The sequence below is a fragment of the Pelodiscus sinensis genome, chromosome 18 (genome assembly GCF_049634645.1).
Source record: "Pelodiscus sinensis isolate JC-2024 chromosome 18, ASM4963464v1, whole genome shotgun sequence".
In the NCBI taxonomy this organism is placed as follows: Eukaryota; Metazoa; Chordata; order Testudines; family Trionychidae; genus Pelodiscus; species Pelodiscus sinensis.
In genome coordinates this window covers 34,172,268-34,308,631 of record NC_134728.1, presented here as the reverse complement: position 1 = coordinate 34,308,631, position 136,364 = coordinate 34,172,268, and the positions used below count along the sequence as shown (strand labels likewise).

Sequence of the window (136,364 nt, the reverse complement as noted above, 5' to 3'; positions counted from 1 at the left end):
ACATTTTCTTTTGCAGAAACACACTTGAGGTGTGGACGCTCCATGGAGTATTTGCACAAAAACCTTGTAGTGTAGACATAGCCTGAGTGTCTTCGGCTTAGCTGGCAAGTTTTGTTTTATTTTGCTTAGTAACTTACTTAGATCTGTCTGCTCTCACTTGCAACCACCTAAATCCTACTCTTTATACATAATAACGGCAGTTTGGTTTCTTAATAAAAGCCAGTGTAAATAATTGTTTCCAGCGGGAGGAGCTGAGCATCTCTCTTTCTTTGATAATGGAGGAGCTCTGACGAGCTCCCTCTGTATAAACTTTCTGCAGTGAGCTGTATTTATTTGGGGCCGTGCACCCAAGTGCTCTCAAGTCCCTGTGCCTGAGCCTTCCCCGAGATGAGCCGTTCTCAGTGTCCATGGTATTTGCTGTGGGCTGTGACCCCAACTCTGTGCCCTTCCTGGGGGGGCCAGAGCTTCTGGCCCAGCAGGACGGGGTGGTGGGGCACCCCAGAGAACAGGCAGGCGGGATCAGCATGCCCTGGGGACAGTCTCCAGGGGGGTTTCTGTGATTTAACCCATCACACGTCTCTGTTAGACTGACTGGAGTGAGCACCACAGGGAGGCAGATTTTCTACCCCTTTAGAGGATCATTCTCATGGCTTTTCTCAGAACCGTCTCCAACGCATCGGCATCGTTCTGAAAGCATTGACACCAGAACGGAATCCCCCAACTCGGCGCAGAGAAGACACCACCCAGTCCCCAGAGGGTGGGTTCTGCTCATCGGGGCTGGACTGGAACCGGTGGCCTACAAGTAAAAGGCACCGATGCATATTCCTGAGGACCAGGTCCCCCACCTTAGGTATGCTGCCCTGTGCTCTGGTCTTACGGGGCCTGTGCCAAGGGAGGATTTCTGCCCTACCAGGAGCAGACCCACATGGACTAGTTAGTTCACCTTTGCACTAGAAGTCCTGAGGCTCATGCTTTTAAAAGGGGGGCTAGGAAGCTCTCCGTTCCGCACTGTTGTCTTAGCAGTTCCTCTGAATTCCACCTCCGATGTGTTGCTGCCGGTAGCACCTGCTGACCTTGCGCTCAGCCTCAGTGGCTGCTGGGCTTCCTCATCGATTCATTCTCATTTCAAGAGGACAGCTGCCTGGTGACAGGAGCCAGAGAGCAATGGGGGGTTGGGGGATACTCTCCCTACCCTGCCAGGCTCATCCAGGTGGATCAGCACCTTGCCCCAAAGGAGCTCTGCCTTGGACGTAACCCGTTCTTGGCTTTCTGCTGAGGCTGCACACGGGGAGGGAGGGTTGAGTTGTGACGGGGTGTGCACTGGGCCAGAAAGGCTTAATGCCCCACAGAGGAAGGAAGTCCCGCCCCGCAGCTGCACTGGGCATGCTCCATGGGCTGGAACAATATAAAAGGGAGCAGCTTACCCCAGTTTGGGCTGGATGCTGGAGTGGAAGGGCCTGCTAGAGGAGCTCCTGAGGTGGACCAGCCAGAAACCCAGATGATGGGAGCTGGAGACCCAAGCGACTGTATTGAGCCTCCAGATGCAGCGGACCTGGAACCCAACGCTGCGGAGCCTGATGACCTGGAAGCTACGGGGCCCACCCCAATGCCAGAACTGTAGGCAGTGACCCAGGGAGGGTGCGCGAGTGGTATCCAAGTGAGCTCAGCATGTTGCCGTGGGAATCCCCACTGAGCACGTGGTGGATCACTCCCCCCTTGAGCCCTGGATTGGGGTCTGGTGGAATAGGGCAGGCCGGACCCTCTACTGGGGCTGCTGCCCTACGCCATGTGACTCAGGCCTTTAGGCTGTGCTGCCCTGAACCCTAGGTCTGTGTTCTAGACTGAGGCCGTTGGGCCGCGCTGCCTCAGGATGGGGCGTAGTCACGGTGTGGGGCTGGTCTCTGCTGTTGGATACTTGCCCATGGGGAGCTGAATCGAGGCCTTTCCAAGGGGCTAACGAGCAGCCCTGTCGCCCTGCGCTCGGGTGGGCCTGAGGAGCAGCACAGCTTGGGAGAGCAGGACTCAGGCTCCTGGGCTTAGCCCTGCGGCTGACGCAAGGGGGGCCCGTAGCTGCGGCTCCCTTTCCCCGTGCGGTGAGCGATGCTGCGGGCTCCGGTCGCTGGGCTGGGGGAGGTTTAAGTAGCACGGAGGGGCCTGCGACTGCCCCGTCTCTGGGCCCTCCCGACAAGAGCAGCGCGAGCGCTGGGCACGGTTAATTAAATCCGCAGGCGGCCGAGCGGTGCAAGTGCCAAGTGTGATCAGGAGCCGTCGGTTCACAGGCTGCGTCCCCGTCTGCCAGAGCCCTGAGCCGCCCGGGCCCACGGCTGTACGGCTCGAGCGCTGCTCAGGCGCCGAGCGACCCTTCCCTGCGTCCTGCATGCGGGGAACCGCTGTGATCGCAAGTGTCCAGAGCGAGGAGCTCTCCGCCCGACAGCCTCTGCCGCCGCCGTCCTGGGCGGTTACTTCACGGCGACGGCAGGGTCCCGGCAGAGCCCAGGCTGGGGAGCCGCAGGGCCCGTGGTCGCTTCTGGCTCATCTGGCGGGGGCAGGTGCCGCTGGAAGTCGACAAGCAGCTGAAAGGCCGGGGCCGTGCGGCCCTCCGGGCAAGCGACCGCCAAGCCTGGCAGCGTTGGCAGCGGCAGATGAAGCTTCCCCGCGGAACGAAGGGAGGTTCTGGGGCTCGGCTCAAACCTCCTCTCCGGGGCGGCTGCTGCCCTTCCCAAAGGACCCCAAAGTGCTTCCCGGGCTTGGGCCAGACTCTCCCCTCGTGCAAATCAGCGCGGCTCCGCTGAAGCCCACAGACCTCGGCCCGTGTCGGAGACAGACCGGCCCCCGGAGCAGCGGTTCCCAGTTGTGGGCTGAGACCTCGTTTTAACAGGGCTGCTTAGACTTGCTGGGCCTGGGGCCAGAGTCTGACCCCCCCCCCCCACACACACACACACACACACACACACCAGGCCAAAGCTGATGCCTGGGGGCTTCAGCCCTGGGCAGGTTACAGGTCCCCTGCTTGGTCTCTCCCCCTCGGCCCCCAGCCCAGCATGGTGGGGCAAGGCCTCTGCCTCCCCTGAGTGAGGGCTGGGCCCAGGGCGGGCTGTAGGAAGACAGCGTCTCCGTAGCAGGGCTGAGCCCAGGGAGTCTGCAGAGACGCTAACTCGGGGGGGGGAGGGGGGCGAAGGGGTCTGGCTTGTGTCCCTTCCAGGCTGTGAGCGTCTCCTGGAGAGCGGAGTCACTGAAACCTGCCTGAGCCCCGACCGCCCGGCTCATCACAACGCGAGCGGCTGCAGGCCGTGTCCGCGGGACGCTCCGCAGAGGTGGGTCCCACCCCTCGCCGGCCCCCGGGGGTTACCTTAGGGCATGGGGGTTACCCCATGGCTGCTCTAACCTGCAAGGGGGCACGCTGCTCCCAGAAGAGGGGAGTCCGAAGTGACTCCCCCCACACCCCTGACTCTGCCAGGCTCAGGGTTGGTTCCCCCCACGGACGACGCGCTGGGCTGTGCTGCAGCTACAGGCAAGGGGGGGGTAAGCGTCTATTCTTCAGACACAAGAACGGCCATATGGGGTCAGAGCAAAGATCCACCCAGCCCAGTGTCCTGTCTGCCCACAGTGGCCAATGCTGGGTGCCCCAGAGGGAGGGAACTGAACAGGTAACGATCAAGCGACCTCTCTCCTGCCATCCATCTCCACCCTCTGACACACAGAGGCCAGGACTGTGGTTCTCAACTGGTGGTCCATGGTGACTTTTTCGGTGGTCCACAGGAACATTGTCCAAAGTCACCCGGCGTGGGCAGGCACCAAAATCTGTTAGAAAGAAAGAAATTCCAAACCAAAATGTTCGTTGTCTGCTCTTTTTTGATTGTCTCAAAGGAGGTGGTCCACGAAAATGTTTTGATTGGCCTAGCGGTCCATGGACTGAAACAAGTTGAGAACCACTGGGCTAGGGACACCATTCCTTACCCATCCTGGCTAATAGCCGTTAATGGACTTAACCTCCATGAATTTATCTAGTTCTCTTTTAAACCCTGTTATAGTCCTAGCCTTCACAACCTCCTCTGGCAGGGAGTTCCACAGGCTGGCTGTGCGCTGTGTGAAGAAGAACTTCCTTTTGTTTGTTTTAAACCTGCTGCCCATTAATTTCATTTGGTGACCCCTAGTTCTTATATTATGGGAACAAGTAAATAACTTTTCCTTATTCACTTGCTCCACACCACTCGTGATTTTATAGACCTCTATCATCCCCCCTTGGTCTCCTCCTTTCCACGGCTGCAGGCTGCTTGTCTGTCAAACACCAAATCTCTCGCTGCTGTCCGGGATGCTCTTTCACTGACATCTTTGCAACCAGGCATAAGCTGAATCGCTCCCGAGATCAGCGAACCTGCTGACGCAGTGGCCCTACAGAACAGGGCATTGCCTTTGTACAATGGTCCGTGCTGGCTTGGGAGGTCAGGACTAACTGGTGCTTTAAAAGAACCATTCTGGAGCTCAGCAGTTGTGGCAAAAATGGAAACCGGCGGCAAGGCAGCTTGGGGAATGCTCCATGGGGCTTCCCGTGCCGCAGGCAGCAAGCACTCGCTTCATCGTTTATTGCTGAGCCCCTCCCCCTCCCCGTGCCCTGCATAAACGGCGGCTGCAGGAGAAAGGACATTGAAAACCACTGAGATTTGCTGGGCACCAGGAGTCAGATGCAGCAAAGATAAGTGTGGCGTGGAGGGTAAGGCACAAATCTGGAATGTGGGGGGTGGGGCCTTCCTGGCTCTGCTAGATGCCTATGGGTCACTAGCTCATATGTGCCTCAGTTTCCCCGCTCTAAAGTGGGCGGTGTAACTTCTGCGTCTCAGCACGCAGTGCGGATCAGCTCTGGCAGTGTGGGCAGCCCTCTGCGGAGGCTGCAGTCTCGCGGTGAACGAACGCGCACACTGGAAAAGCGAGGCACACCCATCCCCACGGGGCACGCTGCTTATGCATCACCTCCCCTCTTGCGCAGGGTGACTTGTGTGGCCATCGCTCGCAGCCTGCTCGCCGAGCTCCTGAAGCCATCTCTGGCCCAGGAGCTCTCACGCCAGCCTTGGCTATTACCCCCTTCACGCCACAGGCTTTGGGTTGTGAGGAGGATGGGCGCATGGCGGCTTCGCTGGAGCTGCAGAGCAGTGGCGAGCGCTTCTGGGGGACAGACGGGCAGAGCATGTGACTCTGGACAAAACCCCACGGTGATACAGCAGGGCTATGGCAGAGCATGGTGCATGCTCTGCAGAAAACAGTGGTCCTGTGGCACCTTAGACACCCAAATATAGAAATAGTATCACGAGCTTCCGTGGCCACTTCTTCAGATGGCAAATCTGGAGCAAGGAGCACAGAGGCTGAATTAGAAAGCAGAAAAAGAAGGGAGAGGGGAGAGAGAGGAGAACACCTGTCAGTTAGTGTCCATGTAAATGAGGCTAATTAGTGCCTGGTATGCCAAAGGCTATGGGGGATATACCGGCCCGTCCAGCTCACGGCCTTGTTCAGGCGCTGGGAGCGAGCCTTCGTAAGCGAGTGCGGTGCCAGTTCCCCAGATTCTCTCTGTTCCTGAAATTCTTTTGTGAGAGAATAGCCGCTTGAAATCCACGAGCGAGTGCCTGGGCAGGCTCAGATGTCCCCGCCAGGTGTCTGTGAGTTACCCTTGCGACTATCTGATGTGCGTCCATTAACCCTTTGCCACAGACTGTCCGGGTTGGCCATTGTGCATGCAGAGCAGGATCACAGATACAAAATTGGTATCTGCATCAGCATTCGCAAAAACGAGCCGTGGATAGCCACAGCTGCCGATGTGGACGTCTGCAGATTTGCAGGGCTCTAATTATAAATCTTACACTGCCCAGGTAACCTCTCCACACCATCCATCACATACAAGAATGCATCTTTCATTACAGCACAACCACCTTACCTGTGGCCCCAAGGTTTTTAACATAATATATTTTAGGTATTCTGATTCTGGGATCTAAGTGTGTCATCAGATAACATGTATCAACCGCCAGTAGAATTTTTTGGTAATGTTCATATTATTGCTGATTTTTAAAAGTGTTATATGTTGCCTATACAGTTAACTGAAGAAGTGGGCAACTGTCAACTTATGGGAAAATGAGATGCCCTGTTCACGTGATAGCGTATTCAAGGCTGAACAATACGTGCCTTTGTAGTGTACACGAACATTGACTATTCCTAGAGTAACCACCAGGTGGAATTGAACCTGGGACCTCTTGAGCTTAGTGCATGAGCTGAAAGCCAGCTGGCACCCAGCTAAGGCTGTGGAGCAGACTCATTCCCTCTGAGTGGTCGTGGTGCCTCAGTACACCACACACAGCAGGTGTGGGCTACGCTAGCACACGGGGTGAGGTGGCCTTTTAGAAATGTGTCCCTCCTCCTGCTGTGAGAAGGACACCAGTCACACAATGATTCGTGGAAAGACGTTTATGGGAGAACATTTGTGTTGGTATAAATACAGCTTCCAAGAGAGACTGGCTTTCCCATTCATCCCCATCCATAAATTAAACATTCAAGCTGCCAGCAGGAATGTAGCTGAGCGCTGATCTATTTTTGCTTTCACTCCGAGGGCCCTAATAGAAGTTTTACAATTGATTCCCTGCACTTGGGGGAGGCGATACAGCAAAGTTGATGTCAATAATAAAAAGAATCAAGTCTCCTTTTCTGGTGGCTAATATTTCCTTCTAAATCAATTGCAGGGTGCAGTCGACTGCGGGAACTGCCGTTGTGTGTGTTTCAAACCCCATTGAAACAGCCCCACTTGTACGTAGAACTTGTAGCCTCATTTCTTTTGTTTAGATCTACTGCTCCGCCATTGCTCTTTCGTTCATGGCAGCTCTATAAAGCATGGTCCTGCTCAGCCTGGTGGAGCTGAACTGCCTGCAAACATCTTCTGTACAAAGGAAATAGGAGAGAAAACTCAGTTAAAACCCTTTTGTTAAAGCATGCCAGCTGTTCATGGTGTAAACCTTAGCGCTACACAAGGCTTCCAATTCAGGTAGGTACATAAGGGAATAAGGCAGCACTTTGCTGGATTGGGACCTGAAGAATGGAAGTGTAATCTCCATTTTACAGCAAGGGAAGCTGAGGCACTGAGGGGTTTTTAAGCCTGCAACCTGACTTAGGCCCTGCTCTCTGAGGTGGGAACCATGTCTCAATCCTGCCTGTCCACCAGCCAGGAGCCCCACTGACAGCACCCCCTACTGGCCCTGCTTGGAACTGCACCTCCTGCTGCAACTTCCCTCCGTAACGCAAACACTTGGGCTATGGCTACACTCACGGCTTTTTGCACAAGTACGGCCGTTCTCGCGCAAGAATCCGCAGAGCGTCCACACTGCCCACTCGCTCTTGCGCAAGGACATTTACAGTACGGCATGGTAAGAGAGGGCTCCTTGTGCAAGTGCTACGCTCTTTTTTATCAGGTGTAAGCCCTCTTGCACAGGAGCTCTTGAGCAAGAGGGCAGTGTGGACGCTCGGCAGGGATTTCTTGTACAAGAAACCCCGATGGCTAAAATGGCCATCAGAGCTTTCTTGTGCAAGAGAGCGTCCACACTGCCATGGGAGCTCTTGTGCAAAAGCACAGCGTGCACATGGCAGTGTGGACATTTTCTTGCACAAGACTTCTTGCACAAGAACCCTTGCGCAGTATGTTATTGCACAAGAAGCCGCCAGTGTAGACATAGCCTAGGGTAATATTGTTTCAAACCTGCTCTTAGGAGATGAAAGTCCAAGAATTCTACATGAACACGCATCAGCCCCATGAACGCAGCCTCCTTCTTCCACCACCCTACCCTGGCCAGTGGTAAGAACCCAGCTCCAAGGTGCATGGCTGACACCATTCCCGTCCATAGAGGACCATTACAATGCTAAAATCTGTTAAACAGACCTTAAATGTGCCCTAACTTGGCCAACTCAGTAAGGGTACGTCTACACTACAGCACTAATTGGAACTAACTTAGTTCGAATTAGTTAATTCGAACTAAGCTAATTCGAACTAATGGATCCAGACTAAAAAACTAGTTCGAATTAGCGTTTTGCTAATTTGAACTAGCATGTCCACACAGAGTGGACCCTGAACCAGGGTTAAGAATGGCCGGAAGCAGTGCCGGCAGGGCATCAGATGAGGACTTAGAGCGTGGAGCTGCTGCCTCAGGCTAGCCGAGGGCTGTGCTTAAAGGGACCCGACCCCCACCCCGGACAGACAGTTCTCAGGGGTGCCCCGCTTGTAAAGCAGTCCTGGCTTGGAGTGCCCTGAGTACCCACACTGGGCACATCACAGCACTCGGCCATCAGACCGGCTGCACTTGCCGCAGGCTGCCATCTGGGGAGAGGGGGAAATTGGGGGGGCTGCAGGAGAGCTTCCACCCCCAGAAGCCCGCAGAGCCAGCCCAGTCCTCCCCATTGGGGGCTCGTACCCCATTCCTCCCTCACCTCCTTCCACTTACCCTTCCCTAGCCCCCCTTCCTGATGTACAAAATAAAGAAAATGTGTGGTCAAAAATAGAATCTCTCTTTATTGAACAAAACTCAGGGAGATTGGGAAAAGGAGGTGGGAGAGGGGAAGAGAGAGGCTGGGAGAGGGGAGGGCAACTAACATGATCAGGGGTTTGGAACAGGTCCCATATGAAGAGAGGCTAAAGAGACTGGGACTTTTCAGTTTAGAAAAGAGGAAACTGAGGGGGGATAGGATAGAGGTCTATAAAAGCATGAGTGGGGTGGAGAGGGTGCATCAAGAAATGTTCTTCATTAGTTCCCATAATAGAAGGACTAGAGGACACCAAAGGAAAGGAATGGGTAGCAGGCTTCAAACTAGTAACAGAAAGTTGTTCTTCACAAAGCAAAGAGTCAACCTGTGGAACTCCTTGCTGCAGGAGGCTGTGAAGGCTAGAACTAGAACAGAGTTTAAAGAGAAGTGAGATCAAGTCATGGAGGTTTGGTCCATGGAGTGGTATTAGCCAGGGAGTAGGAGTGGTGTCCCTGGCCAAAGTTTGTGGAAGGCTGGAGAGGGATGGCACGAGACAAATGGCTTGGTCACTGTCTCCGGTCCATCCCCTCCAGGCTCCCTAGGGTCGGCCGCTGTCGGCAGACAGGCTACTGGGCTAGATGGACCTTTGGTGTGACCCAGTACGGCCATTCTAAGCTCAGGGTCTGGGGTCTCAGTGGACCACCTTGATTTTCATGCACACCTGCTCCTGGGTGGCCAGGCTGGCAGCTCTCCTGCCCCAGATGGCCACTTTCCTGTGCCTAGTGCGGAGGTCATGGACGAGGTCCACGATGTCCGCACTAGACCAGGCGGGTGCCCGCCTCTTGCGGTCCAGGGCAAGCTCCCGGGAGCCGCCAGCCTGGTCCCGGGAAGAGGGGGAGGGCTGGGGGGCATCGGGTGGCTGGCTCGAGCCGTGCCAGGTGTAGGGTCTGCTGGCTGGGTGCTGGCAGGCTTGCACCTGTCACGGGCATCGTAGCCAGCCCATGCCCCTTTAAGGGGTACGGGACCGGGAGGGGGGCAATAGAGTTTCCCTGGTGTTGGCCAGAGTGGCCACCAGGGAAAGCTGGGGAGGGCTAGCCTCCCACTAGTTCGAATTAAGGAGCTACACACCCCTTAATTCGAACTAGTAAGTTCGAACTAGGCTTAGTCCTCGTAGAAGGAGGTTTACCTAGTTCGAACTAAGCGCTCCGCTAGTTTGAATTAAGTTCGAACTAATGGAACACTAGTGTAGCGCCTATCAAAGTTAATTCGAACTAATGTCCGTTAGTTCGAATTAACTTTGTAGTGTAGACAGACCCTGACACAGGTTTTATCACTGTCACGTTGTAGGACACGGTGTGGGTGTGGGGAGGGCAATACTAGGGCTGTGATGACACTATAGCCTGTCTATTAACAGAGTGCAGCATATTTGTGTTAAGGGTCTGGGAGCTGGCCAATCTCTTTGGAAGAGTGATACATCCCTTGCTACAGAACTGCTCGATCTAAGGAATGCCTGACCCACCAGGGATGTAACTGCTCACAGGAGGGTCACAGGAAGACGCGCTACCAGGTCTGACACTGAATTCTCTTTCTAGTCAGTCTTCTGCGCCATTACTGAATGTTGGTCTTACTTGGCAAACAGCGATTCAGATGATCACTAGATAGATCCTGTTTATTTCAAAGTCACAGTAGCTGTTGAGAGAGGGGCTGAAAAGATTCTGGGCACTATAGTGAGGGATGTGCTTATAAAGACACTTACACTGGACTTTACTGAAGCTGAACTAGGTATGCAGGAAGATCCTTGCAGATAGGGAGAAGAGTAACATTGATACACAACGTTTTATATGGTCAGGGCACCTTTGACCTAATGCTGATTTATTAAGTCCTGTTCAGTGGGGGGAGGGAGAATAAATAATATATGGAATTATTTTTACAGCTGACTGGAAAATTGTCATACATTTTTACTCGGAAGTTGTTAAAAATATCAATTTTCCACGATACTTTTTGTTTTGTCAACGGAAAATCTTCAAACTGAACATGTTGGGGTTAAAAAGCAGATTTCAGTACCGACGTTTCATTTTTGCTAATTTTTTTTTTTTTTTTTTTTTTTTTTGCTACTTTGTCATTTCCAGTTTGTTTGTAAAGCTGGGAATGTTCAACTATAATGAACATTTGCCACGCGTCTGTCTGGCAAGGCTGAAAAGACATTTTTCTCTGAACAAAATGTTTTAGCCGAAACATGTTGACCAGCTCTATAGATGCCAAGTCTGCAACGTTTGGACACTAATGGCTAAAACTCTGTTGCTGTGTCTACACTGTACCCCTTTTCCGGAAAAGGGATGCAGATGAGACAAGTCGGAATTGCAAATGCTGCGGGGGATTTAAATATCCCCCTCTGCATTTGCATGAACATGGCTGCCGCTTTTTTCCGGCTCGGGGCTTTGCCGGAGAAAAGCGCCAGTCTAGACGGGATCTTTCAGAAAATAAAGCCTTTTCCGAAAGGTCCCTTATTCCTGATTTTAAGAGGAATAAGGGACCTTTCGGAAAAGGGGTGCAGTGTAGACACAGCCTGTGTGTTTGGATGACTGGCACTGAGGGACTGGAATGGCCTCTGGGTAACTCAGGGCTGCTTGTTAACAAGCCTCCTGTTGGATGGGGGGGGGGGTACTACCCTTTTCTAGACATCCCAGCATTCAGTAAATTCACTAAATTGTCTGTAAAGGATTAAACTCAGAGCAGTGGAGATCCAGGAACTGTTGGCAGGGAGCCAGGAGAGTCAATGGGAAGAGAGTGAGAGATCTGAAATGAAACAGTTTTGCCTGCTTCTGTCTTCTTTGTGTGTGAGTTCAGAGCAGGACTTGGGAGAGAGATGAAGTAATCCCTGGAACCAGACATGAAATTTTCAACAGTATCCATGTCTAAAAAGGATGCAACTTGAAACAACCGATATGAGTTAGACAGGGAATGAATAGTTAGTTCCATCAGGTTATTTTCTTTATTTCTGGGTTTGTGGGATTTCTCTGTGTTGATTTGAACCCTGCTGTAGACTGAAACTGAATCCCAGGGAAGCAATTCTCTGTGCTTTAATCTGTTTTTCTAAGTTGCTCTGCAACACATAGCAACCAAATATGCTTTACCAAATACGTCTTCTTTATTTTGATAATAAAATCACCTTTAGGAGACTATGATCTGATTCCTGTGTCCTAGAAAGCAAGAGGCTTTGTGTACATGTGCCTGAGACTGAAGGTCGGGTATTAAGATATTCCAGTTTGTTTTCAAGCTTTCTCCTAAACTTGGGGTTACCCTACAGCAGCGTTTCTTAACCAGTGTTCCGGGGCACACCAGCGTGTCGTGAGGCAGTCAGAGGTGTGCTGTGGGGAAAACAGGAAAAATTCTGCTCCCCTGCCCCCTGCAGAGTCCATAGACAGTGGCTGCCCCTCACCTCCCCCCAGCCCGCAAGGCGGCCCCTGTCCCGACTCCCACAAGGACTCTGCTGCACAGCCTCCTCCTCCTCCACCAGATGTGCAGGCCGCAGCTTTTACTGTGGCTGCTGCTGCTGGGAGGGGGAGGGAGAGGACTGGCCGGAGCTGAGGAGTTGCTCCCAGACCTTGGCATTTTAAAACTGCCACCTGCGGGGAACCCAGCTCAGGCTCTGCCAGTCCCCCCTCCCCCCCCGACCTGGGGCACACTCGGGCTCTGCTGCCCCCCCATGTGCTGCTGCTCTCTCCCCTGCGCCCCTCCCCAGCCTGCTGGGGAAATGGCAGAGTTTAATCTGGCGGGGACGGTTGAGGTTTCTACTCCCCCCCCGCCTGCCTTGCCAGCTCTCCATTGAGAACTGAGCTCTCCACCCCCACCCCCCGAGGAACAAGAACATGCTCCCGGGAGGCTTTCCCTGCAGCACCTGCCCCAAGACCCCCCTCCCTCCCCTCAACCTGCCAAGACCCTGTATTCCCAGCTTGCTCTGACACCCTGCCCCAAGTCCCCTCCTCTACCTTCCCTCCTGGCCAGACACCCTGCCCTGAGACCCTCCTCTACCCTCCCTCCTGGCCAGACACCCTGCCCTGAGACCCTCCTCTACCCTCCCTCCTGGCCAGACACCCTGCCCTGAGACCCTCCTCTACCCTCCCTCCTGGCCAGACACCCTGCCCTGAGACCCTCCTCTACCCTCCCTCCTGGCCAGACACCCTGCCCTGAGACCCTCCTCTACCCTCCCTCCTGGCCAGACACCCTGCCCTGAGACCCTCCTCTACCCTCCCTCCTGGCCAGACACCCTGCCCTGAGACCCTCATCTACCCTCCCTCCTGGCCAGACACCCTGCCCTGAGACCCTCCTCTACCCTCCCTCCTGGCCAGACACCCTGCCCTGAGACCCTCCTCTACCCTCCCTCCTGGCCAGACACCCTGCCCTGAGACCCTCCTCTACCCTCCCTCCTGGCCAGACACCCTGCCCTGAGACCCTCCTCTACCCTCCCTCCTGGCCAGACACCCTGCCCTGAGACCCTCCTCTACCCTCCCTCCTGGCCAGACACCCTGCCCTGAGACCCTCCTCTACCCTCCCTCCTGGCCAGACACCCTGCCCTGAGACCCTCCTCTACCCTCCCTCCTGGCCAGACACCCTGCCCTGAGACCCTCCTCTACTCTCCCTCCTGGCCAGACACCCTGCCCTGAGACCCTCCTCTACCCTCCCTCCTGGCCAGACACCCTGCCCTGAGACCCTCCTCTACCCTCCCTCCTGGCCAGACACCCTGCCCTGAGACCCTCCTCTACCCTCCCTCCTGGCCAGACACCCTGCCCTGAGACCCTCCTCTACCCTCCCTCCTGGCCAGACACCCTGCCCTGAGACCCTCCTCTACCCTCCCTCCTGGCCAGACACCCTGCCCTGAGACCCTCCTCTACCCTCCCTCCTGGTCTGGTGGGGTTTTGGTTTGGTTGGTTTTTTTGGTATTTTTGCTCAACAAAAATATCCTTGGTGTTCCCCATGGAAAAAAAATTGTTTGGTGTCCTCAGATTGAAAAAGTTGAAGAAACGCTGCCCTGCAGGAGGAAATTCCCAAGTGCATCTTCCTGGCACTAAAGGAGTTTTTGATTTAGGTGGTGGCAGCGTCCCACCCAAGGCCAGGGAATCTGGGACCGTAGAGAGCTGAAGCAAAAGCTGTTCTGGGCAAGGTATTTTAAGGTCTCTTGCAGGCCCCTTCCTTCTGCGTTAGAAATGCCAAAGTGGGGAACAGCCTTGACACCCCCCACTTTTCCGCTCCTCTATTTGGTGAGCTCCAAGCCCAGAGCAGTGAGAGCCGCACAGCCTGGAACCCGTCTTGGTGGCCGGAAGGCCAGGTGGCGCCCCGTTCATGGTCACCAGAAGAGCCACTCTCGTCTGTCATGGAACAAGAGCTTTATTCCAGCCAGTGCGAGAGAAGGCATTATCTGAAAGCTGCTCTATTTCGTTTAGAGCCTTCCCCAGCCGGCCTCCAGCCTAGCGGCTCTTCTGCAGATTTAAAGAAACCGTGCAGCAGCCAGATCTGGAAGGAAGCATCTGTGACCTATTGTCCTGTAGGCAGCAGACGCGTGATTGGCGGGGGAAGCATCTGGGCAAGTTGCGCCCTAGGCAGCAGCTGTAGTAAGCACACGGGGCCACGAGCAGACGAAGATCCTGCTGTCGGACTTTTCCTTGATCGCAGCGATGCCCTGGGCAAGGCAGGGGCTGACGGCGTCACACCTGCTGTCTGTAACCGTCCTGAGGGACTCCCCTGGGAAACGCAAGGCCTGATCTAAATCCCGTTGCTATCAGTGGGACTGCGATCGCCCAGCCCAGCTGGAGACGATTGGGCCATTGGGAGCAGATCACTGGACCAGGCCAATGACCCATTTAGCCCAGTGCCCTGTCTCCGATAGTGGCCATTTCCGGATCTTTGGGGGGGGGGGCATCTAAAGCTGCCTTCACTGCACACCTGTTTGTGCTGTTCTCTAGGGAAACCGCTACTGAGCCAGACCTCGCCCCATAGCCGGGGTCTCCAGCCTTCTGAAGCACAAGATCACTTTTTGAATTGAAGTGCAATGTAAGATCCCCTTCCCCGGCTTCTTCCCACCCCTCCTCCGAGGCCCCGCCCCTGCCCAGTCCATCCTCCCTCCCTCCCCCAGCCTCATTCCCTTTTATCAGGGGAGGCAGCGGGCTGGGGGGCTGGGGAGGGGGATGCAGGCTCTGATCTCGGGCTAAGGGATTTGGAGGGTGGGAGGGGCTCTGAGCTCAGCCTGGGGCAGAGAGTTGAGGTGCAGGAGGGGTTATGGGTGCAGGGGGACTCAGGGCTAGGATGGGGTTTGAGGTGCAGGAGGGGAGTTCAGGGTGCAGGCTGTGGGACGGGGTTTGGGTGCGGGGGGACTCAGGGCTAGGATGGGGTTTGAGGTGCAGGAGGGGAGTTCAGGGTGCAGGCTGTGGGACGGGGTTTGGGTGCGGGGGGACTCAGGGCTAGGATGGGGTTTGAGGTGCAGGAGGGGAGTTCAGGGTGCAGGCTGTGGGACGGGGTTTGGGTGCAGGGGGACTCAGGGCTAGGATGGGGTTTGAGGTGCAGGAGGGGAGTTCAGGGTGCAGGCTGTGGGACGGGGTTTGGGTGCGGGGGGACTCAGGGCTAGGATGGGGTTTGAAGTGCAGGAGGGGAGTTCAGGGTGCAGGCTGTGGGACAGGGTTTGGGTGCGGGGGGACTCAGGGCTAGGATGGGGTTTGAGGTGCAGGAGGGGAGTTCAGGGTGCAGGCTGTGGGACGGTTTGGGTGCAGGGGGACTCAGGGCTAGGATGGGGTTTGAGGTGCAGGAGGGGAGTTCAGGGTGCAGGCTGTGGGACGGGGTTTGGGTGCGGGGGGACTCAGGGCTAGGATGGGGTTTGAGGTGCAGGAGGGGAGTTCAGGGTGCAGGCTGTGGGATGGGGTTTGGGTGCAGGGGGACTCAGGGCTAGGATGGGGTTTGAGGTGCAGGAGGGGAGTTCAGGGTGCAGGCTGTGGGATGGGGTTTGGGTGCAGGGGGACTCAGGGCTAGGATGGGGTTTGAGGTGCAGGAGGGGAGTTCAGGGTGCAGGCTGTGGGACGGGGTTTGGGTGCAGGGGGACTCAGGGCTAGGATGGGGTTTGAGGTGCAGGAGGGGAGTTCAGGGTGCAGGCTGTGGGACGGGGTTTGGGTGCGGGGGGACTCAGGGCTAGGATGGGGTTTGAGGTGCAGGAGGGGAGTTCAGGGTGCAGGCTGTGGGACGGGGTTTGGGTGCAGGGGGACTCAGGGCTAGGATGGGGTTTGAGGTGCAGGAGGGGAGTTCAGGGTGCAGGCTGTGGGACGGGGTTTGGGTGCAGGGGGACTCGGCTAGGATGGGGTTTGAGGTGCAGGAGGGGAGTTCAGGGTGCAGGCTGTGGGATGGGGTTTGGGTGCAGGGGGACTCAGGGCTAGGATGGGGTTTGAGGTGCAGGAGGGGAGTTCAGGGTGCAGGCTGTGGGATGGGGTTTGGGTGCAGGGGGACTCAGGGCTAGGATGGGGTTTGAGGTGCAGGAGGGGAGTTCAGGGTGCAGGCTGTGGGACGGGGTTTGGGTGCAGGGGGACTCAGGGCTAGGATGGGGTTTGAGGTGCAGGAGGGGAGTTCAGGGTGCAGGCTGTGGGACGGGGTTTGGGTGCAGGGGGACTCAGGGCTAGGATGGGGTTTGAGGTGCAGGAGGGGAGTTCAGGGTGCAGGCTGTGGGACGGGGTTTGGGTGCAGGGGGACTCAGGGCTAGGATGGGGTTTGAGGTGCAGGAGGGGAGTTCAGGGTGCAGGCTGTGGGACGGGGTTTGGGTGCGGGGGGACTCAGGGCTAGGATGGGGTTTGAGGTGCAGGAGGGGAGTTCAGGGTGCAGGCTGTGGGACGGGGTTTGGGTGCAGGGGGACTCAGGGCTAGGATGGGGTGTGAGGTGCAGGAGGGGAGTTCAGGGTGCAGGCTGTGGGACAGGGTTTGGGTGCGGGGGGACTCAGGGCTAGGATGGGGTTTGAGGTGCAGGAGGGGAGTTCAGGGTGCAGGCTGTGGGACGGGGTTTGGGTGCGGGGGGACTCAGGGCTAGGATGGGGTTTGAGGTGCAGGAGGGGAGTTCAGGGTGCAGGCTGTGGGACGGGGTTTGGGTGCAGGGGGACTCAGGGCTAGGATGGGGTTTGAGGTGCAGGGGGGTTCAGGGTGCAGGCTGTGGGACGGGGTTTGGGTGCAGGGGGACTCAGGGCTAGGATGGGGTTTGAGGTGCAGGAGGGGAGTTCAGGGTGCAGGCTGTGGGACGGGGTTTGGGTGCGGGGGGACTCAGGGCTAGGATGGGGTTTGAGGTGCAGGAGGGGAGTTCAGGGTGCAGGCTGTGGGACGGTTTGGGTGCAGGGGGACTCAGGGCTAGGATGGGGTTTGAGGTGCAGGAGGGGAGTTCAGGGTGCAGGCTGTGGGACGGGGTTTGGGTGCGGGGGGACTCAGGGCTAGGATGGGGTTTGAGGTGCAGGAGGGGAGTTCAGGGTGCAGGCTGTGGGATGGGGTTTGGGTGCGGGGGGACTCAGGGCTAGGATGGGGTTTGAGGTGCAGGAGGGGAGTTCAGGGTGCAGGCTGTGGGACGGGGTTTGGGTGCGGGGGGACTCAGGGCTAGGATGGGGTTTGAGGTGCAGGAGGGGAGTTCAGGGTGCAGGCTGTGGGACGGGGTTTGGGTGCAGGGGGACTCAGGGCTAGGATGGGGTTTGAGGTGCAGGAGGGGAGTTCAGGGTGCAGGCTGTGGGACGGGGTTTGGGTGCAGGGGGACTCAGGGCTAGGATGGGGTTTGAGGTGCAGGAGGGGAGTTCAGGGTGCAGGCTGTGGGACGGGGTTTGGGTGCAGGGGGACTCAGGGCTAGGATGGGGTTTGAGGTGCAGGAGGGGAGTTCAGGGTGCAGGCTGTGGGACGGGGTTTGGGTGCAGGGGGACTCAGGGCTAGGATGGGGTTTGGGGTGTATGAGGGGAGTTCAGGGTGCAGGCTGTGGGACGGGGTTTGGGTGCGGGGGGACTCAGGGCTAGGATGGGGTTTGAGGTGCAGGAGGGGAGTTCAGGGTGCAGGCTGTGGGACGGGGTTTGGGTGCGGGGGGACTCAGGGCTAGGATGGGGTTTGAGGTGCAGGAGGGGAGTTCAGGGTGCAGGCTGTGGGACGGGGTTTGGGTGCGGGGGGACTCAGGGCTAGGATGGGGTTTGAGGTGCAGGAGGGGAGTTCAGGGTGCAGGCTGTGGGACGGGGTTTGGGTGCGGGGGGACTCAGGGCTAGGATGGGGTTTGAGGTGCAGGAGGGGAGTTCAGGGTGCAGGCTGTGGGACGGGGTTTGGGTGCAGGGGGACTCAGGGCTAGGATGGGGTTTGAGGTGCAGGAGGGGAGTTCAGGGTGCAGGCTGTGGGACGGGGTTTGGGTGCAGGGGGACTCAGGGCTAGGATGGGGTTTGAGGTGCAGGAGGGGAGTTCAGGGTGCAGGCTGTGGGATGGGGTTTGGGTGCAGGGGGACTCAGGGCTAGGATGGGGTTTGAGGTGCAGGAGGGGAGTTCAGGGTGCAGGCTGTGGGACGGGGTTTGGGTGCAGGGGGACTCAGGGCTAGGATGGGGTTTGAGGTGCAGGAGGGGAGTTCAGGGTGCAGGCTGTGGGACGGGGTTTGGGTGCAGGGGGACTCAGGGCTAGGATGGGGTTTGAGGTGCAGGGGGGTTCAGGGTGCAGGCTGTGGGATGGGGTTTGGGTGCAGGGGGACTCAGGGCTAGGATGGGGTTTGAGGTGCAGGAGGGGAGTTCAGGGTGCAGGCTGTGGGACGGGGTTTGGGTGCGGGGGGACTCAGGGCTAGGATGGGGTTTGAGGTGCAGGAGGGGAGTTCAGGGTGCAGGCTGTGGGACGGGGTTTGGGTGCGGGGGGACTCAGGGCTAGGATGGGGTTTGAGGTGCAGGAGGGGAGTTCAGGGTGCAGGCTGTGGGATGGGGTTTGGGTGCAGGGGGACTCAGGGCTAGGATGGGGTTTGAGGTGCAGGAGGGGAGTTCAGGGTGCAGGCTGTGGGACGGGGTTTGGGTGCAGGGGGACTCAGGGCTAGGATGGGGTTTGAGGTGCAGGAGGGGAGTTCAGGGTGCAGGCTGTGGGATGGGGTTTGGGTGCGGGGGGACTCAGGGCTAGGATGGGGTTTGAGGTGCAGGAGGGGAGTTCAGGGTGCAGGCTGTGGGACGGGGTTTGGGTGCAGGGGGACTCAGGGCTAGGATGGGGTTTGGGGTGCAGGAGGGTTCAGGGAGCAGGCTGTGGGACGGGGTTTGGGTGCAGGGGGACGCAGGGCTAGGATGGGGTTTGAGGTGCAGGAGGGGAGTTCAGGGTGCAGGCTGTGGGACGGGGTTTGGGTGCAGGGGGCCTCAGGGCTAGGATGGGGTTTGGGGTGCAGGAGGGGAGTTCAGGGTGCAGGCTGTGGGACGGGGTTTGGGTGCGGGGGGACTCAGGGCTAGGATGGGGTTTGAGGTGCAGGAGGGGAGTTCAGGGTGCAGGCTGTGGGACGGGGTTTGGGTGCGGGGGGACTCAGGGCTAGGATGGGGTTTGAGGTGCAGGAGGGGAGTTCAGGGTGCAGGCTGTGGGACGGGGTTTGGGTGCAGGGGGACTCAGGGCTAGGATGGGGTTTGAGGTGCAGGAGGGGAGTTCAGGGTGCAGGCTGTGGGACGGGGTTTGGGTGCAGGGGGACTCAGGGCTAGGATGGGGTTTGAGGTGCAGGAGGGGAGTTCAGGGTGCAGGCTGTGGGATGGGGTTTGGGTGCGGGGGGACTCAGGGCTAGGATGGGGTTTGAGGTGCAGGAGGGGTTCAGGGTGCAGGCTGTGGGACGGGGTTTGGGTGCAGGGGGACTCAGGGCTAGGATGGGGTTTGAGGTGCAGGAGGGGAGTTCAGGGTGCAGGCTGTGGGACGGGGTTTGGGTGCAGGGGGACTCAGGGCTAGGATGGGGTTTGAGGTGCAGGAGGGGAGTTCAGGGTGCAGGCTGTGGGACGGGGTTTGGGTGCAGGGGGGACTCAGGGCTAGGATGGGGTTTGAGGTGCAGGAGGGGAGTTCAGGGTGCAGGCTGTGGGACGGGGTTTGGGTGCGGGGGGACTCAGGGCTAGGATGGGGTTTGAGGTGCAGGAGGGGAGTTCAGGGTGCAGGCTGTGGGACGGGGTTTGGGTGCGGGGGGACTCAGGGCTAGGATGGGGTTTGAGGTGCAGGAGGGGAGTTCAGGGTGCAGGCTGTGGGACGGGGTTTGGGTGCAGGGGGACTCAGGGCTAGGATGGGGTTTGAGGTGCAGGAGGGGAGTTCAGGGTGCAGGCTGTGGGACGGGGTTTGGGTGCAGGGGGACTCAGGGCTAGGATGGGGTTTGAGGTGCAGGAGGGGAGTTCAGGGTGCAGGCTGTGGGACGGGGTTTGGGTGCGGGGGGACTCAGGGCTAGGATGGGGTTTGAGGTGCAGGAGGGGAGTTCAGGGTGCAGGCTGTGGGACGGGGTTTGGGTGCAGGGGGACTCAGGGTTAGGATGGGGTTTGAGGTGCAGGAGGGGAGTTCAGGGTGCAGGCTGTGGGATGGGGTTTGGGTGCGGGGGGACTCAGGGCTAGGATGGGGTTTGAGGTGCAGGAGGGGAGTTCAGGGTGCAGGCTGTGGGACGGGGTTTGGGTGCAGGGGGACTCAGGGCTAGGATGGGGTTTGGGGTGCAGGAGGGGAGTTCAGGGAGCAGGCTGTGGGACGGGGTTTGGGTGCAGGGGGACTCAGGGCTAGGATGGGGTTTGAGGTGCAGGAGGGGAGTTCAGGGTCCAGGCTGTGGGACGGGGTTTGGGTGCAGGGGGACTCAGGGCTAGGATGGGGTTTGAGGTGCAGGAGGGGAGTTCAGGGTGCAGGCTGTGGGATGGGGTTTGGGTGCGGGGGGACTCAGGGCTAGGATGGGGTTTGAGGTGCAGGAGGGGAGTTCAGGGTGCAGGCTGTGGGACGGGGTTTGGGTGCAGGGGGACTCAGGGCTAGGATGGGGTTTGAGGTGCAGGAGGGGAGTTCAGGGTGCAGGCTGTGGGACGGGGTTTGGGTGCGGGGGGACTCAGGGCTAGGATGGGGTTTGAGGTGCAGGAGGGGAGTTCAGGGTGCAGGCTGTGGGACGGGGTTTGGGTGCAGGGGGACTCAGGGCTAGGATGGGGTTTGAGGTGCAGGAGGGGAGTTCAGGGTGCAGGCTGTGGGACGGGGTTTGGGTGCAGGGGGACTCAGGGCTAGGATGGGGTTTGAGGTGCAGGAGGGGAGTTCAGGGTGCAGGCTGTGGGACGGGGTTTGGGTGCAGGGGGACTCAGGGCTAGGATGGGGTTTGAGGTGCAGGAGGGGAGTTCAGGGTGCAGGCTGTGGGATGGGGTTTGGGTGCGGGGGGACTCAGGGCTAGGATGGGGTTTGAGGTGCAGGAGGGGAGTTCAGGGTGCAGGCTGTGGGATGGGGTTTGGGTGCAGGGGGACTCAGGGCTAGGATGGGGTTTGAGGTGCAGGAGGGGAGTTCAGGGTGCAGGCTGTGGGACGGGGTTTGGGTGCAGGGGGACTCAGGGCTAGGATGGGGTTTGAGGTGCAGGAGGGGAGTTCAGGGTGCAGGCTGTGGGACGGGGTTTGGGTGCGGGGGGACTCAGGGCTAGGATGGGGTTTGGGGTGCAGGAGGGGTTCAGGGTGCAGGCTGTGGGACGGGGTTTGGGTGCGTGGGGACTCAGGGCTAGGATGGGGTTTGAGGTGCAGGAGGGGAGTTCAGGGTGCAGGTTGTGGGACGGGGTTTGGGTGCAGGGGGACTCAGGGCTAGGATGGGGTTTGAGGTGCAGGAGGGGAGTTCAGGGTGCAGGCTGTGGGATGGGGTTTGGGTGCGGGGGGACTCAGGGCTAGGATGGGGTTTGAGGTGCAGGGGGGTTCAGGGTGCAGGCTGTGGGACGGGGTTTGGGTGCAGGGGGACTCAGGGCTTGGATGGGGTTTGAGGTGCAGGAGGGGAGTTCAGGGTGCAGGCTGTGGGACGGGGTTTGGGTGCGGGGGGACTCAGGGCTAGGATGGGGTTTGAGGTGCAGGAGGGGTTCAGGGTGCAGGCTGTGGGACGGGGTTTGGGTGCGGGGGGACTCAGGGCTAGGATGGGGTTTGAGGTGCAGGGGGGTTCAGGGTGCAGGCTGTGGGATGGGGTTTGGGTGCAGGGGGACTCAGGGCTAGGATGGGGTTTGAGGTGCAGGAGGGGAGTTCAGGGTGCAGGCTGTGGGACGGGGTTTGGGTGCAGGGGGACTCAGGGCTAGGATGGGGTTTGAGGTGCAGGAGGGGAGTTCAGGGTGCAGGCTGTGGGACGGGGTTTGGGTGCAGGGGGACTCAGGGCTAGGATGGGGTTTGAGGTGCAGGAGGGGAGTTCAGGGTGCAGGCTGTGGGACGGGGTTTGGGTGCAGGGGGACTCAGGGCTAGGATGGGGTTTGAGGTGCAGGAGGGGAGTTCAGGGTGCAGGCTGTGGGATGGGGTTTGGGTGCAGGGGGACTCAGGGCTAGGATGGGGTTTGAGGTGCAGGAGGGGAGTTCAGGGTGCAGGCTGTGGGACGGGGTTTGGGTGCAGGGGGACTCAGGGCTAGGATGGGGTTTGAAGTGCAGGAGGGGAGTTCAGGGTGCAGGCTGTGGGACGGGGTTTGGGTGCGGGGGGACTCAGGGCTAGGATGGGGTTTGAGGTGCAGGAGGGGAGTTCAGGGTGCAGGCTGTGGGACGGGGTTTGGGTGCAGGGGGACTCAGGGCTAGGATGGGGTTTGAGGTGCAGGAGGGGAGTTCAGGGTGCAGGCTGTGGGACGGGGTTTGGGTGCGGGGGGACTCAGGGCTAGGATGGGGTTTGAGGTGCAGGAGGGGAGTTCAGGGTGCAGGCTGTGGGACGGGGTTTGGGTGCAGGGGGACTCAGGGCTAGGATGGGGTTTGAGGTGCAGGAGGGGAGTTCAGGGTGCAGGCTGTGGGATGGGGTTTGGGTGCAGGGGGACTCAGGGCTAGGATGGGGTTTGAGGTGCAGGAGGGGAGTTCAGGGTGCAGGCTGTGGGACGGGGTTTGGGTGCAGGGGGACTCAGGGCTAGGATGGGGTTTGAGGTGCAGGAGGGGAGTTCAGGGTGCAGGCTGTGGGACGGGGTTTGGGTGCAGGGGGACTCAGGGCTAGGATGGGGTTTGAGGTGCAGGAGGGGAGTTCAGGGTGCAGGCTGTGGGACGGGGTTTGGGTGCGGGGGGACTCAGGGCTAGGATGGGGTTTGAGGTGCAGGAGGGGAGTTCAGGGTGCAGGCTGTGGGACGGGGTTTGGGTGCGGGGGGACTCAGGGCTAGGATGGGGTTTGAGGTGCAGGAGGGGAGTTCAGGGTGCAGGCTGTGGGACGGGGTTTGGGTGCGGGGGGACTCAGGGCTAGGATGGGGTTTGAGGTGCAGGAGGGGAGTTCAGGGTGCAGGCTGTGGGACGGGGTTTGGGTGCAGGGGGACTCAGGGCTAGGATGGGGTTTGAGGTGCAGGAGGGGAGTTCAGGGTGCAGGCTGTGGGACGGGGTTTGGGTGCAGGGGGACTCAGGGCTAGGATGGGGTTTGAGGTGCAGGAGGGGAGTTCAGGGTGCAGGCTGTGGGACGGGGTTTGGGTGCAGGGGGACTCAGGGCTAGGATGGGGTTTGAGGTGCAGGAGGGGAGTTCAGGGTGCAGGCTGTGGGATGGGGTTTGGGTGCGGGGGGACTCAGGGCTAGGATGGGGTTTGAGGTGCAGGAGGGGAGTTCAGGGTGCAGGCTGTGGGATGGGGTTTGGGTGCAGGGGGACTCAGGGCTAGGATGGGGTTTGAGGTGCAGGAGGGGAGTTCAGGGTGCAGGCTGTGGGACGGGGTTTGGGTGCAGGGGGACTCAGGGCTAGGATGGGGTTTGAGGTGCAGGAGGGGAGTTCAGGGTGCAGGCTGTGGGACGGGGTTTGGGTGCGGGGGGACTCAGGGCTAGGATGGGGTTTGGGGTGCAGGAGGGGTTCAGGGTGCAGGCTGTGGGACGGGGTTTGGGTGCGTGGGGACTCAGGGCTAGGATGGGGTTTGAGGTGCAGGAGGGGAGTTCAGGGTGCAGGTTGTGGGACGGGGTTTGGGTGCAGGGGGACTCAGGGCTAGGATGGGGTTTGAGGTGCAGGAGGGGAGTTCAGGGTGCAGGCTGTGGGATGGGGTTTGGGTGCGGGGGGACTCAGGGCTAGGATGGGGTTTGAGGTGCAGGGGGGTTCAGGGTGCAGGCTGTGGGACGGGGTTTGGGTGCAGGGGGACTCAGGGCTTGGATGGGGTTTGAGGTGCAGGAGGGGAGTTCAGGGTGCAGGCTGTGGGACGGGGTTTGGGTGCGGGGGGACTCAGGGCTAGGATGGGGTTTGAGGTGCAGGAGGGGTTCAGGGTGCAGGCTGTGGGACGGGGTTTGGGTGCGGGGGGACTCAGGGCTAGGATGGGGTTTGAGGTGCAGGGGGGTTCAGGGTGCAGGCTGTGGGACGGGGTTTGGGTGCAGGGGGACTCAGGGCTAGGATGGGGTTTGAGGTGCAGGAGGGGAGTTCAGGGTGCAGGCTGTGGGACGGGGTTTGGGTGCAGGGGGACTCAGGGCTAGGATGGGGTTTGAGGTGCAGGAGGGGAGTTCAGGGTGCAGGCTGTGGGACGGGGTTTGGGTGCAGGGGGACTCAGGGCTAGGATGGGGTTTGAGGTGCAGGAGGGGAGTTCAGGGTGCAGGCTGTGGGACGGGGTTTGGGTGCAGGGGGACTCAGGGCTAGGATGGGGTTTGAGGTGCAGGAGGGGAGTTCAGGGTGCAGGCTGTGGGATGGGGTTTGGGTGCAGGGGGACTCAGGGCTAGGATGGGGTTTGAGGTGCAGGAGGGGAGTTCAGGGTGCAGGCTGTGGGACGGGGTTTGGGTGCAGGGGGACTCAGGGCTAGGATGGGGTTTGAAGTGCAGGAGGGGAGTTCAGGGTGCAGGCTGTGGGACGGGGTTTGGGTGCGGGGGGACTCAGGGCTAGGATGGGGTTTGAGGTGCAGGAGGGGAGTTCAGGGTGCAGGCTGTGGGACGGGGTTTGGGTGCAGGGGGACTCAGGGCTAGGATGGGGTTTGAGGTGCAGGAGGGGAGTTCAGGGTGCAGGCTGTGGGACGGGGTTTGGGTGCGGGGGGACTCAGGGCTAGGATGGGGTTTGAGGTGCAGGAGGGGAGTTCAGGGTGCAGGCTGTGGGACGGGGTTTGGGTGCAGGGGGACTCAGGGCTAGGATGGGGTTTGAGGTGCAGGAGGGGAGTTCAGGGTGCAGGCTGTGGGATGGGGTTTGGGTGCAGGGGGACTCAGGGCTAGGATGGGGTTTGAGGTGCAGGAGGGGAGTTCAGGGTGCAGGCTGTGGGATGGGGTTTGGGTGCAGGGGGACTCAGGGCTAGGATGGGGTTTGAGGTGCAGGAGGGGAGTTCAGGGTGCAGGCTGTGGGACGGGGTTTGGGTGCAGGGGGACTCAGGGCTAGGATGGGGTTTGAGGTGCAGGAGGGGAGTTCAGGGTGCAGGCTGTGGGACGGGGTTTGGGTGCGGGGGGACTCAGGGCTAGGATGGGGTTTGAGGTGCAGGAGGGGAGTTCAGGGTGCAGGCTGTGGGACGGGGTTTGGGTGCGGGGGGACTCAGGGCTAGGATGGGGTTTGAGGTGCAGGAGGGGAGTTCAGGGTGCAGGCTGTGGGACGGGGTTTGGGTGCAGGGGGACTCAGGGCTAGGATGGGGTTTGAGGTGCAGGAGGGGAGCTCAGGGTGCAGGCTGTGGGATGGGGTTTGGGTGCAGGGGGACTCAGGGCTAGGATGGGGTTTGAGGTGCAGGAGGGGAGTTCAGGGTGCAGGCTGTGGGATGGGGTTTGGGTGCAGGGGGACTCAGGGCTAGGATGGGGTTTGAGGTGCAGGAGGGGAGTTCAGGGTGCAGGCTGTGGGACGGGGTTTGGGTGCAGGGGGACTCAGGGCTAGGATGGGGTTTGAGGTGCAGGAGGGGAGTTCAGGGTGCAGGCTGTGGGACGGGGTTTGGGTGCAGGGGGACTCAGGGCTAGGATGGGGTTTGAGGTGCAGGAGGGGAGTTCAGGGTGCAGGCTGTGGGACGGGGTTTGGGTGCAGGGGGACTCAGGGCTAGGATGGGGTTTGAGGTGCAGGAGGGGAGTTCAGGGTGCAGGCTGTGGGACGGGGTTTGGGTGCGGGGGGACTCAGGGCTAGGATGGGGTTTGAGGTGCAGGAGGGGAGTTCAGGGTGCAGGCTGTGGGACGGGGTTTGGGTGCAGGGGGACTCAGGGCTAGGATGGGGTTTGAGGTGCAGGGGGGTTCAGGGTGCAGGCTGTGGGACGGGGTTTGGGTGCAGGGGGACTCAGGGCTAGGATGGGGTTTGAGGTGCAGGGGGATTCAGGGTGCAGGCTGTGGGATGGGGTTTGGGTGCAGGGGGACTCAGGGCTAGGATGGGGTTTGAGGTGCAGGAGGGGAGCTCAGGGTGCAGGCTGTGGGACGGGGTTTGGGTGCAGGGGGACTCAGGGCAAGGATGGGGTTTGAGGTGCAGGAGGGGAGTTCAGGGTGCAGGCTGTGGGACGGGGTTTGGGTGCGGGGGGACTCAGGGCTAGGATGGGGTTTGAGGTGCAGGAGGGGAGTTCAGGGTGCAGGCTGTGGGACGGTTTGGGTGCAGGGGGACTCAGGGCTAGGATGGGGTTTGAGGTGCAGGAGGGGAGTTCAGGGTGCAGGCTGTGGGACGGGGTTTGGGTGCGGGGGGACTCAGGGCTAGGATGGGGTTTGGGGTGCAGGAGGGGTTCAGGGTGCAGGCTGTGGGACGGGGTTTGGGTGCGTGGGGACTCAGGGCTAGGATGGGGTTTGAGGTGCAGGAGGGGAGTTCAGGGTGCAGGTTGTGGGACGGGGTTTGGGTGCAGGGGGACTCAGGGCTAGGATGGGGTTTGAGGTGCAGGAGGGGAGTTCAGGGTGCAGGCTGTGGGATGGGGTTTGGGTGCGGGGGGACTCAGGGCTAGGATGGGGTTTGAGGTGCAGGGGGGTTCAGGGTGCAGGCTGTGGGACGGGGTTTGGGTGCAGGGGGACTCAGGGCTTGGATGGGGTTTGAGGTGCAGGAGGGGAGTTCAGGGTGCAGGCTGTGGGACGGGGTTTGGGTGCGGGGGGACTCAGGGCTAGGATGGGGTTTGAGGTGCAGGAGGGGTTCAGGGTGCAGGCTGTGGGACGGGGTTTGGGTGCGGGGGGACTCAGGGCTAGGATGGGGTTTGAGGTGCAGGGGGGTTCAGGGTGCAGGCTGTGGGACGGGGTTTGGGTGCAGGGGGACTCAGGGCTAGGATGGGGTTTGAGGTGCAGGAGGGGAGTTCAGGGTGCAGGCTGTGGGACGGGGTTTGGGTGCAGGGGGACTCAGGGCTAGGATGGGGTTTGAGGTGCAGGAGGGGAGTTCAGGGTGCAGGCTGTGGGACGGGGTTTGGGTGCAGGGGGACTCAGGGCTAGGATGGGGTTTGAGGTGCAGGAGGGGAGTTCAGGGTGCAGGCTGTGGGACGGGGTTTGGGTGCAGGGGGACTCAGGGCTAGGATGGGGTTTGAGGTGCAGGAGGGGAGTTCAGGGTGCAGGCTGTGGGATGGGGTTTGGGTGCAGGGGGACTCAGGGCTAGGATGGGGTTTGAGGTGCAGGAGGGGAGTTCAGGGTGCAGGCTGTGGGACGGGGTTTGGGTGCAGGGGGACTCAGGGCTAGGATGGGGTTTGAAGTGCAGGAGGGGAGTTCAGGGTGCAGGCTGTGGGACGGGGTTTGGGTGCGGGGGGACTCAGGGCTAGGATGGGGTTTGAGGTGCAGGAGGGGAGTTCAGGGTGCAGGCTGTGGGACGGGGTTTGGGTGCAGGGGGACTCAGGGCTAGGATGGGGTTTGAGGTGCAGGAGGGGAGTTCAGGGTGCAGGCTGTGGGACGGGGTTTGGGTGCGGGGGGACTCAGGGCTAGGATGGGGTTTGAGGTGCAGGAGGGGAGTTCAGGGTGCAGGCTGTGGGACGGGGTTTGGGTGCAGGGGGACTCAGGGCTAGGATGGGGTTTGAGGTGCAGGAGGGGAGTTCAGGGTGCAGGCTGTGGGATGGGGTTTGGGTGCAGGGGGACTCAGGGCTAGGATGGGGTTTGAGGTGCAGGAGGGGAGTTCAGGGTGCAGGCTGTGGGATGGGGTTTGGGTGCAGGGGGACTCAGGGCTAGGATGGGGTTTGAGGTGCAGGAGGGGAGTTCAGGGTGCAGGCTGTGGGACGGGGTTTGGGTGCAGGGGGACTCAGGGCTAGGATGGGGTTTGAGGTGCAGGAGGGGAGTTCAGGGTGCAGGCTGTGGGACGGGGTTTGGGTGCGGGGGGACTCAGGGCTAGGATGGGGTTTGAGGTGCAGGAGGGGAGTTCAGGGTGCAGGCTGTGGGACGGGGTTTGGGTGCGGGGGGACTCAGGGCTAGGATGGGGTTTGAGGTGCAGGAGGGGAGTTCAGGGTGCAGGCTGTGGGACGGGGTTTGGGTGCAGGGGGACTCAGGGCTAGGATGGGGTTTGAGGTGCAGGAGGGGAGCTCAGGGTGCAGGCTGTGGGATGGGGTTTGGGTGCAGGGGGACTCAGGGCTAGGATGGGGTTTGAGGTGCAGGAGGGGAGTTCAGGGTGCAGGCTGTGGGATGGGGTTTGGGTGCAGGGGGACTCAGGGCTAGGATGGGGTTTGAGGTGCAGGAGGGGAGTTCAGGGTGCAGGCTGTGGGACGGGGTTTGGGTGCAGGGGGACTCAGGGCTAGGATGGGGTTTGAGGTGCAGGAGGGGAGTTCAGGGTGCAGGCTGTGGGACGGGGTTTGGGTGCAGGGGGACTCAGGGCTAGGATGGGGTTTGAGGTGCAGGAGGGGAGTTCAGGGTGCAGGCTGTGGGACGGGGTTTGGGTGCAGGGGGACTCAGGGCTAGGATGGGGTTTGAGGTGCAGGAGGGGAGTTCAGGGTGCAGGCTGTGGGACGGGGTTTGGGTGCGGGGGGACTCAGGGCTAGGATGGGGTTTGAGGTGCAGGAGGGGAGTTCAGGGTGCAGGCTGTGGGACGGGGTTTGGGTGCAGGGGGACTCAGGGCTAGGATGGGGTTTGAGGTGCAGGGGGGTTCAGGGTGCAGGCTGTGGGACGGGGTTTGGGTGCAGGGGGACTCAGGGCTAGGATGGGGTTTGAGGTGCAGGGGGATTCAGGGTGCAGGCTGTGGGATGGGGTTTGGGTGCAGGGGGACTCAGGGCTAGGATGGGGTTTGAGGTGCAGGAGGGGAGCTCAGGGTGCAGGCTGTGGGACGGGGTTTGGGTGCAGGGGGACTCAGGGCAAGGATGGGGTTTGAGGTGCAGGAGGGGAGTTCAGGGTGCAGGCTGTGGGACGGGGTTTGGGTGCGGGGGGACTCAGGGCTAGGATGGGGTTTGAGGTGCAGGAGGGGAGTTCAGGGTGCAGGCTGTGGGACGGTTTGGGTGCAGGGGGACTCAGGGCTAGGATGGGGTTTGAGGTGCAGGAGGGGAGTTCAGGGTGCAGGCTGTGGGACGGGGTTTGAGTGCGGGGGGACTCAGGGCTAGGATGGGGTTTGAGGTGCAGGAGGGGAGTTCAGGGTGCAGGCTGTGGGATGGGGTTTGGGTGCGGGGGGACTCAGGGCTAGGATGGGGTTTGAGGTGCAGGAGGGGAGTTCAGGGTGCAGGCTGTGGGACGGGGTTTGGGTGCGGGGGGACTCAGGGCTAGGATGGGGTTTGAGGTGCAGGAGGGGAGTTCAGGGTGCAGGCTGTGGGACGGGGTTTGGGTGCAGGGGGACTCAGGGCTAGGATGGGGTTTGAGGTGCAGGAGGGGAGTTCAGGGTGCAGGCTGTGGGACGGGGTTTGGGTGCAGGGGGACTCAGGGCTAGGATGGGGTTTGGGGTGTATGAGGGGAGTTCAGGGTGCAGGCTGTGGGACGGGGTTTGGGTGCGGGGGGACTCAGGGCTAGGATGGGGTTTGAGGTGCAGGAGGGGAGTTCAGGGTGCAGGCTGTGGGACGGGGTTTGGGTGCAGGGGGACTCAGGGCTAGGATGGGGTTTGAGGTGCAGGAGGGGAGTTCAGGGTGCAGGCTGTGGGACGGGGTTTGGGTGCAGGGGGACTCAGGGCTAGGATGGGGTTTGAGGTGCAGGAGGGGAGTTCAGGGTGCAGGCTGTGGGACGGGGTTTGGGTGCGGGGGGACTCAGGGCTAGGATGGGGTTTGAGGTGCAGGAGGGGAGTTCAGGGTGCAGGCTGTGGGACGGGGTTTGGGTGCGGGGGGACTCAGGGCTAGGATGGGGTTTGAGGTGCAGGAGGGGAGTTCAGGGTGCAGGCTGTGGGACGGGGTTTGGGTGCAGGGGGACTCAGGGCTAGGATGGGGTTTGAGGTGCAGGAGGGGAGTTCAGGGTGCAGGCTGTGGGACGGGGTTTGGGTGCGGGGGGACTCAGGGCTAGGATGGGGTTTGAGGTGCAGGAGGGGAGTTCAGGGTGCAGGTTGTGGGACGGGGTTTGGGTGCGGGTGGACTCAGGGCTAGGATGGGGTTTGAGGTGCAGGAGGGGAGTTCAGGGTGCAGGCTGTGGGACGGGGTTTGGGTGCGGGGGGACTCAGGGCTAGGATGGGGTTTGAGGTGCAGGAGGGGAGTTCAGGGTGCAGGCTGTGGGACGGGGTTTGGGTGCGGGGGGACTCAGGGCTAGGATGGGGTTTGAGGTGCAGGAGGGGAGTTCAGGGTGCAGGCTGTGGGACGGGGTTTGGGTGCGGGGGGACTCAGGGCTAGGATGGGGTTTGAGGTGCAGGAGGGGAGTTCAGGGTGCAGGCTGTGGGACGGGGTTTGGGTGCAGGGGGACTCAGGGCTAGGATGGGGTTTGAGGTGCAGGAGGGGAGTTCAGGGTGCAGGCTGTGGGACGGGGTTTGGGTGCGGGGGGACTCAGGGCTAGGATGGGGTTTGAGGTGCAGGAGGAGAGTTCAGGGTGCAGGCTGTGGGACGGGGTTTGGGTGCGGGGGGACTCAGGGCTAGGATGGGGTTTGAGGTGCAGGAGGGGAGTTCAGGGTGCAGGCTGTGGGACGGGGTTTGGGTGCAGGGGGACTCAGGGTTAGGATGGGGTTTGAGGTGCAGGAGGGGAGTTCAGGGTGCAGGTTGTGGGACGGGGTTTGGGTGCAGGTGGACTCAGGGCTAGGATGGGGTTTGAGGTGCAGGAGGGGAGTTCAGGGTGCAGGCTGTGGGATGGGGTTTGGGTGCAGGGGGACTCAGGGCTAGGATGGGGTTTGAGGTGCAGGCGGGGAGTTCAGGGTGCAGGCTGTGGGACGGGGTTTGGGTGCGGGGGGACTCAGGGCTAGGATGGGGTTTGAGGTGCAGGAGGGGAGTTCAGGGTGCAGGTTGTGGGACGGGGTTTGGGTGCAGGTGGACTCAGGGCTAGGATGGGGTTTGAGGTGCAGGAGGGGAGTTCAGGGTGCAGGCTGTGGGATGGGGTTTGGGTGCAGGGGGACTCAGGGCTAGGATGGGGTTTGAGGTGCAGGCGGGGAGTTCAGGGTGCAGGCTGTGGGACGGGGTTTGGGTGCGGGGGGACTCAGGGCTAGGATGGGGTTTGAGGTGCAGGAGGGGAGTTCAGGGTGCAGGCTGTGGGATGGGGTTTGGGTGCGGGGGGACTCAGGGCTAGGATGGGGTTTGAGGTGCAGGAGGGGAGTTCAGGGTGCAGGCTGTGGGACGGGGTTTGGGTGCAGGGGGACTCAGGGCTAGGATGGGGTTTGAGGTGCAGGAGGGGAGTTCAGGGTGCAGGTTGTGGGACGGGGTTTGGGTGCAGGTGGACTCAGGGCTAGGATGGGGTTTGAGGTGCAGGAGGGGAGTTCAGGGTGCAGGCTGTGGGACGGGGTTTGGGTGCAGGGGGACTCAGGGCTAGGATGGGGTTTGAGCTGCAGGAGGGGAGTTCAGGGTGCAGGCTGTGGGATGGGGTTTGGGTGCAGGGGGACTCAGGGCTAGGATGGGGTTTGAGGTGCAGGAGGGGAGTTCAGGGTGCAGGCTGTGGGACGGGGTTTGGGTGCGGGGGGACTCAGGGCTAGGATGGGGTTTGAGGTGCAGGAGGGGAGTTCAGGGTGCAGGCTGTGGGACGGGGTTTGGGTGCAGGGGGACTCAGGGCTAGGATGGGGTTTGAGGTGCAGGAGGGGAGTTCAGGGTGCAGGCTGTGGGACGGGGTTTGGGTGCGGGGGGACTCAGGGCTAGGATGGGGTTTGAGGTGCAGGAGGGGAGTTCAGGGTGCAGGCTGTGGGACGGGGTTTGGGTGCGGGGGGACTCAGGGCTAGGATGGGGTTTGAGGTGCAGGAGGGGAGTTCAGGGTGCAGGCTGTGGGACGGGGTTTGGGTGCGGGGGGACTCAGGGCTAGGATGGGGTTTGAGGTGCAGGAGGGGAGTTCAGGGTGCAGGCTGTGGGACGGGGTTTGGGTGCAGGGGGACTCAGGGCTAGGATGGGGTTTGAGGTGCAGGAGGGGAGTTCAGGGTGCAGGCTGTGGGACGGGGTTTGGGTGCGGGGGGACGCAGGGCTAGGATGGGGTTTGAGGTGCAGGAGGGGAGTTCAGGGTGCAGGCTGTGGGATGGGGTTTGGGTGCGGGGGGACTCAGGGCTAGGATGGGGTTTGAGGTGCAGGAGGGGAGTTCAGGGTGCAGGCTGTGGGATGGGGTTTGGGTGCAGGGGGACTCAGGGCTAGGATGGGGTTTGAGGTGCAGGGGGGTTCAGGGTGCAGGCTGTGGGATGGGGTTTGGGTGCAGGGGGACTCAGGGCTAGGATGGGGTTTGAGGTGCAGGAGGGGAGTTCAGGGTGCAGGCTGTGGGATGGGGTTTGGGTGCAGGGGGACTCAGGGCTAGGATGGGGTTTGAGGTGCAGGAGGGGAGTTCAGGGTGCAGGCTGTGGGACGGGGTTTGGGTGCAGGGGGACTCAGGGCTAGGATGGGGTTTGAGGTGCAGGAGGGGAGTTCAGGGTGCAGGCTGTGGGATGGGGTTTGGGTGCGGGGGGACTCAGGGCTAGGATGGGGTTTGAGGTGCAGGAGGGGAGTTCAGGGTGCAGGCTGTGGGACGGGGTTTGGGTGCAGGGGGACTCAGGGCTAGGATGGGGTTTGAGGTGCAGGAGGGGAGTTCAGGGTGCAGGCTGTGGGACGGGGTTTGGGTGCAGGGGGACTCAGGGCTAGGATGGGGTTTGAGGTGCAGGAGGGGAGTTCAGGGTGCAGGCTGTGGGACGGGGTTTGGGTGCAGGGGGACTCAGGGCTAGGATGGGGTTTGGGGTGCAGGAGGGGAGTTCAGGGTGCAGGCTGTGGGACGGGGTTTGGGTGCAGGGGGACTCAGGGCTAGGATGGGGTTTGAGGTGCAGGGGGGTTCAGGGTGCAGGCTGTGGGATGGGGTTTGGGTGCAGGGGGACTCAGGGCTAGGATGGGGTTTGAGGTGCAGGGGGGTTCAGGGAGCAGGCTGTGGGACGGGGTTTGGGTGCAGGGGGACGCAGGGCTAGGATGGGGTTTGAGGTGCAGGAGGGGAGTTCAGGGTGCAGGCTGTGGGACGGGGTTTGGGTGCGGGGGGACTCAGGGCTAGGATGGGGTTTGAGGTGCAGGAGGGGAGTTCAGGGTGCAGGCTGTGGGACGGGGTTTGGGTGCAGGGGGACTCAGGGCTAGGATGGGGTTTGAGGTGCAGGAGGGGAGTTCAGGGTGCAGGCTGTGGGACGGGGTTTGGGTGCGGGGGGACTCAGGGCTAGGATGGGGTTTGAGGTGCAGGAGGGGAGTTCAGGGTGCAGGCTGTGGGACGGGGTTTGGGTGCAGGTGGACTCAGGGCTAGGATGGGGTTTGAGGTGCAGGAGGGGAGTTCAGGGTGCAGGCTGTGGGATGGGGTTTGGGTGCGGGGGGACTCAGGGCTAGGATGGGGTTTGAGGTGCAGGAGGGGTTCAGGGTGCAGGCTGTGGGACGGGGTTTGGGTGCAGGGGGACTCAGGGCTAGGATGGGGTTTGAGGTGCAGGAGGGGAGTTCAGGGTGCAGGCTGTGGGATGGGGTTTGGGGCAGGGGGACTCAGGGCTAGGATGGGGTTTGAGGTGCAGGAGGGGAGTTCAGGGTGCAGGCTGTGGGACGGGGTTTGGGTGCAGGGGGACTCAGGGCTAGGATGGGGTTTGAGGTGCAGGAGGGGAGTTCAGGGTGCAGGCTGTGGGATGGGGTTTGGGTGCAGGGGGACTCAGGGCTAGGATGGGGTTTGAGGTGCAGGAGGGGAGTTCAGGGTGCAGGCTGTGGGATGGGGTTTGGGTGCGGGGGGACTCAGGGCTAGGATGGGGTTTGGGGTGCAGGAGGGGAGTTCAGGGTGCAGGCTGTGGGACGGGGTTTGGGTGCAGGGGGACTCAGGGCTAGGATGGGGTTTGAGGTGCAGGGGGGTTCAGGGTGCAGGCTGTGGGACGGGGTTTGGGTGCGGGGGGACTCAGGGCTAGGATGGGGTTTGAGGTGCAGGAGGGGAGTTCAGGGTGCAGGCTGTGGGACGGGGTTTGGGTGCGGGGGGACTCAGGGCTAGGATGGGGTTTGAGGTGCAGGAGGGGAGTTCAGGGTGCAGGCTGTGGGACGGGGTTTGGGTGCAGGGGGACTCAGGGCTAGGATGGGGTTTGAGGTGCAGGAGGGGAGTTCAGGGTGCAGGCTGTGGGACGGGGTTTGGGTGCGGGGGGACTCAGGGCTAGGATGGGGTTTGAGGTGCAGGAGGGGAGTTCAGGGTGCAGGCTGTGGGACGGGGTTTGGGTGCAGGGGGACTCAGGGCTAGGATGGGGTTTGAGGTGCAGGGGAGTTCAGGGTGCAGGCTGTGGGACGGGGTTTGGGTGCAGGGGGACTCAGGGCTAGGATGGGGTTTGAGGTGCAGGAGGGGAGTTCAGGGTGCAGGCTGTGGGACGGGGTTTGGGTGCGGGGGGACTCAGGGCTAGGATGGGGTTTGAGGTGCAGGAGGGGAGTTCAGGGTTCAGGCTGTGGGACGGGGTTTGGGTGCAGGGGGACTCAGGGCTAGGATGGGGTTTGAGGTGCAGGAGGGGAGTTCAGGGTGCAGGCTGTGGGACGGGGTTTGGGTGCAGGGGGACTCAGGGCTAGGATGGGGTTTGAGGTGCAGGAGGGGAGTTCAGGGTGCAGGCTGTGGGATGGGGTTTGGGTGCAGGGGGACTCAGGGCTAGGATGGGGTTTGAGGTGCAGGAGGGGAGTTCAGGGTGCAGGTTGTGGGACGGGGTTTGGGTGCGAGTGGACTCAGGGCTAGGATGGGGTTTGAGGTGCAGGAGGGGAGTTCAGGGTGCAGGCTGTGGGACGGGGTTTGGGTGCGGGGGGACTCAGGGCTAGGATGGGGTTTGAGGTGCAGGAGGGGAGTTCAGGGTGCAGGCTGTGGGACGGGGTTTGGGTGCGGGGGGACTCAGGGCTAGGATGGGGTTTGAGGTGCAGGAGGGGAGTTCAGGGTGCAGGCTGTGGGACGGGGTTTGGGTGCGGGGGGACTCAGGGCTAGGATGGGGTTTGAGGTGCAGGAGGGGAGTTCAGGGTGCAGGCTGTGGGACGGGGTTTGGGTGCAGGGGGACTCAGGGCTAGGATGGGGTTTGAGGTGCAGGAGGGGAGTTCAGGGTGCAGGCTGTGGGACGGGGTTTGGGTGCAGGGGGACTCAGGGCTAGGATGGGGTTTGAGGTGCAGGAGGGGAGTTCAGGGTTCAGGCTGTGGGACGGGGTTTGGGTGCAGGGGGACTCAGGGCTAGGATGGGGTTTGAGGTGCAGGAGGGGAGTTCAGGGTGCAGGCTGTGGGACGGGGTTTGGGTGCAGGGGGACTCAGGGCTAGGATGGGGTTTGAGGTGCAGGAGGGGAGTTCAGGGTGCAGGCTGTGGGATGGGGTTTGGGTGCAGGGGGACTCAGGGCTAGGATGGGGTTTGAGGTGCAGGAGGGGAGTTCAGGGTGCAGGCTGTGGGACGGGGTTTGGGTGCAGGGGGACTCAGGGCTAGGATGGGGTTTGAGGTGCAGGAGGGGAGTTCAGGGTGCAGGTTGTGGGACGGGGTTTGGGTGCAGGTGGACTCAGGGCTAGGATGGGGTTTGAGGTGCAGGAGGGGAGTTCAGGGTGCAGGCTGTGGGATGGGGTTTGGGTGCAGGGGGACTCAGGGCTAGGATGGGGTTTGAGGTGCAGGAGGGGAGTTCAGGGTGCAGGCTGTGGGACGGGGTTTGGGTGCGGGGGGACTCAGGGCTAGGATGGGGTTTGAGGTGCAGGAGGGGAGTTCAGGGTGCAGGCTGTGGGACGGGGTTTGGGTGCGGGGGGACTCAGGGCTAGGATGGGGTTTGAGGTGCAGGAGGGGAGTTCAGGGTGCAGGCTGTGGGACGGGGTTTGGGTGCGGGGGGACTCAGGGCTAGGATGGGGTTTGAGGTGCAGGAGGGGAGTTCAGGGTGCAGGCTGTGGGACGGGGTTTGGGTGCAGGGGGACTCAGGGCTAGGATGGGGTTTGAGGTGCAGGAGGGGAGTTCAGGGTGCAGGTTGTGGGACGGGGTTTGGGTGCAGGGGGACTCAGGGCTAGGATGGGGTTTGAGCTGCAGGAGGGGAGTTCAGGGTGCAGGCTGTGGGACGGGGTTTGGGTGCAGGGGGACTCAGGGCTAGGATGGGGTTTGAGGTGCAGGAGGGGAGTTCAGGGTGCAGGCTGTGGGACGGGGTTTGGGTGCGGGGGGACTCAGGGCTAGGATGGGGTTTGAGGTGCAGGAGGGGAGTTCAGGGTGCAGGCTGTGGGATGGGGTTTGGGTGCGGGGGGACTCAGGGCTAGGATGGGGTTTGAGGTGCAGGAGGGGAGTTCAGGGTGCAGGCTGTGGGACGGGGTTTGGGTGCAGGGGGACTCAGGGCTAGGATGGGGTTTGAGGTGCAGGAGTGGAGTTCAGGGTGCAGGCTGTGGGATGGGGTTTGGGTGCAGGGGGACTCAGGGCTAGGATGGGGTTTGAGGTGCAGGGGGGTTCAGGGTGCAGGCTGTGGGATGGGGTTTGGGTGCAGGGGGACTCAGGGCTAGGATGGGGTTTGAGGTGCAGGAGGGGAGTTCAGGGTGCAGGCTGTGGGACGGGGTTTGGGTGCAGGGGGACTCAGGGCTAGGATGGGGTTTGAGGTGCAGGAGGGGAGTTCAGGGTGCAGGCTGTGGGACGGGGTTTGGGTGCAGGGGGACTCAGGGCTAGGATGGGGTTTGAGGTGCAGGAGGGGAGTTCAGGGTGCAGGCTGTGGGACGGGGTTTGGGTGCAGGGGGACTCAGGGCTAGGATGGGGTTTGAGGTGCAGGAGGGGAGTTCAGGGTGCAGGCTGTGGGACGGTGGTTGGGTGCGGGGGGACTCAGGGCTAGGATGGGGTTTGAGGTGCAGGAGGGGAGTTCAGGGTGCAGGCTGTGGGACGGTGGTTGGGTGCGGGGGGACTCAGGGCTAGGATGGGGTTTGAGGTGCAGGAGGGGAGTTTAGGGTGCAGGTTGTGGGACGGGGTTTGGGTGCGGGGGGACTCAGGGCTAGGATGGGGTTTGAGGTGCAGGAGGGGAGTTCAGGGTGCAGGCTGTGGGACGGGGTTTGGGTGCAGGGGGACTCAGGGCTAGGATGGGGTTTGAGGTGCAGGAGGGGAGTTCAGGGTGCAGGCTGTGGGACGGGGTTTGGGTGCAGGGGGACTCAGGGCTAGGATGGGGTTTGAGGTGCAGGAGGGGAGTTCAGGGTGCAGGCTGTGGGACGGGGTTTGGGTGCGGGGGGACTCAGGGCTAGGATGGGGTTTGAGGTGCAGGAGGGGAGTTCAGGGTGCAGGCTGTGGGACGGGGTTTGGGTGCAGGGGGACTCAGGGCTAGGATGGGGTTTGAGGTGCAGGAGGGGAGTTCAGGGTGCAGGCTGTGGGACGGGGTTTGGGTGCGGGGGGACTCAGGGCTAGGATGGGGTTTGAGGTGCAGGAGGGGTTCAGGGTGCAGGCTGTGGGACGGGGTTTGGGTGCGGGGGGACTCAGGGCTAGGATGGGGTTTGAGGTGCAGGGGGGTTCAGGGTGCAGGCTGTGGGACGGGGTTTGGGTGCAGGGGGACTCAGGGCTAGGATGGGGTTTGAGGTGCAGGAGGGGAGTTCAGGGTGCAGGCTGTGGGACGGGGTTTGGGTGCAGGGGGACTCAGGGCTAGGATGGGGTTTGAGGTGCAGGAGGGGAGTTCAGGGTGCAGGCTGTGGGACGGGGTTTGGGTGCAGGGGGACTCAGGGCTAGGATGGGGTTTGAGGTGCAGGAGGGGAGTTCAGGGTGCAGGCTGTGGGACGGGGTTTGGGTGCAGGGGGACTCAGGGCTAGGATGGGGTTTGAGGTGCAGGAGGGGAGTTCAGGGTGCAGGCTGTGGGACGGGGTTTGGGTGCGGGGGGACTCAGGGCTAGGATGGGGTTTGAGGTGCAGGAGGGGAGTTCAGGGTGCAGGCTGTGGGACGGGGTTTGGGTGCAGGGGGACTCAGGGCTAGGATGGGGTTTGAGGTGCAGGAGGGGAGTTCAGGGTGCAGGCTGTGGGATGGGGTTTGAGGTGCAGGGGGACTCAGGGCTAGGATGGGGTTTGAGGTGCAGGAGGGGAGTTCAGGGTGCAGGCTGTGGGACGGGGTTTGGGTGCGGGGGGACTCAGGGCTAGGATGGGGTGTGAGGTGCAGGAGGGGTTCAGGGGCGGGGCTGGGGTTTGGAATGCAGGCTCCAGCTGGACACTGTTTACCACGAGTGGTTTCTGGGTGGGGGTGCAGTGGGGCTAAGACAGGCTCATCTCTACCCTGGCCCTGCACCACTCTCAAAAGCAGCCAGCAAGCTGTCTTCATCCCTGTCCCCTTCTGCTCTGTGGAGAAGGGGTCCAGGGGGGAGAAGGGCTGCCAGATACCAGCACCCCCGCCTCTTCTTCCCATGCCTTGCACAGCAAGCAGGAGGCTCCCAGTGTGGAAGGCAGCTCCAAGGCCAAGGGCAGGAGCAACATCGCGGTGCTGAGAGGGGCAGCTGAAGTGCTGCGCTTGACAACAGCCTCCCGGGATCCCCTGTCAGAGGCTCCCAAATCTCCCAGTCGATCCCGATGGCCTGGCTGGTGACCGCTGCCCTGCGGAGTGAAGGACGAGAGTCGTGGGTCTCATCCTGGCTAATGGCACTTGCTGTTCAGAGGAGTTTCTGCTTTGCAAGCTCCTAGGCCTCTTGTAAAACTGCACTGAGTAATTGAGTCACATCGCAGCCCGGACTCCACAGCTAACTCGCGCTGCATTCGAATGAAATCAGTGACGCTCTTCTTTAATCCTTCCTCATGCTCGCCTTGGGAACCAGAGCGCGGGGGCAGCTCTCTCCAGCCTCCCCTGGTCCGGGCAGACACTAAGAGCCCAGAGTCGAGTTAACCAGCCCTGTGTTATGAAGCTCAGAGGTGAATCCAGCTGAGCTGGACTGAGGCTACAAGAGCTGAGGAGACAAGAGGAGGAGGAGGAGGAGGCTTTTCCTCCCACTGGCTGGGCTGTGGCTCTGTGGGGAGCTGCTTGCTGCAGAAGCTTGGAGCAAATGGACCATTCAATGGGGCCAGAGCTCATTTGGCTCCATCACAGTCTCCTAACCCTCATCTGCCCCTCTTCCCTGCCGTGGCCTCGGCACAGCACTCAGTGGCCCACCCTTCCGTGCCTGGTGCCCGTACACGAAGCTTCGGTGCTTGTGTCGCTCCCGCTGCTGTTCACGTTTCCTCTTAGCCCAGCTAAGGCAGAGCTGGAGAAAAAATCCACTCAAAACTTTTTTTTTGGGGGGGGGGGCAGACTTGGCAACACCTCAACATTTTGCCTCATCATCAAATTCACGGCATTGTTTGTCCCAAAACCAAATCAAAATGTTTTTTCATTGGGCTTGATTCCTTGGGCTCCGAATGACTTTTCCTTCCAAACATTCCTTTTGTTTTATTTTACAGATCAGAGGTGTTTGAAAAGATCGCAAGGAACTGTGCCCTCTGACCCCCAACAAACGCCCCCCCACCCGGCTTTTCAGAATTGCCAAAATATCTGTTGTCCCTGCAGTTCTACAGGGGGTGGGGGGATCAGCTCTCGGGCCCGCCCTGGAGCTGGTGGAGGAGCTGCCTGGCACAGCAGGAGGGGCAGGACAGAGTTTTGTTTTAGGAAGGTTCAGTGCTCTCCCCTCCCGCCCGCCTTGGGACTACTGGTGGGGGCAGGATCCAGCGTGTGACCTCCCGCCAGCCAATGCCACTGGTGGGTGCAGAGGGGCCTAGGACTGCCACGGTGAGGACCTGGCTGCTGGTGCCTTCCCCGCTGTGCATCCCACAGGAGCAGGCTTGGGTACCTGTGATACTTGGGCATGGCCCTGGCCCTGGCCCCACTGAGAATGGGTGAAAAGGCAGGACAATGGGGCTTTGACTAAATGGAAATGTTTGCAGCGAGTTTGTGCTTCCATCCATGGATCGTGTTGGAAAATGGGGGGAGGGGAGGAAAGTGCGTTTGCATCCATTTTCAGCCCCAGCTGGCCACAGGCAGGGGCCTGCCCTGGTTACCCGCTCACGTCCCAGCAGTGATGCCTTGCGCTTTATTCTCGTGAGGAATTATGGAGCTCCACGGTGTGCCCTGGCCGTTTGCTCCGGCACACAGCTGTGCAGGCAGCACCTGCTTCCAATGGCGCGCTGGCCTGACCGCTGCGTGTGTGAAATGACCCCGCCGCAGACGTACAAACTCCCGGAGTCCCAGGAATTAGGCCGTTTCCTCAGTGGGCTTGAGAGGCTAAAGAGACGCCAGCAATACCAAGGTGGGGCTGGAAGGCCAAACCGCTCTCCACCCCCTGCTGCTTGAGGAGCACTAGGATGGGGGCAGGAGAGTGTCATGAGCAATCTCACTGCTGTATAGACAGCACCTTCTGCTGTGCGTCAGTGTCACCAAGAACTTCAATCCATGGTCAGTTTCTTTTTCCTCTGGGAACTGCACCCAAGGGAAGATGGTACCGGAGGAATCCTAGAGGTCACAGTTCACCTGCAATATCCTGGGGTCTGTGTTACGCCAGAGGATGTGGTGAAGTCCAAGACAATAACAGGATTTAAAAAACCAAACCTAGATACATTCACAGAGGGGGTAGGTCCCTCAATGGCCGTTAGCCAGGCAGGGCAGGGAGGGTCCCTGGCCTCGGTCAGGGGCTGGGAATGGGCCACAGGGGAGGGATCACTTGTTCGGTGCCCTCCCTCTGGGGCACTGGCCACTGGGCTGGATGGACCTTTGGGCTGACGGCGTGTGGCTGTTCCTGTGCTGTGCCCCACGATCACTCTGGCAAAGGGGCCCAAGGAGGGAGGGCGGGCCCGGGCCCAAGGGGCAGGGAGGGCGGGCCCAGGGCGGCGCAAGGGGCAGGCTTTGCATTGCAGATGCTACAGGACAGGGCTGCAGCTGGCCGAGGGGTTTCGGGTATTTAATACACGATGTGGGGGCTGCATCGCCCCCCCCTCCCAGCAGCTGCATCGCCCACCCGGCTGCATTCCCCTGCCCGCCCCCGTCCCCAGCCGCGCTGCCCGGAGGTTGTGAGCGCCCCGCGCCGTGTCCGCAAGAGGCGTCTCCGCTTGCCCGGGGGGGCGCTGGCAGCTCGCTGCCCCGCTGTGCTCTGTGCCCGGCGCTGGCTCGGAGCCCCCCGGGCGGGCGGCCAATCAGGCGGGGCGGGGCGGGGCGGGCTGCCCGCTGCAGGAGCCGCCGGGCGCGCGGCAGCCGGAGCGCGGCCCCGGAGCGATGCTGGCCTGCGCCGGGCTGCTGGCGAGCTGCCTCCTGCCCGCCCCGCGCCCCGCGCCGCCCCCGCGCGCCCCGGGCCAAGCGCTGCTCCACGACGTGAGTAGCGGGCGGGGGCCCTGCGGGGAAAGGCTCCGCGCCGGGACACAGGGCGGGTGCGGCTCCGCCCCGCCCCGCCCGCCCCGCGCCCCGGCCGTGCCCGTCTGGGGGCCGGGGCCGCGCCGGGAGAAGGGGGCGGCGGGGCCGGGAGCCCGGGGGGGCTTTGGGTCGGGGTCTGCCCCCTTCTCCGAGGTGATGGAATCTGCCGAACCCGCAGCTGCGCCCCCGCACGTGGCCGGGGCGGGCCGGGAGCCGAGCGGGGCGGGAGCCGGCAGGTAACGGAGGGCTCCCTCCGGCTCCCTCCGGCTCCGGGGCGACCGGCCTCCCTGCCGGGGAGCCGACGGGTCTGCGCGTCCGGCGCTGGGTTTCCTGCCGACGGGCGGGCGCTGCCGGGCCCTGTGGCCGCTGCCTGGCTTAGAAGGCAGGGGACGAAGGATCCGCCCGGGGCGGCTGAGCACGGGGCCTGGGCTTCCCGCGGCTCGAGGGGCGGGAGGAACTTTCTGCCGATTTCGAAGCAAACAGCCCGCGGTGCTGCCGCTCCCGGAGTGTCTCGCTGACCCTGCGGGGAGCCCGGGGCTACCTGTGCAAAGGGAAAGGTGGGAAGCCAGAGGCCGGTGTTTCTCTCAGGCCCAAGTGAGAGGTTTTCCCACCCTCATGCCCAGGCCTTGTCAGTTCACTGTTGCCCCCAAGTGCGAAGGACTTTAGGAACAGCCGGGCCGCAGCCCCTCAGGGACCCAGCGTGTTACTGGGGCCTGGCACAGGGCAGCTGTAGGAGTGTCCCTCTCCCCACACGGGCGGCAGGAGCTGGCATGGCCTGGGAGCCGCTGCACCACCCTCTCCCGGCTCGCTGCGCTCGGCTCCTCTGTGGCAGCGGGGAGCAGAGCTCTGGCCCCCGGCTCCTGCTGTCCCCATGGTGAGTGGGGGTGGATGACCCCTGCTGTCGCCCTGTGCCAGGATCCTCTTTCCCCTGGGCTGCATTGTTCGGGGAGGGGGGAAGAGGTGGGGCCTATGGATGGGTGGCGTGGAGGCAGGGCCTGCGGCAGGGGGAGGTTGCCCCAGGCCCTGTGCTTGGGCACTGCGGGGGGTTGCCCTGGCCTTTCTCTTCCTCCCCCCCGATGGCCCTTCAAACAGCCAATTGTTTCTTTTGGCTCGTGGATTAGTCTTCAGTCCTTTCTCGTGCATTGCGTACACTGCACGATTGCTCCCTGTTAGACAGCAGCATGAAGCCGTGGGACCCCCCAAGGCACCGTCTCCTCCTGGGGGCCTGATACAGCCCCCCCGGAGTCAAATGTGCCCAGCTGACTCCTAGGACGTGGCCGCCTGCTGCCCTCTCCCAGCTCCGGTCACCCGCTGGGCTTTGCGCAACTGCATCCCCAACAGGAGATGTCTGGAAGCAGCTGAGGCCCCGGTTACGGGTGTGACGTGATTCTTCATGTGCCAGTAACAAGCAGCATCTTGGCCTCTGGCCTGGCTGTCAAAGTGCTTCCAGCAGAGGCACCCTCCCCCCTCCTCCCCTTTCCCAGCGGAGCAGGTGTCCGGGCGGGATTGAGATCAAGCAGGGGGTGGGAGCAGGAGGGAGGGGCAGGGTCTGATGCTGACCCCCAGGGGCAGGAGCCGACAGGCCCAGCCTGACTTGCTCAGGTCCTGGGAGCTGGGGCTGGGGTCAGTGAGTCAGTGCGGTTCTGCCAGTCAGTGGCGTCTGACCAGAGAAACTTCCTCTTCGCACCAATGAATAAATCTGCTCTGAAAACTGTAAGTGCAGGATGCCCAGGGCAGAGGATGTGGTAGCCCGCTGGGAGCAATGTCCGCTGGTCTGTGGAGGGGGGAGCTGAGCTTCTAGCTAAGACCAGCATAGACATTGGAGCTGGGATTTGCAATGGACCATAAGAGGGTTAGGTGCCCGAGACTCTGGCCGGCAGGCTCGGAGTGCCCGATTCCCAAGGCTTCTTTGCAAATTCCCGCCTGTGGAGTCGATTTGCAGCGTTAAGTGCTTGCAGCTGCAGACATTTAACTTCTCATGTCAGGTGATCACGCGCTGAACACAGGTGCTCAGACACCCTGGAGAGGGAGCAGTGTGAGAGCCTGTAGGCCAGAATCACAGAAGTTAGTGCATGCATGTAGCTGTCCATGCTAACGTGGAGTGGCAGAGCAGTAAACAGCAATTCTGCCAGTTCCAAGTGCTTAACAATAATCCTGAGTCAGGCCTCCAATAATATATGTAAATACTGATGATAAATCTCGGGTCATTCTTCGTAGGTATTCAGGTTGCCGAGCCTTCAGGGATCATGCTTTCAAGCTTTCCTCTGCAGCCAGCTGGGCAAAATCTCACTTAAAAAAGAGCTGAGAGTCTCATGACCCAGGAGCTGGGCTTTTAGGAAAGCACCAAATAGCATGAAATTCCTGGTAAAACGCTGAGAGGTGGGACGTGCAGTGGTTTGAAATGACACCCATCGTGCCTGTCTGATCTGGCTGCTCAGACGCTGGCTTGCGGCCTCTCTTAGCTGCGGGAGGTACGCTCCCTGTACGAACCGTGTCAGGAGCCAGTGGAAGTCAGCACCGCTTGCTCAGGTAGGCGTGTCTGACCGACACCTCCTAGAGCAGGTGCAGCCCCAGAGACTTGGAGAATCCCTGCTAATGCTCCTCCTTTCGGTGTGCCCGCTCTGCAGGAGGGAGCAGGATCCCAGCTTGGGGAGACGGCACGGAACCCGGAGGCCAGGCGGGCTTGTACGCAGGCAGCTGCCCCAGTTACGCGGCCAAGCTTAGCGCACTAGCTCCAGCAGAGCTGGCCTGTCTGTGTCCACCTGGGCTGGGAACCAGGCACAGCACAGAGACGCCCTGAGACAGCTCTAGGTGGAGGCCGGAGCAGGGACTGCTCTTCCCAGTGGGAGGGCCACTCACCCCAGGGGGATTGAGGGAAGGAGAGTTCCTTGTGTCCTACCAGGAGCCCCTCGGGACAGCCCCATCCCACGGTCCCCACGAGCATCTGATCCTCTTCTGAGCTCTGCTGAGCTGCCCAGAGCAGCTGCCCCGGGCTGGCTGCTCCCCTCTAGGCTGGCTGGAACCCAAGAATTCCCATTCCTGGAACATTGGGGGCCTCAGAGTTTTCATTCCCCGTCGGAAGGAAACCTGGTGATGCTGTTTGCAGACCGAGAGTCCCTCGCCCTAGAAGAGCCAGTGGCTCGGATAAGGGGGTACCCCGCTGGGCTGCAGGAGACTCAGAGTCAAGAGCCCGTTGGGGCTGATTTAGGCACCTAAATGCCTTTGGGGATCGGGACGCAGGCGACTGGCAGGCGGTGGATTGGTCACAGGTGGGGTCTAGCCCGCGGCTCGTGCAGAGCCACCCCTCTGTGACCGGCACTCCCTGAGGCCACGGCACTCGCCAGCCTGACCAGCCCTGGCCAGGGTTTCACGGGAGCCCGGGTCGGGCGGCGGGTGCTCTGCACTTAGAGTTGGAGCCGGTTCCCAAAGGAGCTCAGCCCCTGCTGCTCCGCTTGGTGGACGATCAGCGCGCCAACTTGGGAGCCGCGGGGGGAGCTGAGCAGCTGTGCACAGGGAGCATCCCCTGGCCCCGATTCGCTTGCTGCACGTGGCTGGTGGCTCTTTGTCGGTGCCTCGGAGGCCCCGGGGAGCGGAGCCCTGCCGGCGTGAGCCGCTCGATCCTTGCCAGGCCTCCAGGTCGGTCTTCAGACGGTCTGGGATTCCCTTGGTAGTGCCGAGGGGTCCAGGTCTCCTCAGGAAGGAGCTGAAAGGGGACGCTGCGCTGGAGGCCCAGCCTCTGCTAATAGCCTCCAAAAGGCAGAAGACAGCCCCTCTCCTGCCTGGCGACTGGGGAGCGTTGGCTCGGTTGTGCTGAGACAGCAGCGCTTTCTCCCAGCCGCTGCAGGGTGCCCAGTGCAGGGTGCCCGGTGCCCAGTGCAGGGTGCCCAGTGCCCAGTGCAGGGTGCCCAGTGCAGGGTGCCCAGTGCAGGGTGCCCAGTGCAGGGTGCCGGGTGCCCAGTGCCGGGTGCCCAGTGCCGGGTGCCCAGTGCCCAGTGCCGGGTGCCCAGTGCCCAGTGCAGGGTGCCCAGTGCAGGGTGCCCATGGAGGCTTTTGCCCTCACTTTTCACCTCTTCCCCCTTCTCAGTAACTTTCCCGGATGAGACTTGGTCCTTCCCTATGGAGGCCTCGGCTTGTTCTGCTCCCTCATCGATGGGGGGGGGGGTTCATTAAAGCAGCTGCCTGTTTCCCCGGCTGCTTCTGGAGTCTCGTTCCCTGACTGCCCCGTGTTGCGCACGGTGGGTGGGGCTCGCCACGCTCCTTAGTGAATCCCACGCCCCTGGGAGTGACTCTCCCGGGGATCCGGAGGCGCGTGGGCCCCATGGAGAATTGCCCTCAGTGTCGCTAAGATCATTTCCTGGCCTCGGGAATCCTTGGCGGGGATTGTACTCCTGGAGCCTCGCGGTGGGGGAAGGGCTCTTTTCTCTCCCTCTCGAGACGTGGGGAGTTGGGAGTTGGCCCCTCCTGGTGAACCAGGCTGACTCAAACCAAATGGCCATTTTGAAATGGGGAGCAATATCCCTGCCTCAGATGTAGCTTCCATGAGCAGCGCAGTCCCTCCCACGGCGCTTAAAATAGCACGGTACCTATGGGAAAACCCACTCGCTAAGTGCCTAGCGCGGGGCTGTGCGGAGAGGGTCGCGCTTGTCATTCGCTGGGCCATTCTGAAGCCATCAAGGCAGCACTAATCAGGGTTCCTATTATTAGGACGCTTTGTTCCCAGGGAACGTAGCTGCGGCAGGATGGCAGGTTATCATTGCACCTGGCAGATCTCGGCCTGGCAGTGGTGCACAGCGAGGAAGGCCTGGTGCGTTGCACGGGGGCTGGGCTGGTGCACACGCTCGGCCTGTGTTCTAACGCGATGAGCAGGTGTCAGTCGGGTAAGGAGGAGACGGCGTCGGAGGGGTTGCGTTGACCAATCCGTGGGTCGAGTGCCGAGGGGCCCCATGTCACTTCTCGAAAGGCCTCGAGATCGCTGCCTCCTGAGGCTTGTACAGCTGTCGCTCGATGTTGGTTTTGGGGCATGCGAAAGGGGATGCGGGCACAGAGGTTTGTGGGCCGGTCCCAGATCAGCACCAGTGGGAAGGGCTGTTTGCAGCTGGTGTAGATCGGTGCTGCTCCATTGACTCTAGGGGAGCTGTGCTGTCTTACCCCCGTGGGCTCGATGGAGCGCCTGTTCTCTGGGCCTGGGGCACTGAGCCTCGCCGACCAGCCCTCGCGGTTGCTCTGGGGCAGCCTGGGACAGAGGTGGAGGGAGGGAGTTGAGCGTTACAAAAATCAGCGAGAAGCCGAGAGGGAAACGAGGGGCAAAGCCCCCTGACTGGGGAGGTGCTGCCAAGGCTGCAGGGCGGACGGGCCAAGGGATGGCAGGTGGGCGCTCCCCAGGAGTGCGCCAGCCCCCACGCCCCAAACAGCATCACTGCCGCTGGGCCCGTCGCTGGTTCTTCGGCCGTTTTGTGAAACCAGGCTCGGCTGGGGGCCAGTCCCCTTCAGAATTTGTTCAGGAAATTGGCAGAACCCAGAGCAGGGGGTCCAGCCAGGCTTCCCCATGCCTTGGCTCCCCAGTGAGGGGCGCGCGGGACAGTGGGCGAGGGGAACCACTGGGCCCCTGCAAAGGGAGAGCCGAGGGCTCCCCTGGAGACTTGTGGTCACTCTCCCGATGGGGGGAGGGCAGCGGGGGGCAAGGGGCGGGCGGGGGACGTGCCGGTTCTGCCGAGGCAGTAGCTGCTCTGCCACTGGCCCGGGCGGGTGACAGCGAGGGGCGTGACCGGCCCAACGAAATCCCTCGGCCAGCCCCGGGGCAAAGGGCAGCAGCGGGTCCCGCAGGGCACTCGTGGGGCGGGCAGGGGGTTCCCAGCCGCTCCGCCTTTGCCCACAAGGAGGGGACTTGAGAGGAGGGGAAACGGCGCAAACGGCTCCATTTTGACTCCAGAGCACTTTGCCTGAGACCCGAGCGACCCCCCACGGGCTGGGCACAGGCCATCGCTCCCCGCCTGGGACCCGAGTGACCCCCCACGGGCCGGGCACAGGCCATCGCTCCCCGCCTGAGACCTGAGTGACCCCCCACGGGCCGGGCACAGGCCATCGCTCCCCGCCTGGGACCTGAGCGACCCCCCACGGGCCGGGCACTGGCCATCGCTCCCCGCCTGGGACCCGAGTGACCCCCCACGCGCCGGGCACAGGCCATCGCTCCCCGCCTGGGACCTGAGCGACCCCCCACGGGCCGGGCACTGGCCATCGCTCCCCGCCTGGGACCTGAGCGACCCCCCACGGGCCGGGCACAGGCCATCGCTCCCCGTCTGGGACCCGAGTGACCCCCCACGCGCCGGGCACAGGCCATCGCTCCCCGCCTGGGACCCGAGTGACCCCCCACGGGCCGGGCACAGGCCATCGCTCCCCGCCTGGGACCCGAGCGACCCCCCACGCGCCGGGCACAGGCCATCGCTCCCCGCCTGGGACCCGAGTGACCCCCCACGCGCCGGGCACAGGCCATCGCTCCCCGCCTGGGACCCGAGTGACCCCCCACGGGCCGGGCACAGGCCATCGCTCCCCGCCTGGGACCCGAGCGACCCCCCACGCGCCGGGCACAGGCCATCGCTCCCCGCCTGGGACCCGAGTGACCCCCCACGCGCCGGGCACAGGCCATCGCTCCCCGCCTGGGACCCGAGTGACCCCCCACGCGCCGGGCACAGGCCATCGCTCCCCGCCTGGGACCTGAGCGACCCCCCACGGGCCGGGCACAGGCCATCGCTCCCCGCCTGGGACCCGAGGGACCCCCCACGCGCCGGGCACAGGCCATCGCTCCCCGCCTGGGACCTGAGCGACCCCCCACGGGCCGGGCACAGGCCATCGCTCCCCGCCTGGGACCCGAGTGACCCCCACGGGCTGGGCACAGGCCATCGCTCCCCGCCTGGGACCCGAGTGACCCCCCACGGGCCGGGCACAGGCCATCGCTCCCCGCCTGGGACCCGAGTGACCCCCCACGCGCCGGGCACAGGCCATCGCTCCCTGCCTGGGACCCGAGTGACCCCCACGCGCCGGGCACAGGCCATCGCTCCCTGCCTGGGACCTGAGTGACCCCCACGCGCCGGGCACAGGCCATCGCTCCCTGCCTGGGACCTGAGTGACCCCCACGGGCCGGGCACAGGCCATCGCTCCCCGCCTGGGACCCGAGTGACCCCCCACGGGCTGGGCACAGGCCATCGCTCCCCGCCTGGGACCCGAGTGACCCCCCACGGGCCGGGCACAGGCCATCGCTCCCCGCCTGGGACCCGAGTGACCCCCCACGGGCCAGGCACAGGCCATCGCTCCCCGCCTGGGACCCGAGTGACCCCCCACGGGCCAGGCACAGGCCATCGCTCCCCGCCTGGGACCCGAGTGACCCCCCACGCGCCGGGCACAGGCCATCGCTCCCCGCCTGGGACCCGAGTGACCCCCACGGGCTGGGCACAGGCCATCGCTCCCCGCCTGGGACCCGAGTGACCCCCCACGCGCCGGGCACAGGCCATCGCTCCCCGCCTGGGACCTGAGCGACCCCCCACGGGCCGGGCACAGGCCATCGCTCCCCGCCTGGGACCCGAGTGACCCCCCACGGGCCGGGCACAGGCCATCGCTCCCCGCCTGGGACCTGAGTGACCCCCCACGGGCCGGGCACAGGCCATCGCTCCCCGCCTGGGACCTGAGTGACCCCCCACGGGCTGGGCACAGGCCATCGCTCCCCGCCTGGGACCCGAGTGACCCCCCACGCGCCGGGCACAGGCCATCGCTCCCTGCCTGAGACCCGAGTGACCCCCCACGGGCCGGGCACAGGCCATCGCTCCCCGCCTGGGACCCGAGTGACCCCCACGGGCCGGGCACAGGCCATCGCTCCCCGCCTGGGACCCGAGTGACCCCCCACGGGCCGGGCACAGGCCATCGCTCCCCGCCTGGGACCCGAGCGACCCCCCACGGGCCGGGCACAGGCCATCGCTCCCCGCCTGGGACCTGAGCGACCCCCCACGGGCCGGGCACAGGCCATCGCTCCCCGCCTGGGACCCGAGTGACCCCCACGGGCTGGGCACAGGCCATCGCTCCCCGCCTGGGACCCGAGTGACCCCCCACGGGCCGGGCACAGGCCATCGCTCCCCGCCTGGGACCTGAGCGACCCCCCACGGGCCGGGCACAGGCCATCGCTCCCTGCCTGGGACCCGAGTGACCCCCCACGGGCTGGGCACAGGCCATCGCTCCCCGCCTGGCACCCGAGTGACCCCCCACGGGCCGGGCACAGGCCATCGCTCCCTGCCTGGGACCCGAGTGACCCCCCACGGGCTGGGCACAGGCCATCGCTCCCCGCCTGGGACCTGAGTGACCCCCCACGGGCCGGGCACAGGCCATCGCTCCCCGCCTGGGACCCGAGTGACCCCCCACGGGCCGGGCACAGGCCATCGCTCCCCGCCTGGGACCTGAGCGACCCCCCACGGGCCGGGCACAGGCCATCGCTCCCCGCCTGGGACCCGAGTGACCCCCCACGGGCCGGGCACAGGCCATCGCTCCCCGCCTGGGACCCGAGTGACCCCCCACGGGCCGGGCTGGGCACAGGCCATCGCTCCCCGCCTGGGACCCGAGGGACCCCCGCGCGCCGGGCTGGGCACAGGCCATCGCTCCCCGCCTGGGACCCGAGGGACCCCCGCGCGCCGGGCTGGGCACAGGCCATCGCTCCCCGCCTGAGACCTGAGCCACCCCCCACGGGCCGGGCACAGGCCATCGCTCCCCGCCTGGGACCTGAGTGACCCCCCACGGGCCGGGCACAGGCCATCGCTCCCCGCCTGGCACCTGAGCGACCCCCCACGGGCCGGGCACAGGCCATCGCTCCCCGCCTGGGACCTGAGTGACCCCCCACGGGCCGGGCACAGGCCATCGCTCCCCGCCTGGGACCCGAGTGACCCCCACGGGCCGGGCACAGGCCATCGCTCCCCGCCTGGCACCCGAGCGACCCCCCACGGGCCGGGCACAGGCCATCGCTCCCCGCCTGGGACCCGAGTGACCCCCCACGCACCGGGCTGGGCACAGGCCATCGCTCCCCGCCTGGGACCCGAGGGACCCCCGCGCGCCGGGCTGGGCACAGGCCATCGCTCCCCGCCTGGGACCCGAGCGACCCCCACGCGCCAGGCCGGGCACAGGCCATTGCTCCCCACAGTCCCGATGTCTGGGAGCGGCCTGCGGGGGCCGTGAGGAGCTGCAGGTGACTGAAGTGTCTGGCAGCCCGGCAAAGTGCGTCCGACCCGTATGCCCCTCTGCCGCCCGTCAGCCCATTGCCGCTGCCTGCTCTGGCCAGTCCCTCGGCAGCACCCGGCGTCACCGCGCAGAAGGGCCTCCAGGCTCCTCTCCTGCAAGCCCTGCCGAGCTGCCTAGCAGTGCCAGGAGCACTGTGCTGCTGTCACCAGAGGGGCGGGGGCAGAAACGTCGGTGCCCAGACGGGCCAGAGCCCACACCCCTCTGCCTCCGACTCCCTGCCCCTACCTGCCTGAGGCTCGGGGCGGGAGGTTGGGTGCCGGGCGCAGGCTCTGGGCTGGGGGAGGAGGTTGGGGTGTAGGAGGGGTCCAGGCTCTCGAAGGGGGGCTGGGTGCAGGATGCAGGCTTGGGGAGGGCCTGTGGGTGCAGGAGGGGGTGAGCGTGGCAGGCCATGGCCTGGAGCAGGGGCAGGCGCTGGATGAAGTCTGAGGGCTGGAGGGGTGCAGGAGTTTGGCAGCAGGAGGGGGGAGGAGGTTCTGGAGGGAGTGCAGGGGGAGGGAGCGGAGGGTGTCACTTACCTGGGGCACCCCCTCTGGCAGCAACTCAGTGGGGGGGGTGTCTCCGCACACTGCTCCTCCTTGACCGTCCCCTGGCCCCTCGTGCTGCCCCCCTGCCCCAAGCCTCTGCCGTTCCGCAGAAAACCCGGGTGACTGCAAATGCTCCGGGTAGCACAGTGGGGCTGGAGCGGCTGCTGGCGGGTGAGTCCCTGCGGCCCTGCAGGGGCGAGTTCTCCCGTGCCGCTCCAGTGCGGGGCGCAGCACCCAGAGACCCGCCGGGGGTCGCAGGGAGCGAGCGGCAGGCGGGAGGCTGCTCTGGCCCTGCAGCGGTGATCCGGCCGTGGGCGCCACTCGCCTGTGAACAGGACAGGCTGGAGCTCCCTGGGGTCAGCGCCCAGCGCCAAGACGGGCGCCAGGCCAGTGACGCTGGGCCCCTCGAGCGTCAGCGCGGGTGGTGGCCGGTGGAAGCGAGAGGGGGATTCCTTCCCGCCGCCTGCCTGGTGTCAGCCGCCATTCGCCAGACCCCAAAGAAATCCGCCGCAGCGGCGCCCGGCACGACCCAGCCACAGGAGAGCCAGCCAGCACCCCGGGTAGCCAGCTCCATCGCAGCCTGGGGCGTTCGAAATGCGCGTGGTGGGGGCACAGACCCGGCTGCCACGCTGCCCCCAGAGGGGAGGGGGGGGAGGCCCGTTTCCTTAGTGCTGTCAGGAACTCGGTGGAATGCATCAGACCAGAATGGGCCTCCATAGTCCTTGCTTCCACCACTGGCTGCGTGACCGTGGGTGAAGCACAGCTCTGCGCCTCAGTTTCCCCCTCGGCAAAATGGGGACACGGCTGTCCTGGGGGAAAGCCCTCTGCGTGGCCAGGGGTCATCACAGTTCTCGTTTAAAGGAGCTGAAACACGGAGGACTTTGAAGCCGCAGTCATGGCCGCATGTGCGTGGCAGGCCACCGGCTGCAATCCGCTTTCTTCCAGTTTGGCCCCCGTGCGGGACGCTCTGACGCGCGCGGAGGAGCAGAGAGAGGCGCTGTGCATGTGCTGGGGTTTGCTGGGCCATACACCGGCATCCCTGGGGACTGGAGGGGACAAGCAGCTGGAATAGTTTGCCCCGGAGAATCTCCTCCCGGGAAGCCCGGCCAGTAGCGTAATGGACACTCCAAGGGTGCGTCCGCTCAGCGGCTGGGGGCTGCTATCCGGCTCGGCTAGGCAGACGCTGGCGCTTGCAAAGCCACCCAAGGACAGTCCTGGCCAGCATGGGTGGCGGGTGAACCGAGGGCTGGGATTTTCCCTGTCTCCCCCGGGAACGGAACGCCGACCCCTGCCCCCAGCGTTACACATGCTGTGTTTTTTCTTTGCAGGTTTTCCGGCGAGCCAACAAGAACGGTGAGTAGTCAGGGCGTCGTGTCCTAGCCGCGCTGCCGGCGGGACAGTCGATGTCGTTCTTTTCTTTCTCTTTCTGTGGTTGGTTTGCACCCCAGCGCTATGAAGCCACAAGCCATGTGTGGGCACAGCAACGTATGTCCACGGCTTCTCCAGAACCACACGGGGCAACTCTGTTTTCTTAGTGTGAGCCCAGCAAATCATAGAGTCCTAAAACCCAAGAATTCTAGAAGTGGAAGGGACCTCGAGAGGCCATCGAGTCCAGTCCCCTGCCCTCACACAGGACCCAGCACCATCCAGACCCTCCCTGGCAGGTGTAACCTGCTCGTAAATATCTCCAGAGATGCAGAAATAATCAACCGCCAGCCCAAACAGGTTTCCTTCTGCAGGTTTCAAATGAAATAAGCTGCTCTTGGGCTCACAGTTCATAGAGCAAAACCCGTGCGGTTCCCTCCTGGCAGGTGCACACCAGTGCAGACGCATTTTCCTGGTTCTCCTGGTGTTGTGCACGTCTGACACGGGATTGCGAGCAGGCCCTCGTGAGCATTGTCCCTGCCGTATGGTGTGGCAGTGGAAGAAGAGGCGAAACGGCCAGCCCCTGCCTGGGGCCTGACCATCAGTGCTGGCCCTGCCTGCAGCCCCGCACCTGGCCTTGCTACCCTAGCCAGGCCTGGGCTTTGCAATTTCCCTGCAACCCAGCGAGGTTCCGATGCTGCTGCTGTTTCTGTTTCTGCCTTTGGCTGTTGCGGTGGCCTCCTGGCCCACACCGACAGCCAACTCCCAGCCTGTCCGAAAGCAAGAACTCCCCCCTGCAGCCCGCCTCTGGCCGCCCGCTGGCCGGGCGAGCAGCGTGAAAGCCAAGCCCCCTTCTGCATGGGCACGTGATGAGCCTCGTTCTCAGCTCGCTCCTGCCAGAGCGAATGGCTCCCCATGCCTGCGAGCGGGGAGGCGAAGGGCAGAGCCATGGAGTTCGAGGCCAGAGGGGCCCCGCAGATCACCCAGCCAGCCCTCCGGTTCCCCGCAGGTCGCCAGGAGCAGCCAGCGCTAATCTCAGCAACTGCCTGAGCCCAACGTCCGTGCTGCCCACGGGAGCTGGGCTGTTCTGTGCCCAGGCAGGGGTGCGCCAGTGCCCGTGCCCTGGTGGCCGCAGGGGTGAGCAAGAGCTACCCAGCTAGTCCTGGCATGTGCCCTGCCCCCCGGTCACTGCCAGCCGCCATGGGGGGATCGGACAGCCCCGCCCCACAGCCCCCGTTCTGCCAGCTGCGCACTGCGGAGCGCCTGCCCCAGAGCAGAGGGCCACAGGCACCGCTCAGCCCGGGGCACCCGGCTGGGAACTTGTCTGTGTAAGGTCAGGGGTCCTCCTGGGAATCGCTCTGCCGATGGGCCCTGGCCGGGCAGGGGAAGGGCTGGCCTCGTGCCTGGGCCAGGGCTCTATTCCCAGGGCAGCTGCGGGCTCCGATCCCCTCGCCCCAGCTGGATGCGGGCTGTTTCCTTCCTCCGGTCACTTGCCCGGCTGCGTCTGGTCGCTGAGCGTGTTGGCACGTTGGGGCAGAACCGTATTTTGCCCTTTTCCACCGTGGCGCAGTGAGACAGGCGAACGGTCACGCGCCGAGGACCGGGACTCTCCCCCCGCGTGCCCGGCGCATCCCCCGGCACTGCTCCCTCGAGCTGGGCGCCGCCCCGGCGTCCCCTGAAACGCCCGTTTGGCCGGGTCGGGGCTGGCTCCCTCGCGGTATGTCCACCAGCGGGCAGAGGAGTCTGGTGTCAGGGCACCCGGGTTCTGATCCCGGGCAGCCCACGCGTCTTGTACTGACTTTACGTGGCCGATCCACCTCTCTTTGCAGCCACATAATTCTGCCCCCCTTGTGCTTCTGTGCAGACGATGGCAGGCTGTCCTTTGGGGAGTTTAAGAACTATTTTGCTGATGGGATTCTGAGCGCCGAGGAGCTGTGGGAGCTGTTTAGTGGAGTCGACGGCCGTCATTCCGAGTAAGTACCCTGCTGCCCTCGCGGCGTCGGTGTCGCTCTGCTGTGCACCGTGACCCCGGCTCTGGGCCCTGGCTGCCGAGACCAGAGCCTCTGGCGCAGCAGGACAGGGCGAGGGGCGCCCCACGGGGCAGGCCCAGTGGTATGATCAGCCCGTCGGGGACAGCTGGAGAGGTACAGGGAAGGGCTATTAAAATGATCAGGGGTACGAGACCGGAGGAGAGATTCAACTGACGGGGACTTTCCAGCTTGCGAAAGAGACAGCTAAGTGGGGACCAACGGGCCTTGGCTGGTGCGAAGAAAGTGAATAGCTGGCCCAGTTTGACCAAGAAAAAACCTGAAATGATGTTTATCTAAACAGTCCAGGAGGGGAAACTGAGGCAGGCTGCCTGTTGCATGAGCCCAGGCCACGAGGTGGCCCACCAGAGAGCGCCCAGATTATTTGAAGGGGCACTGGCGGGGGGGGGGCTGCTGGGGCCACTCCTGCCCGAGAGCCCCATTGAGTCGGTGCCCGTGGCGCACATCCCCCGGCTGAGAACTGCTCATCCTCTGCACCAGCTCGTGGCTCGAAGCCGCCGTGAGCTGGGACTGTCACTTAGCACTGGGGGGGAGGCCTGTTGCTTTCACTCATGCCGCTGGGCGAGCTGGGGCCTTGCTCTCCCCTTGCTGCTCAGCGCCTGCTGGGAAAGGAGACGGGCTGTGGGCTGTGCGATCCGCGGGGGACGGGCGAGCGGTGGAGGGAGGGGCGGGGCCAGAGACGCCGGAGCGAACGCGGCAGGAGGACGAGCGCGAGGGGCGTGAATCCCAGAGGCAGCGGGGAGGAGTCCAGCACGTTCGTCCCCAAGGGTCCCTGGCAGGGCCTTTCGGGGAGCAAGGGGCTCAGGAGAGTTGTTGAATCGGAACGTGTCTGCGCACCCGCTCGGTGCTGGGGGGCGAGGGGCGAGCCATTGCCCCGGGGGCGGAGAGCAGAGCCCACCCACGCTGCCTCCTGGGCCTTGCTGAACGGCTCACAGGCCTTGCGAGGAGGCAGGCGGAGGCTGGACTGCGCAGGCCCGTGGCGCGGTCTCCCCGCCGAGCGGGCGCCCATTTCCCCGGGGAAGCTAGAGGCACTTGGATCGCTTTTCCAAGGATGGCCGTGGGCCCGGGAGCCTGCTTCTCTGCAGACCACGTCCCTGTCTGCCTTGCACCGCGTGAGGACTAGCCGGCAGGGGAGTAATCGGCTGATTTGCATTCAGCGCAGTAGCCCCATTACGGGAAACATCGTCACTGGCACCATTCGCCCTTGGCAGCTCCCTGCCGCCTCCAGCAGTCGGCTCCGATCCGCAGCAGGCTGACGGGAGGTTCTGTGATGGGAACCCCCCTCCCCCCCCCGGGGCTCCCACCAGGGCAGGCGTATGACGACCCATCGGCCGCGCTCCAGGCTGCGAGAGCAGCTGATGGGTCCCGTCAATATCCGCCCCACGTGCTGATCGACTCGCGCTCAGCGAGCGCTGCCTGTGGCGGGTGATACTCTGGGCTCTGATTTGGAACTTCTGCAAGCCCCGGGGAGGGATTTGCGAGGCCTGCAAAACAGCCCTTTTAATAAGGGCCTGTCTATCAAAAGTAGGATCCTATCTAGGTCACTGCTGCCCGGCGCTCGGCTCGGCTCAGCTCATGCCCTGACGCGTGAACAGGGGTGGACACTGCACCATCTCCTTAGCCGAGAGAACGGGCTACATCAGCTGGGGTCAAGTGCTGGGGGACGGTGCAAAAGCTGAGCCACCGGAATGAAATTGTCTTTCCCCACCCTCTACCTGGTCTCGCAGCGTCGCTTTTTCCCCTGCTGCCCGGGGCAGCCAGCTTCGCTTGCCTGGATTCGAACCCACGGGATCTTGTCCGTTTGACTTGTTGAGCCCGGGTTTCCCAGCTGGCCCCTTGAAGCTGCGCAGAACAGGAGCCAAGAGAAAATACCAAACGGGACATGCAGACAGGAATGGGCCAGAGAGATGGGAGAGCGAAAACCGACCCAGAGAGAAAAGAGCAATTTAGGATTGAACAAAGACCGTGAATGGCTGGCCAACTACAAAGGCAGTTTCTCCTCTCTTGGTGTTCACACCTCCACATCAGCTGCAGGAAGTGGGCCTCATCCTCCCTGACTGAACTGACCTCGTTATCTCTGGCCTTCCTCTTGATTGGTTCTTTTCACATGCCTGTATATTGATACCTGTCTCTGGAATTTCCACTCCATGTGTCTGACGAAGTGGGTCTTTGCCCACGAAAGCTCATGCTCCAACACATCTTAGTCAGTCTGAGGTGCCACAGGTTGTGCCTCAAACTCCTTCTCATTGTTTGGACTGGAAGGGTTGCCTGAGGGCCGGGGTCAGAAGAAGACCCCTCTGAACAAACGACAGGAGATGTATTGTCCTAGGATTGGGGACTCCATGACCACCACTCCCAAGGGAGGAGTCGGGGGCCCCCTCCGACGGGGGACGGAGCCATCCATCTGCCGCCCAGACTGGGAACCTCGAGAAGCGCTGCTTGCCGGGAGCAAGAATTCGGGAAATGCCAGAGCTCTGCTAAGACTGATCAAGCCATCAGACCACTGCCCCGTCCTGCTTCTCCACACGGGCACGGCCAAGAATGGCCCTGAGCAGGTCGCCGCTGCCGCCGGGGCTCTGGGAAGGAAGGGTAAAGGAGTTTGAGGCGCAAGCCGTGTTCTCTTCCCCCTCCCTGTGGCAGAAGGCGGGCCCGGCGGTGATGGAGGCCGTGCGTGGTTGTGCGGGTGATGGAGGCCGTGCGTGGTTGTGCGGGTGATGGAGGCCGTGCGTGGTTGTGCGGGTGATGGAGGCCGTGCGTGGTTGTGCGGGTGATGGAGGCCGTGCGTGGTTGTGCGGGTGATGGAGGCCGTGCGTGGTTGTGCGGGTGATGGAGGCCGTGCGTGGTTGTGCGGGTGATGGAGGCCGTGCGTGGTTGTGCGGGTGATGGAGGCCGTGCGTGGTTGTGCGGGTGATGGAGGCCGTGCGTGGTTGCGTGGGTGATGGAGGCCGTGCGTGGTTGCGTGGGTGATGGAGGCCGTGCGTGGTTGTGCGGGTGATGGAGGTCGTGCGTGGTTGCGCGGGTGATGGAGGCCGTGCGTGGTTGCGCGGGTGATGGAGGCCGTGCGTGGTTGCGCGGGTGATGGAGGCCGTGCGTGGTTGTGCGGGTGATGGAGGCCGTGCGTGGTTGTGCGGGTGATGGAGGCCGTGCGTGGTTGTGCGGGTGATGGAGGCCGTGCGTGGTTGTGCGGGTGATGGAGGCCGTGCGTGGTTGCGTGGGTGATGGAGGCCGTGCGTGGTTGCGTGGGTGATGGAGGCCGTGCGTGGTTGTGCGGGTGATGGAGGCCGTGCGTGGTTGTGCGGGTGATGGAGGCCGTGCGTGGTTGTGCGGGTGATGGAGGCCGTGCGTGGTTGTGCGGGTGATGGAGGCCGTGCGTGGTTGTGCGGGTGATGGAGGCCGTGCGTGGTTGTGCGGGTGATGGAGGCCGTGCGTGGTTGCGTGGGTGATGGAGGCCGTGCGTGGTTGCGTGGGTGATGGAGGCCGTGCGTGGTTGTGCGGGTGATGGAGGCCGTGCGTGGTTGTGCGGGTGATGGAGGCCGTGCGTGGTTGCGCGGGTGATGGAGGCCGTGCGTGGTTGCGCGGGTGATGGAGGCCGTGCGTGGTTGTGCGGGTGATGGAGGCCGTGCGTGGTTGTGCAGGTGATGGAGGCCGTGCGTGGTTGTGCGGGTGATGGAGGCCGTGCGTGGTTGCGCGGGTGATGGAGGCCGTGCGTGGTTGTGCGGGTGATGTCAGAGAGAGGGCTGTGGGTTCCTTGGCACAAGGATTGGTAGGGAGCCCTGGGAGCCACCTCCCGGAGAGGGAAGAGCTTGCAGACCTACTGGGAGGCTTTAACCCAGGCTCGTGGGGGATGGTGGCCTAATCCCTGAGGTCGCTGGGGTACCAGGAGGGGACAGAAGGGGAAGGTGCGATGGGGACGCTGCCGGATCCCTACTGAGAGAGCAGGGCAGTCGGCTCATTCTCATAGGTGCCCGCCCACAAACACAGAAGCCTGGGAACAAGCAGGAAGAATGGGAAGTCCTGGCAAGGTCGAGAAACCGTGAGGTGACTGGAACAGCCGAGGTGGGGGTGGCTCCCGTGGCTGGAGCGCTGTGGGGAAGGGAATGCCGCGTTCGGGGCAGGGGCGGAGGAGTTGCCGTGTGGGTACGAGCCGGGGGATTGCCCAGAGCTCCGGTAGAAACTGAGGTGAGCCTGCGGAGAGTCGCTGGGTTAAGGGTAGCGGCGAGAGCAGCCAGGCCGATGACGAAAGCTGCTGCCCTAGCACGTCTGCTAGTCTCCAGGGCGCCACGGGGCTCCTGGTTTCTCGCATCCAGGCTAACCCGGCTGATGTCATTTGGGCCCCGGACCAGGATGAGGGAGACGAGGATTTCTTTGGACAACTAAGTGAGGTTTCCAGATCCCCGGCCCTGCTTCTCATGGGGGACTGGCATCTGCTGGCAGAGCGCCGCAGCAGCACAGACCATCCAGGAAGCTTTCGGAGAGGGATGAGGACGATTTCCTGGTGCAAGTGCTGGAGGGACCCACTAGGACCTGCTGCTCCCGCACCGGGAAGTCGGAAGAGAAGAGGGAGTAGGTGGCTACCTGGGCGATGAGCGGGCCCTGGCGAAAGGAGAGCAGCAGGGTATGGACCCTGCAGTGCAGGCCAGCCCACGGCCTCCCTCGGGATCCCTTGAGAGGCTAAGCGGCGGGGAAGGCGGCCGTGGGGCCGGCTGTGGGCGGGCACAGAACCGAGCCGTCCCGCCGTGCAGAAGGAATAGCCAATGTGGCGGGAGGAAAGGAAGCTCACAAGCAGTGGAGCCTGAACGGATGCCGGGGGGGGGGGTAAATACGCCGCTCGCGCACGCAGGGGTTACTCAGGGAGGCCAAAGCGCAGTTGCAGCTCGTGCGGGATGCAGGGGGGGGCAAGACGGGTGCTACAGGCACGTCAGCAATAAGAGGGGTCAGGGAGGGTGGGGCCCTTGCTGGGTGAGGGAGGCAAACGGCTGACAGGTGAGGTGGGAAAAGCTGACGTACTCAAAGCTTTTTTGCCTCTGTCTTCGGAGGCGAGGCCAGTCCCAGCCTGCTGCACTGGGCAGCATGGGGCAGAGGCGGGCAGCCCTCGGTGCTGAAAGACCAGGGTAAGGACTGTTTAGAGAAGCTGGACACACACAGATCCATGGGGCCGGATCTAATGCCTCCGAGGCCAGAGGCAGCGGGTTGTATGGGCCTCTGGGACCAGGAATATTCCTGACCCGGGTCCAGGCTCTAGTAGAGCTCAGCTGCTGCTCTCCATGTGCCCGTCCCATGCGTCCCCCAGCCCCACCTGCCATCCCATGCACTCCCCCACCCCACACATGCATCCCGCTGTCCAGGGGAGAGGCGGGTTCCACCCAGCTGCTTAGCAGAGCACCCCGCATTGGCAGCGTGTGTTTCTACTGGTGGTGCACATCTGCACGTACAGTTTATTCCACACATGGAATTCTGGGTCTAGCTACCTGGCATTCGTTTCCCCAAGCCCTTTGGACCGCCCAGCGCGACGTGGCTTTGCTGGGATTGGTTTGCGATGGATTGAATAACGCTGCCCACCCAGGGAATTAATAACGGCCACGTGTCTTTCTAGCCTGGGCCAGCCAGGGTGCTGTGAAAACCAAGGTCCATCCAATTCTCCCTTCTGCAAGGGATCGCTGGCAGACTGCGGCGGCAGGGCAGAGGCTGAACGTGGGTGTATTGAGGGAGGTTAGGGAGGAGAGGCTGAAGCTGAGCATGGTCGTGTGTTGTCTGGAGAAGCCGGTAGGAAACGACCCTGAGTTCCTGGTCACAGGGAGACACACAATGCTGGACATTTTCTCTCTCTCGCACGCCCACAAGAAGCAAGGAGGCCAGAGAATAGTAAGGGCCTAGACGATTTCTCTGAAGAGAGGATGGGTCTCCAACTTCCAAGGGAAGCCATGAAAACCATCTCCCCACTCTGCTGTGGCTGATGTCCAGGGCTGTGTCTAGACTGGCATGATTTTCCGGAAATGCTTTTAACCGAAAAGTTTTCCGTTAAAAGCATTTTCGGAAAAGAGCGTCTAGATTGGCACGGACGCTTTTCTGCAAAAGCACTTTTTGTGGAAAAGCGTCCGTGGCCAATCTAGATGCGCTTTTCCGCAAAAAAACCCCGATCGCCGTTTTCATGATCGGGGCTTTTTTGCGGAAAACAAATCTGGGCTGTCTACACGGGCCCTTTGGCACAAAAGTTTTGCCCGAATGGGAGCAGCATCGTATTTGCGCAAGAACACTGACAATTTTACAGGAGATTGTCAGTGCTTTTGTGGAAATTCAAGCGGCCAGTGTAGACAGCTGGCAAGTTTTTCCGGAAAAGTGGCTGATTTTCTGGAAAAACTGGCCAGTCTAGACACAGCCCAGGTGTTTTCTGAGCAAAACCCCAAGAATCCGGCGCTGGGCTAATGGGTTAATTGGTCATTCGTGGCTCGTCCGAGGAGAGCCCCGCGGCAGTGTGGAGACCCTGGCTAATGAGCCCTGCACGAGTCAGGCCGGGGGCTGGGCGGGAAAGAGAATCCCAAAGCTCACGCTCCCGTCTGTCCTGATCCCAGGCAGCCCTCCGGAGGAACAGCAGGGCCGGATTCCCGGCCAGGAGCCCCCAGTGCCTTCCAACGGCTGCCTCCTGCCTTGTGCTGCGGGAGCGTTTCCCAAGTCCCCTAGACTCGTAGGGATTATGACCGGGAGGGGCCCAGGAGCGCATCTCCTCCAGCCCTCGCACTGAGGCAGGACCCGCAAAGCTAGGCCCCCCGCTGCGGGGTTTCTGCAGCCTCCCCTCGGCTGTTTGCCCCAGCGTCTGACCTAACCCCCCTCGCGTCGGGTGCAGCCCGCTGCTTCTTGCAGGGCCTCTGTGGGCGTGGAGCGCGACGGAGCGGCACCTGCTTTCAGCGCATGTGAGGGTTGTTAGGAGAGCCCTGCTCGTCTCTGCTCAGGAACTCACCCCCCCGCACACATACACACGCTCTCTTCCCCCCTCCCACCCGCTGAACTGTCCTGAATTCACCCGCCGGCAGCCCGCTCTTGCGATGGCCTTGCAATGGCGCTGCCCCCAGCCAGCGAGCGCGGACTAGCTAAGCCTGGGTGCACACCACCGACGAGGCACGTGTGGGCAGCCAGCTTTCGCTGGTGGTCTGCCAGGCAGGGAGGGGCAGGCCGGGGCATCCGGGTGCACCCTGGAATGAAACTTGCCTCCCGTTTGAATCCCGCAGCGTGCTGATTGAGCGGCAGGACCCGCCTCTGAGCCTGGCTCGGTGTTCAGCCAATGATGAATTGATGCTCGCTAAGCATTTGGAAGGTGCCAGCGTTAGGAATAACCCTGGGCTGCTGCTGAGAAGCCAAAACCGGGGCCCAGTTGATATCGGTGCCAGTGGCATCGGAGCTGTGTCCGCAGTGGGGGTGCTGAGAGCCACTGAACTCGGCTGTGACCCTGGACCTGATGGAAACCACTTCAAGTGGGGGGGGGGAGCTGGCAGGCCCCCCAGTCCCAGCACTTACGGTGTGGCGGTGGCTCTTTGGGATGGCAACTTCTGCCCATCAGCCTGGACCGACACCCGCCAGCTCGTTCCACGGGGCATCGCTCAACGGCAGCAAAGATGGGCAAGTCAGCGCGGGATTGTCCTGTTTGGTCCGCTCGCAACAGCAGCTCCTGGAAGCAAAACGGAAACAGACCCCTCCAGTCAGCCGCCGGCCGAGGAATTCTGGCAGGAAACCGAGTCTCAGGAAACGTCACGAGGCTGCGTCTGGCTCGTTACTTCCACTCGTCTAATTTTCGAGGGCGCGTTTCACCCAGCGGGGCACCTCTGTGGCTTGGGTGCGGAGAGGCCTCTTCCCGCAGAGTGACTTGGAGTCACAAGCAGATTTATGAGTGGCAGGGGGAAGCGGGGCCCTCCTTCCTCCGCCGTTCGGCCCCACAGCCATGCGGGCGCGCACGGGGGAGCCTTGCTGGGTTAGCGACTGGCCCGCAGGCTCCAGGAGCTCTGTGGGGAGGGTGGAGTCCCGTGTTCGGTACCGTGGGGTTTGTTTACAAAGAACATGCTCCGAGTGCTATGTCCCGGGATGGGGGGACTCCAACGGGGGGGAGAGGTTCCTTTGTTCGTTGTTCCAGGCCTCTCTGCAACCAGCCCGGTGCCCACAAGCTCTCTCTTGGTTTTCGGTCTGCGTCCTGCGGCGTCACACGCCCGCGGCTCTGCCGAAGCTCGCTCCAGGGCGTGCACCCGAGTGGGGGAATCCCTCTGCTAGTGGGAGGTGGAGGTGTAGCTAGAGAGACACGGTGCAGCTGTGCCGGCTGCGTCTCGCATCCCACCCATGGGGGCGGCTGGGCTGACCGGGGCGGCTGGCCTTGCCAGGAAGGGCTGCAGGCAGGCTAGGCAAGGGGCCGTAGGTGCCTAGGCCTTTGCTGCAAGCGCCATGTGCCAGCGCATCCATGCGCCTTTGTTTTGAAGAACCTGTGCCGGCGTCGCTCCAGTTGGCTTGCTGGTCACCGGTGCCGGGAGGAGACAGGCCCACGGAGGCCACGCCCAGGCGGGCCGGTCATGGTAACGTGATGGGGACGTGGGGCTGCAGCCCAGCAAGCCGGTCCCGGGGCAGCCGGATCAGGGCTTCGGCGAGAGAGAGGTGCAGGAGGCTGCGTAGGTGATGCCCTGCTCAGACGCACAGCTCGTCCTGCATGCCTGACGCTCCGCAGCGGTGCCCCCCTCCTGCAGCTCTGGTCCGTGGGCTGCCCTCAGGTTTCTGTGAGTCCATGTGCCTGGCACCAGCTTCTCCCACTGTGCCCCCCCAGTGCCAGGACCAAGGTTCCTAGCCTGGTGGCTACTGCAAAAGCCTGGTTTTCCACTGGCGACTAGTCGAGATGAATGTTGCCTCCAGCTTGCCGGAAGGGCCGAGCTCATTGGCAGGGCTCGTGGACCCGGCTCCGGCGTGATCTTGCTTTAAAGGTACCCTCTGAGCAGCCCCCGCCCTGCGGGACCAAAGCTTGCGACTGCCCGGGGCTTGCTGGGCCTCCCCGTTGCCGTGGGAGAGGTTAGAACGTGGCCCTTCGAACCCCCCCCCCCCCGGTTACTGCCAAAAACGCCACTTGGAGAGCCAGCACTGTTGGCTCGCGTAGAAAAACGGGGCCAAAGGAATCCACTGCGCCCGGCCGACCCCCCGCTGCTGCCTTGGAAGCAGCTGGGAGCAGCAGATGCCAAACCTCCCCCCAGTCAGGCCCTGCAGCACACCTGTATAACTCATGTATTTTTTAAATCAAGCTTTTAAGAGCATGCTGCCGGGCGGCGTGGGGACTAGGGATTTCGTCAGGGCCTCGCGTCTGCTGCGCTCGGCTATTGGCAGCTGCCGTCTCTCGAGACCAGCCCCATCCTCTAACGAGAGGTTGTTTTCTGTCTTTTGCAGCAACGTAGAGACGGAGAAGTTGTGCGGTAAGTAGGGCCGCCGGCTCGGTGCTCTGCATGAATTAGCCCGGACAGAGTGTCTCAGAATTGCCCCGGTTTCTCGCTTTGCAGCATCAGGCGCTAGTCACTGGCGGAGCCGGGGTGCTAGGGAGGTAACAGGGTAGTCGATTAACTAATAAACAAAGGCTTATCGGTCAATGCTATAGACTACACACATCCCCCCCCAACTAATAAACAAAGGCTTATCGGTCAATGCTATAGACTACACACATCCCCCCCCCCCCCCCAACTAATAAACAAAGGCTTATCGGTCAATGCTATAGACTACACACATTCCCCCCCCCCCAACTAATAAACAAAGGCTTATCGGTCAATGCTATAGACTACACACATCCCCCCCCCCCCCAACTAATAAACAAAGGCTTGTCGGTCAATGCTATAGACTACACACATCCCCCCCCCCAACTAATAAACAAAGGCTTATCGGTCAATGCTATAGACTACACACATTCCCCCCCCCCCCCAACTAATAAACAAAGGCTTATCGGTCAATGCTATAGACTACACACATTCCCCCCCCCCCAACTAATAAACAAAGGCTTATCGGTCAATGCTATAGACTACACACATCCCCCCCCCCCCCAACTAATAAACAAAGGCTTATCGGTCAATGCTATAGACTACACACATCCCCCCCCCCAACTAATAAACAAAGGCTTATCGGTCAATGCTATAGACTACACACATTCCCCCCCCCCCCCCAACTAATAAACAAAGGCTTATCGGTCAATGCTATAGACTACACACATTCTCCCCCCCCCCCCACTAATAAACAAAGGCTTATCGGTCAATGCTATAGACTACACACATTCTCCCCCCCCCCCCCCCCACTAATAAACAAAGGCTTATCGGTCAATGCTATAGACTACACACATCCCCCCCAACTAATAAACAAAGGCTTATCGGTCAATGCTATAGACTACACACATTCCCCCCCCCCCCAACTAATAAACAAAGGCTTATCGGTCAATGCTATAGACTACACACATTCCCCCCCCAACTAATAAACAAAGGCTTATCGGTCAATGCTATAGACTACACACATTTCCCCCCCCCCCCCCAACTAATAAACAAAGGCTTATCGGTCAATGCTATAGACTACACACATTTCCCCCCCCCCCCCAACTAATAAACAAAGGCTTATCGGTCAATGCTATAGACTACACACATTCCCCCCCCAACTGATAAACAAAGGCTTATCAGTCAATGCTATAGACTACACACATTCCCCCTCCCCAACTAATAAACAAAGGCTTATCGGTCAATGCTATAGACTACACACATTCCCCCTCCCCAACTAATAAACAAAGGCTTATCGGTCAATGCTATAGACTACACACATTCCCCCTCCCCAACTAATAAACAAAGGCTTATCGGTCAATGCTATAGACTACACACATTCCCCCCCCCCCCCCCAACTAATAAACAAAGGCTTATCGGTCAATGCTATAGACTACACACATTCCCCCCCCCCCCCAACTAATAAACAAAGGCTTATCGGTCAATGCTATAGACTACACACATTCCCCCCCCCCCCCAACTAATAAACAAAGGCTTATCGGTCAATGCTATAGACTACACACATTCCCCCCCCCCCCAACTAATAAACAAAGGCTTATCAGTCAATGCTATAGACTACACACATCCCCCCCCCCCCCAACTAATAAACAAAGGCTTATCGGTCAATGCTATAGACTACACACATTCCCCCCCCAACTGATAAACAAAGGCTTATCGGTCAGTGCTATAGACTACACACATTCCCCCCCCAACTGATAAACAAAGGCTTATCGGTCAATGCTATAGACTACACACATTCCCCCCCCAACTGATAAACAAAGGCTTATCGGTCAATGCTATAGACTACACACATTCCCCCCCCCCCCAACTAATAAACAAAGGCTTATCGGTCAATGCTATAGACTACACACATCCCCCCCCCCAACTAATAAACAAAGGCTTATCGGTCAATGCTATAGACTACACACATTCCCCCCCCCCCCAACTAATAAACAAAGGCTTATCGGTCAATGCTATAGACTACACACATTCCCCCCCCCCCAAAACAAAAAACAAAACCCCATTTTTTAGCAGGCTGGCCAGCAGCCCGGCTCAGTCCTGGTTTGCGCCAGTCTGGGGCGTGCCCCCGCTGTGGCTCTGCATTTAAAGAGTATTAGGAGTTAAGTGGGCAGGCAGCCCGGCTCAACCCGGGTCTGGGAGCTCAGCCCCCCGCCCCCCGGACAGGAGCTTCTGCCATCCTGTGCTGCTGCTGCTTTCTCAGAGGCTGCAGCCCAGGGCGACAGGCAGCTGGTGCGTGAGGGGAGCTGGTTTTTAAACTGGCTCCCCTCGTGGGCCAGCTCCTGCCTGGCGCCCCACACTGCTGCATCTGATACAGAGGCAACAGTGTGGGGTGGCAGGGGACTCCCCAGGAGTGGGGCAGGAGCACCCTGGCTTCCGGCCCCGCCCCCGGGGCTGTAGAATAGTCAAGTAACCACTAAGAATTCAGGAGGTTACTCGGCTATTGGCTTAACCGATATTTACCATCCCTAGTGCTGGGCTGGATGCAGCCAGTGCAATGCCAGCGTCTCTGCCAGTGGGGCTAGGCGGAGGTTACAGGGGCTCTGCACGGCCCTGGCGGGACATTGCGACCCCAGGAGGGAAAGGGCGTTCTGCTCTCCAGCCGCGGGCTGGCAAGCCGGACGCGTTGCCCTAAAGACAGTGGGAGTAACAGGGCATAGCGGAGAGCAGGCTTTGGCCGTATTTCAGGAGGTCTGGCGCTGCCGCTGCCTGCGGTGGAGGAGATGAGCTGCGGCTGCCGGTCCGGGGGGGGAGAGGGCTCAGCATAAACCAGTCTCCCAGCCACAGGGGTCCCAGGGAAGGGCAGGAAGGAGCCAGGCCTTGAGGGAATCGCGTTGGGAGCTGCTGTTGCTCTTCTGTCCCACTCCAGATTATTTCTCGGCGCACCTGGGGGAATACAGCCACGTGCTCTCGGCTTTGGAAGCCCTCAACACTGCTGTGCTGGCTGCCATGGACAGAGCCAAGCTGGTGAGGATGGGGCCGTGTAGCATCCGGGTCTGAGAGCGCGGGGAGGAGGGAGCTCGGGCTGCAGTGCCGTGTCTCTGTAACACGGGCGTCAGGCCCTCAGACGCTTACTTAATAGCCCTTGCTGGGAAAGTCAGTTCATGCGCGTGCGTGTTACTGACAATGTGATTAACCGGCCCGTGTGTATGTGCAGCACTGCCTGTGACAGGCTGGGCCTCTCCAGTCCGGCACCCTCGGGACCTGACCGGTGCTGAACCAGGGAATGTGCTGAACCACAAGAGGTCAATATTGTCTAGCAGCATCCCCAACACTTCCCCTGCTTCCTGGGCTCTTAGAAGACATTTGGGGGTAAATTCGAGCTAAAGAACAGCACAGAACACTGAGAGCCAGGACTGATGGCTGGAAACAAACTTTATGGGACCACGGGAAACCTGGCCCCGCTAAGTGGACTTGCTGCTAACCCGATGGCAGACCAGCGATGTTGCTGGACCAGAGAGTGCCGGATTAGAGAGGTTTAGCCTGTAGTGGACGAAACAGAAACTCTTCAGCTGCGTGTCAGAGGCAATGTTGCCTCTAATCTTTTATCCACATGTGGATTTTTCCCATCCATGTGCAGAATAATTTTTATGTCCACAGAGGCATGTGCGGATGTGCACCACCAGTAGAAACATAAACCCTAGCTGTGGGCGCTATGCAAATCAGCTGGGTGGCACTGGACTCTCCTGAGTGGCTGCACAAGTGCCCGGCTTACAGGGAACACTGGTCATAGGCCCTATACTGCTAGCAGCCCGTGCCAGTTCTAACTGAGCCCAAGCAGTAGCAATGTGTCCTTGGAGCTGAGAGATCTGCGTTCCCGCCCGGCTGTCCCACAGCGTCCTGAGAGGCGGGGGGAGGATGTACAGCACAGGAACAAGCGGGAGGTCCAGGTTAGAACTGGCTGTTGCAGCACTGAACTGGTTGTAAAATGTGGGCTGGGTGGGCCCAGTGCAAACATGCTCCCTGCTGCCCGGTGCCAGTGTGCAGCCGGGCCGGTGAGTAAAATCAGTGTTTTCCGAAGTCACAGCAGCGTGCCCCGGGCCGTGGATGGGTTTGGAAAGCCGAGGGGAGCAGGCCTTGCCCACATGTCACCACGGGGCTACTGGTTGTTCTTAAACTTGTAAATCGCCACCCTTGCAATCTGGCTCGGGGGTTACATGCCTGGTCCAGGCAGAGCAGGGACAACACCGTGTGACCCGAGGTAGGTGTCCGTTCAGAACTAACCAGCACAGCTTGAGAACTGCCCAGCCCACGGAACGAAGGGCAGATCCAGCAGGTTCCCAGGAAGTATCCAGACACAGCGCGGTGGGTTGGGACGATGCCACGCGCGAGAAGCAGCTCTATTGATTGGATGCGTTCCTGACCACCGATCACTCACCCTGCTCCAGCTGGCTGGGCATTCCCCCGGCTCTGCGGGCATGGCTGGAAGAAAAATCTGTGGCTATTGTCTAGGCCAGGCAGGCCTGCCTGCTTGTGTGTGGCATGGCAGCGATGCGCTGTGTCGGACCCGGGGCACGTACTAACCACTGGGCTGTGGGCTCAATCTCTTAATTGCTTATGCCAAGGGGATCAGCTCCAGCCACGGAACTGGTGGTCAGGGCACGCTCCTGGGATGTGGGGACCCAGGTTCATTTGGGTCTCGCACGCAGCAGGTAAGTGCCCAGCCCTGGCCTTTTTGCTGTTCTGGGAGGGGAGCTTCCTGGTTTTTCATGGCAAGCCTGGAAGGTTTTGGTCTATTTTGGGATGGAAACAAAATTCAAAACCTTGAAATGTTCATAGAAGCAGAAATCGTGTTTTCCTCTCTCCCTGCCACGGCAGCGCCTCGGCGTGAGCAGACTTGGGGTTCAGGCCCATCCACCCGCTGAAAAGCGGCTTAGAGAGTGCAGCCTTGTTACCTAGCACCTCTGGACCTGACTCCCAAAGCCCAGCTGCTCCTCTTCCTGCCACTGCCTTTCTGGGCCAGTCCCTTTGCGCGTCTGTGCCTGTTTCCCCATTTGTAAACGGGGACAAAGCTGCTGATGCTCTTGGAAAGGTGCTGTGGGACCGACAGGTTAAGACCGACACATCAGGCCTGCCTTGCACCGCCCTGTTTGAACAGAACGTGGGAACACCTGCTTTTCCCGGGCTTGCTTGTCGCCCGTCACTGTAGCTGGTCTTCGTTCAAACGGCCGGCTGGTGTTATGAAAACCCGAGACCCTCCTGCACCACCCAGGCAGCATCCTTAGCCATGGAGCGGGAGCCCTTGCACTGGACGGGAGCGGTCGGCTGGGCTGGGCCGGCAGTAAGGGGAGCGCCGGCAGGGGTAGTGTGGAGATGCTCTCGGCAGCGCCTGGCACGTGCCAAAAGGGGCACGCAAGATGGCATTGCACGGCACACGCAATGAACAGACTCCCCCTCGCCCCCCACCCGCAGCGGGGAGCCCGCGCTGGCGATCCAGCACTGGCCCCCCACATGGCACCAGCGAACACCCCCCTCGTGATCCTTTGGGTGGCCAGTTCTGGGCGGGGGAAGGCAAGAGCGGGGCACCGCCCGAACCTCCCTCCCCCGTGCTCCGGCTGGGCGGGGGGAGGCAAGAGCGGGGCGCTGCCCGAACCTCCCTCCCCCGTGCTCCGGCTGGCGGGGGGAGGCAAGAGCGGGGCACCGCCCGAACCTCCCTCCCCCGTGCTCCGGCTGGGCGGGGGGAGGCAAGAGCGGGGCGCTGCCCGAACCTCCCTCCCCCGTGCTCCGGCTGGCGGGGGGAGGCAAGAGCGGGGCACCGCCCGAACCTCCCTCCCCCGTGCTCCGGCTGGCGGGGGGAGGCAAGAGCGGGGCACCGCCCGAACCTCCCTCCCCCGTGCTCCGGCTGGGCGGGGGGAGGCAAGAGCGGGGCGCTGCCCGAACCTCCCTCCCCCGTGCTCCGGCTGGCGGGGGGAGGCAAGAGCGGGGCGCTGCCCGAACCTCCCTCCCCCGTGCTCCGGCTGGCGGGGGGAGGCAAGAGCGGGGCACCGCCCGAACCTCCCTCCCCCGTGCTCCGGCTGGGCGGGGGGAGGCAAGAGCGGGGCGCTGCCCGAACCTCCCTCCCCCGTGCTCCGGCTGGCGGGGGGAGGCAAGAGCGGGGCACCGCCCGAACCTCCCTCCCCCGTGCTCCGGCTGGGCGGGGGGAGGCAAGAGCGGGGCGCCGCCCGAACCTCCCTCCCCCGTGCTCCGGCTGGCGGGGAAAGGCAAGAGCGGGGCGCTGCCCGAACCTCCCTCCCCCGTGCTCCGGCTGGCGGGGGGAGGCAAGAGCGGGGCGCTGCCCGAACCTCCCTCCCCCGTGCTCCGGCTGGCGGGGGGAGGCAAGAGCGGGGCGCTGCCCGAACCTCCCTCCCCCGTGCTCCGGCTGGCGGGGAAAGGCAAGAGCGGGGCGCCGCCCGAACCTCCCTCCCCCGTGCTCCGGCTGGCGGGGGGAGGCAAGAGCGGGGCGCTGCCCGAACCTCCCTCCCCCGTGCTCCGGCTGGGTGGGGGAAGGCAAGAGCGGGGCGCTGCCCGAACCTCCCTCCCCCGTGCTCCGGCTGGCGGGGGGAGGCAAGAGCAGGGCGCTGCCCCAGCCTCCCTCCCCCGTGCATGAAGGGCGAATGGGAGAGTGAAGCGGCGCGCGGTGGAGAGCCCCCCCCCCCTTCCCGGGAGAGCGGCGTGGCCCAGGCCGGGCGGGTTCAGTCTTGGCGCGGTTGCCGACCCTGCTCTACGTTCGTCTGGCCGGTTGCTGTTGGCGGAGGTGGAGCCCGCAGGCGGCTCCCGGCTTGTCCTGGGGAAATGCGGCATCTTCCGCTGTTGTTGATGCCGAATAGTTGAGCACTCGCGGCGTCCGGATACTTCACCGTGCCCAGCGCCAGCCACCGACACGTTCTGCTCCCCGCCACACAGGCGAGTTCAGAGTTAACGCCGCAGGCTTATTTGGCCTGACTCCTGATTTACTGCAGCGCAGCACAGAGCAGAGTCTGGCCCAGGCCCTCGGCCTTGAAGAGAGACTCTGCACTGAGGACTGGCTGGTACCAGGCGGGGGTCCCAAAGAGAAGTGCACCGGGCAGCTCCTCATTGAAAGCAATGACACGACTTGATCGTTCTTAGGGATTTTGAATACTCAGTTGTTAGCATGCGTCTGTGTGACGGCGCGTTGGGGTTTCCCGTCTCCTGCACCCCCGTAGTGGCACGGACAGACTCCCCCAGCCGGTAGACTAGAGGGAGTTTACTGCTTCTCCAGATACAGCACAGCACAGATGTCATCTGGTTACAGGGCAGGCCTAGGATGCCTCAGCCCTCCTTGAGATGGGGGAGCCTGGGCCCCTAAATCCCAGCCCCTTGCCTAGGCTGCTTCCTCCATGAAACCAGCCAGAAACCTAACTCACCCACTTCCAGCCCTGCCCCCAGCCAGGGCTCCACTCCCCTTCTTCCCATTGTCCCACTCTCTGGGAGATCACTGGTCAGAGAGGTTCAAAGCCCCCTTGCATAATGACTCATCCCCTGCCCTGCTGGGCCGTGCTGCAGCCAGCAGCCAGTAGAGGTCACTCACAACCCAGCATAGCAACCAGCAAGGTACCCCCCACTACGTCAGTCTGCCAGGAGGCAAACAGGAGTGTGTCCCTGAAGCAGTTGGAGCTGTGCTAATCTGTCTGGGATGGGAATCTGTGTGTCAGCCCCATCCTGATCAGCACCTACCTCTCCTGCTGTGGAGGGGGCATCTCACCGCCCAAAATGAACAGTGGGGTGCCCCATTGGTCACCTAGAAGGTGCCTATTGTGACGTAGTGGGGGTACCTGGCTGGTTTCTATACAGCTGGCTCTGGGGTAACCACCACTGGCTGCCGTGGGTACCACGACCCAGCAAAACAGGATGAGTCACTACGCAAACGAGTATGGCCAGCCACCCCCCATGGAGAGGAACAAAGGAAGGTGGATGCTGCCCTGGCTGGGGGGCAGGGCTGGAAGAGGGTTGGTTAGTTAGTGGCTGGCTGGAAGCATGGAGGAGACAGCCTAGGGAAAGGGACTGGAGTTTAGGGGCCCAGTCTTCCCCATCTCAAGGGGGCCTGAGGCATCCTAGCCCAGCTCTGTGACCAGATTACATCTGTGCTGTGCTGTATCCTGGAGAGGCAATAAACTTCCTCTATTCCACCGGCTGGTGCAGTCTGTTTGTGCCATTTCGGGGTGCAGGAGACGGGGGAACCCCATCGCGCCGTCACACTGGTGTCGGGGTGGGATGCACTGCACCCCGTGGATGGAGCTTCCAGCGGCGAGCGACAAGGCGCAGTAGAAGCAAGAGCCCTGGAGCCAGGCGTGCTGGAGTCAGAGCGAAGCAGTTCCTGGGAATCGTGGGGCGCGGCAGCACTAGACTGGTGAGTCTGCACCGAGGGGCCCAGCGGGCAGATGGCCTACGCCCGACTCTTGAAGGCAGAGCTGGTGGGGCTGTGCAGAGAGAGGAGCTTGCCTGTGCGGAAAGCAGCCAAGGCCCAGCTGATTGCCCAGCTGGAAGAGAATGACCAGCCACAGGGCCAGGATCTTGTCCCCCGGGGAAGCAGCCAGACCCCCCCTGCGAGTGTGTCAGGCTCAGAGAGGGAGAGGAGCGCTGGAACCCACCGGAGAGATGAGACAGCGTCTCCCGGGAGGCCTGCAAGCCGTAGCCCATCTAGGGCAGGAGCTAGCCCAGCGGAGCTGCGGCGGCTGGAGATCCAGCTGCGGATGATGGAATTGGAAGTAGAGGACCGAGAGAGGGACCGCCAGGACCGAGAGAAGGAGCGCCAAGATCGAGAAAGGGACCGCCAGGACCGAGAGAGGCAGCGACAGCATGAGCTGGCCATGGCAGAGCGGAGAACCGGCGGGGCACCGGCTGCGCCAAGAGTGGATGGGCCCCAGGGTCCCAGGACTGCCAGGCGCTTGGAGAGGCTCGTGGTGGCCCAATTGAAGGACATGGGCGACATAGACGGGTTCCTCAGCTCCTTTGAGAGGGCCTGTGGACTGCAACAGGTTCCCCCAGCTGACTGGCTGCAGGAGCTCATCCCCGCACTGAACCAGGAGGCGGCCGGAGTGCTCAGTCAGCTGGAGGACCTACAGCCAGGGGATTACAACCGAGTCAAGGAGGCCCTGCTGCACAAGTTCGGGCTGACCCCTGAGATGTACAGGAAGAAGTTCCAGGGGGTACAGAAAGGGCCACGGGAGACCTATGTGGATCTGGCCTCCCGCCTGTCGCAATACGGCCGCAAGTGGGTGTCTGGAGTCGGAGCCCAGACCGCAGAGGAGCTGCTCAAGCTGGTCCTGATGGAGCAGTTCTATGAAGCGTGCCCACCCAAACTGAGGCTGTGGCTCAAGGACCGGAGACCAGAGAACCCCCAGGAGGCCGGGAGGCTGGCGGACGAGTTCACGGAGAGCCGGTCCGGGTGTGAACGGGAGTCCCGGAGAGAAAGGGAATCGTGCAGAGACCGGATCTCGGCTGAGCGACGGAGGGAGTCAACTACGAGGCGAGACCAAGGAACAGGTCGTCTGTGCTCCAGAGAAACCAGCCAGGTACCCTCACTACGTCACACCTATCCATCCCAGTTGATCTCTGTACCGCCAGAGGGTGTGTCCAGACTAGGGTTTTTTTAAAAAAAAACGTCCCCTGCGTCTAGACTGCAGCCGCGTTCTTTGCAAAGTAAATCAAAAGAAGGCGGCAGTTTTTTCGATCGCGGTAAACCTCGTTTTATCAGGAATCACGCCTTTTTTCTAAAGCACTCCTTCGAAAAAAGACGCTGTTGAATGCAAACTGCTTTTTTGAAAGAGCGTCTAGACTCTCTCTTTCGAAAAAGCGACTCACTTTTTTGAAAAATCTGCTTGTAGTCTAGACGCTCTTTCAAAAGAGGATTTTACGAAAGAGGCTTGAAGTCTAGATGTAGCCAGACTGACACAGCTCTATCCCCCTCCCCCCTTAAAACTCCACCCCCTCCCTAGGGAACCCAGCCCAGTGCTTCACCGCCCCTCTAGGGAAATAGCTTTTCCTAATCTCCACCCTAGACCTCCCCCCTGCACCTTGAGCCCATTGCTCCTCGTTCTACCATCTGCCCCCACTGAGAGCAGCCTCTGTCCAGCCGCTTTGCAACCCCCTTGAGGAAGTCGAAGGCTGCTCTCAAATCCCCCTCACTCTGCTCTTCTGGGGTCTGTCTAGACTACATCTCCCTCGACGGAGCCATGTACACTAGTTTACCCGGCATAGGCAAAGAAGCGGGGGTTTCACGAGGCATAAGGGATCAGTCGGCAAAGGCTTCCCCAGCCAACCGATCCGCGTCTAGACTGCCGCGCTGTGCCGGATCAGCTGATCGTGGGCACGGCGCGGCGGCCATGTTTATTTTAATGAAGCAGGGATTATTTAAATCCCTGCTTCTTTGCCTATGCCGGGTAAACTAGTTTACATGGCTCCGTCGAGGGAGCCGTGTAGTCCAGACGTACCCCTGCCGACTAAAGTAGCCCAGATCCCTCAGCCTCTCCTCGTAGGCCATGTGCTCCAGCCCCTCATCATTTTGGTTGCCTCCGCTGGACCCTCTCCAATGCGTCCGCATCCTTTCTGCAGTGGGAGGGCCGGACCTGGCTGCAATGCTCCGGGCGTGGCCTCTCCAGGGCCGACCAGCGGGGACAGTCACCTCCCTAGATCCGCAGGCAACGCTGCTACTAATGCAATGGCTAGCTGTGATTTCGTCAGAGGCTGGGACGCTGCCCCCACTTCCAGCCCATCCCCCGTCATCGGCTCCCTCCAGTATTGACTCAGGGCCTGTGCCAGAGGGTTTCAGAGCAGCCTGAGGGCTGGCTGCGTTTGACTGGGACCTGGACTTCCCGATGGCTTGAGTGACGTGAATAGCCTCAGCCCCTTTGCGTGTCTCTGTCGCTCTGCTGCCTTGCTCCTGGCTCAGCCAGCCTGGGCCAAGCCAGCTGCTGGGGGGCTGGGCAGTAACAAGCCCTTAAGTCAGGACTCTGAGTGACGCCCTGCGCGCTGGGAGAGCTCGGCCTGCCCCTCCTCCAGCCCCGGGGGAATTCGGGGCTAGCCCCACCGAGCTCCCAGCGCCACCGAATGGTGGCCAGGGCCCGTTGTTGCTTCTCTAGAGGGGCTTATTCCTGGCCTGGCAGGTGAACAAGGAGGGTCACTTAAGCACAGAGGAAAGGGCAGCTGCCATAGCCTCACCTCAGCCACGTTAACGGCTGCTGTCCCGCCCCCCAGCTCTGACAGGAGCCGGCTCCGGCCTGACACGCCTGACTAAGCACCGTCACGAACTAGCCAGTTAGCGGCCGTGTCCTCCGGGCGTCTGACAGAAACGCTTCCCACTCCGTGCACTCCGCCACGACGCCCTTAAACCGTAACCCTCCCCTCGCGTCTCGTATCCAGCTCCCGGAGCCGCGTCTGCCAGCGGCTCTGGAAACAAACGCTGCCTATTGCTGGTGGTTGGTAGCTGGTAGAGTGAGCCCCACCTACACGAGTCCGTGGAGCAAGGCTGGGAGCCTCACTCCCAGCTGCTGTGTAGACGTTCCCATGGGGCTATTACTCCCTTTGTGCCTCAGTTTCCCCTACTGTCCAGTGAGGCTGAGTGACTTGCCCAAGGTCAGAAAGGGAATTGGATCTGGGTTTCCTAGGTGCTAAGCCAGCACCCTAACCACTGGGCTCTACTTCCTCTCCCTTGCTGTTGGGAGCAATCAGTGGAGCTGAGCTCAGAATCCCAGTGTCAAGGGGGTGCCGCTGGCTTTACGCCCCCTTGCCCTGGCCCCTTACCAGTGAGAGCCACCCCGGGCTCACCTTGCTCTAAAATGGGGGGTGAGCCTGGTGCTGGGGGGGATTCAGCCTCCGTACGGAGCATTGCTAAGAGTTTGGCCGGCCAAAGAGCCTCTCCTTTCTGCTGCAGCCTGTGGTAGCAGGCCCTGGCAGGGAGCGCGGGACGGCAGGGGGCTCCGGAAGGCCATCTGTTCATGCCCAGGGAAGAGCAGCTGTAGCAATGGCAGGAGACTAGATAATCATCCCCCACCTCCTCGCTGTGAGGTACCAGGCGCAGTGGGGAGGCGGAAAGACGAATTCCACGCCAGCTGGCCGGGGGCTGGTAGCCAGAAGAATCCAGGTATCGCAGAATGAAGCACCGTTCATTTTGCAGCCTGTATTCACGCCGAGGACATTTACTCGATTTAATTGGGGGAAACTGAGGTATAGGAAAGGGGCAGTAACTTGTCCAAGGTCTTGCAACAAGTCAGGGCAGGACTGAGGCTAGAACTCTGCCCATTGGACTGCATTGCCTCCTAGACTCGAGAGGCCATTAGTCTGTGGTGACGTTCCTGCGCAGGCTTGTGTGGCGCGTGAGTAGTGCACAAGCATGAGGATGTCTATAGAGTCCCAGCGTTGGTTCTCCCAAGGCTACCGCCCCTGGTGCGCAGAACTGCACCCGGCTCACGTGCTAAGTGCGAGTGAGCCTGGAACTTCTGGCAGTGAGCTGGCTCCCTACAAATGCTTTCCTTCCGGGCTTGCAGCCCTCAGCTTTTCCCTGGGCTAGCGTGAGCTGCAATAAGAATGGGAAACATGCGACCTGGTTAATCTCATGGGAACCTGTCTTGGACACCCAGGCTCTGGAGAGCACATTCCCATCACCCAGCCAGGAGCAGTCTGACCGGCCTCCGCTATGTCGGGCGACGTGTTTCTCCTCCGGGCTGCGCGATGCGGCGTTCCCATCCAGCCTGCGCGTTACCCGTTTGGGATCGTTCCTCTCCCCTGCGTGTTCCGGCTGTGCAGTCCGGGACCACCGCAGCTCTGGCTCTAACTTGATTTGAGACTCGAAAGTTGGACTGGACTGGACTGGAAATTAGACTCGCTGCTGAGAGATTCTAAGGAAAAGACAAACTCGTACGCTCCGTTCTCGCATGCAGGCGCTCCACCTGCCCCGGGACAGGGGCTCGTTCTACCTGCCGGAGTTTGTGGGCGCAGGTCTGTAACCCTCCCTCTGCTCGAATGAAGTCGCAGAGGGGGCGCTGTGTTCAGTCTGAATCTGCAAAAACAACAGGGAGTCCTGTGGCACCTTAAAACTCACAGCTTGATTTGGCATAAAATTTAGACTCATCTCCCTACAACGGCACTTTCCCCTCTCGGAGTTGGGAGAGAGCCACGTGCCCCACCCCCACTGCATTTGCCTCGTGAACACTGGTCCTGCCCTTGATAAATTACTCCCTCCTTCTGGTATGCCAGTCCATGCAGACACCCCATCACTGTGCCTTCCCCAGCTTGCATCTGGCGGAGCGGGGTCACCCACGAACGCTGCTGTTCTAGTTCATCTTTCGGGTGCCACAGGACTCCTCCTTGTCTCTGCTGGAGCTGCACTTCCTCGGGCTATACCTGCCCTGCGGAGCCACGGTCTGCGCTACGAATGTAGGTCAGCTGCACCACACAGCGCAGGGGTGTGACAAGATTCACACTCTGCCCTGTAATTTAACTCACTCAAGCCCTGGGATTGGCACCCTGAAGAATTCTTGTTGATCTCGCTACTGCCTGTTGGGAAGGTGGATTATCTGCAGCGTGGGGGGACTCCGCCTCTCGCTGTTGTCACCGCTCAAGTACTCCAGCGTACCTGATGTAAGGAAGACCATGTACGCGCACTGTACACTCCATGCACACTTCATGCATGCTCCATGTACGCGCACTGTATGCTCCATGCACACTCCATGTACGCGCACTGAACGCTCCATGTATGTTCCATGCACACTTCATGCATGCTCCATGTACGCGCACTGTATGCTCCATGCACGCTCTATGTACGTGCACTGAACGCTCCATGTACACACACTGTACGCTCCATGTATGTTCCATGCACACTTCATGCACGCTCCATGTATGTGCACTGAATGCTCCATGTACATGCACTGAACGCTCCATGTATGTTCCATGCACACTTCATGCACGCTCCATGTATGTGCACTGAATGCTCCATGTACGCGCACTGAATGCTCCATGTATGTTCCATGCACACTTCATGCACGCTCCATGTATGTGCACTGAATGCTCCATGTATGTTCCATGCACGCTCCATGCACGCTCCATGTACGTGCACTGAACGCTCCATGTATGTTCCATGCACACTTCATGCACGCTCCATGTATGTGCACTGAATGCTCCATGTACGCGCACTGAATGCTCCATGTATGTTCCATGCACACTTCATGCACGCTCCATGTATGTGCACTGAACGCTCCATGTATGTTCCATGCACACTTCATGCACGCTCCATGTATGTGCACTGAATGCTCCATGTATGTGCACTGAATGCTCCATGTACGCGCACTGAACGCTCCATGTATGTTCCATGCACACTTCATGCACGCTCCATGTATGTGCACTGAACGCTCCATGTATGTGCACTGAACGCTCCATGTATGTGCACTGTATGCTCCATGTATGTACACTGTATGCTCCATGTGCACACCTTGTACGCTGATGAAAGCAGCTTTTTGGACGGTGTAGGAACACGCCCTCCCTGAAGGATATTCGCTACGCTCACAGCGCTATTCCATCGACTAGCGGGGTTTGTCGGCACAGCTGTACCTGCTGGAGTGTGGTGTATACACACCTGTCTGACGGGCTGTGCCGTGTACGTTTTAAGCGGAGACCCAGCGCGTAATTAGCAGCCTCACGCTGCCCAATACCAGTGCCACAGAACCGGCCTTGCAGCTGATAGGGCGGGATGGTCCGTGGGGTAGAAAACTGCCGCCTTGAGTGAGGAGAGCTGAGGGGAGACCCCTTCCTGCAGCAGGGGGCGATGGGAAATGGGCAGAGGAGCCACCGAGGCAGCGGAGGAAATGCAGGGGCCATGGGGAAGGGAGAAGCCAGGGAGAGAGTCCCTCTGGTCAGTGGAAGGGTTGCATTGCGCAGGGCGCAGCGGCCGCTGGAGGGGAACAGGCTGGCTAAGGCGGCCGTGGGGAGCATGGCTCTGCTCCTCTGGAGGGATGGTGGAGAACGAGAATTGTACGGTTACGTAACATGGGCCGAAGAAAACCTGCAACGTATGGTACCTGCACCGGGCCCAGCGCGGGGACCGTAGCAGTGACTGGCCCAGGCCAGTGCCTGCCCAGAGCGGTGATTGACAGGTGTCCCCGCAGGGAGAATACTTCCGACTGGCCACAGGAGGGTGCCCTTACAGACGTGCGTGGCCAGCGGAGTCGTTTTGCATGCAAATTAGGCACACGGCAAGGTGTGGGTTTTGTGGATGATCCCTAAACCAGTTCTGAAATGCACCCCCCTTTGCAGTGTCCCCCCCTCCTGCAGCGAGAAGGGCCAGCAAAGCAAACCCCTCTTTGGGGTCAGTGCTATTTCTCTTTCTCGGCATCTTGTGAGGCAGCAGCCTCTCTACACCTAACGTTAAAAACGCAGGGCCTGTGAAAAGCGCTGCCTAACCCCATTGGCTTCTGAGAACTGGGCCCACAATTAGGCCAGGGATTCACCCAAGTCGCTAAAATCCAAGACCAGAAATTGCCAGAGCCGCAGAACTGGGGGCTGGGGCGGAGGCGGAACGTTTTGCTTGATGTGAAGGGAAATGCGGAAGGGGTCCCTGAGCTACGGCATCCTAAGACTAGCGGTAGCTCGAATTGAAAAGGCCTCTTCATTTTGTCCCTGTGGAGCAAACTACGAGAGCAGGAAATGGAGCTCGTTAGCCTCCGTTAGCTGAGAGCTGCTGATTGAGCTGGAACGTCAAAACCAGACTCGTTAGTTTGGGATTGGTAACTGCGCTAGGGCGACATGGGGCAAGGACACTTCCGGTGCCTGCTGGTGTCAGCCACACCCGTCTGCTCCCGCGCCCCCGCCCTGTCGCTCTCCTGCACGCTGCGGGAACGGGCCCGGCAGACCCATGGGGCATCTCTGGCTGCCATTCGGAAGCACGGCTCCACTGGGGATTCCATCTGCATGCTGAGGAGCCGAGAGCCTTCCTAGTGACGTGTAGGGACCTTTTAAAGTCTGTAAGGCTGTTCTCCAACACAGCCGGCAGGTGAAGCTCAAGTTGTAGCCACGCACCAGGCTGGGTGGTGTCGATCCCTGCAAGGCGCGGCTTAGCGTGTTAGTGCTGTCTAGACGCAAACCGGGACCAGATAATTACACATTCCTGCCAGCTTCGGCTGTTCTGGTACTAGAAGACTTACCTGGTATTGCCCAGGTCCCTCAGGACAGGAGTGGGGGTTGTGGGGTGAAGAGGGGTTTGGGGGGAAAGGGGGCGCAGGAGTCAGGGTGGAGGGTTGAGGAACAGCTCGGGGCAGAGGCCTGGGGATGTGGGGGGGATGTGAGGAGGGGCTATGGGAGTTGGGGGGTGCAGGAGTCGGGGGGAGGGACCTGGGGATGTGGGGGGAATGTGAGGAGGGGCTATGGGAGGTGGGGGGGCGCAGGAGTCAGGGGGGAGGGACCTGGGGATGTGGAGGGAATGTGAAGAGGGGCTATGGGAGGTGGGGGGGGCGCAGGAGTCAGGGGGGAGGGGCCTGGGGATGTGGGGGGAATGTGAGGAGGAGCTGTGGGGGGTGCAGGAGTCGGGGGGGGCCTGGGGATGTGGGGGGAATGTGAGGAGGGGCTATGGGAGGTGGGGGGCGCAGGAGTCAGGGGGGAGGGGCCTGGGGATGTGGGGGGAATGTGAGGAGGGGCTATGAGAGGTGGGGGGTGCAGGAGTCAGGGGGGAGGGGCCTGGGGATGTGGGGGGAATGTGAGGAGGGGCTATGGGAGTTGGGGGGTGCAGGAGTCAGGGGGGAGGGGCCTGGGGATGTGGGGGGAATGTGGGAGGGGCTATGAGAGGTGGGGGGTGCAGGAGTCAGGGGGGAGGGGCCTGGGGATGTGAGTGGAATGTGAGGAGGGGCTATGGGAGTTGGGGGGTGCAGGAGTCAGGGGGGAGGGGCCTGGGGATGTGGGGGGAATGTGAGGAGGGGCTATGGGAGGTGGGGGGGGGGGGCGCAGGAGTCAGGGGGGAGGGGCCTGGGGATGTGGGGGGAATGTGAGGAGGGGCTATGGGAGTTGGGGGTTGCAGGAGTCAGGGGGGAGGGGCCTGGGGATGTGGGGGGAATGTGAGGAGGGGCTATGAGAGGTGGGGGGTGCAGGAGTCAGGGGGGAGGGGCCTGGGGATGTGGGGGGAATGTGAGGAGGGGCTATGGGAGGTGGGGGGCGCAGGAGTCAGGGGGGAGGGGCCTGGGGATGTGGGGGGAATGTGAGGAGGGGCTATGGGAGGTGGGGGGCGCAGGAGTCAGGGCCGGGGCTGAGGAGGGGCTTACGGCAGAGGCTGAGGTGCAGGAGTCAGGGCAGAGGGTTGGGAGGGGGAGCTCAGGGGAGGGGTCTCAGGGCAGCAGGTTGGGGGGGGCCGCCAGCTTCTCCAGTCCGGGGTGACAGCACACCCTGCCCGCTGGCTTGTCCCCGAGGCGGGGGAAGGGAGGAGGCTGCACACCCTGCCTGCCAGCTGGGGTCAGGGCAGGGAGGACACAGGCCAGCCCTGCGGGTGCTCTCTGGGCCCAGTCCAGGGGATGGGGAAGGGTGCAGGCTAGTGCTCCCCAGGCCCCGTGCAGGGACTGAGGGGGGGCATGCAGACCAGCCCCAGTGGCACTCCCCAGGCCTGGCCAGGGAGTGGGCGCGCTGGGTGGCTTGGCAGAGCTGGGAGGGATGGGCTGCTTGGCAGGGCAAGAGGAGGCTGCAGGCCAAATGTGCTGGTCCTAGCTCTTACTGGTTAGGAGGAGTTCTTAACGGATGGGCAGACAGGCAGGCAGATGCGCATTTCTAAAACGTGAGCCTGTGGAGGTGCCTGTCTCAGATTAACAGGGGTCACACGCAGATTTCCAGTGAAATAATTAAAAGCAGTTTAATGACTTTAGTTCCAGTGCGTGTGCAGACAGGCCCAGAAGTAGAAAGCTCAGGAATAAAGTGGCATTCCTCAAGCAAGGGACTCGCACTCAGATAGTGATCACCTTAACTCTGCCCCTGCAGAGATGACAGGACACTGGGATGCCAGGTGCGTTGCTTTTCTTTATTCCTGAAACCTTTGTATTCCGACCTCACCTTTCATCGGATAGAGAGAATTGTGCCCTTTGGGCAGCCAACACACTGGTCATTTATTAGAAACTAGTTGAACTTCTTGTGCACGTGCGCTGCCCCGCACTCCTGGTACTCTCTCTTTCTCAGCCACATGTGCCGGAAGGATTTGAGAGAGGCTGCAATGGAGCCGCCAGCCCAGACTGCCAGACTCCTCTTGGGAGCAGCCAGGACTTTGATGCGGTAGCCTTTGCCGTGTAGCAGGGCGTCTAGCTCTGCGCACACCCTCTCGGGGAAGCAAGGAAACAGCGAGGAGCCCCCGGACAGCACCGTGTTACCGAGAACGTCCCCCTTGCACTCATCCGGCACCTTCTGGAAGCTTTGGAAAGCTAAAAGGTGGAGGCCGGGGGAGTCCTGGTCCAGCAGTTTGGGCTGGAAGAGGGGCTCTGGGCAGCAGAACCGCTCCTTGTCCAGAGTTATCCACTGCCCGTCTGGAGTCTGGATGCCCACCGGGACCTGGTGAGCTTTGTCGCAGAGGTCTCTCTCGTAGTCCATGGACACGTAGCAGCACTGCTTCTTCAGCTGGGTCACCGTTGCCTTGGGCAAGGCGCTCGGCAGCGGCGGGTCCTGGGCGCGGCTCAGCAGCAGGTTGTGCATGTGCTTGGAGAGGGAAAAGCCAGCCACATCTAGGCGATAGGTGGCCTCCTTGCAGATCTGCCCGGCGCAGATGGATGTGACGTGCGACACCCCAGCCCCGGCCTCCACAGCCAGGCCGGTGACCCTGCCCCAGGAGCAGAGGGAGAGAAGCCCCGTGTTCGCCACGTGCAAGGCCGGGACGCCGAAGGCCTCGAAGAAGACCTCGGCCACCTTCTCCCGGTTGGTTGTGGGGCAGGAGGGGGAGTCGGTCATGAGCAGCGGGCGCTCCTCAGGGGACAGCCTGAGCCCGCAGAAGAAAAGGTGGCTCCACACGTTTTCCATGGCTTCCCAGTCCGTGATGACGCCGTGCCTGAGGGGGTGGGTTTTGGGGGCCCTGGCGCTGCCCACCCCACAGCACGTGGCGGTGAGAGGGCACTGGGTCTCCCGCATCACCGCCGGGCAGGTGGGCGGCATGGACGCCGTCTTCAGCACCGACCTGGGCTTGTCCTCTCCAGCCAAGCCGGCCCGCGTGAAGCAGCTGCCGTTGTCGATGACAACCGCCCCCTTCGCCATGGCGTGAGCTGCAGCCCCGCAGCCCCTGAGCTCTGTCCCCTCCGAGGCAAGGCGAGGCCGACGCGCCGTCCGGGGTCAGAGGGAAGTGGCGCCTGCCTCGTCCTGCAAGGAAACAGAAGGGTTCTCGAGAGCCAGTGCCCGGCCGCGGCCAGAGCCAATCCCTTCTTCCTGCCTGAGGTAGCCGAGAAATGCCCCCCCACCAGGGCGTCCCTCAGCAGCAACAGCTCGGCCATGCTGTGGGCAGGCCTGGCCGCAGAGTGCGCGGGGCCCAAGGCCGCGAGTGAGGGGCAGAGCTGGGCCGCACGGGGCCCTGAATTGCAGGGCCTGAGGCAACCGCCTGGCTCACCTTGCCCCGAGGCCGGGGCTGGCTGTGAGCTGCCCCCTCAGGACTTGCTCTGGCTGGGCACATCGGCCCGTCTCAGCCTGGCTGTGAGCTGCCCCCCTCAGGACTTGCTCTGGCTGGGCACATCGGCCCGTCTCAGCCTGGCTGTGCTTGCATGGCAAGGCTGCTGTTACTTCCGATCGTCAGCCCGCTGCATGGGACCGGCCACCGGCCACAACGGGGGCTCCGGGTGCCCGAGGGCTTTCCGGGAGGACAGCGATCCAGGTGGCTGCTCCTGGGCTGGGACTTTTCAAAGCTACCGGGGGGAGTTAGAGGCCCAGCCCCATTCACTTGAAACCTTGACGACCGTGTGCCATGGGAGGCCTGGGCCTGGCTTTCCTGCCCCAGGCTGGTCTGTGCTGTGCCTCGCCCCCACTCCCACTGAAGACTTCACTCGTGCTCAGGCCTTGGGCCGACTGTCTCCGAGGACCCCGTGTTTCCCGCCCCCTGCGACTGTTGGGTGTCCAGGTGTCTGGTATCCTACCGGACAGTCCGGTATTTGAGCCCTCTGCCCGGTAAAAAACAAACCAGACAATTCCGGATACGTGCAGTGTGCAGTGTGCAGTGTCCGGTATTCTCTGATTTTACCGGCTGGGCACCAGACGGAAGCCTGGCATGAGTGGCTCCGCCCCCGCCTGGCTTCTGTGCAATCACAGGCTCCCAGCGCCGATGGCGGCCCCGCCTCCCTGCCTGGCCGTCCTAGCTGGAGGCGGGGCCGCCATCGGCGCTGGGAGCCTCTTGTCGTGTCAGAAGCCGGGCGGGGGCGGGGGGAGTGGCTGGGAGCTCCCAGCGCCGATCGTGGCCCCGCCTCCCAGCCTGGGAGTCCGGTATTTTTTGGGAGACCATCTGGCAACCCTGCCTGCGAGCATACGGGAAGAGCGACCTCAGCAGGTGCTAGATGTGGCAGCGCGTGCACCGTGTGCCGTTTCCTACGTTCTTTGGCAAGCAGCGCTGAGCAAGCCTGGCTGTGGATCCAGGAGCGGGCGCCGCCGTCGGGCCTCTCTCGCTGACCTCAGCCTGGCCAGTGGTCAGAGCCTCCCCACCCCAGCCGCCTGCCTGCGCCTCAGAAAGGACCGCCTGGGCTGAGCTCAAGCAAAACCGCAGAGCCCCCCCCCCCCCCGGGGCAAGGGTGTGAAATTTCGTTCCAAAGTAAATGTGCAAGGAGACTCGTGAGCTGCGGGCTTGGAACGGAGCGACCGTCGCTCGGTGCAGCCTTCTGGTAAGTGACTATAGCTCCTTCCCCGCGCTCGGCCTGCCCCTGCCACGCACGCTCCTCCCAGCGCCTGCCCCCGCAGGCGGCCGTGTTCAGCAGGGGGCTGTGGGGATTCTGGCGATGTGGGGCGCAGAGCTGGTTGGGGAAAGGCCCCCGACGTCGTTTCAGATCAGTGAGAGCAAAATGTTGTGCGGAAACAGGTTAACGTTGGCAAAATTCCTCTGGAAACCTGGCTAGAGCCACCAGAAACTCTCCCGGCAGCCCAGCCCCTCCACAGCCCCCTTCTCCCCCCCCCCCGCAGCCCACCTGGCAGGTGTTCAATACCTGGAAGCCAAAGGCACCGGGGTCCGTGGCTCTAGGACAGCGAGGGGGACAGGCTGCCGGGGGACCCAGGGCTTCCAGGGCGTGGACCACCTGCCAGGTGGACGGTGGCCTGCCTCACACCCCACACTCAGGTCTCTTCAGAGCACTTGGAAGTAGGGATGTGAAGGTTTAACAGGTTAACCAGTCCTCCGTAACGGGAGAGGCTTGCTGGTTAAGGGTAATTGGTGGGGCTGGAGCAGCTGTCGGCCTGCAGTGCTCTAGTGCAGCCCCTGCCTGTGATGGGCCCGGGTACCCCACCGGAGCAGGCTGCTCTGGCTGGCCTGGAGACACCCCCCCTTTAACCGGTTAGCCAATTCCACGGGACTTTCCATCCCCACTTGGAAGCTTTTGCATTTTCATTCACCCCGAGACCAGAAGATTTCAATGGAATCCCTCGTAGAGATGGGACGTCCTTTCTGCGCCGGAAGCCCTTGACTTGGGCACCATTGGGGTAACCTGATCTAATGCGCTCATCTCGCCAAAGTCGATGTTCTGCCGCGTGCGCCTCCTGTTCTCTCCCCCCCCGGGCTGCCCCCCTAGGAGGGGTCGGTAGCAGTGGTGGCCTCAGCAGCCACGGCTCAGGAGCAGTGCCGATTGGCAAAGACTTGCTCGTGTGTTGCTGACGTCCAAGCCAGCTGTGTGCAGCCAGGCGGACCGGCCCTGGGCTCCTCCTGGAGCTCAGATTCTCCAGCCGTAAAACCCGGCAGAGCAGTTTTGTCTCAGGGCGGCCGCTGGGTGCGTTGTAGGGTTCCCAAAGGGCCTTATGTTGGGTGTGGGGCAGCCCTCCCCACAGGCACATCCTTTCCTCAGCCCCACCCAAACCCAGATTCTAATACCCCCGGCCAGGATGGAGGCACGTAGGTACAGCCCTCTCACCGGATTGCCCCTTCTGCTGACCCCCAGATCCTCTTGGAGCTGGCCTGGGGTTGGCGCCAGGGCTCCCTGACCTGCTGGTGCGGGTGGGACTGGCTCCCATGGGGTGGGCTGCTATGCCAGGAATTCTGGAATCTTCCCCCACCCCCGTGGCGTCTGTTCCTAGCCAGGGATTGTTCGCGCCCATGACCTCACAGACGTGGCTGGAGCGTGGGTGGTGCTAGTCAGATGTGGTGTCCTAGGAAAGCCCGGCCCCTCATGGGCGTCAGACCGGGGGGACGTGGCTGAGAGCCCTGCCCACTGCCCTGCATTCTGTAGCGCTGCTGTGTGCTGTCCAGCAGCCCTTGTGTTGCGGCCAAAGGGGGGACGAATTGAGTCCTCCGCTTTTCGCTTGGAAAACCCTGCGTAATCCTTTGGGGCGAGAGAAGCTCTTTACCCTGGTTATTAACCGGAAGCTCTTCAGAGGGGCACAGGCTGAAATGCAGCCGCCTCTGAGGTGGAGTGTAGCAGCAAGCGCACAGGAAGAGAGGACGGACAGGAAACTGCAGGGGGAATTGTCGGGACGTAAGATTTGCCCCCCAAGCTTTCACGCCCCTACTCTCGCTCCCATGGCTTCTTTCTTTCCGGCTCTGTTCCAGGTCTCCTGCTAAGCACCTCAGGCAGCTCAGGGCGGGAAGAGCAGGCCAGTAGCGCAATGGTGTTGCTGAGCCCCAGTTAGAATCCGGTGCAAAGTCCGTCCCCTAGAGGTGGAGAAATGGAGAGGGCCGATGGGCTAATCTGGTGCTCTTTCCTCTGTGTGTGTGTCAGTTTGGAGACATACCCTGCAAGGTGCTGCGTGCTGTCGGCTCCTGTTGACTTCAGGAGGAGTTGGGGGGTGCTTAGCACCCCTGACAAGCACAGTACCTGGCAGCGTCATGCCTCAAGTAGGAGCTCAGGACTCAGCCCATGGAGCAAACGTGTCTGCGGCAACCAAACCTGCCTGGTTTGTGCCCTGCTCCCATCAGCCTGTCTGTGAAGCTGACTAGAAAGGAAGGGCTAGTCCACCCCAGAGGGCAGCGTTGGTGCCGTGGGGGTTTGGTGCCACTTGCTAAGAAGTAGAAAAGAACAGCACAAGCATATGAGAATAAAACCAGGAAGCTGAGGCATGAAATGAGTTTCACGTAGTGGGGGACGTGAAAGGGAATGAGAAGAGGCTCTTTTAATACATTAGAAACAAGAACAAGACGAAGGAAAGTGTAGGCCCTCTACTTAGTGGGGAGGGGGAGCTAATAACTTATGACTTCAAAAAGCTGAGGTATTTAATGCCTATTCTACACCAGTCTACACTTAAAATGGTTAATGGTGAGGGTACTCAACACAATTAATATTAACAACAAGAGGAAGGAAAAATAGGAAACGATCAGGTTAAAGACTATTTAGATGTTAGATGTCTACGAATTCACAGAATCCTAGAACACTAGGACTGGAAGGGACCTCGAGAGGTCATCGAGTCCAGTCCCCGCCCTCATGGCAGGACCCAGTACCGTAAACCACCCCGATAGACATTTATCTAACCTGCTCTTAAATATCTCCAGACGTGGAGATTCCACAACCGCCCTGGGCAACTTCTTCTGACAGGCAGAAAGTTTTTCTTAATGTCCAACCTAAACCTCCGTTGCTGCAATTTAAGCCCATTGCTTAGTGTGACGGCGCGTCGGGGTCCCCCGCCTCCTGCACCCCCGTAGTGGCATGGACAGATTCCACCAGCCAGTAGAATAGAAGTTTATTGCTTCCCCAGGATACAGCACAGCACAGATGTAATTTGGTTACAGGAACTGGGGCTAGGAGGCCTCAGTGCCCCCCCCCCCCTGGAGATGGGGGGTGGCTGGACCCTACAATCCCAGCCTCCTCCCTAGCTCCATCTCTCCTGCTTCCCAGACAGAAACTACCACTCTCCTCCACCTTCCTTTGTTCCTCTCCCTGGGAGGTAACCGGTCGAACAGGTACCTCCCTGCCCCATCAGCTACTCTGCTGGGCCGTGGTAGAGACAGTAACCAGTGGGGGTCACCCACAGCCCAAGCCCAGGAACCAGCAAGGTACCAACACTACGCCACACCAACCTAACCCTCCCTTGCTGCAATTTAAGCCCATTGCTTCTTGTGCTATCCTCAGAGGCCAAGGAGAACAATGTTTCTCCTTCCTCCTTGTGACACCCTTTTAGGTACCTGAAAGCTGCTGTCGTGTTGCCTCTCAGTCTTCTCTTTTCCAAACTAAACAAGCCCAGTTCTTTCAATCTTCCTTCATAGCTCATGTTCTCTGGACCGTTCATCATTCTTGTTGCTCTTCTCTGGACCCTCTCCAATTTCTCCACATCTTTCTTGAAACGTGGTGTCCAGAACAGGACACAATACTCCAATTGAGGTCTAATCAGCGCAGAGTAGAGCGGAAGAATGACTTCTCCTGTCTTGCTCACAACACTCCTGTTAATGCCTCCCAGAATCACGTTTGCTTTTTTTTGCAACAGCCTCACGCTATTGACTCATATTTAGCTTGTGGTCTACTATGACCCCTAGATCCCTTTCTGCAGGATCCTTCCTAGATCATAAGAAGTTCATGTGAGACCGTATCAAACGCCTTACTAAAGTCTAGGCATACCACATCCTCCGCTTCTCCCTTATCCACAAGACTCGTTATCCTATCAAAGAAAACTGTCAGATTGGTTTCACATGATTTGTTCTTTACAAATCCATGCTGGCTGTTACCTATCACCCTATTATCTTCCAAGTGTTTGCAGATAAATTCCTTAATTACTTGCTCCATTATCTTTCCTAGCATCTAATGTTAAAGAGGAAACAAAAAGGTTCATGGGAAATTATAGGCTGCTCAAACTAATTTAGGTACCTAGAAAAATATTGGAACAAATGATTAAACACTACAGGGTAATGAGGAATAGCAAACGTGGATTTGTTAAAAACAAACCATGCCAAGCCGACTACATTTTCTTCTTTGTCAGGGTGTGGCTGGATAGAGGAGAAGTAGAGTGATAGATCTTGAACTCCTCTGAGCTCCTTTCCCCCCATCTTTGGTGCTTAAACTGACTGGTCTGTAGTCTCCTGGGTTGTTATTTCCCTTTATATAGATGGGCACTAGATTTGCCCTTTTCCAGTCTTCTGGAATCTCTCGTGTCTTCCATGATTTTTCAAAGATGATAGATCCGTGGTCCCCAACCTTCAGAGGCTGCCGGGCACCAGGGGGCGTGGCCGTTCGCCTGCCGGGCGCCAGAGGGCGGGGACACATGCACGCCTGGGGGCAGGCGGCCCCCCCATAGCTGCATGCTCGGGGGCGGGGGCCCCCCGTAAGTACCGCCCTCCCGGGGCTGGGCCCCCCCTGCAAGTGCCGCGCGCTGGGGGCCAGCGCCCCCTCCAAATGCCGTGTGCCCGGGACCGGCGGCCCCTCCTCCACCAAGTGCCGCGCGCCCTGGGCCGGCACCCCCGCCCCCAAGCACCGCGCGCCCGGGCCGGTGCTCCTCCTAAGCACTGCGCGCCCGGGGCCGGCGCCCTCCCCTCGCCCTCCAAGCGCCGCACGCCCGGGGCACGAGGAGCCAATTCGCAGCGCTCCCGGGGCCGGCGCTTACCATGCGCCCGGGCCGGCTCCGGCACAGCGCATGCACCACGTGCCCAGGGCCAGGCCAGCCCCGAGTACTTGGCGGGTGCACACAAATGGCCCCGCGGGCGCCATGTTGGGGACCACTGTGATAGATAAAGGCTCAGACACCTCTATCAGCTCCTTGAGTATTGTAGGATGCATTTCCTCAGGCCTGGTGACTTGCAGACATCTCACTTTTCTAAGTGATTTTTAGCTTGTTCTTTTTTATTGTATCTTCTAAATCCACCCCATTCCCTCTAGCATTCAGTATGTTCGGCATCCCTTCATCATCAGACTTCTTGGTTAAGATTGAAACGAAGAAGTCATTAAGCATCTCTGCCATTTCCAAGTTTCCTGTTAGTTTCTCCCTCCTCACTGACGGTTACAAAATGACAAATGAAATGGACCCTCTCTGCATGTTGGGGCCTTCAAAGTATTTGAAGGCTTCAATATCTGAGACATAGGTGAGAGGATTATTCTAAGAGGGGTGGGTGAGATTCTGTGGCCTGCACTGTGCAGGGGGTCAGACTAGATGATCAGAATGGTCCCTTCTGACCTTAAAGTCTATGAGTCTATGAGTCTATAAGTGTAAAGTAATGCACATTGGGAAAAATAACCCCAACTATACGTACAGTATGATGGGGGCTAATTTGGCTACAACAAATCAGGAAAGAGATCTAGGAGTTATCATGGACAGTTCTCTGAAAACTTCCACGCAGTGTGCAGCGGCGGTCAAAAAGGCAAATAGGATGCTAGGAATTATTAAGAAAGGGATAGAAAATAAGACCCAGAATATCTTACTGCCCCTGTATAAAACTATGGTACGCCCACATCTTGAATACTGTGTACAGATGTGGTCTCCTCACCTCAAAAAAAGATATTTTGGCCTTGGAAAGGATTCAGAAAAGGGCAACTAAAATGATTAGGGGTTTGGAACGGGTCCCATATGAGGAGAGGTTAAAGCGACTGGGACTTTTCAGTTTAGAAAAGAGGAGACTAAGGGGGGATATGATAGAGGTCTATACAATCATGAGTGGTGGGGAGAGGGCCGATAAAAAAAAGTTATTTATTAGTTCCCATAATAGAAGAACTAGAGGACACCAAATGAAATTAATGGGTAGCAGGTTAAAAACTAATAAAAGAAAGTTCTTCTTCACACAGTGCACAGTCAACCTGTGGAACTCCTTGCCAGAGGAGGCGGTGAAGGCTAGGACTATAACAGAGTTTAAAGAGAAGCTAGATAATTTCATGGAGGTTAGGTCCATAAAAGGCTATTAGCCAGGGGATAGAATTGGTGTCCCTGGCCTCTGTTTGTCAGAGGCTGGAGAAGGATGGCAGGAGACAAATCGCTTGATCATTGTCTTCGGTCCAGCCCCTCTGGGGCACCTGGTGCTGGCCACTGTCGGTAGACAGGATACTGGGCTAGGTGGACCTTTGGTCTGACCCAGTACGGCCGTTCTTGTGCACACTGAGCAGTGGGCCTACCCTGTCCTTGGTCTTCCTCTTGCTTCTAATATATTTATAGAGTGTCGTCTTGTTTCCCTTTATGTCTGTAGCTAGTTTGAGCTCGTTTTGTGCCTTTGCCTTTCTAATCTTACCCCTGCCTGCCTATATTGTTTGCTTATATTCATCCTTTATAATTTGCACTAGTTTCCATTTTTTATATGATTCCTTTTTGATTTTTAGATCATGCAACATCTCCTGGTGCACCCAGGGTGGTCTTTTGCCAGACTTTCTATCTTCCCTACACAGCGGATTAGCTTGCTTTATAGTCCTTAATAATGTCCCTTTGAAAAACTGCCAGCTCTCTTCAGTAGTTTTTCTCCTTAGTCCTGCTTTCCCATCTTTGGTGTTTAAGCTAAAGCAACCTCAGAATCATTAGCAATTATTTTTGAGAAAATAATTGGAAAATAGCTGAGGCCCCAGAAGACTAGAGAGAGGCAAAAATAGCACCTAACGTTAAAAAGGAAACAAAAAGGACCATGGGAAATTATAGGCTGCTCAAACTAATTTAGGTACCTAGAAAAATATTGGAACAAATGATTAAACACTACAGGGTAATGAGGAATAGCAAACGTGGATTTGTTAAAAACAAACCATGCCAAGCCGACTACATTTTCTTCTTTGACAGGGTGTGGCTGGATAGAGGAGAAGTAGAGTGATAGATCTTGAACTCCTCTGAGCTCCTTTCCCCTGAGATCTTCTTCCAGACCTAACTCCCCTCCCCACTCTCTGAGTTTGTGGATCTGCTTTTCCGACGTTCCCTTGTCTTTGGTCTGCTGCTCTCACTCCTCCCTTTCCGTCGGATCAGGAGATGTTCACTTTCACCCACTGACTTGATTGTAGTCAGGCTTTTCACACAGTCCCCTCGACACTCTCGTATGCAAATTAGGGAAATGTGGTTGAGATGAAATTACTCTAAGGGGGGTGCACAACTGGTTGAAGGACTGCACTGAAAGGTTAGTTATCAGTGGTTCACCGGCTGACTGGGAGGTTGTGTCTAGTGGGGCCTTCAGCAGCCAAGCCTGAGGCTGGTACTCTTCGATATTTTCATTAATGACATGGAGCGGTGCGTGTGCTTATGAAGTTTGTGGAGGACACCAAGGCTGGAGGGGATGCAAGCCTTTTGGGGACAGGGTTAGAATTCAAGAGGAGCTGGAAAAATCAGAGAATTTGTCTGAATTCAAGAAGATGAAATTCACTGACGAGACGGGTGATGCATTTCACTTGGGAAGAAAAACTCCAAATGTGCAGCTGCAGAATGGGAAATAGCTGCCATGGCGCTCGGACTGCTGAAGAGGGCCTGGGGCTTAGAGTAGGTCACAACCGGCATCTGAGTCAACAATGCGATTCAGCTGCGAAAAGGCAAAATGGTTCTGGGCTGTGTTCACAAGCGTGTCTCGTGTCAGTCACTCGTAATTGCCACGCTTGCTTGGCACGGTTATGGCCGGTTCTGAGCACCGCACGTTCAGAGGCCTGGGACAAACAGGGGCGGTTCCAGAGGAGAGCAAGACAATGATAAAAATGCAAAGTTGAGGCAAGGTTAAAACCCCTGGCCGTGTTTAGTCTTAAGAAAAGACGGGAGGGTTCTGAGACTCCTCCGCTCTGTTAAGGGCTGTTATAAAGACAACTGTGATCAGCGGCTCTCCGGTTCCACACATGGTAGGACCAGAAGCACGGGGCTTCCATCCATTTGAGGTGAGATATTGGGAAAAGCTTTGGCGCTCCTGGGCTAGTGAAGGCTTTGGAGGGAGGGTGTGGACCCCCCCTCACTGGAGGTTTTCTCAGAGCAAGTTGGACAAACAACTGGCAGAGATGGTCTGGGGTTACTTAGCCCCTCCCCCCTCGCACACACTGTGCAGGAAGCCGAATTTGACTTCTTGAGGTCCCTCTCCGCCCTATATTTCTGCTGGTCTGCGATTCTCCCCACCTAAGCCCTGCTCTGGGATGTGGCTTCTGATTCACCAGAAAACCGGCTCTGTGGCTCTCTGCGGTGAAAGCTCTCTGACTCGGAGCCAGGGGGCAACGTCTAGATTTCACTTACTCTTTGCAAAAACCCCTTTCTGCAGGGGCCGACTCCTGGTTCACGCCGTGGCAGGCGCTGCCCCATTAACTGCCCCACTCCAGAGCGTGGCGAGCAGCACAGCTGGACAAGAGGGCACCGGCTGGCTTGTTCCCAGGCGCGGTAGTGCCAGTGTCTGATAAAAGCCAGTGCTTAATGGCTCGCCGTGCTCATGTGGCTTTCTTGAGGCACAACAAAGGGACATTGCAGGAACCCAAAGCCTCCCGCCTCGCTGCACACAGGACTCCTCAGCTCCTGCCTGCTCCCGGTGCCAGCATTCCCTTAGCCCCAGCATCTCTTGGTAGAAACACTCGGTTGCACCCCTGGGTGCAGCATGGCCGTCCCTGGAACTCAGTGTTCCAGAGCTTCGCTCATGCAACCCGTTGGCCCTGCACTGCCCTGCACTGCTGCCAGTGTGCGGGCTCCAGTCTCCTCTGTGTGCAATGGGAGTTTTGCGAGATTTGCCTTTTAAGAACATAAGAGCACCCACACTGGGTCAGCCCAAAGGCCCACCCAGCCCAGGGTCCTGTCGGCCCACAGTGGCCAATGCCGGGTGCCCCAGAGGGAGGGAACAAAACAGGGTGATCCCTCCCGTCGCCCATTCCCAGCCCCTGACAAGCAGAGGCCAGGGACACCAGTCCTACCCAGCCTGGCTAGCAGCCACTGATGGACCCAGCTTCCATGGATGTATCTAGTTCTGTTCTGAACGCTGTTAAAGTCCTGGTCTGCACAACATCCTCTGGCAAGGAGTTCCACAGTTGACGGTGTGTTGTGTGAAGAAAAACTTCCTTGTGTTAGTTTTAAACCTGCTGCCTATTCATTTCATTTACTGACCCCTAGTTCTTATATTGTGGGAATAAGTCAATAACTTTTCCTTATTCACTTTCTCCACACCAGACATGAGTTTATAGACCTCTGTCCTATCCCCCCTTTGTCACCTCTTTTCTAAGCTGAAAAGTCCCCGTCTTTTTTATCTTTTTCAGCGGCCATCTTTCTCGCTGGTCAGTTCGCCTCTCTGAACCCCCTCCAAAGGCTGTGAAGGGAGGTTGGTCTCTAGGGCTAGCTAGGGAGCAAACACTCTTCAAAGCCAATATCTTCTTCCCTCACACCCAGCCCCATCTCCCGCACCGTCTCCTGGACAGGGCTAAGTCCCCTGTAGGCCCTCTCTCCAGCCAAGGGCTTCAGGGTGCTGCCGTACCCTCGGGCTACGTCTACTCTACGAGTGTTCTCTGCAAAAAATATGCTCGTGAGGGACTCATTTGCATGAGTCCCAATCTCATTTGCATATTTTCTGCCGATCCGTTTTTGCACAAACACAAGCAGTGTGGACGTTTTCTTTTTGCACAAAACCCCCTTTTTCTGCAAGATCCTTGTGCCCCCAAAGAGAGGTTTACCGGTCTTGCGGAAAAAGAGGTTTTTGCACAAAAAGAAAACGTCCACGCCGCTTGTTTTGGCGTAGAAACCCCAGCGCAAATGAGATTGCGTTTGCATGAGTCACATATTTTTGGCCAAGAAAACTCGTAGTGTAGACGTTGCCCCGGTGTCAGACTCTAACGTTTCCTGACTTCCTCCTGCCCCCTCCGCCCCGCCCCCACACAGACAGTCCTCGTCATGCTTGAGTGGTTTTATTCGCCCCGCCCGTGGGTTCCCGGCTGCGCTGCAGCATGGCCGGAGACAGGAACACGCCTGGGGCTGCTCACAGCCTGGGCCACCTGCTCGCAGCCCCGGGGTGTACGGTGTACCAGCCCCTCACCCCGTTCTCGGCACCTGAGGAATCCCCTTCCTCAGCCTTGTCAGCCTCCACCAGAAAAAAAAGGGTCAGGACTCTCCTCATCTTCTGGACATTCCCGTCTCCGGCTCCCAGGCGTGCTGATGAGGGGAACGGCTGGGGTGGCCGGGGAACCTCTCCCCTCTTGCTGCCGGGCTCCCATCTTCCGGGAGGGCCAGTGAGCAGAGAGAGGGTCTTTGGGCTGTGGGGCAGCTTCCCCAGAGGAGGCAGCAGCTCCACTTTGATCTGTAGAAGAAATTCAACAAACAAAGCTCTCTGTCCCGTTGGCTCGTGCGGCTCTCGGGGGGCCCAGCCCTGCGGCCCCTCCCAAGCAGACGTGGTCAGGTAGGCTGTAGAGCGGAGCTGTGCTCGAGCTGCCTCCTGGGGCGGCTGTGGGCCCGCTGGCTGGGGGGCAGTCCCAAGGCTCCTCGTTAGGCAAAGGGGGTGATTGCCCTGGGCTGTTGCTGTGCTCTAGGAGACCCTTCCCCAGGCCTGCTGCCCTGGGTTTCTGTTTCCTGTTTCCCTGAGAGCGGCTGTGACGTAGTGGGGGTACCTTGCTGGTTGCTATGCTGGGGCTGTGGGTAGCACGGCCCAGCAGGACAGGGGTTGAGTCACTAGGCCTGTCTCTCAGCCTGTCTGACCAGCTACCCCCAGGGAGAGAAACAAAGGAAGGTGGATGCCGCCCCTGGCTGGGGGGCAGGGCTGGAAGTGAGTTAGTTAGTTTCTGTCTGGGAGCATGGAGGAGACAGCCTAGGGAAAGGGGCTGGAGTTTAGGGGCCCAGTCTCCCCCATCTCAAGGGGGCCTGAGGCATCCTAGACCTGCCCTGGAACCAGATTCTATCTGTGCTGGGCTGTATCCTGGAGAAGCAATAAACTCCCCTGTTCTACTGGCTGGGGGAGTCTGTCCGTGCCATTATGGGGGTGCAGGAGACGGGGGACCCCAACGCGCCGTCACAGTGGCTGGTCGAGGGGTTGGCACTGCGATTGTTCCAGGTGGCATTACAACGCTCACAATGGTTCTCACCCCTGGCGTTGCAGGGCACTGGACAGAGCGGTGAACGGTATGAAAACACACGGACTCCTTGCCCCATTCCTCCCCCTAAGAACGTCCTCCCTGGGCCAGCAGAAACCTAGAGCCGGGGCTTGGCACAGGGCTGGCTGGGCCACGTCCGTACAGCAGTGGCTGGTCTGCCACCCGAGGCTAGAGGAGAGCTGGAAGCCAAGCTGGGGGTGGAGCCTGGCGCGAGTCTGTCAGTGCAGGGAGGAGTGGCTGTGCAGGGGGTGTGGCCACGTGGGGGTGAAGACGTTGAAGCGCATTTGCGGGTGACGTGCGGCTGACCCCGGAGCCGGGGGTAAGTCACCTGCAGGCACTTACAATGGACTTGTTCTTTTTCAGGTAGATCACCAGGCGCCCTTTCTCCTTTTCCTTCTCCAGATCTGGGCACTTCTCCTTCCTCTCCTGCTTTGCTTTTTTCACCTTTTTTCTGGAGTTGTAATTGCCCATCTTGCGCCTCTGTCACGTAATGGCCCCTCCTTCAGCGCTGGCTGGCACTGCCCCTCCTGAGCCGGCTGTGTCAGAAGCCAAGGGACGTCTGTGATGTCAGCCGTGGCCAGGGTGTGACATTACAATGGGTGAGGTGTCCCTGAGGCTAACCGGCCCGTTGGGGGCTGTTCCCTGGAGAGTCCAGGCTCTGTGTGAACTCCTCGAGGCGTGGAGCGCCGGGAGCAGGCTGCACTGGCTGGATCTGCATGATGCTGAGACGACCCCCATATCAGTCTGTGCCACTCGCTGCTTGTTCCTGCCTCATCTCCGTCTGCTGAGCTAGTGCGAGCCGCGAGCCGGGTGCAGGCCGTGGGAGGGGTCTCCCCCAAACCGCTTGGGAGAAAATATTGTGTAGTAGGCAGAAGTGAAGTGGCTCAGGCCCTTTATTGTGGAGGTGGGTTGTATCTACGCAGGGATCACCCACTGCCTCCGGCTGTAACGCGGCAGAGCACAGCGTGCAACACCCGGCCTGGCGCTACGGGACCGAGAGGAGAGACAGGCGCCCAGTCCGGCGAAGGGTCGGCTGCAGGCAGAGTAACCTGTCACTTCTGCCATGGGCCTTGATTTCGGCTTTGCTCTGTCCGCCGATGCGATGATGCAAAAAGGCTCCTACGCCGCAGGGGGGAAACGCTGCTTTTCTGCCGACGCCCCAGCCCAGAGTCTAATATTCTGTAGCTGTCGGCCACGGGTAGTTAGTGACCTCTGAGTGACCGCAGCTGAATCCGCACATTGCGAGGGTGCGGCCCACCCCCCGGGTCACTGGACACCCCCAAAGCGGGGTGCAGAAGAGCAGGCCAGCGTCTGTTTCGTAAGGCCGTTCTCCGTGGCTTCCCCTGGCGGTGCCTGCTTTTCATGGGAAACCAAGGTGGCCGACCACCCTGAGCAGGGCCGTGTGCCTGAGGAGGAAGCGACACACCCGCTGCTCTTTCAGCTGGAGCTAAGGCTGCAAAAGAACCTTGGAGCCACCTGGCGCGGCGTCAGTGAGGGACACAGCGTGTGCCGAAGACTGGCTGTGACTCACCTCAGCCATCGGCTTGGCCGGCTCAGGGTCGGTCTCCCCCGGGCTTGGCCGGCTCGGGGTCGGTCTCCCCCGGGCTTGGCCGGCTCGGGGTCGGTCTCGGCCGGGCTTGGCCGGCTCAGGGTCGGTCTCCCCCGGGCTTGGCCGGCTCGGGGTCGGTCTCCCCCGGGCTTGGCCGGCTCGGGGTCGGTCTCCCCCGGGCTTGGCCGGTTCGGGGTCGGTCTCCCCCGGGCTTGGCCGGCTCAGGGTCGGTCTCCCCCGGGCTTGGCCGGTTCGGGGTCGGTCTCCCCCGGGCTTGGCCGGCTCGGGGTCGGTCTCCCCCGGGCTTGGCCGGCTCAGGGTCAGTCTCCCCCGGGCTTGGCCGGTTCGGGGTCGGTCTCCCCCGGGCTTGGCCGGCTCGGGGTCGGTCTCCCCCGGGCTTGGCCGGCTCGGGGTCGGTCTCCCCCGGGCTTGGCCGGCTCGGGGTCGGTCTCCCCCGGGCTTGGCTGGCTCGGGGTCGGTCTCCCCCGGGCTTGGCTGGCTCGGGGTCGGTCTCCCCCGGGCTTGGCCGGCTCGGGGTCGGTCTCCCCCGGGCTTGGCCGGCTCAGGGTCGGTCTCCCCCGGGCTTGGCCGGTTCGGGGTCGGTCTCCCCCGGGCTTGGCCGGCTCGGGGTCGGTCTCCCCCGGGCTTGGCCGGCTCGGGGTCGGTCTCCCCCGGGCTTGGCCGGCTCGGGGTCGGTCTCCCCCGGGCTTGGCCGGCTCGGGGTCGGTCTCCCCCGGGCTTGGCTGGCTCGGGGTCGGTCTCCCCCGGGCTTGGCCGGCTCGGGGTCGGTCTCCCCCGGGCTTGGCCGGCTCGGGGTCGGTCTCCCCTGGGCTTGGCCGGCTCGGGGTCGGTCTCCCCCGGGCTTGGCCGGCTCGGGGTCGGTCTCCCCCGGGCTTGGCCGGCTCGGGGTCGGTCTCCCCCAACGTTTTAACAGTGCATCGCCCAATCCAGCCACAAATGCCCCATCCACGGGTGATTCTCCACTGAGGGGGAGGCTGAGCAGTGTGACCCCCAGGAACTCCCTGCCTGCTCCTTGTGCTAGCGGCTGCTCTTTACTTCTGTGTCTGTCTCCTCCCACAACTCACTGCCCCCGGGCCGTATCCATAGACGCCGGGTACCCGTGGGCCCCTCTTGTGCCCACGCTCAGCCGGGAACGGCCGTGGGCTAGGACTGGCCAGTGGTTCTCTGCCGCTTCCCCCGTGGGGGTGAGCAGCGGGCTCCAGGCGCGTCGTGAGTGGGACTCATCGCTGCAAACTCTCAATACAGACGTGGCCCCCGACTTGCCAGGATTCGGCCCCCGAGGCCCAGTGCCCCCCAGCATTGGGGAGCCCACCCTGGCACTCCAGCCTCCCCCCCACACACAATCTCCTAGCCTGGGCCCCCTCGGGCTCCGGTGTGGGAGGGGAGGGCGAGGAGCCTTTCTCCTTCTCGGTCGGAGGCCACGGCAGTGAGATGTTTCTGTGGGTCAGCGACCCCAGCCCAAGATAGGTTCCCAGCCCTGCTCTACCTCATTCTAGCTGCGCTCCTCTGATCTCATCTGCTCCCAGGCGCTCCATGGTCTCTCTCCCTGCGTTCCCTGCAAAGGGAAGGTGTGCAGGAGCCGAGTGCAGGGTCTGCAGACTGCGAGCCCCACCGGCCCTGTGGCTTCTGGCTCCCCCCGTCTCTGTGTCGCTGCAGGAAAGGAGCCCACCAAATCAGCGGTGCTACTTTGGCAAGGCAGGGCCACTGGTAGCAGCCACCTCTGAGGACAACTTCACTGGCCCGGGGCGGGGCGAGTTCCTTGCACCTCAGGCCAATGGCGTTTTGCAAGAAGGGGAACAGGGACGAAATGGAGGATTCACGTATTTATTAAGGCCCCAGCGGGAGCGGCTGGGCTGAGCACTTCTTACGGTATCTACACAGGAGCTCTGAGGGGTCCAGTAGCACTTTAGAGACGAACGAAAATGTCTGAATGGTATCAGGAACTCTGATGGAGCAGGCGCCAGACCCAGGCTGCCTCGGATTCCTTCCCAGCCTTGCCACTGACTTGCTGTGGGACCCTCAGCAAGTCACTTTCTGTCACTCGGCCCCTCCATTTGCTTGGAATGGCGCCTTTATTTGCAGCCTCTCGTTCAGCTGCAGGGCGTCCCTGCGTGGTGTGTAGAGGACATGCCGCCGTCTGGGGTAAGCAGGAAAGAAAGCTGCAACTCGACCTGTCAGTCATAAAAACCCCAAAGCCTCTGAGTGGGCCTTTTGCGCCGTAGTTGTCATCAGAAGTGGGTTGTGCCCACGGCTGCTCGTGAGCCCTCGACTCGTGTTGCTAGTCTCCAGGTGCTGCAGGAACACTCGGGTTTTAAGTTCCAGGCTACCCCGGTTCCCCTCTGAGACTTTGAAACCTGTTGGCCTGTGAGTGGAGCTGTAGACATTGCCGTGACGACTCCGCGTAGCGTAGCGGCCATGACATGGGCTGGTGCAAGGCACAATGCTTGGGGGTCCTGGGGGACCGTGCGGGGGAAGTAAGAAATATTATGACGGCGGCTCTGGCTTTCCAGTTTCAGCCTTGTTCTCCGCAGCCAGAGAGGCAGCAGCACGCCCCGCTCTTGTGGCTCCTCTGCTTGCAATAAGCAAAGCCCCAGGCTTTGCACAGGAGCGTGTCCCCCGCCACCCTTGTGCTCGGTCTCTGGCCTCAGGGAGCAGCACGCTTAGCAGCGCCTGGAGTGGAGGAGGGTGACCACCTTGGAATTCTCAAACAGGACGACACCTGGTGCCGCTGCAGCGGCGGCTGCTCCACTCGCACAGGCGGCCGGGCTCGGGAGCCTGCAAACTCGTCCCTGTGCATGCCAAGCTCAGGGCTCTGGCCGCCGCCTTAGAACCATAGAGCTGGAAGAGACCTCAGAAGGTCAAGTCCAGCCCCCTGCTCTAGCCAGGACCAATCCCAACTAAATCAACCCGGCCAGGGCTTTGTCAAGCCGAGACTTAAACACCTCTAGGGATGGAGACTCCACTACTTCCCTAGGGAACCCATTCCAGTGCTTCACCACCCTCCTAGGGAAAGAGTTTTTCCTAATATCCAACCTGGACCTCTCCCACCACAACTTGAGACCATTGCTCCTTGTTCTGCCACCTGTCACTACTGAGAACAGCCTCTCTCCATCCTCTTTGGAACCTCCCTTCAGGAAGTTGAAGGCTGCTATCAAATCCCCCCTCACTCTTCGCTTCTGCAGACTAAACAGACCCAAGTCCCTCAGCCTCTCCTCATAAGTCATATGCTCCAGCCCCCTAATCATTTTGGTTGCCCTCCGCTGGACCCTCTCCAATGCATCCACATCCTTTTTGTAGTGGGGGGCCCAGAACTGGACACAATACTTCAGATGCGGCCTCACCAAAGCCAAATAAAAGGGAATGATGACATCTCTGGATCTGCTGGCAATGCTCCTCTTAATGCAACCTAATATGCCATTAGCCTTCTTGGCTACAAGGGCACACTGTTGACTCATATCTAGCTTCTCATCCACTGTAACCCCCAGGTCCTTTTCTGCAGAACTACTACTTAACCGGTTGGTCCCCAGCTTGTAACTATGCTTGGGATTCTTCCGTCCCAAGTGCAGGACTCTACACTTGTCCTTGTTGAACCTCATCAGATTTCTTGTGGCCCAATCCTCCAATTTGTCTAAGTCATTCTGGACCCTATCTCTGCCCTTAAGCGTATCTACCTCTCCCCCTATCTTAGTGTCATCCGCAAACTTGCTGAGGGTGCAATCCATCCCCTCAGCCAGGTCATTAATAAAGATATTGAACAAAACCGGTCCTAGAACCGAACCTTGGGGCACTCCGCTAGACACCGACCGCCATCCTGACATCGAGCCATTGATCACTACCCGCTGGGTCCGGCCTTCTAGCCATCTTTCTATCCACCTTACCGTCCATTTATCCAATCCACATTCCCTTAACTTGCTGGCAAGAATATTGTGGGAGACCGTATCAAAAGCTTTGCTAAAGTCAAGGTATATCACATCCACTGACTTTCCCATATCCACAGAGACAGTTACCTCATCATAGAAGCTAATCAGATTGGTCAGGCACGACTTGCCCTTTGTGAATCCATGCTGACTATTCCTAATCACTTTCCTCTCATCCAAGTGCCTCAAAATGGATTCCTTAAGGATCCCTTCCATGATTTTTCCAGGAACCAAGGTAAGACTGACCGGCCTATAGTTCCCTGGATCGTCCTTCTTCCCTTTTTTGAAGATGGGCACTACATTTGCCTTTTTCCAGTCATCCGGGATTTCTCCCGATCTCCACGACTTTTCAAAGATAATAGCCAAAGGCTCCACAATGACATTTGCCAATTCCCTCAGTACCCTCGGATGCACTAAGTCCTGACCCATGGATTTATGTACGTTTAGCTTTTCTAAATAGTTCCTAACCTGTTCCTTACCCACCACGGGCTGTCCATCTTCATCCCATCTTGCGTCACTTGGCGCAGAAGTCCAGGAGCCGACCTTGTCCGTGAATACAGAGGCAAAGAAAGCATTGAGTACTTCAGCTTTCCCCACATCATCTGTCACTAGGTTACCTCCTTCATCCAGTAGGGGCCGCACACCCTCTCTGATCACCTTCTTCTTGTTAACATGCCTGTAGAAACCTTTCTTGTTATCCTTTACATCCTTAGCCAGTCGCAATTCCATTTGCGCTTTCGCCTTCCTGATAACCCCCCGGCATTCTCAAGCTAGACCTTTAAACTCCTCCCTGGTCATTTGTCCACGTTTCCACTCTTTGTAAGCTTCCTTTTTGTGCTTAAGTTCACCAAGGATTTCCCCTGTAAGCCAGTCCGGTCTCCTACCATGTTTGCCTCTCTTGCTATGCGTCGGGATGGTTTCTTTCTGTGCCTTCAATAAGGCTTCTTTAAAATACTGCCAGCTGTCCTGGACTCCTTTCCCCTTCATGTTAACATCCCAGGGGATTCTGCCCATCAGATCTCTGAGGGAGTCAAAATCTGCTCTTCTGAAGTCCAAGGTGTGTATTTTACTACTCTCTTTTCTTCCTTTGGTCAGGATCCTGAAATCTACCATCTCATGATCACTGCTTCCCAGGTTGTCACCCAGCTCCGCTTCCCCTATTAGTTCCTCCTTGTTTGTGAGCAGAAGATCAAGCTGCACACGGCCCCTGGTCGGATCCTTCAGCACTTGTACCAAGAAGTTATCCCCAACATTCTCCAAAAACTTCCTGGATTGCCTGTGTCCTGCCGTATTGGTTTCCCAGCAGATGTCGGGGTGATTAAAGTCCCCCATGAGAACCAGGGCCTGCGATCTGGAAGCTTCGCTCAGTTGTCCGAAGAAAGCCTCATCTACCTCATCCACCTGATTCGGTGGCCTGTAGCAAACACCAACCACAATATCAATGCTGTTGTTTGCTCCTTTAAACTTAACCCATAGACTCTCAACAGGTTTTTCTCCCTCTTTATACTGGAGTTCAGAGCAATCGTAGTGCTCTCTTACATATAGTGCAACTCCTCCTCCTTTTCTCCCCTGCCTGTTCTTCCTGAACAGTCTATACCCTTCCATGACAGCGCTCCAGTCATGCGAGTCATCCCACCAAGTCTCTGTTATCCCAATTAAATCATATTTCTTGGTCTGGGCCAGGGCCTCCAGTTCTTCCTGTTTGTTGCCCAGGCTTCTCGCATTAGTGTACAAACACTTCAGGTAACCAGTTGATCGTCCTATCTTCTCCATTCGAAACAGGGGTCCTCCTTTCTTGCCCCTTCCTCTCTGCATTTCTTCCCGGTATCCGACTTTCCCACTCCCCTCAGGGTTTTGGTCACCGTCCCCCGACGAACCTAGTTTAAAGCCCTTCTCACTAGATTTGCAAGCCTGCCCGCGAAGATGCTCCTTCCTCTCTTCGTTAGGTGAATCTCATCTCTTCCTAACAATCCTTGTGCCCGGAACAGAGTCCCATGGTCGAAGAAACCAAAGCCCTCTCTGCGACTCCACCTGCGCAACCACGCATTTACGTCCTCAATTCGACGATCCCTGCCCAGTCCTTTCCCTTCAACAGGGAAGATGGAGGAGAATACCACTTGTGCTCCGAATTCTTGGATCCTTTTTCCCAGCGCTACGTAATCCGCAGTAAGATGCTCAAGATCATTCTTGGCCGTATCATTAGTTCCCACGTGGAGAAGCAGGAAGGGGTAGCGATCCGAAGGTTTGATCAGCTTGCTAAGCCTCTCAGTGACATCCTGAATGCGAGCTCCCGGTAAGCAGCACACCTCTCGAGATTCCAGGTCCGGATGGCAGAGGGATGGCTCAGTCCCTCTTAGGAGGGAGTCACCGACCACCACCGCCCGCTGCAGGGGCTGCCGCTGCCCCCGCTGGCTCTCGTGGTGCGAGGACGCTGCATGCTGGGCTCCCACTTGCCCACCCCACTGCCCTGAGATGCACAGGGGCCGCCAACCAGCCAGCGCCGAGGCTGCTGCGGGACCAGGAGGGCGGGGGGGGGGGGGCGTCCTGGGGCATGAAGTTAAAGGAAGTGGCCTGGCTAGAAAAGGAACCCAGGAATCCTGCTTCCCAGAATCCCTTCCCTTCCCCTGCCCACCCCACCCAGCACCAGCTCCCACAGGCTTCACACAGCTGAGACGGGACCCCCAAGTCTCACCCACAGCCCCACCGCCCACCTACAGGAAAGGGAAGAGGCCAGAAATTCTCACTCCCAGTTCCCCTCTCTAACCCAATGCACCCACCCCTCCCCCAGAGCCAGACACCTCCCCAGCCCCCCCACTCTAACCCAATGCACCCACCCCTCCCCCAAATCCAGACACCTCCCCAGCCCCCCCACTCTAACCCAATGCACCCACCCCTCCCCCAAAGCCAGACACCTCCCCAGCCCCCCCACTCTAACCCAATGCCCCTGCCCTCCCCCAGAGCCAGACACCTCCTCAGCCCCCCCACTCTAACCCAATGCACCCACCCCTCCCCCAGAGCCAGACACCTCCCCAGCCCCCCCACTCTAACCCAATGCACCCACCCCTCCCCCAGAGCCAGACACCTCCCCAACCCCCCCACTCTAACCCAATGCACCCACCCCTCCCCCAAAGCCAGACACCTCCCCAGCCCCCCCACTCTAACCCAATGCACCCACCCCTCCCCCAAAGCCAGACACCTCCCCAGCCCCCCCACTCTAACCCAATGCACCCACCCCTCCCCCAGAGCCAGACACCTCCTCAGCCCCCCCCACTCTAACCCAATGCACCCACCCCTCCCCCAGAGCCAGATACCTCCCCAACCCCCCCACTCTAACCCAATGCCCCTGCCCTCCCCCAGAGCCAGACACCTCCTCAGCCCCCCCCCCCCACTCTAACCCAGCCCTCCCCTCCCCTGTCGCAGAGCCAGGGACATAAATCTAGCGGGGTGGAGGGTAACACCCTGCGTCTCACTGGAGCCGCCACAGCCACGTGCGTGTCCCTCCAGGCGCTGGGGCGTGCGCAGGGCGGCTGTGAACAGTCAGGCGTGCGGCTCCGAACTTTCCATTTCACAGGCACGTGCCGCCCCCCCCCCCATCCCCTTTGCAGGGCAAAGCCCCGGACATTTGTTGCCGTTTTAAAAAGCCGGCTGGACAGAGATTTCACGTGTGAAAACGTGGCCGGGGCCAGCCGGATGCGGGAGAGGACGTAAGCCAATGCCCAGAGTTAAGCATGTGCCTGGGGATCTGGCCGAGCAGGGCGGGGCCACTGCTCCAGGCCCTGAGCAGGAGCAGGTCTGGGGTTGGAGTTACCGGGCGTTGCCAGTTTCTGCTTCTCACTGTTAATGTTGGGCCCATTTTGTCTGGGGCTTTAGGAGTAAAAATGAATACGGAGCTGAGAACCCTTGAATTCTCTCCGGCGCTGGCCATCAGGCCTTGGCTAGAGGAGCCCCTCGCAGCAGTACACCGTCAGAGTTCAAGGGGTTAGCTTTAGTAACGCTGAGGCTACGTCTAGACCGGCAGGATTTTCTGCAAATGCTTTAAATGGAAAAGTTTTTCCGTTAAAAGCGTTCGCGGAAAAGCGCGTCTAGATTGGCACCGACGCTTTTGCACAAAAGCACTTTTTGCAGAAAAGCGTCCCTGCCGATCTAGACGCGGTTTTGTGCAAGAAAACCCCAATCGCCATTTTCCCCATCGGGGCTTTTTTGCGCAAAACAGTTTTTAGCTGTCTAGCAAGTACATTTGTGCAAGAGGGCTTTTTCCCGAGCGGAAGCAGCATAGTATTTGCGCAAGAACAGTGACAACCTTACATCAGATCGGCAGTGTTCTTGCGCAAATTCAAGTGGCCAGGTTAGACAGCTGGCAAGTTTTTCTGCAAAAGTGGCTGCTTTTGCGGAAAAACTTGCCAGTCTAGACACAGCCTGACTGTAACAGATCAAGCTGTTAGTCTCTTAGCCTTGCTCTCCACTGGGGCGTTATTTCAGAATAACCCCCCTTATTTCGAATTAACAAGCCGAGGGTCCATACTACCAAGCTCGTTATTTTGAAATCCACGCTTCTGCTCTCTGCAGAGATTAACGCTTCTTTGGAGATAGTCACTTCAGGAGCTTAGTTCAGATTTCGTTATTTCGAAATAATTTCCTGGCGCAGACGTGCCCTGCGGTGCCACAGGATCCTCGTTGTGCGTGGAGACACATTGACATGGCTACTCCAGCGAGACTCTACTATGTCCATGTCTCTGCTCTGGGTCAATTGACCGGCAAGCTGCTTAACCCTTTCTGGCCCTGTCCCCCGTCCCTGCTAGAAGGGGAACGGCAGAGCATTGTTACGTGGATTTACCAGAAAAGCCTCGTCTCAAACTTGGCCTTGGGTCACTTTGAACTGCCACTGGAAACTGCAGCGCTAATGAGGCGTCAGCTTCTCCTGGTCACCGCTGAACGTCTGAGCTTGGCTCTGAGTCCAGGCTGGGCTCCGTCGAGCCAGAGTCAATGCGTGGCGAGGCCGAGAGACGTCCGGTCTCCCCGCCGCTGGCTGTAGCCGTGCTGAGGTGGCACAGCGCGCAGGCCTGGGCACTTTCCCGCTGCCCCTCCGTGGGAGTCCGTAGAGTTGACCCGGGATAAGCGTGACCCTGCTCGCTAGCTGCATTTGTGCGCTGAGGTCACGCCCCGAGGAAGAGCCGCACAAAGCAAAGCTGTGAGCAGCCCTGCCGAGGGGAGGCCCAGGCAAGTGTGGCCCTGAGGGGCGATGGGGGCGACTGGGCAGTGGGGAGCGGTGCCGATGGCCGGCCTGAGGACTCACCCAACAAGTGCACTGGGCTAGCAAGGGGCCTGTCGGCCAGGCTGCCCTCCCTGCCCCCAGCGAGAGGGGCATCGGGTCTCTGGCCCGTCCCACCCAATGCCTGGGCCGCCCCGGAGCGGCGGATGCGGAGGCCCATGGCTGCTCGCTGGGATGCGCTTGGTGTCACAGGGCCACGTTGGGCTGCCGGTCCCAGCGCTTTGCCCCGCGCTTGCTGCTGCCCAGGGCACCGCCTGGACCGGCCCGGGCGGCGGGGAGCTGGAGGAGAGCGGCTTCGGCAAGAGCAGGCCGGCTGTGGGCTCCCTTTACTCTGATTGCTGTGTGAACCGACCCCCCTGCCCCCAGCCCTGGGAGCGTTTCTAGAGACTGCCAAGCCTTTCACACACCACGGCTGGCTGCAGGGGGGGGGCTACCAGCTGCCTTCCCCACACCCAGCCCTGCTGTGCCGAAGGAGCAGTGACAGGGCAGCTGATCAGCCGCTGAGATTCCTACCGTCTCGCCCAAACTCTGCTACTGACTTTCTCCGTCACCTTGGGCAAGGCATTTATAGGTGCTGATGTACCTAGCACTTAACTCCAGGCCTCCGCAGAAAGGCCAAGCCTGTTTTAAAGTCAGTAATGTTCCTATGTATTTATGCACCTGCCCAAGCAGGAGCAGTCTCCGCTCGTGCCTCAGTTTCCCTGGTAAGCGAGACAACCTCCCTGCCTGGGGCTTCACTCTGAATGCGCATCCAGGGCCGGGAGGGCTTTGGGCAGGGGCGGTGTGGAGCCAGCTGATCTCCCCACGCTGCTCCGGGTTGCGTATCAAATCCGGGACGGATTCCGCAGCAGCTGCTCCGGCCAAGGCCTGGCGAGGTGCTGGGCCTGGAGCAGGCTGCACCCAGGCGAGAGCTCTGCTGGCGCCTCACGGGCCCCCTCTCCTTCTCCGCAGGCCTATGAGAGCTCCTCCGAGGTGGAGCAGTTCGTGACCCGCTTCCTGCTGCGAGAGACCAGGAGCCAGCTGCAGGGCCTGCAGGCCTCGCTGGAGTGCGCCGCGGACACGCTGGACCAGCAGGCCGGGCGGGAGAGGTAACGCTGAGGGGCTGGGGGACCCTCGGGAATGCTTGGCAGAGGGCATGGCCCAGGGCGAGCTGTGCCTTGGGGGCCGCCCCTCTGCTTGTGCCCCGTGAGGTGTTGGCTAGTGGCCTCCTGAGAGCCCGCCTTGCCGCAGGGTGAGTGCTCCGCAGCCCGTCGGTCCTGCGCCCTGTGACCCGCTCTCCCCCTCCGGTACCCGCGCACAGGCCCAGGGCTGGGACACGGGCAAGGCGGGCTCCATGCTCTTGCTGGGTCGGAGCCCTGTGCCTCAGGCTGTGTCTGCACTGCACGCCCCTGGGTGGCATCAGGGTACGCGCAGGCCCGGCTGAGTCCACACAGCTGCACACGGCCAGCCAAGGCCCTGGCTGGGGAGGCAGGGGCGAGCTGCTTTCCCCATTGCCTCTTCCCTGGGGCCAGAGCCTCTCCCCTCCCCAGGGAGCCGCTGGAGCCCCAGGGAGCCGCCCGGAGCCTCTCCCCACCCCAGGGAGCCACCCAGAGCCCCAGGGAGCCGCCCGGAGCCCCAGGGAGCCACCTGGAGCCCCAGGGAGCCGCCCAGAGCCTCTCCCCGCCCCAGGGAGCCACCCAGAGCCCCAGGGAGCCGCCCGGAGCCCCAGGGAGCAGCCCAGAGCCTCTCCCCACCCCAGGGAGCCGCCCAGAGCCTCTCCCTGCCCCAGGGAGCCGCCCGGAGCCTCTCCCTGCCCCAGGGAGCCGCCCGGAGCCCCAGGGAGCCACCCAGAGCCCCTCCCCACCCCAGGGAGCCGCCCGGAGCCTGTCCCTGCCCCAGGGAGCCGCCCAGAGCCTCTCCCCACCCCAGGGAGCCGCCCGGAGCCTCTCCCCACCCCAGGGAGCCGCCCGGAGCCTCTCCCCGCCCCAGGGAGCCGCCCGGAGCCTCTCCCCGCCCCAGGGAGCCGCCCAGAGCCTCTCCCCACCCCAGGGAGCCGCCCGGAGCCCCAGGGAGCCGCCCAGAGCCTCTCCCTGCCCTAGGGAGCCGCCCGGAGCCTCTCCCCACCCCAGGGAGCCGCCCGGAGCCTCTCCCCGCTCCAGGGAGCCGCCCGGAGCCTCTCCCCGCCCCAGGGAGCCGCCCGGAGCCTCTCCCCGCCCCAGGGAGCCGCCCGGAGCCTCTCCTCGCCCCAGGGAGCCGCCTGGAGCCTCTCCCCGCCCCAGGGAGCCACCCGGAGCCTCTCCCCGCCCCAGGGAGCTGCCCAGAGCCTCTCCCCACCCCAGGGAGCCGCCCGGAGCCCCAGGGAGCCGCCCAGAGCCTCTCCCTGCCCCAGGGAGCCGCCCGGAGCCTCTCCCTGCCCCAGGGAGCCGCCCGGAGCCTCTCCCTGCCCCAGGGAGCCGCCCGGAGCCCCAGGGAGCCACCCAGAGCCTCTCCCCACCCCAGGGAGCCGCCCGGAGCCTCTCCCTGCCCCAGGGAGCCGCCCAGAGCCTCTCCCCACCCCAGGGAGCCGCCCGGAGCCTCTCCCCGCCCCAGGGAGCCGCCCGGAGCCCCAGGGAGCCGCCCGGAGCCTCTCCCCGCCCCAGGGAGCCGCCAGAGCCTCTCCCTGCCCCTGAGGGTTGTGCAGGGCGCTGCCAGGCTGCCTTCTGCAACTGCTTCAGTCCAAGGGTCCCCAGCACGGGCGCTGCCCAGCCCGCACCCTCTGGGCCAGCCGGTCCCTGCTAGGGCGTGCCCAGCCTGCCGGCTCCCCTGGCTGCCATGATGTTTGTTTGAGCGTGACTGGGGCTGGGGGCTCAGCACCGCTCCGGATCCGGTTGCGGATGCTCCCTGTGCCTCGGCTGGGCAGCAGTGGCTGGTTTCCTGTCGCCTGCCAGCAGTGTGTGCAGAGCCAGCGGGGGCGGAGCGTGCCAGCCCCCGTGCCCGAGAGTCGGGCAGAGCTGGTGCCGACGGGTAGGGCCTGGGCTCTTCTGGCCTCCAGCATCTCTCTCTGGGGGGAAGGAGGATGATCCTGCTGGCTCCCCCCCTCCACCCTCCGCCCCGGCGGGGAAGCCCCAGGGCAGGTGCAGCCAGGGGCCGGGCCGAGTGCACCCTTGTTGTGTTTAGGAAAGGCCTGAAGACGCCCGCCGCCTGCCCCGGCCCCCGGTCTGCACGGAGACGCGGCCGCAGAGCTCGGAGGCCCGTCTGCTTGGCTCCAACAGACCCCTCTTCCGGGATGCTCACGACAGGTACGGGCAGGGCCGGGCAGAGCGGGAGACGCCCAGGCCGCTGGCAGCCCGGCTCTCGGGGCTGCTTTCCATGAGCCAACCTTGCTGCCGTGAGTTCCTGCCGGAGGCTTTTTTTCCTGGCAGAAGATATGCAAATGAAGCATTAATTTGCATATCGTGTGCTCTCATTTGCATATCCTCTTCTGATGCTTTTTGCCGAAGAGGTTTGTCGTTAAAAAGCCCTGTGTAAACGGGGCCATTTGTCGGGAAAAAACCGTTTTGCGCAAGAGCCCTTATTCCTCAAAAAAAGAGGTTCACAGGCCCTTGCGCAAAAGGGGCACTCAGCTGAACCCGCAGCAGCCTCGGGGGGGCCAGGGCCAGACCCGCCTGCCGTGGGGGGTCCGTGGGGCCTGCCGTAGGGGGTCCGTGGCGCCTGCCATAGGGGGGTCCGTGGGGCCTGCCGTGGGGGGGTCCGTGGCGCCTGCCGTAGGGGGGTCCGTGGGGCCTGCCGTAGGGGGGTCCGTGGGGCCTGCCGTAGGGGGTCCGTGGCGCCTGCCGTGGGGGGGTCTGTGGGGCCTGCCGTAGGGGGGTCCGTGGGGCCTGCCGTGGGGGGGTCCGTGGGGCCTGCCGTAGGGGGGTCCGTGGCGCCTGCCGTAGGGGGTCCGTGGGGCCTGCCGTGGGGGGGTCCGTGGGGCCTGCCGTAGGGGGGTCCGTGGCGCCTGCCGTAGGGGGTCCGTGGGGCCTGCCGTGGGGGGGTCCGTGGCGCCTGCCGTAGGCGGTCCGTGGGGCCTGCCATAGGGGGTCCGTGGGGCCTGCCGTGGGGGGGGTCCGTGGCGCCTGCCGTAGGGGGGTCCGTGGGGCCTGCCGTGGGGGGTCCGTGGGGCCTGCCGTGGGGGGGTCCGTGGGGCCTGCCGTAGGGGGAGTCCGTGGGGCCTGCCGTAGGGGGTCCGTGGGGCCTGCCGTGGGGGAGTCCGTGGGGCCTGCCGTGGGGGGTCCGTGGGGCCTGCCGTAGGGGGGGTCCGTGGGGCCTGCCGTAGGGGGTCCGTGGGGCCTGTCATGGGGGGGTCCGTGGGGCCTGCCGTAGGGGGGTCCGTGCCGTGGGGGAGTCCGTGGGGCCTGCCGTGGGGGGGTCCGTGGGGCCTGCCGTAGGGGGTCCGTGGGGCCTGCCGTGGGGGGGTCCGTGGGGCCTGCCGTAGGGGGGTCCGTGGGGCCTGCCGTGGGGGGTCCGTGGGGCCTGCCGTAGGGGGGTCCGTGGCGCCTGCCGTAGGGGGTCCGTGGTGCCTGCCGTAGGGGGGTCCGTGGGGCCTGCCGTAGGGGGGTCCGTGGCGCCTGCCGTGGGGGAGTCCGTGGGGCCTGCCGTAGGGGGGGGTCCGTGGGGCCTGCCGTGGGGGAGTCCGTGGGGCCTGCCGTGGGGGAGTCCGTGGAGCCTGCCGTGGGGGGGTCCGTGGGGCCTGCCGTGGGGGAGTCCGTGGGGCCTGCCGTAGGGGGGTCCGTGGGGCCTGCCGTGGGGGGTCCGTGGGGCCTGCCGTAGGGGGGTCCGTGGGGCCTGCCGTGGGGGGGGTCCGTGGCGCCTGCCGTGGGGGGGTCCGTGGCGCCTGCCGTGGGGGGGTCCGTGGGGCCTGCCGTGGGGGGGTCCGTGGGGCCTGCCGTAGGGGGGTCCGTGGGGCCTGCCGTAGGGGGTCCGTGGGGCCTGCCGTGGGGGGGTCCGTGGGGCCTGCCGTAGGGGGATCCGTGGCGCCTGCCGTGGGGGGTCCGTGGGGGCCTGCCGTGGGGGGGTCCGTGGGGCCTGCCGTGGGGGGGTCCGTGGGGGCCTGCCGTGGGGGGGTCCGTGGGGGCCTGCCGTGGGGGGGTCCGTGGGGGCCTGCCATGGGGGGGTCCGTGGGGCCTGCCGTAGGGGGGTCCGTGGGGCCTGCCGTGGGGGGGTCCGTGGGGCCTGCCGTGGGGGGTCCGTGGGGCCTGCCGTGGGGGGGTCCGTGGGGCCTGCCGTAGGGGGGTCCGTGGGGCCTGCCTTCCGTGGCCCGTGCATGCCGCTAACAACGGCGTCTCTCTAGGCGTTTGCGTGGCAGCCGGCAGCCAGTGGGCCGCGCCGATAAACAGGCTCCAGCAGCTCCTGGACACGCTGGAGCGCCAGGTGAGCGGGCGGGGGCCAGGCCTGTTCCACCCACGGCAACGCAGCTCAGCCTCCCCTCCCCCCCCGAGCGGGGGTCTGGACCCTCCTCTGCCCCTGCGGGGCTTGGCTGACTCGCCTCAGGCCTGACCTGCAGCCCTGAGCACCGGTGTCGTCCCCTCCCCCCCTTGCTAGTCCTGTCCCAGCCTCTCCGGAGCTGGAGTCCCACGTCGGTTCGGCCAGTGGGCTAATGGCCAGCGGGGACTCTTGTGTAGGCCCCTGACTGGTCATCCAGCGGCCCCCTGCAGCTCTCGTCCTCTGCCCTCTCCAGACGCTGCCTCTCCTGCCCCTCTGCCCCGCTGGCTCTTGCCAGGTGAGGCTGGACCCAGGCAAACCCTGTGCCCTGCCCCCTTTGGGCCTGCCGCCCCAGCCGCCGGGCTCCCAGGCCAGCCCCAGCCCCAGCCCCAAATTCGCGCATTAGTGCTGGTTTTGCTTTTCTCCGAGCGCAGAGCCCACGGCTAGAGCCGCTGCGAGACGACGCTGTTTGCAAAGGGAGAACCGCGGTGAGTTCTAGTCCTGCTGCTCTCCATGGCTAGCTATGCGGAGACACAGAGCAGCTCTCACACCCCCACGCGTGGGCCGACGGGCACAGGCATCCTGTCCCTGCACTGACACACGGGTGTGCAGGCCTGCCCGGGCGCAGACCCGCATGCACACGCCGTGAGGCCCCTGGCTCTGCTCTGAGGCTGGACTCACTGGCCCAGGGTCTCACCCCCCAGATGGGCCGGAAGTTTCCCTCTGCTTCCTCGGAGGAGAGCGCGTTTCCGCCCAGGGGCTGCGGGTGGGGAAAGGGCCTGACTGGAATGAGTGCAGAGGGAGCCTGCAGGCTCACAGGGAGCGTGCCACTCCGCACGAGGGTCCCCTGACACGGCAGGAGCACACCAGTGTAACCCCGGCGGAGAACAGTCCACGCTGATCCCCGTGGACAGCAGCCACGTGCTGCCTTGCACCAGGGACCTCCTTGCTGACCGGCGGGGCCGTGAGCAGGTGGCCACAGAGAGCACTAATTCCCCAGAGACCCGCGCCCTGCGGCTCCCCGCAGGCAGAGCAGGGCAGGCCTGACGCTGCCGGGCTCCCGCGCGGTTCTGCAGCTGCAGCCTGGCCAGGAGTTCATCACCGGCTGGGGAACAGGAGCCGGGGCCTCGTGTTCCTCACCCCACCTGAGCAGCCCTGAGCCGGGGGATGGGCAGAGCAAAGCGGGGGAAGGGACGGCGAGTCTGGGTACAGCGGGCAGCCCAGCGAGCTCCTGACCGTCCCGTCAGCCAGCAGCTTTGCCTCTAGCCAGGCCGTCAGGCTGGCCGGCGTCCTGACCCTGCTCTCTCCCTGCAGCACATCCTGGTGGCCCAGAGACAGCTGTGCGTGGCGGAGAGCGGCCTCGAGGGATTCCAGCAGGCGCTCCAGGCCTACGCGGAGCTGACCGCCAGCCGGAGCCGCTGCTTGCAGTGAGTGGAGGGGGCGCTGGGCTGGGACACGGGGAGTCTAGCTCCGCGGGGGCGCCATGCAGCCCCTGAGAGGCGGGGGGACGCTGCCACGCGAGGTACCCGTGTCCAGTGGCTGCGCGGCGGGGTGGTCCTGCTAATGGGCAGCAGAGACGCTGAGCAGCCTGGCCCAGCCCCCCCCCCCGCCGGTGTTGCCATTCCCTGCTCCCCGCAGAGACGAAACGGGGCGACTCTTCCCTGAGGCCAGGCGCCCGCGCAGCGACTCCCACGGGGACGAGGGCCAGCCCTGCACAGGCTCTGTGAGCACCGGGGGGTTAACCGAACCGCCCGCGGGGGGCAGGCGCTGCGCGCCCATTGGCGCCAATAGCAGTCAGGCAGCTTCGGGACCTGGCAGGCCTGGGCCTGAGCACAGAACTGCTGACGCGCCCGTGAAATTGCCAAGTAGGCCCCTCGGTGATGGACAGCCTGGCCCTGGGCGCCAGAGCCGGCAGGACCGTCCGTGGCCATGGCAGAGGGGGAGCTTGGTGCCAGCCAGCGGGCTCAGCCTTTCCACACTGCTCTGCCCTGGCTGACGCCTCCGAGCAGTGACCCTGGGGTGCTCCATGGCGGGAGTGCCTGGGGGGGGGGGGGGATTCAGCTCCTGCCCTGCTCTGGCTGCCCCGGTGCATCGGGCTGGCACAGTGGGGAAGGCCTGAAAGGAGCTGCTGCTTTGCACAGCCAAGTGCACCCACTGCGGCGGCGGCAGGGGCTAGGAGCCCAGCGGCCCGGTAACCCCCTGCCCCGGGGGGCCGCGAGGCGCCGCAGTCCATGCCGAGGGCCTGTCGCGGGGCTGCAGCAAAGCCGGGCGTGCTGACAGGCTCACACGAACACGAGTTTTCCGTATGAGACGGTGAGTCGCGGCACATGAATCCCCAAGGCCCCGTTGGTCCCAGCAGCCGGAGTGCTGAGAGCGGTCGCTATTCTCTCTGCAGCGTGTCTGCCCACCAGCCGACGAGCAAGGCCCACTTCGTCCTCTCTGAGTTCTGGCAGGACACGGCTTCCTGGCGAAGGTCTGAGGCTGTTTGCCATTGTTGCTGCGGGGGCCGGGGCGGAGGAAGGCCGTGTCCAGGCGCAAGGCACCAGGCGCGATTTCTGTTCAGGATGCTCGCCCGTCCCCCCTGCCTGCACCTGCCTCCCTGGCTTTACGCCCATCTGCACAGGGCAGCAGGAGTCTCAGAAAAATAAATACCCTCGCCCCTCCCCCTGTGCTGCCCTGCCCCTCCTCTGAGCCCCTGCCACTGCCCCCCCCCCACAGCATCCCCCCTCCCGCTGTGGCTCACTCTCCCCCACCCGCCACCCTCACTCATTTCCCCCAGGCTGGGGTAGGGGGTTGGAGTGCAGGCGACAGTGGGGCCAGAATGAGGGGTCGGTTCCCTCTAGCATTTTCCATCCTTGGGAGGGTTGAATTCTGCGCGACCCCAGGAGGCCGTGTGTGGCCGTGCACCGCCGTACAAACCAGAACCGAGCTCGCCAGAGAGAACGCCAAGGGCTCCCAGGCACGGACGGTGCAAACGTATCACACTGGGCGCTAGCGAACAGGCAACAGCGCCTGAGAGATTTAGTTAGTAGCAAGGAAAAAGAAAAGCAGCACGGCCCTTGGGCTGCGTGTATTTCATCCTCCTCTCTGAAGCTCAGGCTGCTCGCCGCGCCAGAGCGGGGCAGACGGAAACTAGCGCTAAACTAAATCAAGGGCATGGCCGTTAAGGGTACGCACCAGAGCCCCCCGCAGCCTCCGCCAGCCTCCGCCAGCGGTGGGGAGATGCACTGGGACTTAGCTCCCTCTGTGCCTTAAGGAGACCAGGGGCTTGCCAGCACCACCCCATCTCCTGTGTAGCCACATGCCCCCCTTGGCCCAGCATGCCACCATCCCCCTCCTGGCACCCCCCCCCCGAACCAGTGACTGCAGCCCATGCGGGAGTGAGTCAGGACACCCCCAAACAAACCCCTCCTCCACCTCACCCCCCCCCCCCCCGCAATCTGCTCCATCGGCCCCCAGGCCAGCCGGGCTAGAACCCTGCCTCTCAGCTGCAGCCCAGCTGGGTGTCAGGGCAGGACATGCCCCACAGGAATTCCCCACCCCCGCATCACCAAGGCCAGCACCCACTCCCTATTTCCCACACCTACCCCATGCCATCTGCCCTCCCCCCGCCCCCCCAGCCCGGGGGACTGAAGGAGGGTGCTGGCTTTCTCACAGGCAGCTGCAGCCAACCCAGCTGCTGTAATTAGATTAGTCCTCTCCTCTCCCGGCTGCCCAGCCAGGAAACAGGACCCCCCCAAACTCTCTTCCCCTCCAACTCTGCCCCCCCGTCTGTCCCCTCCCTGCCGGCTGGGAGAGGCGCTCGGTCTCCAGCAGGGGCTGTTGCAGCTGACAGAGAAGGGCCCCTCCCCCCGCCAGGCAGCTCCATGCACGGTGGCCCTGGGTGGGGCTCATTAAGCAGCCGCGTGGCCGCGCCGTCGCACAGCTTACAGGGCCCCTGGGTCAGGGGTGGGGCACAGTCCTGCTGGCTTGGCCATTGTCCTAACTCTGCACGTTGCTTTGCAGTCACCTGCAGTCCGGCACCAGCAAGACGTTCCAGGGGGCCCTCGCCAACTTGCTGGAGTCCCCTGAGCTTGTGACCACCATGATCTTGCCAGGTGGGGTCTTCTCCAGCCCAAATGCACTGAGCTGAGCAGCTAGCAGGGCCTGCAACCCACGGCCTCCCTCCGGCTGCCCTTGCTGCGGGAGAACGCCCACGTGCGTCCTGCAGAATGTCCAGTCACCCCCACGCATGCAGCCAGCTCTGGGGCAGAGCGCAGTAGCTGTTTAACAGCACAGAGCAACACTGCCCAGCCGTTAACACAGCAAGCGCGGGGGCAGTTTAGAGAGACAGAGGGAGCGATTCACATCTGAACTTGGCCAAACACTGAGGCCACCGCCTCGGCTCGGGCACCATTGATTCAGTAAGGCATGAAGGGAGCAGGGTTAATGAGTGCACAGAGCCGTGAATGTGTAGAGAGCTGCCACAGGCTGCAGCCGTGCGTTGCCTTTACCTCCCAGGCAGGCCGGTGCATGTGGGGCGCGTTCCCTGGCCCCATTGCACTCCTGGCTCACAAAGCTCAGTGGGCGCCAACCCCTCCTGGCAGCAGCGTGGCTCTTGGCTTACACTGCAGCCGCCTTTTGTTGCAGCCTGAGCTCCCCGGCGCGCTGGGCTGAGGCGTGGCGCTCGTGGGCAGCTCCCGGCCACTTGGGGCCAGGCTCCCATATCCCTGTCCCCGTCTGCATGAGGGGCGCGAGGCCGAGGGGCAAGGCTTAGCAGGGAGCCCGGCCTGTGGGGCCGTGTGTTCCCCGACAGCAGTGGCCCTGAGGGAGAGGGGCCGCCAGCCTTAGCAGTGGCCAGTACCACAAAACCCAGCCCAGGTCCACCCTGCGCCTCACCCGAACCTGAGCTCCGGGTCTGGCTAATCTGGATTATTTCCCCACCCGTTTGGCACGTTCCCCCCCAGCCTCAGCCCCAGCCGTGTGCCTGTGAGAGGACTGGGGTTCGGTGGGGGATGGCGTTGCCCCAGGTAACAGCTGCCCCAGGCTCTGTGCGCCCCCCAGCCTGTGGGAAGGCCCGGCGGGAGCAGTGACGAGGCGCTGTCCTCGCCCGGGCTTGCGGCTGGATCGCGAACGGCCGCCAGGCCACTCGGGAGCGGAGGGCAGCAGGGGCCTGTCCTGGGGGCCCAGCCGGGACTGGTTGCCTTTTGCACATCCCCTGTTCCTGGCGGGGAGGGGCCGGAGCCGGGCCGAGGGGCCCTGCTGGCGTGGCTGGGCAAGCGGGACTGAACCGGGCAGGGCGGCGCTGGCGCTGGGCTGCGGCATGAAGGGTCAGGGATTTCTGCCTTGGGTAGTGGGGGAGGGGAAAGATGCCGGGGTGGAAATGCTGCCGAAGCTCCCACCTCCCCCACCGCTGCCTTGCCCCGCTCCTCGTGCCTCAGGCCCTGCACCGAAGGGGAACTGAGGCCCAGACGGGGTCGGGCGCCTCCCCGGGCCGTGGGGGAGTCTCGGGGTGGAACCCAGCTCTGCCCGTCTTTCCTGAACAGCAGCCAGCTGCCCCCTGGCTCCGCGTGGCTCATGCGCCTTCCCGCTTTGCTTTCCCAGCCTCCTGGTGGATCATGAACAACAACTGATGCTCTGCTGCCCTCTCGACGGACAAGAGACCCTCCCGCCTCGCCCCCGGCTCTGCCCCCCCGTGTCAGCGGTCTCCCCCCCTTGCGCTAGTACGCCCCCAGCTGATCCCCCCGGCCAGCTCCGCCTCTCCCCGCGCAATGCGACGTCCCACCCCCTCCCACGGTGCCGCCAGCCAATCAGCCTCTCCCCGGGGCGTACCATTCTTGAAGAACGATGGGGGGCAGGACCACGCCCGTACGTGGCAGCTGAGAGACTTGCTGTTGGGCTGGCCTGCAGCCCGGGGTCGCGTGGTGCCGTGGGGGGGCTGCAGAGACGGCGATGGGGGGCCTGAGCTGCATGGGGGATGGGGACTGGAGGGGCCGTGCATTGTTCTCAGCTGGTGGGGAGCTCATGGACTGAGCTGCGCCGGCACCGCCCTGCGGGGGGGCAGTGTGGGGAAAGGCGCTGAGCGGGATCGGGGGACGCCGCAGGGACCCTTAGGGCTGTAGCCGGCTGTGGTCTCCTCTGGGTCTGACGGCCGTTACCCTGACCGCCAGCCCCGCCTTAGCACTGCGGCCTGGCCTTGGGTGCCTCCCTGCCAGGCCGCCCACGCTACGTGTCCATGGCTCCAAACCACCCAGCGTGTGGGCACCGGTCCAGTCCCCATTGGCTGCCCCGGGCAGCAGCCAACACCGGCCGGCCCGAGAGGCTGACCTCCCTTCTGGCTTCCAGCAGTGGGGCCGGAGGTGAACTCCACGCTCATGGGCAAGAGGGCCTGGGGGGGGCAGCTTGCACAGCCCAGCCCACGTTAAACCGCAGCAGGGCTGCATGGAGGACACCGGCCCCCCGGGCGCGCTGTCTGCCAAGCTCCCAGTCCCCGCCACGGGAGGTCAGGCCACCGCGGTGCAGACACAGCACAGACAGCGCTTGCCAAACGCTGCCAGCCCAGCCCTGCCCCGCGCACTCCCGCCCGAGGTGGCACGCCGCACCCACAGTGCACGGGACAGCCCAGAGTGTGTGCGCCTCCCTCCCCTGGCTCTGGGCTCCCCGCTGTGCCTCCCCCCAGCAGCAGGGATCAGGGAGCCACGGGCCAGCAACGCTGAGTTGTGCCAGCCTCCGCTGGCAGCACCTGGGCTTCGGGCTCCATCCAACGGCGCTCAGCCCTGCAGGTCCAGGTTCAGGGCTTCACGCTGGGGCCATCGCGTAGCAGTGGGGCCTCCAGCCAAGGTGTGGCAGGGCACACATGTCCAGCTGGTGAGACACCTCGGAGGCGGGTGGCCCGACTAAGAGGAACGCCCCCCCGCCCCCCGGTGTTTCTGGTTTATGCTGGAAGCTGTACCTTGTGTGCTAGGTGTATCTAGCCTGCCTGAGACACCCCATCCGCCCCACGCCCCGTCGGCGTGTGAGCAACCCAGCCCGTAACAGCAGCCACAACGCTGACACAGCTGGACAGCGGCTAGTGCGGTGCACCCGGCGGGGTGTACAATGCACTCTGGGCCTCCAGCCCTCACGGGGAGTTCTGCCTGATTTTATCCGGCCCACGCCAGCGTCACGCTGACAAAACTTGCTATCGAGGAGGCAGGGTCAGGCCCTTTTCTTCCATAAAGCACATGGCACCGGAGGTGACTCTCCCTGGGTCGTTGCTTTGATCACCTTGGCACAGGGGGACTTGAGAGGGGTTAACGTGTCCCCCGAGTTCTTCCTTTTTGTGTCCCCAAGTGTTCACATCGCTTGTTCACAGCTGGCCGAGCGGCAGCTACACGTCATTTCCCTGCCGTGTTCCACCACTTACCCAGCTGTACCCCACCGAGCATTCGGTAACTACGGCCGCTGTCCGTGGGCCCGTTTGTGCCTCGTGGCCTCCCTCCCGTCCTGGTGTTGGGCCATATCTCCGCTGGCAGGTGGCAAGCCGGCACTGGCAGTCACAGCACCGTGGGGAAAACACCCCTGGGTGTCCACAGACTTGCCGCACCGCACAGTGTGGTGCATTCTGGGCAGCTATCCCACAGTGCACTGCTCCCTCATCGGCCACTGAGGTTTGTGGGGAGGACGGGACATGGGGCATCTGGGTCCTGTCCCAGTGCCCCGTGGTCCCTCGCTCCACATCCCAGCAACCCCTGCGCTTCCGTCCACATTTGGCGCCATCGGCCAACAGCGTCTGTGCTGCGCACTTGGCGCCTCGTCTGCCGGAACCGACCCCAGCACGTGGAGATGATGCAGCTGGGGCTCAGCGTTGCGCTCAGGGCTGCTCTGTCGCCTTGCGTTCTACAGGCCCAAGGGATGGGCTGCCAGGCCCTGCCTGGCCTCGCTGAGTCTGGGCTGCCCTGGCGCCAGTGTCGCTGCCGTGCTGTAGTGCGAAGCCAGGTGTCCAACACCAAGGACGCGCAGTGTTATTTCAAAAAGTGCTGCTGCTGCCCTGAGCCAGACTAGCAGCCTTCTCGGCAGCTGCACCTGGCTGCTTGGTGAGAACTGTAAATCCCAGCCTCTCCCTGTATCAGTCGGACTGGCCCTGTAGCTGTGTACACTCGTTATCTTGTCTGTTAATAAAGTGTTCCACACGGACGCCTGGTGCTGGTGATTTCTTGGGTGTGGGTCCACCTGAGGCTGGCTCTTCGGAGTAAGTTTTCCAAGTTCCTTGTTCAAACAGCCACAAAAGGAGTGTCCTCGAAGGACCCTTTTCCGTGTGCTCTGCAGGCCTTCTCGGGTGGTCCAGGGCCCCTGGGCAGCATGTGCTAAGGAACATGTTGTGGCTGGGAGGGATGTGGAGGATTTGGGGTGTGTGGCTAGGACACTGGGTGGGAACTAACGGAGCAGGGTGGGCTGGGTAGGACTGTGCTGGGCACTGGGGGAAGGAGCTGGCTTTCAAATCACGAGATTGTGTAAGCATAATAGAATTGCTTCGCGTTTTATTTGCCTTCTGCTCTTGGGGCCCGGCGGGTGCCCTGGGTCACAACTGCAAGGTCCCGAAACACAGGAAGGCGAGACACATCCCAGAGCCACGCGGCTCCGAGCTGGCACTGTGAGGCAAACTAGCATCTGTATGAGACTCAGGACAAAACCGTGAGCATGGGCAATGCTTGGCCAGAGGCAGCCCCTGCCCCTCAGCCTCCTGGCCAAAGCACCTGAGACCAGGGATCCCCAAACTGCAGGGGCAGGGAGAAATCCCGAGAGTGGCTCATTTTCTCCTCCATGTCCTACAGCCAGTTCTCCAAGCACTGCTCAGTCTAGCTAGGCCAGGGTCTTCTAGCATCCCTCCCGCCCCGCCTCTGCCGCACTGCGACGCCTCACACAGCCGTCCTCCAGCCAGGGCGTAACACCCAGCAGGGCTGTGAACGAGCAGCTCTTGAGAAAACACCACCTGCAGCAAACAGAGCATCTCCCGGCTCCCGGCTCCCGGGGCGAGGCTGCCATCCAGGCCACCGCGCTGGGACCATCGTCAGCACCCAAAGGCAGAAAGCCAGGCTGCGCCGTGACCCTGCTGTCCTCGCGCACTGACGCTCGCCGGCCAGAGCAGCAGCTCTTAGTGCCCAACCATGGCAGGAAATGTAATTCACATTCCCCCTTGGTGAGCACGCGCATGCAGGCCAAAGACCCGTCTTCCCCCGGAGCTGCAGTGGCTGGGCCCAGACTGCTCCAGGGTGACGCTCGGGTTGCTGTCAGGCTATGAGCTGAGGCATCGTGTTCGGTTCCAGCGAGCGCTGAGCCGTGCATGGTGAAAGGCCTGTTGCTCTGGGCTGACTTGGCCCCGTTGCCAGTGACAAAGGGTCACATCCCAGGCGGTGGGTAACGTAGGCAAGGGGAGGCACAAAACCGCCTGCACACCCGGCCGCAGCCCTGAGCCTTCAGGTGGGCGGGGCTTGGCTCCAGGGGCGGGCCTCAGGCAGAAGGGGCGGGGCTGGGGCTTGCTGCCATCCAGTGCCCTTAGCAATGCCCCACAAGCCCCTTTAGCGGAGAAAGACACCCCAGTGGCAGCTGGCCTAGGGCTGCGCGGGGCGTTGGCTGCATGAGGCCCGGGGCTGTTATGACGTGAGACCGAGGCCACAGGCCCAGGGTGCCAGCTCCTTCCCTCGAGACAAGCCAAGCTCCGCACAGCTGGTCGGCTGCCCAAGGGGATGTGCTGGGGCTGGCGGAGAAAGTTCAATTCAAGCTGCAGCATTGAGCATCCCAGCAGGAACGGGGGGATTTTTTCAATTGTGCAGATTAAGCCTTGTTAGGGCATAGACACCCGCCCACCCCCTACGCCCCCCCCTTCCAACCCAGGGTTGTTCCCAGCCTGTGGGTCTGGTACTAGCATGGGGGGGGGGCGCACGCCAGGCTGTACTGGCTGGCAAGACAGGCGTCCCGTGGCTAACGTGCATATTCTTCCCCTGACTCACAGGCAAAGTGTCTCCTGCCGTGGCTTATTGCTGGTTGTGCAACTCCTTAAGCACCGTGTTTGTAATGAGCCCCGCCCTTGGGCGACAATATCGGGCAGCTAGAAGACGCAACGGCTCTGTTAAAGCCAGTTGTGTGCCTTGGGTGGTCACATGGTCGCAGCTGCAGGCCATGGAGTTGGCTAAGACGCCGGGTAAATCCTACAGCTTGTTCCTACTGACCCAGAGCATCCCGGGGGGGGGGGGGGGCGGGTCTGTCTAGAACAGCGTTTCCTAAAGTGTGTGCCGCGAGGCAGTCGAAGGTGTGCTGCAGAGAGAACAGAATTCAAAATGGCTGCCCTTAAAGGGGCAAACCTCCTTTTGTGTGTGTGTGTGTGTGTGTGTGTGTGTGTGTGTGTGTGTGTGTGTGTGTGTGTGTGTGTGTGTGTGTGTGTGTGTGTGTGTGTGTGTGTGTGAACAACTTTTCCCTGGGGTTTGGTTTTTTTTTTTTGGTCAACAACTTTTCCCTTAAAGGGGCAAGCCTCCTTTTTTTTCAGAACAAAAAAAAATCCTTGGTGTTCCCCATTAAAAAAAAATATTGTTTGGTGGTCCTCAATCTTAAAAAGTTTAAGAAACTGTTCTCGAAGGCCCAAGCACCTGCTGCCTGTAAGGGTAGGGCTTAATCCTGGGTACTTTAGTAAAGGGCAAGGGCAATAAACAAACATTCAGCCCTTGACTTGCGCTGTATGCGCTGACTAATCGTGGGTGTTCTGTTCAGCAGGGCTCTAGGGTGCTCTGGGCAGAGGGGGGTCTGGGGCGCTGCTGGTGCCGGGAGGGGGTGACACATGGCCTGGTGGTGTCGCTGGTGCCGGGAGGGAGCAGGGGAGCGCGGCCCAAGCCTGCTGCTGGAGCTCTGAGGGGAGGGTGGAGCGCAGACACCCTAGACTGCCTCAGCAGCAGATAGGGCAGCTGGCTGGGGGGGGAGGGGGTCAGCCATAACCAAAGCTCCAGGGGAACTTTGCGAGAGAGAGCGAGAGAGAGTGTGTGTGGGTGTGTGGGGGGTGGGTGTGGGGGGTGTGGGTGTCAGTGTGTGGGGGGTGGGTGTGGGGGGGGTGTGGGGGGTGGGTGTGGGGGGTGTGGGTGTCGGTGTGTGGGGGGTGGGTGTGGGGGGTGTGGGTGTCGGTGTGGGTGTGTGGGGGGTGGGTGTGGGGGGTGTCGGTGTGGGTGTGTGGGGGGTGGGTGTGGGGGGTGTGGGTGTCAGTGTGTGGGGGGTGGGTGTGGGGGGTGTGGGTGTCAGTGTGTGGGGGGTGGGTGTGGGGGGGGTGTGGGGGGTGGGTGTGGGGGGTGTGGGTGTCGGTGTGGGTGTGTGGGGGGTGGGTGTGGGGGGTGTGGGTGTCGGTGTGTGGGGGGTGGGTGTGGGGGGTGTGGGTGTCGGTGTGGGTGTGTGGGGTGTGGGTGTGGGGGGTGGGTGTGGGGGGTGTGGGTGTCGGTGTGGGTATGTGTGGGGGGTGTGGGTGTCGGTGTGTGGGGGGTGGGTGTGGGGGGTGTGGGTGTCGGTGTGGGTATGTGTGGGGGGTGTGGGGGGTGTGGGGGGTGTGTGTGGGGGGTGTGGGTGTCGGTGTGGGTGTGTGGGGGGTGGGTGTGGGGGGTGTCGGTGTGGGTGTGTGGGGGGTGGGTGTGGGGGGTGTGGGTGTCAGTGTGTGGGGGGTGGGTGTGGGGGGTGTGGGTGTCAGTGTGTGGGGGGTGGGTGTGGGGTGGGTGTGGGGGGTGGGTGTGGGGGGTGTGGGTGTCGGTGTGGGTGTGGGGGGTGTGGGTGTGGGGGGTGTGGGTGTCGGTGTGGGTATGTGTGGGGGGTGTGGGTGTCGGTGTGTGGGGGGTGGGTGTGGGGGGTGTGGGTGTCGGTGTGGGTGTGTGGGGGGTGGGTGTGGGGGGTGTGGGTGTGTGGGGGGGTGGGTGTGGGGGGTGTGTGTGGGGGGTGTGGGTGTCGGTGTGGGTGTGTGGGGTGTGGGTGTCAGTGTGTGGGGGGTGGGTGTGGGGGGGGCTGGGGTGGGTGGGTGTGGGGGGGGCTGGGGTGGGTGGGTGTGGGGGGGGTGTGTCATCGCTGCAGCAAACCCGTCTGCCTCACAAGGAGCAGCTGTTGGTTGTGAATCTACGACAGAGCACTCTGCTTCGGCAGGGCCCTTCGCCCCATCCTGCCGGTAGCACATACACTGCAGCCAACTCCCCTGGCTACCACTCACATGCCACCCCTGCTGGACAAGCCCTGGGCCTATTGTGTGAGCTAAATGCAGCCTGCAAGGACATGAACCCTAGATCAACCCGGGGTGCATGACGCTGGGGGTGGGGGTACACAGCTCTTCAAGGGGCATCTCAATGTCCAGCAGGCTCCACGCAGGGCTCTGGTACAGTCAGTGCAAACGGCTGTTTCCTGCAGCCAATGACTCGGTTGTGAGGCCCTGCCCAGTGCACACGGACAGCTGGTTTATTTTGGAATGGCACGGTAACAATGGAGCAGGCAGCCACGTGGCAGGGCCAGTGCGGCTGGGCCACCTTTGTCTTTTCAGGTCTGATTCTGTAAGCCAGCCCTTGGAAAGGGAGCGTGTGACTTGGGACGCACGCCAAATCGGACTCTGGAAAGGGGGACAGGAGGCTGGCGCTGCCCTAGAAAGCCTGAAGGGCTGGGCAGTTCTGGATCCATCCGCTAGAGGGCAGAGCTGCGCTTTTTATTCACAATGATCACACAAACTCACCTGTACTTCCCCTCTGAAACAAAATGCAGGACAATGTAGCACTTTAAAGACTAACAAGATGGTTTATTAGATGATGAGCTTTCGTGGGCCAGACCCACTTCCTCAGATCAAATAGTGGAAGAAAATAGTCACAACCATAGATACCAAAGAATACAATTTAAAAAATGAACACATATGAAAAGGACAAATCACATTTCAGAACAGGAGGGGCATGCATGGGGGGGAGGGGAGGGAGAAGGTAAATGTCTGTGAGCTTATGGTATTAGAGGTGATAACTGGGAAGCTCTCTTTGTAATGGGTAAGATAGTTAGTGACTTTGGTGAGATCAACGCACAGAGTGTCAAATTTTAGCATGAATGACAGTTCAGAGGATTCCCTTTCAAGTGCAGGTTTAAAAGGCTGCTGAAGCAGGATGCAGGTAATTAAGTCGTTGAGACAGTGTCCTTTCTGGTTGAAATGGCAAGAAACTGTTTTTTCTTTGTGATCCTGTCTAATGTCTGTTTTGTGGGCATTGATCCTTTGGCGAAGTGTCTGAGACGTTTGTCCAATGTACAAAGCAGACGGACACTTTCGGCATCTCAGACACTTCGCCAAAGGATCAATGCCCACAAAACAGATATCAGACAGGATCACAAAGAAAAAACAGTTTCTTGCCATTTCAACCAGAAAGGACACTGTCTCAACGACTTAATTACCTGCATCCTGCTTCAGCAGCCTTTTAAACCTGCACTTGAAAGGGAATCCTCTGAACCGTCATTCATGCATCGGTCTCAACAAAGACGCTAACTAGCTTACCCGTTACCAAGAGAGCTTCCCCAATTATCACCTCTAATACCATTAGCTCACAGACATTTACCTTCCCCCTCCCCCCCCCCGCATCCCCCTTCTGTTCTGAAATGTGATTTGTCCTTTTCATATGTGTTCATTTTTTTAAAATTGTATCCTTTGGTATATATGGTTGTGACTATTTTCTTCCACTATTTGATCTGAGGAAGTGGGTCTGGCCCACGAAAGCTCATCATCTAATAAACCATCTTGTTAGTCTTTAAAGTGCTACATAGTCCTGTTTTTTGCTTCAGCTACACCAGACTAACAGGCTACATTTCTATCACTGTACTTCCCACCTGTTCTGCAGGCCAGTGTCTTCCCAGGTCCCAACACACACAAACCCCTCCAGCGGGGGCACAAGGCACCGTAGGACCAGGACTCTAGGGGGTCTGCTCATGCAGTATCATGTAAGGGCATAGCTTGAGTCCCATTGTTTGAAAATGTCCCCAAGGTTCCCAGAGAACTTGGAACCAGCTTTCCAAGTGATCAGCACTAAACCTGCTGGAAAAACTCCCTCAGATCCTCGCTCATCGGAACACTTCTTGAAATTGGGTTGATTTTTCTGGAATTGCAATTTGGGTTTTTTCAAAGTTCAAACACCATCAGACTGTCCCGTCTTCATGCTGCCTGCACAAAATGGTTCCACTGGTTTGTTTAGAACTGACTTTGCCTTGTTAAAAATGTTTCAATCATTATACCCTGAGAGACAACAGGACGTTATGAACAAGACAAAAATAAAGGTGACACAAAACCATTCACATTTTATCAAAATGAAATATTTTGCGTGAGCCGATGCAATTCTCTCTCCCTGGATTTCTCTTCGAGATGCTCACTGCTTCTGATGTGGAACGAAGGCCCAGTTCGAACGCGCCAGCCCCTCTTCCTGCCATCCACTGGGCCCTCATAGCATCCGCTACTCAAGCCAGCGGCAGCAGCACGGAGGGGCCGGAGGGAAGCCAGTGCCTCTGCCTGTGTGTGCCGGTGCCTGCTCCCTACGCTGCCCCCTCTGATACAGAGGCAGCAGTGGAGGGTGGGGGAAGGGAGGCGGAAGCACCAACTCCTCCAGTGGTTACATGTTTACTTTAGCATCCCTAGTGTAGATGGGGCTGCTCAGGCAGCAGCCCAGGCTCTGAGGCCTGGCGAGGGGGTGGACCAAGGATGACAAGGGAAAACCAAAAGCAAAATAGGGGCCGATTGACGGGAAAGGTTCCCTTAGCACAAGACGTGGTTTTCTCTCACATGCACATGTCTGCTGCCCCTTAGCATCCAGGTAATTACCATCAGCTTCACTGGGCCAAGGATCAGCCCTTGACAGAAGGCCCAGGGGCCCCCCGGGCCCTCGGCACCAGGCCGAGCAGAACTGGCTGCACCCCTATTTCAGCCTGAGCCCTAGGAGGGCAGTCGCCAACTTTCTAGTCACACAAAACCAAAGCCCCTTCCCCCTCGGCCCTGCCCCTGCTCACTCCATCGCTTCCCCACCCCCCATTCACTCACTTATTTTCACTGGGCCGCGGGTTAGACTGTGTGTGTGTGTGGGGGGGGGGGTGCTCCGGACAGTGCTTATCTCAGGGTGCTCCCTGGAAGCTGCAACACGTCCTTCAGCTCCGAGGCATAGGGGCAGCAGGGGGAGGGGGTCTTGGCACACGGTCCCTGCTGCATGCGCTGCCCCTGCAGCTCCCATTGGCCCTGGTTCCCAGCCAATGGGAGCTGTGCAGCCAGCACAGGGGACAGGCTGTGCGAGGAGCCCATTGGCTCTCCCTCCCCTTAGGCGCCGGCGGGAGATGTTGCCACATCCGGCAGTCACGCGGAGCAGGGCAAGGAGCCTGCCAGCCCCACCGAGTGGCCTTTCAATGGCCTGACCGGTGGTGCTGACCGAAGCTGCGTGGGGTCCCTTTTAGACCGGCTGTTCCCGTCAAAACCGGGGCCCATGGCAACGCGCCCCAGCAGCCTTGGCCCAGCCTTTGAGCCGTGCTGCTGCAGACTCGTTTGCAGGGTAGACGTGGCCTCGGTTCTCCCCGGTACCTCCCGGGGGTGCTGCCGGACGGGCTGGGGAATCGCCAGACAGCCACTTGGCTGGTCCGGCCGGGCAGTCTCTTTGTGGCTGGCTTGTTCCCAGGCCCGTCCTGGGCAGCCGACGGGGCCGCCCTTTGGAGAGCGCCCAGAGTGACCTCCCGCGTGTTGTCAGGTCGCAGTGGCGGAGGGGCCCACGCTGGGCTGGCTGTCTGACACCGGTACCCTTGGGAGGCGTCCCACTGGGGCTGCCCTGCTCACGCTGCTTTGGCACCACACCCACAGACCTGCCTCCGACCTGCACGGCTCTACCGGGACCACACCTGCGTAGCCCGGGGGCGGGGGGGCTCTTTTGGGTGGGGGCCACGAACCCAAAGAAAAATCCGTCGGGGTTGCCCACAAGTGAGAAGAGGGAAAACCCCCCAAGCCTCCCTGCCATGGCCCCCCCACGGAGGAGAGAGACGCTCCCTGCATCCCCTCACACAGCGGGGCGGGGCGGGGGCAGGCTCGTAGACTCCGTGTGCTCCAGCCCTATGGGGCACAGCAGGGGGGCTGGGGCCCCAGTGTAGGCTCCCCAGTGCTGGGGGGAGGGAGAGCCCTCAGGGCCCAGATCCAGGCAAGCGGGGGGGGCTGCACCCAGCACCCAACCCTTGGGTCCCCCCCCCCGGCTGAGCCGGAGCCAACCCTTGCCCTGTGGCAGCCACACACATTCCCCTGCAGTGAGTCACTGCGAGCGGCTGGCTCCGGGTTGCAGTGCCAGGTACCTGCGGAGCCGGGGGCGGGCCTGACGGGCCGGCGCAGCCCGAACCTGTTGGAGGGCAGGTTCCCGAAGGGGAGGACGCAAAGAGCTTTGCTTCCCGGCCTGCTGCAGCTCCTGCTCCCGCCCGGCCCGGCAGGGTCACCTTCCCCAAGGCCTGCTTGCTGCCTCACGTCTGCCGGGGACCGGCACCCTCCCCTGCTCATCCCGCGCGCAGGGCAGCCATGCAGCTACGGGTGAGTCGCCGGGCTGCGCCGTCACTTACCCTGCCAACCCCGGCCCCACGGGACCGGCTTAGGGGTCCCCCTTCCGCCTGCCCGTATTTCACCTGCGCCCACTGCCCCTTCCCCCAGGCCAGGATCCCCTAGTGCACCCCGGCCCACGGGGCCAGGAGCTCTTACCCCAGCCCCCCTCGTGCCCCCCCTTTCCTCTTGCCCCCAGCCCCCCTCGTGCCCCCCATTTCCTCTTACCCCAGCCCCCCTCGTGCCCCCCCTTTCCTCTTGCCCCCCTCGTGCCCCCCATTTCCTCTTACCCCAGCCCCCTCGTGCCCCCATTTCCTCTTACCCCAGCCCCCCTCGTGCCCCCCATTTCCTCTTACCCCCAGCCCCCCTCGTGCCCCCCCTTTCCTCTTGCCCCCCTCGTGCCCCCCATTTCCTCTTACCCCAGCCCCCCTCGTGCCCCCCATTTCCTCTTACCCCCAGCCCCCCTCGTGCCCCCCCTTTCCTCTTGCCCCCCTCGTGCCCCCCATTTCCTCTTACCCCAGCCCCCTCGTGCCCCCATTTCCTCTTACCCCCAGCCCCCCTCGTGCCCCCATTTCCTCTTACCCCCCTCGTGCCCCCCATTTCCTCTTACCCCAGCCCCCTCGTGCCCCCATTTCCTCTTACCCCAGCCCCCCTCGTGCCCCCATTTCCTCTTACCCCCAGCCCCCCTCGTGCCCCCCATTTCCTCTTACCCCAGCCCCCCTCGTGCCCCCCCTTTCCTCTTGCCCCCAGCCCCCCTCGTGCCCCCCATTTCCTCTTACCCCAGCCCCCCTCGTGCCCCCCATTTCCTCTTGCCCCAGCCCCCCTCGTGCCCCCATTTCCTCTTGCCCCAGCCCCCCTCGTGCCCCCCATTTCCTCTTGCCCCCAGCCCCCCTCGTCCCCCCATTTCCTCTGCCCCCAGCCCCCCTCGTGCCCCCCATTTCCTCTTGCCCCCAGCCCCCTCGTGCCCCCCATTTCCTCTTGCCCCCAGCCCCCCTCGTCCCCCCATTTCCTCTTGCCCCAGCCCCCCTCGTGCCCCCATTTCCTCTTGCCCCCAGCCCCCCTCGTGCCCCCATTTCCTCTTGCCCCAGCCCCCCTCGTCCCCCCATTTCCTCTTACCCCAGCCCCCCTCGTGCCCCCATTTCCTCTTGCCCCCAGCCCCCTCGTGCCCCCCATTTCCTCTTGCCCCAGCCCCCCTCGTCCCCCCATTTCCTCTTGCCCCAGCCCCCCTCGTCCCCCCATTTCCTCTTGCCCCCAGTCCCCCTCGTGCCCCCCATTTCCTCTTGCCCCCAGTCCCCCTCGTGCCCCCCATTTCCTCTTGCCCCAGCCCCCCTCGTGCCCCCCATTTCCTCTTGCCCCCAGCCCCCCTCGTGCCCCCCATTTCCTCTTGCCCCCAGCCCCCCTCGTGCCCCCCATTTCCTCTTTCCCCAGCCCCCCACGTGCCCCCCATTTCCTCTTTCCCCAGCCCCCATCATACCCTCCATTTCCTCTTACCCCAGCCCCCCTCGTGCCCCCATTTCCTTGTGCCCCCAGGCTCCCTGGTGCCCCCCATTTCCTCTTTCCCCAGCCCCCCTCGTGCCCCCATTTCCTCTTTCCCCAGCCCCCCTCGTGCCCCCCCATTTCCTCTTGCCCCAGCCCCCCTCGTGCCCCCCATTTCCTCTTGCCCCCAGCCCCCCTCGTGCCCCCCCATTTCCTCTTGCCCCCAGCCCCCCTCGTTCCCCCCATTTCCTCTGCCCCCAGCCCCCCTCGTGCCCCCCCATTTCCTCTTTCCCCAGCCCCCCTCGTGCCCCCATTTCCTCTTACCCCCAGCCCTCCTCGTTCCCCCCATTTCCTCTTACCCCAGCCCCCCTCATACCCTCCATTTCCTCTTGCCCCCAGCCCCTCTCGTGCCCCCCATTTCCTCTTACCCCAGCCCCCCTCATGCCCCCATTTCCTTGTGCCCCCAGTCTCCCTGGTGCCCCCCATTTCCTCCTGCCCCCAGCCTCCCTCGTGCCCCCCATTTCCTCCTGCCCCCAGCCCCCCTCGTGCCCCCCATTTCCTCTTGCCCCCAGCCCCCCTCGTGCCCCCCATTTCCTCTTACCCCAGCCCCCCTCGTGCCCCCCATTTCCTCTTTCCCCAGCCCCCCTCGTGCCCCCCATTTCCTCTTGCCCCCAGCCCCCCTCGTGCCCCCCATTTCCTCTTACCCCAGTCTCCCTCGTGCCCCCCATTTCCTCTTCCACCCATTCCTGGGTCCTCCCCTCTCTCCCCCAGGCTGGGGGCTTGCGCGTGGCAGCCTGTTACTCACCCCCCCTTAGCCGTGTGCACTGGCCAGCGAACCCACCCCGGGGAAGCTGAGCGCCGGGGTAAGTTCCCGCCTGTGCAGGCCAGCGCGTTCCCTCCAGCCCCGGGGAATCCCTGGCAGCGGAGGTCGGGGCCCCTGGAGTGTGTCTGTTTCAGGGGTAGGTGCAACCCCCCAGGCAGTTCCTACAGCCGGGGTCTGACCCGGCCGCCGTGAGGCGCAGCAGCCTAGCGGGCGTCAGGAGATCAGGCGCTCCTCCGGGTGACTGGGCCTCATTAGGTCAGTTAGCACCGGGGTAGCTACAGGCACCCCCGGCCTTTCCCTGGGACTTCTCTTGCTTCACGCTCCTTCCTCGACCGGGATGTCATTGGTCCCGACCCCCTGCCAGCGATGCTGCTGCGTTGCACCCGAGGGGAGGTGCCCACGAGCCCTGCGCAGAGCTGCGGCGCCTGCTCGCCCCTCCACGGGAGAGAGCGCCCGTGCATTGCGGGGTTAGCGCCGCCCTGCGTCGCTTCGGCCCAGTCCCGCGCGCCCGGCTGGGGAGGGCAGGTTGCTGGTCCCCGGGGGTCTGGGCTGTGCACTGGTGCTCGGCTCATTCTCATGCTAGGAAGGACGAGCAGACGTGTGGCTTTGTCGGAGGCTTTTGCACCTTGACCCCAAGGGGCAGGCAGCCAGCGGCCCTGCACCCCATCCGCAGCCAGGTGGCACTCAGCCCGCAGGGAGAACAGGTTTATTCGCCCCCAGGGACACCGCGCAGGAACCAGGAGCAGGCTAGTCCCATCCATCGGGGGACCCTGCCCCCCGACTCTGTCCCCCAAGCCAGCGAGACTCACTCACACGACCAGCAGCTCCGTAGCTAGCCCCGCCTCCAGCCTTTTGTCCCGTTTCTCGGGCAAGAGTGGTCACCTGGTCACGGTTACAGTGAGCCTGGGCAGCCTCCCTCAGAGAGTCACCCCGGGGTTCCCATCCCCATCTAGATAGCGGTGCAGTGCCCAGGGAAACTGAGGCACACGCACAGGGTTACCACAGGACAGTAGAACTCACATGCAGCAGGGTGAGCGAGAGCCCAACAGCGTCACGCCCGTGCATACCGCTCCCCATCGCTCAGCTGCCTCCGCCCGCCTGCAGCGTAGCTCGCTCTGCAGCGCCTTGGCAACCGGCCTCTCACGGGGAGGGGCAGGACTGCTCGTCCCCGGAGGCAAGGGCACGGAAGGGCCTTGCCCAGGCCCCCAGCACGGGGCCGAACGGGGCCTTAGGCAGAGCTATTTAACTGCTGCCCCTGCGCCTGACAGCAGCTGGGGGGAGGCGATTTGCAAACTTGAAAGTCCAGTCCAGCCGATGCCCAGTGAACCCAGCACCGACAGCGCAGCCTGAGGGCGGCCAATGGCCGTGGAACCACTTCCTTACGGCTGAACGGCTCTTCCCCAGCGTCAGGGCCTGCGCGCAGCCCGGGCCGCTTTGCTGCGGTGAAGTTCACTCGATCCTCTGCGGGGGAAGCAGAGCCACAGACCAGGGCTAGGAAGAGGCAGGGGGTGGACATTAGGGCCCAGTGGTGCCCCAAATTTTCAGGTGCCGCACGCAGCTCCATATTTGCAGATGGGCAAGGACGGCCCTGCCCCATAGGCCAGTGGCAAAGCCAGGACTAGAACCCACATCTCCTGAGACCCTGGCCCCTCGCCCCTGGACCACGCTGCTTCTTACAGGGGCAACTAGCAGCCAGCCCGGGGCAGGAGGCTGCACCAACCCCGCCCCCCTTCCATCTCCGGCCCAGGGCTAGCCCCTACTGCAGCCACTGAGCCGCTGCACGCTACGGCCTCCATAGCCCACGGGCGCTCGCCACGCCCAGCCGCCGCGTGCGCCCCCGCCCCACCCAGAACAACGCAGGGCCCCATGCTGCGCCACGGGAGGGCTGGACCGGAAGGGCCCACAGTGCAGGGTTAGAGGCGCTGATGCAGCTGCCCAGCCAGCTGGGACCAGCTTCCACTCCAGGAAATGCACCTTGGCCTGGAGATGCAAATTGCAGGCAGTGCTGGAGCGGCCCGGCAGCAGGAAATGCCCTGCAGCGGCTGCCTGGCGCGCTGGGCCGTAGGAAAGGAGGAAGCCTCCCTTGTGTGCTCAGGAACAGGGGCCTCGCTGGACCCTCTGCCCCCTCCCCCCAGGCAGCCTTAAAGCCACGTCTAGCTAAGGAAAACCCTGCACCTAGCAGAGCTCAGCCATGCAGCTCCCTGGGCTCCTGTTCGGGGCAATCGCACTGGAAGGGGGTGTCGCACGAGCTCTGCCAGTCACCACAGGCGTGTGAGGCCCGCACGAGGAGCTCCCCCCAACAGCTGTTTGATATTTAAGTAAAACGGGGCCCGACCCCCGCTGCTGCGCAGACACAGTTCGGCCAGCGCCGTGGCACGGTGGGACCAGACGGCTCCGTCCCGCGTCGGGCCGCAGGAAAACGAAACAGCCTGGAAAGGGGACGGAAATTGGAAACCACCCAGCAAAGTGCCACGCGGGTGCGCCCCGGGCCCTAGCCCCCCGCCGGGCCGCAGGCCAGCAGGCAGGGGTCACCTCCAGGGGCTGCATGGGCCCCGCACTGGTCCCTGTGTGTATTCACAGCCGGGACTGCCAAGGGGCCACAGGTGCACACGGAGCCTGGGGCAAAGAAAGCCCCCGGCTCTCGGCCCGGGCAACCAGCGTGTCCCATCTTAGCCGAGACCTGGCCGGCCGGCTCCTTCCCGCCCAGCAGGGCTCCGCGGCAGGGAAACACCTTCCAAGGTGCCTAAGTGACTTAGGAGCAAGCACCCACAGGACTTAGGAGCAGCCCTCCCGCAGCACCAGCTGCTCCACGGCTCCATTGGCGCTACAGCAGGGACCGCCCTGTGGGGTGTGTGCGGCCCCGGGACTGGTTCGCGCCTCCCCCTTTCTCCCTCTCTGTGCCGCAGGTGGAAGTGGCTGCCCACATCGTGCTGGGCTTCGCCTGCTGCCGGGCGCTCGGCGCCCACCTTCCCTGCCAGGAGCCCTCCGAGGCAGCGCTGGAAGCCGTGCTCAGCCGCCACCAAGCGCCAGGCAGCTTCTTGGCTCCACCGGAGGAGGAGTGGCCTGAGCGGGCCCCGAAGCTGTGCCCTGCGAATGCCAGTCAGACCTCGCCCCGCCTGCAGGACAGGAGCGCCTCGCCCTGGTCCTACCGGTAAGCCGCCAGGCCGCAGCAAGGGCCCGGAGACGCTGGGTCTGCCCCGGGCCCTTCCCGAGCGAGCCCCTCCCAGGAGCCCTTTCGAGACAGGCCGGGGCCTCTCCGCGCCGCAGACAGACGCCCCCCGGAGCCGCAGCAGCCCCGCTGCCAGCACCGCCCCCTCACCGCTTAGCGGCTCCCGCAGCAGCAGCCGGCTCCGGGGGCACCTTCGTATGGCAGCAGCTTCTGAGCGGGGAGCTGCTGGACACCACCGGCACCAATGTACTTCTGGCTGGTTAGTGACTGGGGGGGGAAGAGGGCACTTGCCCCACACAGTGCCTCAGTTTCCCCTCCTGAGAGCTCAGTGAGACACTGCCCAGCCCCCACCCGATGGCCAGTGGGGGCAGCCGTGTTAATAACCCTTTTGGGCAGCTCGGCCAGTCCCCCGCCGGAGCGCACGGCCCATGCTCCATTGGCCGGGGTGACCTCGTTACTCCCTTTGTTCCCACAGGGTGAACGAGGACCCCCGGCGGTTCCCCCGCAGGCTGCTGGAGGCCTACTGCCTGTGCGAGGGCTGCCTGACGGGCCGGCGAGAGGACCGGGCGGTGCGCAGCGAGCCCTTCCTCCAGGAGGTGCTGGTGCTGCAGAACTCGGGCCGGTGCAAGGCCGGCCGGTACGTGTACCAGCCCCACCGCCTGCCCCTCGCCCGCTTCTGCGTTTGCACGTTCCCTTGACGCGCGCTGGGAACCCAGAGGCAGGGCTGGCTCGGGCACCGGCCCTGAGGAAGCTCCACAGCGACCCACGGGGACCCGTGTCATCGCCCCACCGCCCTGCTGCTGCGTGGGATGCCAGGGGACCTCCACCGGCCAGCCCCTTTGCGAACCTGCTTCCTCCCGGGGCCGCAGCCCAGCGGCTGGCTGGTTTTCGGCTACGCTGCTACGGCAGGGGGACCTGCGGCCACGGACCTCTCCCGGCCTGCTTGCACCTCGCCCCGTTCTCTCTGCCGGCCCGGCTGGGTCGGGACGCTCCATCTTGTGCCGGGGAGGATGCTCCTGCAGCCGGTGCCTCCCGTGCTGGGACCCAACCTCTCCGCGAGCAGCAGCCTCCAGCCCGGGCCCTGTTTCTGATCCAGCTCCAGAGGCCACCAAGAGCCACCTGCCCTTCCCTTCGCCGCGCCGGCCCTGCCGCGGGGAACACACCCAGGGCCTGCACCCAGAGGAGCCAGAGCAGAAACGGAGCCCGGGGCCGAGGGGCGTTGGGCGGCAGGTGCCTGCACCGGGGCATGCTCAGTTCATCACCCGACGCAGCCAGCCCCGGCCCGGCTACACCCTCGTTCCAGGCGCCGGTGCCCATGGGTGCTGGGCTCAGCTTCAGGAAGGGCTCGTCCGCATCCACGGAGCCACGCGCAGCGCTCGAGCCGGCGCCGGTCGCTTGCTCAGGCTGCTTAGACGCGACGCATCGACCTCCGCCCCCCCCCCCCACAGCTGCCCAGGCGACCGTACTGCTTAGACGCGACGCATCGACCTCCGGCCCCCCCCCCCCCCACAGCTGCCCAGGCGACCGTACTGCTTAGACGCGACGCATCGACCTCCGCCCCCCCCCCCCCACAGCTGCCCAGGCGACCGTACTGCTTAGACGCGACGCATCGACCTCCGGCCCCCCCCCCCCCCACAGCTGCCCAGGCGACCGTACTGCTTAGACGCGACGCATCGACCTCCGGGCCCCCCCCCCCCCACAGCTGCCCAGGCGACCGTACTGCTTAGACGCGACGCATCGACCTCCGGGCCCCCCCCCCCCCCACAGCTGCCCAGGCGACCGTACTGCTTAGACGCGACGCATCGACCTCCGGGCCCCCCCCCCCCCACAGCTGCCCAGGCGACCGTACTGCTTAGACGCGACGCATCGACCTCCGGGCCCCCCCCCCCACAGCTGCCCAGGCGACCGTACTGCTTAGACGCGACGCATCGACCTCCGGGCCCCCCCCAGCTGCCCAGGCGACCGTACTGCTTAGACGCGACGCATCGACCTCCAGGCCCCCCCCCCCACAGCTGCCCAGGTGACCGTACTGCTTAGACGCGACGCATCGACCTCCGGGCCCCCCCCCCCACAGCTGCCCAGGCGACCGTACTGCTTAGACGCGACGCATCGACCTCCGGGCCCCCCCCCCCACAGCTGCCCAGGCGACCGTACTGCTTAGACGCGACACATCGACCTCCGGGCCCCCCCCCCCCACAGCTGCCCAGGCGACCGTACTGCTTAGACGCGACGCATCG

At 62.0% G+C, this 136,364-nt stretch overlaps 3 protein-coding genes and 1 long non-coding RNA gene across 5 annotated transcripts; 2 read left to right on the top strand and 2 right to left on the bottom strand.

The window, feature by feature from the left end:
- Positions 1-40,770: 40,770 nt before the first annotated feature.
- On the top strand, positions 40,771-120,282 carry NECAB3 (N-terminal EF-hand calcium binding protein 3). Of its 2 annotated transcripts, XM_075901509.1 has the most exons (13): positions 40,993-41,157; positions 52,319-52,343; positions 54,220-54,328; positions 63,806-63,831; positions 66,812-66,909; positions 107,662-107,798; positions 109,846-109,967; positions 111,998-112,077; positions 112,563-112,616; positions 113,443-113,555; positions 114,524-114,601; positions 116,134-116,225; positions 117,712-120,282. In XM_075901509.1, the coding sequence occupies exons 1-13, from the start codon at positions 41,062-41,064 to the stop codon at positions 117,738-117,740; spliced, it is 1,059 nt and encodes a 352-aa protein (XP_075757624.1). In that variant the 5' UTR covers positions 40,993-41,061; the 3' UTR covers positions 117,741-120,282. The 2 variants fall into 2 exon arrangements, with proteins under 2 accessions (XP_075757625.1, XP_075757624.1); XM_075901510.1 differs by lacking the exon at positions 114,524-114,601 and having other exon boundaries at positions 40,771-41,157.
- ACTL10 (actin like 10) lies at positions 81,732-86,117 on the bottom strand. The gene is made up of 2 exons (XM_075901508.1): positions 85,971-86,117; positions 81,732-83,238 (listed from the first exon to the last, which is right to left on the bottom strand). Exon 2 carries the CDS (start codon positions 83,134-83,136, stop codon positions 82,018-82,020), a length of 1,119 nt encoding a protein of 372 aa, XP_075757623.1. The 5' UTR covers positions 83,137-83,238; positions 85,971-86,117; the 3' UTR covers positions 81,732-82,017.
- LOC142818879 (uncharacterized) lies at positions 94,763-97,507 on the bottom strand. Its single transcript, XR_012896580.1, has 2 exons — positions 96,297-97,507; positions 94,763-95,167 (listed from the first exon to the last, which is right to left on the bottom strand). It is a non-coding gene; the product is annotated as an uncharacterized LOC142818879 (long non-coding RNA).
- An 8,062-nt stretch (positions 120,283-128,344) lies between the features above and the next one.
- LOC142818877 (interleukin-17D-like) lies at positions 128,345-135,188 on the top strand. Its single transcript, XM_075901507.1, has 3 exons — positions 128,345-128,653; positions 133,865-134,109; positions 134,603-135,188. The coding sequence occupies exons 1-3, from the start codon at positions 128,642-128,644 to the stop codon at positions 134,823-134,825; spliced, it is 480 nt and encodes a 159-aa protein (XP_075757622.1). The 5' UTR covers positions 128,345-128,641; the 3' UTR covers positions 134,826-135,188.
- The last annotated feature ends 1,176 nt before the right edge of the window (positions 135,189-136,364 follow it).

Excerpts from the sequence above, each read along its gene's own strand:
- NECAB3 (XM_075901509.1), top strand. The coding sequence starts at position 41,062 with ATGCTGGCCTGCGCCGGGCTGCTGGCGAGCTGCCTCCTGCCCGCCCCG. Across the intron at positions 63,832-66,811 it reads AGAGACGGAGAAGTTGTGCG|ATTATTTCTCGGCGCACCTG; the intron begins GTAAGTAGGGCC and ends GTCCCACTCCAG. Across the intron at positions 113,556-114,523 it reads AGCCGGAGCCGCTGCTTGCA|CGTGTCTGCCCACCAGCCGA; the intron begins GTGAGTGGAGGG and ends TTCTCTCTGCAG.
- ACTL10 (XM_075901508.1), bottom strand. The coding sequence starts at position 83,136 with ATGGCGAAGGGGGCGGTTGTCATCGACAACGGCAGCTGCTTCACGCGG.
- LOC142818877 (XM_075901507.1), top strand. Across the intron at positions 134,110-134,602 it reads GCCTCGCCCTGGTCCTACCG|GGTGAACGAGGACCCCCGGC; the intron begins GTAAGCCGCCAG and ends TTGTTCCCACAG.